Source organism: Canis lupus, chromosome 24 (genome assembly GCF_011100685.1).
Source record: "Canis lupus familiaris isolate Mischka breed German Shepherd chromosome 24, alternate assembly UU_Cfam_GSD_1.0, whole genome shotgun sequence".
Lineage (NCBI taxonomy): Eukaryota > Metazoa > Chordata > Mammalia > Carnivora > Canidae > Canis > Canis lupus.
Window position 1 is genome coordinate 33763849 of NC_049245.1, and position 136316 is coordinate 33900164.

Sequence of the window (136316 nt, forward strand, 5' to 3'; positions counted from 1 at the left end):
CCGAGGCTGTGGACAGCAGCTAAGTCAACAGAAAGAGCACTAAGGCAACTGAGCGCAGAGCCCAGGGCCAGCGAAAGGAGGCTGGATTCCAAGGAAAGGCAGATAGACAGTGGCAGCTGGGCTGCCATCTTCCTCTATTTATAGACATTCCCAAGAAAAGCTCAGTGGAGCCAAGCCGGGCTACATAAGGCCTCCCCCTGCCAGGCAGAGGGCCAAGGGGCAGCGACACTAGGGGAGTCCAATTTGGATGTGAGCCCTGGAACCACAATGATTTCTTTGAAGCAGAGAGTTTGGAACGCTCCACAACCATTTGTTCATTAATTTGTTCTTGCATTTATTCAGAGAAATAGATAAGGTCCAGATTTATCTATTCCCTTTAACCTCCCAATCTCAATCCCCTTTCCTCCCCATCTTGCATGCTGCTCTGGTCTGGTCAAGTTAAAATAGAGCTCCAAACGCCACCCTTTAGAGCCTCCAGGTCTTTGTACATGCTGTTTGTTTTCTGCCCGTAACCCCCATCTTCTCTTCACCTGCCTACATCCCTGTCATCTTTCTCAACTTGAACATCACTTCCTTGTGGTGCCTGGCTAGCTCAGTCGGTAGAGCATGCAACTCTTGATCTTATATATAAACTCTTATATATATACTTATATAAACTCTTGTCATGAGTTTATATATAGAGATAGATATAAAATATATATATTTAAAAGGGCACCTGGCTGGCTCAGTCAGTGGAGCATGGGACCCTTGATCTCCAGGTCATAAGTTCGAGCCCCACGTTGGGTGTAACTTGAAAAAGAAAAATACAAATCAAAAATAACATCACTTCTTTCAGGATCCCTCCTCCCCTACACAGGCCAAAGGAGTCCAAGGCAGTCTTCAATCATAGTCCTGAGCATGCCACATGACATGACCTGTTCTGAGTTCCATGGACCAAAGATTGTTAGTTGTTCATCACTGCATTCCCTGGTACCCAGCACCTGGCACTTAGCAAGCACTCAATAAATATCATGTTCTTTTATATGAATAACTGAACTGAGTGGCATCTGGTTATGAGGAGGAACTTCCTAACCATCATGGTTGGATAATAACAGGAATGGGAAGCACTGGGAGATAATGAGTTTCCTGTTACTGAATGTGTGCAACCAGGAACTTAATGACCATCTCTAGGGGCAGTTTTAGGGAGATATTATACAGAATCCAGGATAATGGAGAGAATATAAGACATCAGGAGAACTAGTTCTCGTCCTGTTTGTATGACCCAAGGCAGGTCCCTTCCTCTCACTGAGCTGCAAACTTCCCATCTGTAAAAAACAGAAGTACCAGACCAGATTTCTGACAACCCATGGTTTTGTCTTTTATACCCAGACTTGTGAGACATATGCCAAAAGTTAATATTCTTGTTTGCTGTTCAGTAAATGAGTGAGTGTTGAATAAATTAAGGAATGAAGTGTGTCTTTTTTGCCCCAATGTCCTACGCTAAGTGGAATGAAAATTAGCTAGAGCCTTGAAATTACATGGGACTTGGCCATAAATCCCAGCTCCCCTATTTCCTTGCTCTGGATTTTGGGAAAGTCAATTTGGCTCTTCATCCTGAAAAAGGACCATTGTTATCCAATAATAGCTCCCTCCCCAAGATGTGTGAGATGTCACCCTATGTAAAGTGCCTAGAACAGGGTGTAGGACGCAGTCAAACCTCAAAAACTGAGAGCCCTGCCTCTTCTGCACATAGTGGAGCAGGGAGTGTGTTGTGTTTTCCATTCAAAGCTACTTTCCCCCACCTGTCTCTCCTGTGCCATTCAAAAAGGGTAGTAGGAAGGATTGTCAGAGAGATTTTATTTGTTCAGTTGTATAACAAACAATATCTGCCCTGCTAGGGACTGATCACGAGGGCTTTTGACAGGAAGTGACAATTAATTCTTTCTGACCTACTCCTGCCCTCCCGATAAAAGGTAAAACACAGCCCTTCAGGGAAGTTGCTGAGATTACCAGGCCTTCTGTATCGGAAAAGAACAGAATGAGGAACTCATAGCTGCAAGTCCCCACACTCAGAAACCTCTGGCAAGCTGTGTGACTCTGGGCAAATAACTCTGCCTTTCTGGATCTCACTTCCCCGTTTATTACTTCCTATGTGTGAGGCTCAAATGAGATTTTAAGAACCTGTGAACACTGTAGAAACAATAATCGCTACGTGACTGATGGATATGTCAGCCCCAGGTCTGCGCCAGGCACTGGATCAGGGTCCTTCCAAGAACCAATTACAAAATTAGTACTAGTTTGAAATGTTCCTGTTTCACACAGGAGAAAACCTAGGTTCGAAGTCAGACTCCAACTCGGATAGCATGTCTTCCCTTGGCCTCAATTTTTTTCACCGGAGTGATGGGCCTCCCGCTGTCGCCTGACTTTGGAAAGTTGGGAGTGCTGGATGGATGGAGACTGTGGGATAGATTGGGGCCCGCCGGGGCAGGCCGGGTCTTCGGGATGGGTGGGAGGATTCACGGAGGCTGGGAGCCCCTGCGGATTGGGTACGATCCCGCAGGGGGGCTGGGGTTCGCCCAGGCCTACCCAGGATTCCCAAGTCCCTCCCGGAGCGGAGGGCCCGGGATTCCCGGGAGGCTCCGGGGAGCGGGCGGGGCCGGGGGCGGGGCGGCGGCAGGAAGCGGCCGGAGCGGCGCTGGGAGCGGCCTGGGCCCGGCGAAGCCCGGCCGGCCTCGGTAAGCTGCCGGGGCTGCAGCCCGGCCCCCGGGGTACCGTGCGCCCCTGAGCGCAGGAGGGAGAGACGCACGAGCGGGCGGGAGAGACGAGGGGAGCCTCGCGGCCTCTCCCGGCAAGAGCGCGGCCCTAAGTCTGCGCGGGGAGTGGGGGGCGGCGACGCCTGCGGCCCGCGGGACCCCCAACGGGCTGGGGCGGGGCCTCCGCGGCGCCCCTCCCCCCGCCGCCTGGGCCCCGCCCCTCCTCCCCGCGCGGGGCCCAGGGTCTTCCCTCCGGCCCCCGCCCAGGACCCAGCGTGGCGCGCTCCCCCCAGGGTGCCATGGCCTCGCGGCTCCTGCACCGGCTGCGGCACGCCCTGGCCGGCGACAACCCGGGGGAGGCGGCGGCCGGCCCGGAGGCCGAGCAGTTCCCGGAGAGCTCGGAGCTGGAGGACGACGACGCCGAGGGCCTGTCCTCCCGCCTCAGCGGCACCCTCAGCTTCACCAGCGCCGAGGACGAAGAGGACGAGGACGACGAGGACGACGGGGAGGTTGGCCCCGACCCCCTGCCCTCCGGGGACGGGGCATCGGGAGAAGATGCAGGCGAGTTCCCGAGGACAGGCGGGAACCCTGGGGCTCCATTAGGCCTCCACCCTAGCCCTGTTCCCCAGCCACCTCTTGGCTGTGTGACCTTGAGAGAGTCACAACACCTCTCTGAGCCAAGTTTTCCCTCGTGTCAAATGGGGTAAATCACTCCCACCTCGAGGCTGCTGCGGGCATTAAACGTACAGGGTCTGGGATACAAATCGTAATAATGTGCTTGCCATGTTTTGCGGGATGGAGGTATTTAGAGCCTACTATCTGCCAGGCATGGTTTTGGCACCTGGCCCCTCTCTGGCCCTCAGTTTCCATTTATGTCAAATGGAAATAAAGCCTATCTCACCTGTTGGGAGGATGAGGGTGGGCATCATACACAGTTTATGTCTAACTTAGCCCCAGGCCCACTGATGTGACTGGTCGTGTGCTCATGCAGAACGGAGCCCCCCACCTGATGGGCAGCGGGGCAGTCAGCCCCTGGCAAGGCAGTTGCAGGATTTCTGGAAGAAGTCCCGGAACACCTTGGTGCCCCAGCGGCTGCTCTTCGAGGTGACCAGCGCCAACGTGGTCAAGGACCCACCCTCCAAGTACGTGGTGAGTGAGGGCCCAGGAACTCCTGGGCTGTGAGTCTAAGTCTGGCTAAGAGAAAGGGAGGAAAGACTCCCAACTTCCTGCAGCGGTGGGGGGCTGTGGGGCGTGGCTATATAGTTATAAATGGTCATCTCATTTTAGAAATGGGGAAACTGAGGCCAGAAAGGGGATGTAACTTGATCAAGTCCTTAGGCAAATGACAGCTTTCTGAGGGATTATGGACCTGCCCCCATCCTGGTTTGGAGACTAAGAAAACTGGTGTGTGCGCCCCACCCCCACCCCAGATTTTGCAAACCCTAGCAAAATACAAGATATACAGAAAAGAATATTATGTGGGTCAGACCTGAGACCCAAGTTGCATTGGTTAGTGGCTAAAACGGGTTTTCGATCCAGACCTTGATTCAAACTCTACTTTTTCCCAGCTGTTTGACCTGGGGTGAGATGTGTAACCTTGGTGACCCTCTTTCCTCATTTCAGCGGTGAGGATAAAGCAGAGAATTGTTGCAGAAATTAAACGAGACAGAAAAAAAAATAAAATAAAATAAAAAATAAACGAGACAGAGATGCCCAGGTGGCTCAGCAGTTTAGCACTGCTTTCGGCTCAGGGCATGATCCTGAGTGCCAGGATCAAGTCCCACATCGGGCTCCCAGCATGGAGCCTGCTTCTCTCTCTACCTGTCTCTGCCTCTCTCTGTGTCTCTCATGAATGAATAAATAACATCCTTAAAAAGAAAAAAAAAATGAGATAGTGCAGAGAGAGCCCTTAGCACTGTGCCTGGCGTTATGAAGTGCTTGATAAAATGGTAGCTCCATTATCCTGACTTAACTTTGGCTTGAAAATGTCTGGCATCTAGGACCTGTTGTGGCCTCCTTACAGCCCAGGTGAATCAGTCCCCAGGCACCCACAGTGTACACAGTAATCTTGTTCTGACAGCTAGATTTAGGGGGTAGGTGGGGTTGGGATGAAGAGCAGTGTGGGGGAGGGCCTTGGAGTCTAGTTTTCCTTGCCATGGAAGGGAGAAGCTGGCATGGGAGAATGAGGTCTGCCAGTCCTGAAACCCAGCCTGACCTGGCCAGTCCTGGCAGACTCAGACTTCCTTCATCTTCACCACCCTCCTCCATTTCTGACTCAGCAGGAAAGGGGCCTGGAGCCCTGTCCCACATCTGGGCCTCTCCATTCCTTTCTGCTGCTGTTAGTCAACGAGGGCCACGCCCATGGGGTGACTGCTCCAATTTGAGCAGGGATTGACTCTGATGATCTAGTCTTAAGTGGCAAGAGTCCCAGCCAGGCGTCATGCACAGGAAAGGGACCCTGAGGAGCAGCCGAGCAGCAGGGAAGTATGGGGTGAATCTGGGAAGAGAATGACAAGATAGAGCAGGAGGGCCAGATATGCCCTGGCCCATGTCTGGGGAGACAAGTCCCCTCCTCTGTCCAATGGGACCCTAAATTCCCGATTTAACTTTTCCTGGGGGTTGAAAGCCCAGGCTGTGGAATTAAGCAGGCCTGGCTATTTCCCAGCTGTGACTTAGAGGACATCTTTGAGCCCTTTGTCCCTCGTGGAGCCCACTTCCTCTGCTGTCAAACAGAGGCAGGGACTCCTTACTTACTGTGCTTCATAGTAAAGTGCCCAGCACAGCACATCATGGCACAGGGCAGGTGCTCAGTTAATGGAGCTACTGTTATTATTTTCTATCTTGGCAGAACATTACAAAGGTCAGATGATAATGGATATAAAATGTTTCCTTTCTGCCCAAAACTTAAAAATAAAAGTAAAAGCTACATGAATATAAGGGGTCATTTTAGACAATGCTTCCTGAAGTATATTTTGCAGGAAACTGGTTTCCTGGAATGTTAATAACTGTTTCTTAAAAAAAAAAAAAAAAATGAAGCCACTATGTTTTGGGACTGCAGAATTGAATGAGAGTAAAATAAATTTCTTAAAGATTAAACTTTTTAATCCTTGATTTTTTTTAAGATTTTATTTATTTATTCATGAGACACACAGAAAGGGAGAGAAGCACAGACACAGTCAGAGGGAGTAGCAGGCTCCATGCAAGGATCCCGATGCGGGACTCGATCCCGGGACTCCAGGATCACACCCTGGGCCGAAGGCAGGCATCACTGCTGAGCCATCCAGGGATCCCCAACCCTTGATATTAATGTACTTTGAGAGAAGCAAAGAATAGACCAGAGGTGGCTAGAATATTGGTGGTTTCAAAGAACAAATTTGAGAGAGAGAAGTCGGGGTTTGATGTTAGCATGCCTTCACCATATCATGCCTCACTAACCTTTTTAAACCTGGTGGGTCAACATTATTACAGAGTAATCTATATTCCGGTGCTCAGACCTCGGGGAAGCTTCATGGTCATCTTGATCAGCGTTTCTCAAACATCAGTCATTTCAGTGCCACCTTCATGATTCCTGTCCTAGCTAAATACTACTTGTATCATCCCTTGCTTACCATTTTTCTTTAAGTCCATCTATTTTTTTTCATAAGTTTAAAAGACTTTAAAGCACTACTGTGTGTGGAAAGCCTTGCTTGCCAGAAAAAGAACCATAAAAATTAATTGATTAAATCCAATAAAAGCAGTGAAAATGAAAACTCATTAAAACCCTGCATGAATGCTGTTGCCTGAAGACCCAGACCTGAGATTTGTTTCCTAGCTCTTTTTTCTTTTTTAAGATTTTATGTATTTATTCATGAGAGGCAGAGAGAGAGAGAGAGAGAGGCAGAGACACAGGCAGAAGGAGAAGCAGGCTCCATGCAGGGAGCCCAACGTGGGACTTGATTCCGGGTCTCCAGGATCAGGCCCTGGGCTGAAGGCGGCACTAAACTGCTGAGCCACCTGGGCTGCCCCTGTTTTCTGGCTCTTTTCTGAAAGTGGAGATGAGAAGTGTTGGAGAAGTGCATTTTAAAAACTAAACTGAGAGCTTCTCAGCTTGTAGTCAGGATCCAAAGAGAATTAGGGGGGAGTCATCTCCTGTCTCTGATTCAGTATTACTCCAGCACATACCACCTAAAATCTCAGGACCAACATCTATATATTTTCTAAGTGGACGGACACTGACCTAGGCCAATGTTTCATTCACTAGAGAGGAAAGGAAACCCAAGGGGGTACTGCTTTGCAGATGACACACCGAGAGGGAATAGCTGACCAGGGGTTAGGACCTGAGCCCAGGCCCTGATGTCCTGTTCACAATGATAGCTATTGGGGCTATCTGAAGACCTCTCCTCTGGTCTGGTTTGGAATAACCTGGCTCTGGATGTGGGGGCTCTGTGTCCAGAGTGGAACAAAGTCCCAAGCTGGTCTTGAAGGCTGGTTCAGAGGCCCAGGAGATCAGCCTGGGTTCCAGCTCGCAACTGGTTTACCAGAGGGGCTGTCAGAAGAGCGAACTACCCGATCAGAAGGGAGTGCTCCCTGGAAGGGGCAAAAAGGGCTGGCAGCTCCAGGCACTGAAGCTCATCTCTGTCTTTCTCTCCCTGTGCTGCCTTGGGCGTGGGTCGTTTCAGACGAGCCTCAGGTAAGATGAAGCTGGGCTACCTGGCTGCTGCCCCTGCAGCTCCCACCCTCCCGGGCCCAGTCTCTGGAGCAAAGGGAAGAAGTGGGTGAACACAGTTTGAGGTGTGGGTGTGGGGAGGGAAGGGACGCATAGACAACTCACACCTGTCCTGACCCCACCCTCCCCACAGCTCTACACCCTCGCCGTGATGGGTCCAGGGCCACCCAGTCGCCAGCCGGCCCAGATCTCTCGCCGCTACTCGGACTTTGAGCGGTTGCACCGAAACCTGCAGCGACAGTTCCGGGGCCCCATGGCTGCCATCTCATTCCCCCGGAAGCGCCTGCGCCGGAATTTTACCGCAGAGACCATTGCCCGCCGCAGCCGGGCCTTCGAGCAGTTTCTGAGCCACCTGCAGGCAGTGCCTGAGCTGCGCCAGGCCCCAGACCTACAGGACTTCTTTGTGCTGCCTGAGCTGCGGCGGGCACAAAGCCTCACCTGCACCGGCCTCTATCACGAGGCTCTCGCACTCTGGGCCAACGCCTGGCAGCTGCAAACCCAGCTGGGCACCCCCTTGGGCCCTGACCGCCCTCTGCTGACCCTGGCTGGGCTGGCCGTGTGCCACCAGGAGCTGGAGGACCCTGGGGAGGCCCGGGCGTGCTGCGAGAGAGCCTTGCAACTGCTGGGGGACAAGAACCCCCACCCTCTGTTGGCACCCTTTCTGGAGGCCCATGTGCGGCTCTCCTGGCGGCTTGGCCTGGACAAGCGCCAATCTGAGGCCCGGCTCCAGGCCCTGCAGGAGGCGGGCCTGACCCCCACACCACCCCCCAGTCTCAAAGAATTGCTCATCAAGGAAGTACTGGACTGACCTTGCCTAGACTTCAGGCCACTGTGGGGAGAGGCACTGCCCAAGGACAGGGGGCTGGCGGGCAGTGAGTATGACAGCTGGGAAGCTGGGGGTGGGGTGCTGGGAACCCCTAGAAGTCCTATGGAGAATCTATAGTAGACCAAGGAAACCTGTTCTTTCTGTTGAGCTGGACTCAGGACAAGCTTCAGCTGGGGTTGCCCTGGGATGGTGCAGGGAGGAAGTCTGCTGCAGCTCATGAACGCCTGGGGACTAAGCCCCAGGGTAGGTCAGTGTTCCCTCTTCCTTGGCCAGAGGGCCAGGGATTCTGCCTCCAGAGTCCTGGAGTAGGGCTGCGGTCTGGCCCGGGGGAATTAAAGGCCGGCAGCTCCAGTGGTACTAGTCTCTTTATTGGGTTTGCGGACAGAAGGCCCAGCCCTCGACTGTAGGAAGTTGCGGGGAGAGGGGCAATCCTTGAAGCCCTAGGCCGAGCTGGTCCCTCTGGCTACAGCTTGCTCTTTGAGGCCCAGGGCTTCACTCGGATCACACCCTCCTGGGCACAGGACACAGCCAGGACGCCATCCCGACGCCACAGCCGCCCTTGGACCAGCCCCCGGGAGCCACCTGTGGGTGAGGAGAAGGGTGAGAAGGGCATTCTCTCTCCTTCACAGCACAGCCAACATGCTCCTTGAAAAGTGTCCAGCCCATCTGGCTGCCCCATACAAGGGCACACCAAGTGTTGTGGCTTCTCCCAACTCTAAGTGGCCCTTTATGAGCCTAGTATGGATTGTCCCTGGGGGTAACTCCTGTGGGAACCTCACTTGACAGTTTAAAAGCACTTTCACATATCCACTGGCTTCCTCAAAAAGCTCACAGGGGGAAGAATTCTGAGGGCAGTCTGGGGTCAGAAGCTTGGCTAAATAGATCCACCCCACCCTGGCCACTTGTGGTAGGAAACCTGGCAGTTCCCTAATAAATCAAACCGGGGCCTCCAGGGTGGTAATTCACCAAAAATACCCCTATCTTCACCCCTAGCAGGAAAAAGGGGGTTGGAGAGGGCCTGGGGCCATCACATCTGGCCTCCCTCCCTCCCTGCCTGGAGGCTCCCTTACTAGCCTTGGGCCTGAGTAGAAGAAGCCACTGGTCCCCCTGATGCAGAGTAGAGCTTAGTTCTCCTAGTAGCCAAGTGAAGCAGGCCTCAGCCCATTTTCCAGATGAAGACACTGAACTCCACAGAGCCTCAGGTACTCGGCGATGAGGAGCTGGCCAAACTCGACTCTATGTGTCCTAACTCCCAAGTTTGCTGATCCTGTGTGGTGACGCTATTGGTTCTGGAGAGTTCCCCTTCCCCTGAGGAGAGAATCCCTTTCGTTCTGTTCCTGTTTTACAGAGCAAGGCCTTTTTTCATTTGAAATGTACTTCCCAGGAGAGGAGCCCAGGGCTCTGAGACTAGGCGGTGATGAACTAGTCTGGGCTTCTCTGTGAACTAACAAGCAGCCAAGTGGCGGAACCCTTAGAGACTACGGAGGACCCTGAACCCCACCCAGATGGTTAATCAGCACTATTGCTCGAAGACCTGCTTAAAAATAGTTTCCTGGATTTCATCCAAGACCTGCTGAGTCAGAATCTTGGGGGTGAAATCTGAGAATCTATTTTGAAAAAGCTCCCCCAACTGGCAATCTGATGTGCCACCAGGTTCAGATACCACAGCTCTAGGGGTATCTAGAATAAATAAAAACAAATAGGGGACCCTATTTGTTTAGATGGAGAAACAGGCTAAGAGAAAAGCTGGGACTTTCCCAGGATCACACAGAGAATCTGAAGTGCTTCTGGGACCAGAACTGGGTCTCTCATCCTCCCTGCATATTAGAGAAATGAAGCTGACCCCTTTCAAGCCTCACACTGGAAGACAAGAATGCCAGAGCCTAGGGGGGCAGGATCAGAGAAAGCAGGCTTCCTGCCCTCCCCCCACCTCAATCCCTTGTCCCATGTGGCCCCGTACTCACCAGCCCAGGGGCTCTCACACTCATAGAGCATCCAGTGGTCAGCTCGGAAGGGAGTGTGGAACCACATGGAGTGGTCCAAAGAGACCATGAAGTGCACCTTGTACTGCCACTGGTGAGGCAGCAGCGCTGTGCCCAGGAAGGCGTAGTCCGAGATGTAGGCAGCCACGCAGCAGTGCATCTTCATGTCGCCCTCCCCTGCAACATGTGCCTGTCCCGTCAGCCCCGCACTCCTGGGCTTTATAGCTCAGGACCTGCAGAGAGGCGGGCCTAGAGGGGCTGCCATGCACAGATATGTAGACTGCATAAGGGCACCTGGCCCCAGGTATATGAGCCAGGTAATAAAGGAGGTAGGGAGGGGCAGAGGGCAGGGGTAGGTGAGGACTGAATTCCAGTCTTCCCTCCCTAAGTCTCCCACACTCCGCCCCCTAAGGGGTGTCTTCCAGCTTGCACAGAGCTACCATAAGGTTAGCAGGGGTCCTGGAGAATCTCGGCAAAGCACCTTGCTTCCCCAGAAAGGGCCTACATTGAGGTTAATATAGTCACCTCCCCTTTATCCTCACATAAGTGGCCAAGAGAAGCCAACTTCCCCATCACGCCAACAAGGAAACAGGCCCAGAGAGGGGAAGTAACATGCTCAATGCCACAAAGGGCATACGAGGTCCAGGCCTAGTCCCTGAAGTGTTTTCTTCTAGTCCTTGGGGTCCTCTTACCAATGTAGCCCCGGGCTCGCACCCAGAACATCTGCTTAGGCTCCATGCTCTGCAGCTGGCTCAGGGTAGGCGGGTTTACTGGCTTGATCTCAATGGGCACCTCCTTGGCAGCAATTCGGTTCAGTCCTACTCGGTACTTCTCTTGGAGGTTGGGGTCCCTGAAAGTAAAGGGGAAAGGGAGACCCTCTCTGAGCTGCTTCTGTGGCCCCTTCCTTCCTCCATGGGGGCTCCTGACTTTTCCCCACAGCTCCCCTTCCATCCAACAGGCAGAAGAGCATAGTGTCTGAATCCCTTCTTTGCCGTGTATGAGCCCTGTGAACTTAAGTTTGTAACCTCCCTGAACCTATCTTCCCATCTGCAGAATGTAGGTAATGACAGCAACCTATCTAACACTGCAGGGTGGCAAGGTGGACCCCGTAAGAGGCACTGCCCTAAGCATTTCACATGTCGTGACTACCTCGTCATAACAACCCTGTAAGACAATGCCACCATCATCATCCCCATCTGATAACTGAACTGAACTAAGCACTGGGGAGTCCAAGAAGCTTGCTCAGGAAGTGGAGAAAGCAGGATGTGGACCCAAGTGGTCTGGTTCCATGGTTCAAGCTTTTACCCACTTCGCTATTCACAACTTTCAGGAAGCAGGCTGCACAACCTGGAGCCTCGGACTGGCCTACCTAATCCTCAGCAATTGGGAAGACTGTGTTCCCGGAAGGAAAAGCCCATCTCCAGGGAAGCCCCTCCACCCAGTAGCAACCACTCCGAGTGCTCTTCACCAGGGTTTCCATTTTCACCCCCACCCTCTAGGTCTGCCTGTCCTGCAGACCTTATGTGACGATGGCATGTTCTGTATCTGCACTGTCCACTCTGCTAGCTGACCTTATGTGACGATGGCATGTTCTGTACCTGCACTGTCCACTCTGCTAGCTGCAAGCCACATGTGGCTACTGAGTGCTTGAAGTGTGGCTACTGTGACCGACAGAATTGTTGATTCTACTGAATGTTACTTTAATATAGCCACATGTGGCTAGTGGCTTCCTTGGATAGCACAGCTCTCTATTTAGGGACCTTTAAGAATGATGTCCTCCTTTCATCTCAGCAAACATTTTTAGCTCTGAGAGCAGACCAGGCTCTGTGCTTATTCCTCTCTAATGGTAGTGGTATAACTACAATTCACTGAGCTGTCACAAAGTGATTTATTGTCTTTTACCTCACTTAATCCTCATAGCAGCTTTATGAGGTAGGAATTACAATTAGCACCCTTTTATAACCGTGAACAGAGGCTCAGAGTGGGAAAGCAAGTTGCTCAACCTCACACAGCCAGCAGAAAGAGTCTAGATTTGAACCCAGGCCTTTACCAAATGATCAAACCCACATCTATCCCATCAATAATCTGCTGCCTCCCCAGCATGCAGCACAGGACAGGGGAGCTCTCCTTATGATACAGCTGTGAGGTAGCCAGGACAAACATAGCCAGTCCCAATTTTTAGACAAAGAACCAGGTCTCTGACAGGCTGGGAAGTTGGGCAAAGTCACACAGCAGCAGGTGAGTACTAACAGAGGCACAGACCTAGCCAGAACCCATGTGTCGGGATCCCTGGGTGGCGCAGCGGTTTGGCGCCTGCCTTTGGCCCAGGGCGCGATCCTGGAGACCCGGGATCAAATCCCACGTTGGGCTCCCGGTGCATGGAGCCTGCTTCTCCCTCTGCCCATGTCTCTGCCTCTCTCTCTCTCTGTGACTATCATAAATAAATAAAAAAAATTAAAAAAAAAAAAAAAAAAAGAACCCATGTGTCGTCCTGTGTCAGGACCCAGAGCTCTTTTCACTGCCCCAGCATTTTTCCAACTTTATTAGCTGTGATCCAAGAAAGGAATATGTTTCACCAGGTGATACGGAAAATATTTAACACACACTAAAGAAAAGGTAGCAGGGACTGTCACTCTCTGCCAGGTATTACCTCCTAGGCTGCTGGACCATGAGTGATTCCCAAAGGAGGAGAGGGATCACTCAAGGCCTGGAGAGGTATATACCATGTGATTAGAGAAGTATTTCAAAATTTTAACAACCAGGAAAGCTGCAATAGTACCCGAACTGGCTGAATCATACACTCTGCCTTTATAGCCTTACCTGACACACTTGCCTGTGCCCCATACTTACACCAGAGAGACACCCAACGGAAACTCAAGTTTTACAGAAGGGGTCTTACCCTTAAGGCACACAATACGCTCCAGTATCTGTGTTGTTTTGTTTTGTTTTGTTTTAAATACCAGTCAAGACCCACTAAAGGATTCTATGACCTACTCACAGATGACAACTGCAGTTGTCCCAGAGCCTCGGGGTCTCTTACCTTAAATACTGGTCGATGAGGGCCTCATGGTCAAGCAGCTGTTCAGGCGGGGGCACATTGGGCATGGAAAACTGGTGCTGCGCAGGGCTGGGCTGAGTCTGCTGGAAGGAGGCCTGGCAGATGAATATGGGCTTGCCGTGCTGCACAGCCTTCACAGAGCGTACTGAGAAGCTCGTCCCTGTTCGTGTCCGCTCCACCTGGTACAGCACCGGCACTTTTGGGTCCCCTGCGGGGAACACAAGTGACACAGTGAGTCCTAGGAAGCCACCAGAGGAGCAGTCATCGTCACCATGGCTGGACAGTCACCTCTGCTACTTGTATTCTGTTCCTTTTCGGCCCAGTAGTCCCTAACTGAGGCCTGCTAGGGCCCAGGGACTAGGGGTACAACAAGTACCAGCACCTGTCACTGGGCACTCCAGCACAAGTGGAGCTCCTCTCTCTCAACAGCACAGAACACAGGGACATTGCCATGTTCCCTGCATTTGCATACTGTCCCTGCCGCTCACTGGCTGTGTAGCCTTGGAAAAAGAAATCCCTGAGCGCTTTACCCATCTGTAAGATAGGGATCATCAGTGCTTGTACTTCTCAGTATTTTAAGGAGAATTAAATCAGTCATAGTTGCAAAGCATTTAAAATAGTGTCCAGCACACAGTAAGTGCTCTATATGTTTGTTAAAGAAAATAAGTCATCCCAGCTTTTGTCTTGCTTCCATCTGTGACTGGGGGATCTTGTCATGAGTCCAGGACTATTCTTTAGATCAGAGGTCAGCAACTCTGGCCTGCTACCTTCTTTTTTTTTTTTTTTTTTTTTTTTGAACAAGCAAAAGCTATTTCTTCAGAGTTTAGTATAGCAAGGGAGTCAGTTACCATCACTTATGTCTGGCAGAAACTCAAAGGCAGGCAAAGGAGTGGGAAAGCATTATTGTGAAAAAAAAGATTCACACTATACCACAACTGGAGGCTGTTGGCATGAGGAATCTGTAGGGAAGCTAATTAGAAGCAGGGCATCCTATATAATTGGAGAGGTATGCATATTTGGCTTTCTCTGGTTGGTTCTAAGTTGGAAGTGGGGACAAGAATTAGAGAAGCTATCAGCTTTTAATCAAGTCTTTGGTGTTTGGGGCTGATTATTACAGGGGCTATGCTCTGGCTTCCCGGACTGGTTGATAGGGATGGTGGCCTGACTTCCTACAAGTCTGACATATAGACAGTGGGTTGGCTTCCTGTGCTGCTTGCTGCCAACTACGGATGAGTTCTATCTTTTTTTAAAGATTTATTTAGGGGCACCTGGTAGCTCAGTCAGTTAAGCAATTGCTTTTGGCTCAGATCATGGTCCCAGACTCCTGGGACCCTGTTCAGTGGGGAGTCCGCTTCTCTCTCTCCCTCTGCCTGCCACTCCCCCTGCTTGTGCTCTCTTATGCTCTCTAATAAATCAAGTCTTTTTAAAAAAAGCTTTATTGGGCAGCCCAGGTGGCTCAGCAGGTTAGCGCCACCTTCAGCCCAGGGCATGATCCTGGAGACCTGGGATCGAGTCCCATGTCCGGCTCCCTGCATGGAGCCGGCTTCTCCCTCTGCCTGTGTCTCTGCCTCTCTCTCCCTCTCTGTGTCTCTCTCATGAATGAATAAATAAAATCTTTTTAAAAAATGAAAATAAATAAAAAAGATTTATTTATCTATTGGTGGAGGGAGAAAATCTTCAAGCAGACTCCACGCTGAGCACAGAGCCCAACATGGGGCTCAATATCATGATCTCACGACCCATGATATCATGACCTGAGGAGAAACAGAGTCGGCTGCTCAAACAACTGAGCCGACTGAGCCTCCCAGGCACCCCAGAGTTCTCTTTTTATATATGGCCTAGCCATCATTTGTCTCTTCATTCTCTCAGGAAAAACCATCGTCAGTCACTTTGTCCTAGATGCGAACAGCAGTCACTTGGCCCTTCTCTCTTGGGTGTCTGCAACCCCAGTGTAGTATGGAAGTCACTGGCTCTGCATTGAGGCCTATTAGTTAGTCCTCAACAAACTGGTCTGGAGGGTTTTGGGGAAGAGAGAGTCTCCTTGGTGTCCCTGAAGTCCTTCAGTGTCTCTCTGATTCGGGCCGATGTTGGAGAACTCGGACACCTTAGCAGTGAGACATCTTGGGGATGATTTTCAATATTCAGACAAAGAAGCAGATCTCCAGAGGTGTTGCTTCCTCCACCATCATCCAAATGAGAAGCCCACCAGGCACTAGAGGCTCATTCAACAGCAATATACATCACCATCTGAAGCTGGTTGGTTTGCTCAGCAGCCTGCTGGCTGGCAGTGCCAAAGGGGCATTTTTATCAGAATGGGTGTTCTTCAAGGTTGAAGGCCTTTAGGAAGGGCTTCCCAAAAGTCTAGATCCTAGAAATAGCTACATGTGCAGTCTGATTTCAGGAGCTGGAAAGGAACCCTCCTTTCCCTACCAGCAAACTTAAAAAAGGAGAAGGAAAAAAAAAAAAAAAAAAAGGCTCTAATCCAATCCTTAGGCTGTAGCTAAAACATAGTACTTCCAGTTACTAGTGATTTACTTTTCAGTGTGAATGAATTCCAGACCTGTTCTTGGCCACTGTTATTGGAACAGAGTAGATAGGCCCTGAAATATATTGAAGGAAGGGGACAAATGGTTGTGGAGTGACTGCTGGATACCAGGTGGCATTAAAAACTAGAGCAGGTTGGGGTGCCTGGGTGGCTCCGTCAGTTAAGCATCTAGCTGGATTTCAGCTCAGATCACGATCTCAAGGTTGTGATAGAGACCCCTTCTCCCACTGCACTGAGCTCCATACTCAGCAGCAAGCCTGCTTAAAAATTCCCCTCTGGGGGGCAGCCCGGGTGGCTCAGCGATTTAGGGCCACCTTCAGCCCAGGGCGTGATCCTGGAGTTCCGGGACCAAGTTCCACGTCAGGCTCCCAGCATGCAGCCTGCTTCTCCCTCTGCCTGTGTCTCTGCCTCTTTCTCTTTCTCTCTCTCTGTCTCTCATGAATAAATAAATAAAATCCTTAAAAAAAAAGAATTCCCCTCTGCATACCCCACCAACACAGTCACTCCCTAAAATAAATAAATCTTAAAAAAAAAAAAAAAAAGACACTAAGGCAAGTTTTCTCCAGTGGGTCTCACAATAGCTATGCAAAGTAAGTTTTATCTCCATTGAACAGATGAGGAAACTGATGCTATTAATAACATTTTCCTGACTACACATAAGCCCATTTACATATTGTCTGTTGTTGCCTTTGCCCTAAAAAATCTGAAATATTTTTTTTTCAAGAAGGCTCCATGCCGGTATTATGCTGAGTGAAATAAGTCAATTGGAGAAGGACAAACATTATATGGTCTCATTCATTTGGGGAATATAAAAAATAATGAAAGGGAATAAAGGGGAAAGGAGAAAAAATAAGTGGGAAATATCAGAAAGGGAGACAGAACATGAAAGACTCCTAACTCTGGGAAACGAACTAGGGGTGGTGGAAGGGGAGGTGGGCGGGAGGTGGGGGTGACTGGGTGGTGGGCACTGAGGTGGGCACCTGACGGGATGAGCACTGGGTGTTATTCTGTATGTTGACAAACTGAACACCAATAAAAATAAATTCATTAAAAAAAAAAAAAGAAGGCTCCATGCCCAACATGGGGCTTGAACTCATGACCCTGAGATCAAGTGTCACATGCTCCACGGACTGAGCCAGCTAGGTGCTCCAACACATTAAATATTTTTTTATCTGGCCCTTTACAGAATAATGTTTGATGATTCAACTCTAGATTTGCCAACCTCTAAACCTATGCCAAGTCAGATGACTCCTGTACTACATTTTTCTATGTCTTTAGAGAAATACCTTAAAAAAAATTTGAACTATCATTTTATCCAGGATTTTTTTTTTTTAAAGATTTTATTTATTTATTCATGAGAGAGACAGAGAGAGAGGGGCAGAGACACAGAAGGAGGGAGAAGTAGGCTCCATGCCGGGAGCCTGATGTGGGACTCAATCCCGGGACTCCAGGATCACGCACACCCTGGGCTGAAGGCAGGCGTTAAACCGCTGAGCCACCCAGGGATCCCCCCTTATCCAGGATTTTTAAAAAAAGAATTGATATATGATAAATAGCCAAGGATAACAACCCCTACCCCAGCATCAAGCTGTCTTGCAACCTTTCAAGAAGCAGGTAAGGACACAAATGATTGGTGATTATTTTGAAATAGTAGCGTGGGCATGTCTCATTTCATGCTGCTCCTGGATGGAGACTTTCCAAGGAAAAAGATCCTTCCCCCAGAACCTGGTAGCTCTCCCCTGGTTTGAAATTAATTATCTCCCAAGACTGAAAGAGAATAGCAAAGGGGGGAGGACAGAGTATGGAGCTTGAAGAAATACACACTCAGGGGGATCCCTGGGTGGCGCAGTGGTTTAGCGCCTGCCTTTGGCCCAGGGCGCAATCCTGGAGACCCGGGATCGAATCCCACGTCAGGCTCCCGGTGCATGGGGCCTGCTTCTCCCTCTGCCTGTGTCTCTGCCCCTCTCTCTCTCTCTCTCTCTGTGTGACTATCATAAATAAATAAAAATTAAAAAAAAAAAAAAAAAGAGATACACACTCAGGTTTAAATCCTGGCTCTGCCTCCCTGAACGCTCTGGGAGCTGGTTACATAACCTCTTCCGGTCCCTATTTCCTTAGAGGTGGAATGGTGGCAGGCAGGCATGCCCACCCCTCATGTTTACTTAGAAGGACCAAACAAGGGACACCTGGGTGGCTCAGTGGTTTAGCAGACATCTGCCTGAATGTGTTCCTGGGGTCCCAGGGTTCTGGGATTGAGTTCCACATTGGGCTCCCCGTAGGGAGCCTGCTTCTCCCTCTATGTCTCTGCCTCTCTGTGTGCCTCTCATGAATAAATAAACAAAATCTTAAAAAAAAAAAAAAAAAAAAGGAGCAAACAAGATAAGGTACATAGCTATTCTCTTTATCATGCAAATTTTACTTATTCCTATAAGCTCCTCATCAAAAAATAGTTCTCATTTATGGAAAACCAGCAATAGTCCAGGGCCTGCACTAGATACTTTACCTGAGAAGACCCAGAATTCTTTCAGAAACAAAAGAAAGAAGCCCATTCAGAGGGATCAGGTAATGCCCTCATTGCCACAAAACAAAACAAAACTATCTCATTGGGCTAAAGGATTACTGTATCAAGGCCTAGCCCTTTTGGAGCTTACAATTAAACTGAAAAAGAGTCCATCTGCTCCCAGCTAGCATAAAGGTAAGAATGGGGCTGACCCCACAGTAAGTATTCAAATACTTTACAGAAATGATTGTCAGGGGGGCACCTGGGTGGCTCAGCAGTTGAGCGTCTGCCTTTGGCTCAGAGCCTGATCCCCGATTCCCAGGATCAAGTCCCACATTGGGCTTCCTGCATGGAGCCTGCTTCTCCTCCCTCTGCCTGTGTCTCTGCCTCTCTCATGAATAAATAAATACAATCTTTAAAAATAAAAAAAAAAGAAAGAAAGAAATGATTGTCAGGGAGTTACAGGCAACACCAGGATAGTGGGTAGTAGCATGGGTATGCAGTATGAATAAAAGGGTACACTATTATAACTACACTTGTAAAATGAAGGGGAAAACCTTCCTATTGTTTTCTTAATATAAATCGCATATTGTAAAATTCCATAGATTCTTCTCAGCTCATGGGACTGTGCAGAAGAATTGGAAGCATCTGCCTTAGGAGTGAGGAGAAGGGAGGGAAAGTGAGATTTTTATATTTCTCAAAAGAAAGCATGGGTTTTAAAGGATTGCTCTCTCGTTCCTTTATTTGATTCCAGAGCTACAAGCAGCTGTATGGATCTGGGGCTAGGCTCCTCTCCTTCTCCATTCTTCAGGTGGGATGAACCAAGCCTGGAAGAGATGGGGGATGGAGGTGGGGGTGGTAACTACTCAAGATGGCTTGGTGAGTTAGTGGCAAAGCTGAAACCAGACCCAAGGTTTCTTGATTTGCACACTGGTGCTCTCTTCTCCAAGCCAAGCTGCCTACTGCTGAACTCCTAGCACAGGTGACAGCATCTCTCGGAGGATCCAGTACAGTGCTTGGCACCAAAAGGTGTGTGAAGAATGAACAAAAAACCTGCAGGGAGTAGTTAAGCAACAGAATCTTCTGTCATTCCATGCCAGATAACAAGTCATGTGGAAAACAAAAGCAAAAGAAAAAATTAATTTCCTTACTACTTAAACCCATTGACAAGTCCTTGAAACAGGTAGAGTGATCTCTAGAGACTCAGCTGCCTCCAGGTGAGTACTTTGCTAAGGGCAAGAGGCAATCTTAGTTTAACATTACCCTGACCCTGTAGGATCCTGGAAGTCTTCTTTAGACACGTAGAAATTCCTTTGGAAACTTCCTTTATCTCTACCATATTGGCATGCTGCATGTTGGCAATCACCCAAGCATATGGCCCACCAATACACATCTGAAGGGTCTCATGACTCAGGCTTTTTAAGACAGGAATAAATGACCTTTTCCTAACAATAACTAGCCCCCTCAAGGTCCTGGAAACCTGACTTCTAAAATACCTTGGAAACTTGTGCTGTCCCTAACCCCCATCCAACTTGAAAGTATATAGTCATTTGTCACAATCCCAGTACAGCCTTTTCTGCCCAGAAGTCCTGTTCTCGTGCTCTAGTAAGACCACCTTCTTAGGGAAGCCTGGGTGGCTCAGTTAGTTAAGCATCCGACTCTTGATTTTGGCTCAGATCATGATCTCAGGATGCTCAGCAGGAAGTCTGCTTGAGATTCTCCCTCTCCCTCCTGCTCTCCTCCCCCCACTCTTTCTTTCTAAAAATAAATAAATCTTTAAAAACAAACAGACAGGGACACCTGGGTGGCTCAGTGGTTGAGCATCTGCCTTTGGCTCAGGTTGTGATCCCGGGGTCCTGGGATCTAGTCCCACATCAGATTCCCCGCAAGGGGCCTGCTTCTCCCTCTGCCTATGTCTCTGCCTCTCTCTCTCTCTGTGTGTCTCATGAATGAATAAATAAAATCTTTTTTAAGAAACAATAAAAATAAAAACAAACAAAATCATCTTTTTACACCAAACACATCTCAAGAATTCTTTCTTGATCATTTGCTCTGCCGCCAACATTTCCTCAACAAGCACTCAGTGATCTCATCCGTGTGAAGTCCAACACTCCTCTGGGCCCCAGACCTTGCTCCTCTCTAGGTTCCCCTGAGGGGAATCAACTGTCTCACTCTCCCCTCCCCCACCGCCCTTCCTCCCTCTTCCAGCCCATCAGCCCCCCAAGTCCAGGAACAAGTGGCTGCTGGGCCCTCAGGGTTGGGTTTGGGTATAAAGAGGGGATAGTTTACCTGTCCGTACAAAGTAACAGTGCAGAGAGTGCACATGGACGTCTTCACTCACAGACTTGGCTGCAGCCACCAGGGCCTGGCCCACAATCTGACCCCCAAACAGCCGCTGGGTTGTGGGTACCCAGTAATGTCTTCCTCTGTGGAGAGAGGGGAAAGCAGGAAATACTTGGGCCAAATCCTGCAACCATCCTATAGGGCAAGACCTCTCAACCTTATTGACGTCTGGGATCCTTCTGAAATCTGGTGAAAGCCATGGACCCTTCTCCCAGGCAAATACCCTTACTCTGCATACAGCATACATGTAACTTTAGTGCCTTCAAGACTGCCCAACCCTTCTGTGGGCTTCAGTTAAAGATAAGGAACCAGCTCTCTTCTTTTACCCAAAGAGAACAGGGATCAGAGAGGGAAAGTGACTTGAGTGAGGTCAGTCAACTTAAACATTGCCAGTCCTGAGCAGTGTCTGCGTCTTCTGCCCCCAAGTCCAGTGTTTCTTTCACTGCCGATTCCAGGATAAAGCAGAAGCCTCTCAAGGCCATAAGGGGACCAAGATGATCCCCAAGAGCTGCGGGCAGACTGCGTTCAGGCCTGCCACTTGGGCCTCTCAACTTTAGCCCAGTTCTTCCAAGAACTACAAAGGGTCCTAGAACTCAAAGGGTCCTCAGGCTTTAAGGGTAACCCTCTCGCGCACAGATGAGGAAATGAGGCCCTGGAACTCCAGCTTCCTACCACTGAGGCCAGCTCAGCTCCAACCTAGGTTAGCATTTAAAAAAAAAATATAATGCCTTCCAAGTAGCCCCTCCTAGTCATTTGCAATTCATTAAGTAGGGGGAAGTGAAACTCTAACATTTAAGATTGCCTCTGAAAAGCCAGTAGGAACCCTGACGGCCAAAACTATTAAATCCCTAGCTGCAGAAAAGCATTTAAGTGGTATCTGGAAGGAAACTGGCTCAGATCTCAGGGCAATGAGGTACTAGATCCAAGTGGTGGAAGGTGCGAGGTACGTAAAAGGAAAGAACAGTGAATATGCAAGAAGCTGCTTCTAAATTTTCAACCGGATCAGCTGCGTGCATTTAAGTGACCACCCTTTCTGGGCTGGCCCCTAGGGACAGGACTCCTCCAGAGAGCCTGCTGTGAAGGCTAGCTCAAGCCACCACTTCGTCTGCCCGGATGGCTAGGGCCTCCTAGTGGCGGGGCTGAGCAGACCTGGCGCGCACCGGAGGAAGCTAGGGCAGCGAGACCAGCCAGGTCTGTCAGGGACCAGTTCTCTCCCAGGCGCGGCAGAGCCTGCATCCTGCACAGAGCCCATCCCCGTCCGGGGGGCTATGAGCAGGAGGCAACGCGGTGGCGGCATCGAGGTCGGAAGTCTCTGTCCCAATGTGGGGGGTGGCGGGGGGAGGGGTGCGAGCCAGATGCAGCCGGCTACCTGAACAGATCCACGTCTAGCGGCTCGAGGTTGAGCACGCTGGTAACCAGGACGCTGCGGAGGTCCCCGGAGGGATCGCCGCCGCCCTGCTCATCCTCGGGAGCCTGCCGGGACGCCATGGGGTTCACGCGCGGCCAGCCAGAACACCGCGCTGAGCGGACACGAGGACACCCGCACTGAACGCCGACCTTCTTCCGGCAGCTTGCTCCAGTAACAGGAAATCGCCTCAAGGCCCCCCCGCCCAAGAAAGAGGGGTCCAAGTTATGATTGGTCGGCCCTCCTGTCAGTCTTCGCGAGAGGCGGGCTAGCTTTCTCTAGCGATTGGAGAAAATGAGTGCCAGTCTGGGAATACCGTGTGTGATTGGATGTAACTGTGAGGGGGCGGAACCCAGGGCTGAATAATAAGAGCTGAGCGTCATTTCCCCTCTGTGAGAAAGCAAAGACGCCCCCAGACCCCTAAGCCCTCTCGGCCCTTAGGGCTCCTCCTGAGCCCCGTAACAGGCCACTCAGCTGAGGCCGACCCTTAAGGCATCCTGGACATGCGCCAGCCTGTAGGCCCTCACAGTGTGACCTCTGAACCCTAGTGTTGATCCGGGGGCCAGCCCCTGGTGTGGGCTGAGGGGGCGGCCATGGAGCTGGGCAGCTGCTTCAAGACCTACGAGGATTTCAAGGAGTGCTTCAGCGCCTACAAAAAGGAGAACAGGTGCTCCTTCATTCTCAGGGACTGCGTCTCCGTCCGCTTCCACAACCTCAACCATGGCACCTGCATCCGCGAGGACATCCTGTAAGGGCGGGGCAGGTCTGGGGCGGGGCAGGAGGGTGGGGAGGAGGCCGGACTGTCCCCTGGAGGGAGGCCTTGGAGGAGGAGGAGGAGGGAGCGCAGCTGGGCCCCGGTCTCAGGGCAATCAACAGGCACCGAGCACTTGTCCTGTGCCTGGTGGAAAGAGCAAAACATTCCCAAGGCATCGCTTTTTGACCACCCACTCCCCCTTCATTCATTCACTCCATTATAGCTTTCCTGAAATAACTGCAATTTGCCCCATTCTTTGAGCACCTGCAGTATCCCTCGTACAAAGTACCGTCTTCACAAATGGATACAAAACGCCTCTGGGATGATTTCCTCCATCAGTGTTCTCTTGACAAAGCAATGAACGCGGTCAGTTGTTGGTTAGTTTGCTCATTCATTCGTTTGTTTTCTACGTGGTTCTCGAGCTTCTGAGATTAACAACCGTTTTTTCAAACACTTCCCATGCCCCAGGCATCCTTCGCTGTTGTGTGCATGCTTTACCAGGCAGGGCTGTATTGAGAATTATAGTTAAATGCTGTTTTTCCCTTTTGGCAGCTGAGAAAACAGGCGGAGAGGGTTGACAACTCCATTGTCTTCAGGGCTTGGGTGAAACAGCCCAGCGTCAGAAAGTTTTAATTTCACCCTAAGAGAAAGAATGATGAAATAACAACGGACTCCAGGTCTTTGTAGCAGAGACCACAGAGGTGTGTGGTGACATGGAGAGCAGGCCCTATCTAATCAACTCCAGCTAATGGCCACCAGGTGGAAATGAAGATCCGGTGTTGCCAGAAATGGGAGCAGGACAAGTCAGAAATCCAAATTTGGGGCAATATCTCCACTTTTTAAAAATTGCAAATCAGTTTAGATTTGAACACACTCTGAGGAGGCCAACTCAAGGAACAGTACAAGCTCCCTGTCTAAATTATTGTTAGGCAGTTAAGGGAGAGGAGAAAAGCTCTTCTTGAGTCTGTTGGACCTTGACAGTTTTCAGCTCAGAATAATCCACATGCCAAAGTGGCAAATTCTGGGGCAGCCTGTCCTGAACCCCATCAGTGGTTAAAAGGGAGAGCTCTGGAGCCAGAAAGACAGGCTTTACACTGGAAGTTGGGGAACACTTCATTTCTGTGACCGTTTCATCCTCTGTAAAATGAGATGGATGCGGTGAAGAGTAAACAGAAATGCGTATAGGAGCAGAAACGTGGTGCTCTGTAAGTACTCCGAAACTGTAATGAGGACATGTTAGAAAATGGTACTGGGACTCAGTACTTTGAGAGGCAAATGTGCTGTGGGAATTATCACTAAATGATCAAAAGTCCCATTCCACTTGGAACTTGATTTTTTTTTAAGAGAAGTTTACCTATTTTTTTTTTTTTTTTTTAAGATTTATTTATTCATGACAGGCACAGATCGAGAGAGAGAGAGAGAGAGAGAGAGAGAGAGGCAGAGACACAGGCAGAGGGAGAAGCAGGCTCCATGCAGGGAGCCCGACATGGAACTCGATCCCAGGTCTCCAGGATTCCACCCCTGGCTGAAGGCGGCGCTAAACCGCTGGGCCACCCGGGCTGCCCAACTTCTTTGATTTTTATACCCAGTTTCCCCTCTCATATTTTTATATACAGTTGTTTCGTTTTTCTTTTGGGGGATTGATATTTTTCAAACACTCCATGAAGTATTCTGTCTCTCCCCGCTGCCATTCAGTTTAATAGCTACTGCATTCCAGACACTCTGATTTTACAGGCATTGTTTTATTTAATCCTCATCACACCCTTTGAACCTTGTTATCTGAGTTTTCATTTTCCATGTATCCATAGGCACAAGGCCCAGTAGGAAAGTAGATGTCATACAAAAATCATGCTAATAAACCAGCCACTAAAAAAATTAGTCACTATTTAATAATGTCCTGCTTATCTCTACCAGTCTCATTAGCATCTTTGGCACTCAGTTTCTGGCTAATCAATGGATGTGGTAAACATTAGGATAATACAATGGAAATAAAATGAATTGCAGGCTGAAATTACACATCTCCCAAGACCTGTAGGACTTGGGTCTCTGAAAGTAATGATGGAGAACCCCTTCCATCTCCCTCAGCCTGACCCCCATGAACAAGGGAAGAAGGGAAGTCAACAAGGCTGATTATGTGAGGAATTTGACAAAGGATTTGCATAGTGAAGAATTAAATTAGGTCCTTGGGAAGCCTGATAGAGCTTAGGAATATTTCCATAAAACCTTTCCATATTGTGAAAGAGAGACATGAATAAAGTATCGGTGTTTGGGGAAAATGCACCAGGGGGAAAAAAAAACATTTGATACTGTAAATCATGCTTTATTTTAAGAATTTGTATACAGCTGTCATTATAACCTACATTTTGTTAAATATAATATTTTTTAAACTATTTATTTAAGTGATCTCTACACCCAACATGGGGCTTGAATCACAACTCTGAAATCAAGAGTTGTTTGGTCTTCCAACTAACCCAGCCAGGTGCCCCTAAATATATTAACTTCATAATTTTAGTCTATTATAAGATTAAGTTTCACTCAAGTCTATTATAAGATTAAGTTTCACTCAAGTCTTTTTTTTCCACTATTTACTCTGATAAATAGTAATAGTAATAGTAAATAGTACTCTGTTGTTTGTGGGGAATGTTTTTTGGCTGCAATTAACTGAAAACTCTGACTCAAAATGGCTTCTTAGAAGCTCAGAGGGGGGCCTCTGAGGGTGATTGTTTCCGTGACCCAGGCTTTTTGTGTCTTTCTACTCTGCCATCCTCAGGTCTCAAGCTTTGCCTGCAGAAAGGCTCCTCACGAAGGCAGAGGTCATATCCAAAGGGAAAAGCCTTCCTTGGTTTCCTGCAGATATCCTCTCATGTTTTTTTCTTCAGAATTGGGCCAGTATCCATACCCATTCCTAATGAGATTACCTTAATTGGCTTAGACTAGCCCTGAAGTACTTAGCTATGTGGGGGAGGAATGGCAACCCAAATTAAATTGGCTTGCTGTTAGTAAGGAACAAGGGGCTAAGGGCTGTTGAGTTAGCAACCCACAGATGCAGTCACAACATTTTAAATGAATTCACTTCTAGTGGTTCTGATTGGTTTTGGATGAGATGCTGACTTCTAATTGGTTTGGGATGAGGTATTGTGATGAACTATAGACCAGTACTCTTGTTATTTCTGTGTTTACAGATAAGGATTTGGAGGCTAAGAGGAAGTGAAATGACTTGTCCAGGCTCACACAGCTAATAAGTGGTAGAGCTAGAACTTAAACTCAGATCTTCTGACTCAGAGTCTTGGTCCTAACTCAAGTTACATTGTCTAAAATGACTTTACCTATAAAAATCCTATTCATTGCTGAAGGTATGATTTACACACAAGGACACAAATCTTATGTAAAATTAATCAAAATCCGTAGTTAATCCATACAAGTTCCCATAGAGGGAATTACTCTTTTGTTCAATTGTGAGTAATATTGCTTGTACCTCTCCTTAACCATTCACTTGATTTTGACTTCACTGGCTACCTATGTGAGTCTCTCTCTGTTCACTAGACTTAGAGAGTAGAGACTAATGAGTCTATGTAGCCCTGTGAACAACTACTGTAGTATTCAGTACATAGCGGGACTTGGTAAATGTTTGAAATTAAACAAAGGACTTGTCCCATGTCGTAGTGAAAGTAACAATGCTAGGACCAGAAGCCAAGTTGTCTGACAGAATGTTCCCCGTGCTCTGCCTAGTAAACTTCTCATGTTATACGAGGAGAATCATTTAATGTTCATTTGGCACATGTGCTTCAAGCATCTAGTGGGTGCCAGCTATGGGAGCCAACACGGGAGCACACTGGTGATGCTGTCCAGTAGGGAATATAAACGCCTAGAAAGTGGATGGGAAGGAAGGCTGGCTGACTCCCTCCAGATCCCGAGTGAGCAGTCTGTGATATAAGCACTAAGGGGGATTCTTAAAGATATGAAGCCTTGGGATCCCTGGGTGGCGCAGCGGTTTGGCGCCTGCCTTTGGCCCAGGGCGCAATCCTGGAGACCTGGGATCGAATCCCATGTCAGGCTCCCGGTGCATGGAGCTTGCTTCTCCCTCTGCCTACGTCTCTGCCTCTCTCTCTCTCTCTCTCTCTCTCTCTCTCTCTCTCTGTGTGACTATCATAAATAAATAAAATTTTTTAAAATATATTAAAACAAAACAGAAAAAAAGATATGAAGCCTTGTGCCTGCCCTCAGGAGTCAATGCTTTAAGCTGGGAGGCAACTAGGTACAGACTATAATAACAGAAGTGCTCAACAAGGTTGTTTTTGTTTTTTTTAAGGATTTTATTTATTCATGAGAGAGAGGCAGAGACACAGGCGGAAGGGGAAGCAGGCTCCATGCAGGGAGCCTAATGTGGAACTCGATCCCAGGACTCCAGGATCATGCCCTGGGCCAAAGGCAGGCGCCAAACCCCTGAGCCACCCAGGGATCCCCGCTCAACAAATTCTTAACAAAAGATTTGTATACTTTATTGTAGGCAGGGTTATATCTCAATAAAAAAGCTGAAGCAAAGCAGGGAAAAAAGCAAGCTTCACTCTAGTACCTATTATGTTTGAAATGCATGATGCCAACAAGGACATTTAGTGATCTATAAGGAAGTTATTGGACCTGACTAGTGTGTTGAGGGTCAAGCTGAAGGGGTAAAAATTATTATTCTGAGAAAGGAGAGAGATTTTGACAAGACAGGCAGCATAAGGGTTAACTACACAGACACTAGCCAAGCAGGCTTAGTTCATATCCCAGATTCTTATCCTTGAGAACATTTTTAAGCCTGTGTCCCCATCTGTAAAATTAGGATAATAGAACCCCTTTCCTAGTATAAAATGGTGCACATTAGGGGCTTAATAAAGCCTGGCATATGATACCTTAATACATGTAGTACTGGCAGGAAAGACTATAAAAGCCTTGTTAACATATTGGGTATAGACGTGGAATACGAGGAATTAGAATGCCAAATTAGAATGCTGTACCCTGGGAGGTACAGTCAGTCATTAATAGGATCAGGAAAGGTTTGAAAGACCCTTATGGTTGGTGTTCACCAGTATCTTTTTTCAGAGTAGCCTAACAAACCTGCATTAAGAACACATGAAGTTGGGATGCCTGGGTGGCTCATGGGACACCTGGGTGGCTCAGCAATTGAGCATCTGCCTTGGGCTCAGGATGGGATCCGGGTCCAGGAATGAAGTCCGCATCAGGCTCCCTGCGGGGAACTTGCTTCTCCCTCTGCCTGTGTCTCTGCCTCTCTCTTTGTGTCTCTCATGAATAAATAAATAAAATCTTAAAAAAAAAAAAAAAAACAGAACACATGAAGTCAATCTCATTTGATGAGCTAGGGCTATGCTAAGATCTTAAGCCAGCAAAAGAGTAGGGCCCAGTCTGTGGGCTTGGGGAAGGCTTCCTAGAAACATTGATGGTTGCACATAGTCCTGAAGAATGAGTAAGCTTTAAGATGAAAACAGGTGGGAAGGGCATTCCAGAGAGAGATAAATACAAGCAAAGGCAGAGAACTGAGAGACAGCATAGTGAGTACAGGATGCTGGCAGTTTGTCTTTCTAGGGCACAAAATGTGAGATGGTGAGGGGGTGGGAAGAGAGGCTAGTGAGATAGGCAGAGGCAACACCTCGGTCACTATGACTGGCCTTGCCATACCAGTTGGCTGCCCCAGCCCCTCCTGGCCCTGAGCTAGGGATGGTGTTGCCATCCCAGCACTATGCACACAACAGGTACAGGCATTTCCAGCCCTGGGCCATGCCACCCTGTTATTGTAGACCTGACGTATCCTGTTTTTCTAAGCTTACCCCACAGGGTGGGTAGACAGGACCAGCAAGATTAGAGTGTTCGGAAAGGGTTAGTGAGAAGTCCAGGCTGTGTCACGTCATGCTAGAGGCTGAGATTTTTTTTCCCTTCTTGTTGCTGGGACACTCCCTGAGGAGGCAGGGGTGCAACCTGTGCCACCCATGGTCTATGAGTCATTTATCAGAACATCTTTGATAAGCATCTGCTGAAAGAATAGCATTGTGTTAGGTGCTTGGAATACACTGAGAAATAACTCAGTCCTGTCACTTGACAATAGCCCCATCCAATTATAAAGGTACTTTATAAACCTCCAAGAGAATGTCATAAGACATAAGAGCTGTAATAACAGTAGCAGACTTTGATTTAGCATAAATAAAAGGGTGAACCAGGCTCTGGGCTATTATGTCTCAGGCTTCTTTAATACATATAACAATCTTTTTTTTTTTTTTTTTTAAGATTTTATTTATCCATGAGAGACACAGAGAGAGGCAAAGAATAGGCAGAGGGAAAAGCAGGCTCCCCGCTGGGAGCCTGATGTGGGACTTGATTCCAGAATCCCGGGATCATGACCCGAGCCAAAGGCAGACACTCAACCACATTGCCACCCAGAAGCTCCTCTTTTTTTTTTTTTTTTTAAGATTTTATTTTATTTTTTTAAATTTTTATTTATTTATGATAGTCACAGAGAGAGAGAGAGGCAGAGACACAGGCAGAGGGAGAAACAGGCTCCATGCACCAGGAGCCCGACGTGAGATTCAATCCCGAGTCTCCAGAATCGTGCCCTGGGCCAAAGGCAGGTGCTAAACCGCTGCGCCACCCAGGGATCCCTAAGATTTTATTTTTATTTTTATTTTTATTTTTATTTATTTTTTTTTTTTTAAGATTTTATTTTTAAATGATCTCTACACCCAGTGTGGTGGAGCTCAAACTTACAAACCCAAGATTAAGAGTTGTACATTCTACCCATTGAGCTAGACAGAGCTAATCCTCATAACAGTCTTAATAAGACAGTCTCATTTTATGACTAGGAAACTGCACAGAGAGGTAAAGTGACTTGCATAAAGTCAAAGATCTTACGAGTGATGGAGCCCTTATTAATATCCAGGTAGTCAGCCTCCAGCATCTCCAGTTTAACCACTAGTTATGCTGCCACCCAGAGAAGTTTTAAGCCTTTTATGTTAAATAAATGCAATGAATTCCAAGAAGGGAGCAGTTACTATGGGTTGAAACATCCACAAAGGCTTACTGGAGAAGGTGAGACCTGATTTGGTCTCGAAACATGGGTTGAATGACGATAGGAAAAGAACAGATATTCAATTTAATTACCCCTCTCCTTTGTTTGTTTATTTAAGATTATTTGAGAGAGACAGCAGAGCATGTGAGAACATGAGTGAGAGGGAGGGGTAGAAGGAGAGGCTGTGGCTTGAACCCAGGACCCTGGGATCATGAGGTGAGCCAAAGGCAGATGCTTAACTGATTGAGCCACGTAGGTGCCCCATCCCTCTCCTTTGAATCATCACTTTCATCCTAGAATGGCAAAGCTGAAGGGATCCGAAGGTCATCTAGCTCCGGGATTCTTAGACTCTCTTGGGATTTGGACATTTTTGTTTAAATGAAAGATGAATAGAGATCTTTCCTCTGAGAGAAGGCCACTTGTATCTTTGCTGTCTGGAGGAGGAGGAGGCAAAAGCAGTAGTTCCCCAAAAGGCAGGAACAAAAAGGACATTTTAAACAGTGAGTAACCAGCTGGCCCTCTGCTGCCGCCTCTTGTCTGTTTTCCCTCGTGTCTTGCCTCATGCTGAATCACTGGGAGCTGCAGACAGGCCACAGAGCATGAATGAAAGGAGTGGGGGCTTCGAACTGATGATGAAAATGAACGCAGTGTCAGTTGGGCAGGGTCTTGACAAAAGAGCTAAACACTTTGGGATTGGAATGTGAATATCAGTTTTCCTTCCCTACGTCCTACACTGCCTCGTGGTCTCTGGGACACATAGCAGCCACTGTAAGTCCCTACGGGGTCTTGTCTTAGAAAGGGGTGGGCAGTACCTTTCTCACTGTCACCTCTACCTTCCTTAGATATGTGCAGGTGAAATTTGTCTGTATTCGGACTCAGTCAAACAGGAAGAGAACATCAGAGGTGGACATGTGCCCAGCATACTTGCTCCTGCGGTACAATGAGAAACTGGATAGATTGTTCATCAGTGAACTCAACACCCAGCACATCCACGTTGACTACAAAACTGCAGGTCCCAGAGGAGACACCGCTGGCAAATCTCAGAAGACCGTATGCCTACAGAAACCCCAGCCTGCGCAGCCCATGATCGAGAAGGACCTTGACCTGGCCAAGAAGTCCCTTGTTGAACCATCATTTTGCTTAGATAAGGTCCAAACACCCTCAAAGCCAGAGCAGGAGGGAATCACTCCTTCTGACCTGGCCAAGATAGCCAAAGTGATGAAAAACTTTCTTAAGGTGGATGAGGGTTCCATGGCTTCACTCAGCGTGGGCAACAGCCAAGACCTGGACCGGTTGAGCTTCCAGAGCAGCAAGATGAGTGATCTGTTTATCCGCTTCCCAGAGAATCTCTTGCTACACCGGGTGGAGAATGCCCAGGGCCACATCCTTTATGCTTTCTTGGTGGAGAACAAGGAACGAGAGGGTCGAGTGGTACACTTTGCCGTGCTTCAGGCTGAGACGGCTACCTCTGTGGCCAAGATGCTGAGTATCTTCACGGAGTTCAACTGTGACTGGCCCAAGGTCAAGGTGGTGTTTGTGGACCCCTCCTTCCCCCATCGAGCCATCCTGCAGGAGATCTTCCCCGCTGCACGCATCCTCCTCTCTATCTACCACACCACCCGGCTCCTGGAGAAGAAGTTGCATCGGAGTTCAGCAAATCCATCCTTTAAAAGGCTAATGAAGGAAGCCCTGCGGGAGGCGGTATTTGTCACTTCTGATGCCAGCCTGCAAAATCTCTGTCAGATGTCCCAAGCCCTCCTAGACGAGGAGCTCTTCAGCTTCCTCCAGGCCCACTGGTTCTCCTGTGAGCTGCTATGGTACATGCACGTGAGGAAAGGCCTACATGCGTGTAACACATACATGGACAGCCTAGATGTCGTCACCAGCAAGGTGTCCAGCCTTTTCCGGGAACAGCAGTCTTTGCTGGACTGTATCCTCCGCTTTGTAGATTATATAGACTTCTTTAATACCAAAGGCTTGAAGAATGTGCCCACAGCTCCTCCCAAGTTAAAGAGAGCCCGGCCAGCCAGCCTGCCACCAAAGCCCAAGAAGGCGTTTGGAGTCTGTGCGGGCAGTCTCAGCAGGCTCCCCATGGAAGAGACCAAGCCCGGCCCCCAGCGGGTGCAGCTGCAGCAGCAGCCACAGGTATGGCCCTCCCGGGGTGGCATGCTGGATGCCTTGCATGAGAGTGGCTCCCAGCTGGCCTATAAGCTGTGCCAGAACGAGTGGGAGGTGGTACAGAACTCCACCCACCTGGTGGACCTGGCTGGCTCCTCTGTGGACATTCAGCTACTGGAGGATTCTCACCATGTTAGCAAAGATGGCTGTAGCTGCAGCTGTTCCTTTCAACAGTCGTACCACCTGCCATGCCGGCACATTCTGGCCCTGCTGCATACCAGCCAGAAGCCCGTGGGTGAAGCCATGGTGTGCCGCCGGTGGCAGAAGAGGTACCAGCACCTCCTCGGGCCCAACGGGGAGCTCCGGGACCCTGTCATGGTCCCAAACACAGGCCAGCCAGGGAAGCAAGGACGGAGTGACATGATTCAGGACCTAAGCAGGGAGCTGGCAAACCTGCTCATGCAGAGTGAAGGGCCAGAGCTAGAGGAGCGCTATTCCACCCTGCGCAAGATTGTGGACATCTGGGCGGACCCCTGCCAGCCTCCTGAGCCCAGTCAGCAGCCAGAGGACTTCAAGGATGTAGGCCGCCTCCCTTTCCTCTGGGGAAAGCCAGAGGAAGGGGAGGGACTCCCTCTTGCTGGAGCCACAATTCATGACTGAAGCACTAGCACTGGCACGCTGGACCACAGATCCCTCTCCTTGGAAGTCGGAGAGCCCAAGGCGGGCAGGACATGCTAGGGGTCAGCATTTCAACCAGTGTCCCTACGTAGGGCTAGGAAGATAGTTACATCAGGGGGTAGAAGAACCCCACTACAGACAGTCCTTCGAGCCTACCCCTCTTCTGCCCTACCTTTGTCATTCTTTGGGACCCTCCTTCATTGTCAAGGCCAAAGTTATCTCCATGCTGAAAGGTCATCCCTCTTTCTGCCCTGTCTCCTGAGATCAGAGATCTCACTCCCATTAGAGATGAACTCCTGCCCTAGTATAGGGTGAGACAGTCTATACCTGGGAAAAGGACCTGTTTTCAGGGACAGAGGGTGATCCTTGGCTGTTGCTGCTCTTTACAAAGAATCTGTTATTTGTACTTATTTTTATTCACATTAAAGTTTTTTTTGTTTTGTTTTTTTAATAAAATCAAACAAGCTGGGGAAATGTGTGCTGTTTGGACAGGGAAGGAATCTAATGGGGGTTGTGGGGCCAAACAGAATCTGATGCCTTAAATTCAAAGACTTAGCAGTCTGCCACCAACTTCATCCTCTTCCCACCAACCAAGCCTTCGACAAGGATTTCATGCTGCTTTGAATTCTAGCAGGAACCCACCAAATAGATGTGGGGCGAGGGGAACCTGAACCCTAGAGTCTACTACCTGCACTTGCTGGGAGACTGTGGGCAGGTTTCTAATTTCTTTGACCCTAGGTTCCTCATCTGTAAAAATAAGTCTTGGCCTGTTCTAATCCCAATTTGCCATCTAGATTTATGTAAACCGAACTTTTTCCTTCCAGTTCTAAGCACCAGCCTGGACTTTTGTTGTTGCTAGTTTATAATCTTAACCACCTAAATCCTGGGAGCTACCCAGCTTTCCAGGATGTTCTGTTCAGGGGAACCGAGGTCAAGGGTGGCAGTCAGCCTTGGTTCCTGCGCTCGTCCGCCAGTCTGCCCTGACCTTAAAAAGATCACCGCGCGCTACCGGATCTCTTCTACAAAACAATGGAGGGGGCGGGGCTGGGCGGCACCAGGTTCAGCTCTCGCAAGATCTGGATTTCCTCAGCTGTAATGGAGAGGGCAGATTTCGAGGCCTGGGCCTCAGTTTCCCCATAAGGCAGGAGACACGGTACTATTACAGAGGCACCCTTTCCTCCCCTCTACCTTCCCCCAGGCTTTGGAATTTGACCAGACAAGAAAAAAAAAATTCATAAAGCACCAATGTTTATTTCCCTTTAAATTTTCGACCCCTGAGGAGTTTCCATAGCAACATGCCCTTCCCGCGTCCGGTCCCCACGCGGGGCTGCGGAGTTCCAGCCTCCCGGCTCCGGCTCTCTAGGATCCCGGTGTCCTCGGGCTCTCATTGGCCACCGCCAGCCGAGCCCCTCGTAACCCTGGGAACAGCGCCCGCCCACAGATCGCCGGGCTACGATTGGTCTAGGCCCCAAAGGCCGAACGCGAACTCTTCAGGCCATTGGCCCGAGTCTCGGCGAAGCTGGCGCCGCGGTTGGTGAGCCTAGAGGTCAGTCAGAGTCAGAGCCAGGGTCAAATAGGGAGAAATGGCGACGGAGCCAGGCCGTGGGTGAGTGATTTCTGAAGGGGTGGAGGTGTGAGGCAACTGATGACCGCGGTCAGCCATGACACAGCTCCCAAAGGGGTGGGAGGTTGACTTCTCTTCTGGCTCCGGCCGGACTCGGGACGAGAACGTCCGACCTCTACATCCTCCCACCCGGGTGAGAGGTCACAGGCTGCGCCCCCTCTCTGGTGTTTAGACCTCAGGTACTGTGCAAAGCAGCCAGGATGCCGAGCCAAAGGCTCAGCTTCCAGCTACTTGCAGAGTAATGGTGGGCAAGTCACTTAACCTCTTTGAACCTCAGTTTCTCATCTGTAAAATGGGGACAGTAACCCGGTTTGGGGCCAAATTGAGTAAACATTGGGACAGAGTACTGCATTTAGAGGGATTTCCAGGGAGGCAGGAGAAGTCAGCCATGCACATTCGATAGCCCCTGTTTGTGGTTCAAGGGCTTGAAGCTCAGAGGGAGTCACTGACTTGCCCAGCATCATAAAAGTTCTCTTATGTATACTAGGACCAAATGGAAGAATGGATGCCAAGCAGTAATCTGTAAATATAATGTGCTAAACAAATATTTTAAATGCTGTTTGAGGAGAAAAAAAACAAAAAGACCATATGCAGCTCTAGCCTTCACACCCATTTAAATCTCTTGGAACTGAATCTTTCCATGGCCAGCTTATCAATTAGGTCTCAGCTCCAATGTCATCTCCCTCCCCAGCAAGAGAGAGCTTCCCTGACCACTTTAACTGAAGTATCCCTCCCTCCCCCAACTTACCTTCTACCTGTTACCCAGTTTTGTGGTCTTGCCTGTTATATCTTTCTTTACATGTTTATTGTGTATCTCGCCCAGGACAGTGAGGATACAGAGTAAGCAATATTGTCTGGATGAATAATTGAGGAACCAAGCCCCTACTGTCTCCTTAAACTTCTGTTCCTCTCCATAGGCCCATCTTTGGAACAAGATCGGGGAACTACATTCCTGCCTCACGCTTCAGCTTAGTTGGAGCTTGAGATCCTGAAAGTCTCCTGGACAGCAGCCTTGCAGAGAAAATATTTTGACTGTGGCATCTAGACATCTCCCATCTCCCCCATGGCCCTGACAATGCTGAATGAGCTCTTGATTGAGGACCCAAACCCACCTATGCTGCTGTATCAGGTTAGCAAGACTGCTCAGTTAGATACCCTCAACTACCAGAGCTGCTTTATGCAAGGTGTCTTTGCCCATTTCCCTGAGATCTTATTTATCCACCGGACCTATAACCCAATGGGCAAGGTGCTATATACCTTCCTGGTAGATGGACCTCGGGTGCAGCTGGAGGGTCATCTCGCCCGGGCAGTCTACTTTGCCATTCCTGCCAAAGAGGATGCTGAGGGCCTGGCCCAGATGTTCCAGGTGTTCAAGAAGTTTAACCCAGCATGGGAGAGAGTCTGTACCATCCTGGTGGATCCTCACTTCCTCCCCTTGCCCACCCTTGCTATGGAGTTTCCCGCGGCCGAGGTCCTGCTCTCAGCCTTCCACATCTGTAAGTTCCTCCAGGGCAAGTTCTATCAGCTGTCACTTGGACAGCCTGTGGAAAGGGTGCTCCTTACTTCCCTGCAGAGCACGATGTGCTCAGCCACAGCTGGCAACCTAAGGAAGTTGTATACACTCCTGAGCAGCTGCATCCCTCCTACCCAGCTGCCCGAGCTCCACTCACACTGGCTGCTCAACGACCGCATCTGGCTGGCCCACCGCTGGAGAAGCCGAGCTGAGAGCAGCCGCTACTTCCAAGGCCTGGAGGTCACCACCCGCGTCCTCAGCCAGTTCTTCGGCACTACCCCATGCGTGGAACAAGGCATGGTCTCTCTGCTCCGATACATGCACCAGAACTCTGGAGACAAGGCAAGTTTTAGCCTGGGCCTGAGTCCCCAGAACAATCATGCCGCCTTAGACGTCAGCCCCGAAAGCCCCAAAGTGGAGCAGCTAGTAGAAGCCCGCATCCAGCACTCCCTCAATGCCATCTGCACGGGGCCAGCTGCCCAGCTCTGTCTGGGTGAACTCGCTGTGGTCCAAAAATCTGTGCACCTCATTGGCTCCGGTTCAGAAAAGGTGAACATCCAGATCCTGGAGGACACCCATAGGGTGCAGCCCCAGCCCCCTGCCAGCTGCAGCTGCTACTTTCACCAGGCCTTCCACCTGCCCTGCCGCCACATCCTAGCCATTCTCAGTGCCCACCACCAGGTGCTCCAGCCCGACATGCTGCCAGCTCAGTGGACAGCAGGCTGTGCTGCCAGTCTAGACAACATCCTGGGCAGCAAGTGGAGTGAGACACTGGATAAGCACTTGGCCGTGGCTCTCCTCACCGAGGAGGTGGGTCAGCTCTTGCAGCACTGCAGCCAGGAGGAGTTTGAACGGAGGTACAGCACCCTGCGGGAACTGGCGGACAGCTGGATCGGCCCTTATGAGCAGGTTCAGCTCTGATTACCCTAAATGCCCAGAGATGTTCATACACACGTACACACTCACACCCACCCACCCACACACAACACACACACACACACTATTATACTCCTGCGGGCCCTCTTCCCAGGAAAGGACAAGGGTCTTCTACTACAGCGTGCTACCTAAAATGTGTCTAGTTCCCTAAGACGGGAGTCAGCAAACCTTTTTTGTAAAGGGCCTGGCAATAAATATTTTAGACTTTGCTGACCACAGTCTCTGTTGTATATATATTCTTGGTTTGGTTTTTGTTTGTCAGCCTTTTCAAAAGATTAAAAACCACTTAGCTCAAGGGCCTTACTGAAACAGGTGGCTTCTGTTCTAGAGTAAGACACTGGGGTAGATAAGGGATCAAGGGCAGGAGTTGGTAATAGCTTCTGCAGTCATTAGATGACTCACCTGACTCACAGAGGAGAGGAGATGGATCCCAGCCTTTGTCCCCCGGTCCCCACCCAGAGGTCATTAAAGTCAAATGTTGCCTGTTCCAGCACTTGACTAGTTTTTGTTGTCTTCTAGAAGACAGCAAATATTGTGGAAAGAATAGACTTTGGAGTCTGACACTACATGCAAATCTTGGGTTTTTTCTCTGCCTGATTTTTGAGGCCTGGTTGTGCCTTTTACTAGCTCTGGGACATCAGGCAGGTCACCCCTCAAAAGGCTCAATCTGTTCATCTGTAAAAATGGAGATCCTCAGAGCATTGGTGAGATTAAAGGAGAGCCTGCATGTAATGGGCCCAATGACCAGTGGGCGCTCAAATAACTGTTCATTTTCCTTCCTTGCCTCTGGTCCGTCCCTTCACTTGCCTTCAGCTGGCTGAGAAATGTAAGGTAAGAGGAAAGTTCACATGGCCTAGGACTTTGTACATCTTGATCAAATCCCAAAACTGTACAAAAGAGGCCTCCACTCCAAGCTGGGCTCCCTCAGGTAATTTTCATTGTAACTACCCTGAGAAGACCTATCTCCTGACTTAGTGGTATCTGGAGAAACTTCTGGGGTCTGGGCCCTGATGACTCAGATGAAAGGCTTGTGTTCATCAGGGTGGCTCAAACAACCACCCTCTCCCCCCATCCTTGTCACAGGTACCCCCAATTCTGTCTGCCCAAAAACCATGCGGAGAAGCCACCCTATGTGTCTGGTGCTATTTCATCCAGCTACAAGCAGGAGCCAGGAGGCTGGCCTCTCCTGGATCTCATTAGGGGCATTTGCCCTGAGGCTGTGTGGGCATGTGTCTGCTCGCACCGCGCCCCTTCCATAACCCCTTCTGGCTCTGGATGGGCCATCATGAAAGCTTGAGCGGCCCGGATCAGGTCCTCTTCCCTCAGGCCTGGGACAGGCACGGTGGGGATGCCAGCGATCATCATGGCCAGGGTAAGGATGCAGATGTCAGGCTGGGAGCAGGCCTCCGTCCCCCCTGCCTTGGAGGGCATCGGTAGAACCCCTGGTGACAGCCCACACAGCAGCAGGGGCCCAGGCCTGCTGGGGCCACCCAGCTGGGGAGCTCTGCTTCTGGAGCAGCCATCCTCCCAGCCCAGGCTCTCTGGCTGCCTTGCATAGGGGAATTTGTGGTTGTATCGGCCATACTCAGTCCACTGTAGTATCTCCCAGCTAGCCCCCCCAGGGCAGCCCCTGGCTTCCGGCACTGCCAGGGCTGGGCCCCAGGCCTGGGCAACAGGTGCCACCTGCTCAGCTTTCTGGCTCAGTGGGCCTAGTCCACCAGAGGCCACCACCACTGGCTCTACAGGACTGTAGAGGCCAAGGGATGAGCCTGGAGAAGCAGCCCCACCTGTAGAGACAAGAATGAGATGGAATGTTATTCTTGGTCTCTTTCAGGAGGCCCTGAGGGGCAGGGCATAGGAGCAGAATATTAAACAGGAGCAATTAAGACCAGCCCAGGAGGGCTGTCTAGTGGTTGGGAACTAGGTGTTTTATTCATATCCACACCCCCAGTCCCCAGCACCAAGTAAGGAATGGAGAAGTGTTTGTTGAATGAACGAGTGAGCAAGCAGGTAGTTCCTGGCAAGGACTTTTGGAATGGCTTTCTTCACAGAATTGACTCTAGGGCCAGCCCAAAAATGTCCAGCAGAACCTCCACCTCCCCAGAGCCAGGAAACAAGTTTTCAGGGAAAGCTGTGGTACCCCTTCCAATTCCAGGAGCCCCTCTCTCACCTTGGCTGGAAGGCAGAAGACCTTGATGAGTTTGTGGAGACACGAAGTAGGACATGGCTGCCCCAAAGCCCCCGTTTGTGAGGGAACAGTCATCTGCCTCCTGTCCTACCCTTCCCACCATTCTAGAATGTCACCTCATAGTCCCTGCCCTTTACACCTGGAACCCACCTCACAGCATTGACCTGTTCATTCTAGAACCTGTATATTACAATGGGATGGGGTTAAAAGAGTGCTGGACCAGGAACTGGACATTCTAGGTTCTTACCTCTACCTTGGGCAAATCACTCAGACAGTTTTGTTCCTCGATATTCTCCTCTGTAAAGTGGAAGTAATGACTACCCACTACCTCACCAGAAGTTGTAGGGATGATATGAAGCTATTTGTATGGAAGCAAATGATCAGAGATACAAATAGAGGCAAGTGCTTTGTGCTCTGCAGCATGAGAGGAGTGCTCTGCACTCATTCATCTGCTGTGTGACTTTGGAATACATTTCCATCCTAGGCTTTGGCTTCCCATCTCCAAAATGATGTCGTTGGTCCAGGGCACTGGGTCTCACCCTGGGATGCACATTAAATTCTCCTGGGAGCATTCAGAAATCCTGATGCCCGGCCTCACCTCACACCAATTAAATCAGAATCCCAGAGTCGGATCCAGTTAGCAGTATTTTTCAAAGTCCCTCAAATGGTTATTATATATGCCAAAATCAAGATCTCTATTCTAGGGGAATCCTAAATCCTGGCTGTGTATTAGAATCTCTGAGGAGCTTTTACAAAAGAACAAGGTCTAGGCCTGATCCTCTGACAAATGGAATGAGAATCTCTGGAAATGGGGTTTGGGGCATCAGCTCTTTAGTTTATCCCAGAGAACCTGAATGAGTAGGGTCCCAGGCTAGGAACCACTGGTCTTGGTGACATCAGAAATGCTCTCTCTTGTTCAGACCTGCTGACCCACAGTGATTCTAAAAGAAGTGCCCCTCATGGGCTTCCAGGGCAAGGAGACCCTCCAGTGATTGGTGTCTGCACCAGGCTGTGTTTATTTCCAGGCCTGGCTAGGCAGCAGTATGGCCAGTTTCAGACCAGCCACAGCTCCGGGGCCAGGACAGGCTCATGTGGCCCAGTTCCAGGGTGGCTGCAGGCCTCTACTCATACTTGCAGAAATCCTTAAGTCCTTTCGGCAGGTGGAGCCCATCAATGGCCAACCGGTGCACCACGCTCCTCTGGATGACTAGGCGGCACAGAGTCTGCAGGGACGGCACTGTGGAGAGAAGGCTGTCAAAGACAAACTGAAATGGAGGGGGAGGGGTCTGAGGCTGACATCCAGAAGATCTAGGTCCTGGTTCTCCCTTTGTCATTAGCTTGGGCTAGTTACTTCTGCTCTGAAGGCCTAGGTTTCGTCATTGGGCTTGCACGTGTGGTTGAGATAAGTACCTCTTTCAAAACATCCACAATGCTGCCAATTTCTATTTTAACCCTCCCTTAGCAGTTTTGGGGGTGGAGGGCTATAGGTAGTGCCTGATTCCCCTGTGCACAGGCCCAGGCTCCAGCACAGGTCTGACACCAAAGGGGTTCTAGTTCACTGAATTCATAAATAAGGGACTTAATGGAGCTATAAAGGGCCAGACCCTATGATTAAGACGTCTCACTCTGGCACCTACAATGCCTTTAAACTGGGATGTCCAGGGCAGCCCGGGTGGCTCAGCGGTTTAGCGCTGCCTTCGGCCCAGGGCGTGATCCTGGAGACCAGGGATTGAGTCCCACATCAGGCTCCCTGCATGGAGCCTGCTTCTCCCTCTGCCTGTGTCTCTGCCTCTCTCTCTCTCTCTCTCTCTCTCGTGAATAAATAAATAAAATCTTTAAAAAAATAAACTGGGATCTCAAATCCAGGAGCATTTGTCTAATAAAAGAGCACAGGATTTAAAGAAAAAAAACAAAAAAACAAAACAAAAAAGAGCAAAGCATTTACACAGCAGCCCAAGTGTAAAATCAGTTTAGAATCCCTGCCCTAGGTTAATACAGAAAATACTAGCAAAGCAAAGATCCTAATGGATCACAGCCAAGATGGCCAAACTGAGGCCCAGAGCCAGGGAGCTACTTGTCCAAGATCGCAAACAGAGGGAGAATCTGAAGTCAGATTCCCCCAACTTCGAAACTAACGCTGGACAGACCAGGCAGGGCCTTGCCAGCTGGCTTGGGAATCCTAGCAAGTTGCGGTCCCCACGCTGGGCCAGGAGGGGTCGCTGCCCAAGGTGGGGGATACCTACAGCCATACTCGAGCTGGACCAGGCGCACGCTCTTGGTGGAGGCAAACACGTCCACCACTGCGTAGAGGGGCTGGGCGGCTGGCAGCCCCCGGGCGCTGGGGCCCATGTCCTCGCCGTTGATGACGATGTGCATGTCGGCCGTGCCGTCCGGGCGCGGACAGAAAAGAACGCCCAGGCGGCTGCGGCGCGCGGTCGGAGGCAGCACGTTCAGCTCATACAGCTGATCCAAGAGATGGCTGTAGAGCCCGGGCCGGCTGCGACCCACCAGACGGTCGCGGGGAATTCGAAACTGCTCGATGCACAGATACGGTTCCACCAGGAGGGCAGGGGGGCGGCTGGGAGCCAACGCCTCTGCCTCCGGGCGGTCCTCCCGGGGCACGCGGTTGTGATGGCGCGTGATGGCGAAGACCCAGGTGTGGCCGAGGCTGACCAGGTCGGGCAGCGAAAACTCGGGCACGGCGGCCAGGGTGGCGGGGTCCAGCGCGGTCAGGCCGAGGCGCAGGTGCCCGCACCAGCCCAGCTCTTTCTCCTCGATCTCGACCAGGAATACCTGGCCCGGGGCCAGCGGCTCGCGACTGAAGCATACGCCGTGAGCGAAGCTCTCCACGCGTGTGGCTCGCGTCCCGGAGGGGTCCACGCGGATGTTGGCACCGTGCACCTGGTGGAAGCGGGTGGGAGGGGGCTCGGGGCGCGCGGGTCTCCAGGGCGCACGCAGGTCCACGGGGTCGGAGACAGCAGCCATCTCCCGGCCACGAGACAGACCGGCGGGCGCCGGGGGCTATTTTGGGCGGCGTGCTCAGAGGGTGACCGCGGGGGCACCAAGTAAGGTATCCCGCCCACCCCCCCGACTGCCTTCCCCGAGGCTCTGCCCGGGGGTCCTAGCGCCGCTGGCTCAGCCATCCCGCCTGGACCTGGGCCCCCGGGAGGCCGGGCGATCGTGGCCGCCCGCATCTGGGTCATCTGATGGCTGGCGCGCGCGAGGCGACCTGGGAGGCCCGCGGGCTCTGACCCCGCGCGGCCGCAGCCGCCGCCAGCTGCCCCGGGTCCCCGGGGGACAGGAGAGGCGCCGGAGGGAGACCGTCACGTGACGCCGGCGCCCACGTGACCCGGCCTTCACATGACCTTCCGCGGCCGGGCCCCTCCTGGAGAGCAAGGACGCGGGGGAGCCGAGGTGAGGGCGCCCCGGGAGGCTGGAGGGGACCCGCGGTCCGGGACGGTGCGGCGGGTGGGCGCCGGGGCCGGGCAGGGGACTCCCGTCGCCGCCGCCTCCAGCTCCTCCGCGGGGCGGCCACGCGGAAGCGCGGAGGAGCGAGGGAGCGCGGAAACAGCCCGCCTCGCTTCCCGTGGCAGATGGTCCGAGCCGCGCCGTCGCCGCCGTGGCTGCTGCGGCTGCTGCTGCTGCTGCTGCTCCTGCTCTGGGCGCCGCCGGGCCAGGCAGCGCCGGACCTGGACGAGATCCAGTGCCTGCCCGGGCTGGCCAAGCAGCCGGCTTTCCGCCAGTACTCCGGCTACCTCCGCGGCTCCGGCCCCAAGCACCTCCACTACTGGTCTGCGGCCCTCCCTCCCGGGCGGGGCGGGCGCGGAGTGCGAGCTGGGGAGGGGCCGGAGACCCCGAGGGAGCCTGCGAGCTGGGAGCGCCGGCAGGGGCCCCTCCGCCTGCACCCACCGTGCTCTGCCTCCTCGCAGGTTTGTGGAGTCCCAGAAGGATCCCAAGAGCAGCCCTCTGGTGCTTTGGCTCAACGGAGGGCCGGGCTGCAGCTCCCTAGATGGCTTTCTCACGGAGCACGGCCCCTTCCTGGTGAGTGGAAAGCCACTGTCCCCCCACCCCGGACCCCAACCACGGGCCAGGGGAGAGGTAACGGAGCGTGCCTAAAGGAAAGAGCCTGGGAGGAGGGAGAACACGACTTGGAGGTGTTTCCAAGTGTGCCCTTTTGAGAGTCTGGGTTTCCTGATCGGTACTATTGGCTTGACTATCTGTACTTTTCAGGGGTTTTGCCCAAATGGGAAGTGCCCAGCACCGTGGCCCTTCCTTCTACCCAGTTGGCCCTTGGCAGTCAGCCATCTCTCTCCTCCTCAGGTGCAGCCAGATGGTGCCACTCTTGAGTACAACCCCTATTCCTGGAACCTGGTATAGCTGGAGCCTTGGGTCCTGGGGGGGGGGGGGGTGTCTGGGCAGTTGGCTGGGTTGGGGAGCCTTCTTCAGTTGGTTTCCTCCTCCTCTGTAGATTGCCAACGTGTTGTATCTTGAGTCCCCAGCTGGGGTGGGCTTCTCCTACTCTGATGATAAGACTTACGCAACCAACGACACGGAGGTGAGTCCAGTGCCTGCCCCGTGCCCCAGCCTTCCTGGTTCTCTAAGCGCGGCAAGACACAAAAGTCCGTTTTTGGTTGTGTCACATGATATGTGTGGTCTCGCCTAAGCCACTTCCTCTTGCTCACAGTGGGTGGGTGTCATCTCTGATATTTTTCCAGCTCAAATACCAGAGTCTTTTGATTCCCTCCATCTTGCTTTCCTTAGGTCGCCCAGAGTAATTATGAGGCCCTTAAGGATTTCTTCCGCCTCTTCCCGGAGTACAAGGACAATGAGCTTTTCCTGACAGGAGAGAGCTATGCTGGCATTTACATCCCCACCCTGGCAGTGCTGGTCATGCAGGATCCCAGCATGAACCTTCAGGTACAGGGCCACTGCAGGAGGGAGGTGAGGCAGCTCATGGTTGTGGCCTTAGTGAAGTCAAACAGGCCATCTTCCCTGCCCGGTCTCCTTTGCAAGATGCTTGCCACCAGCCAGCCTACCACAACAGGAAGCTCACCTGTCACCCATCCCACTCTATTTTTTACTCTGTGTGGCCTTCCCATAAACCACTTTTGGATTTCAGCTTCCAGATTGCTGAAGGTCTGGGTGTAGTCAAGGGAGGCTCCTCTCCCTCCAGATGACCTGAATGCCCTGGGTGTTTCACAGGGGCTGGCTGTGGGCAATGGACTCTCCTCCTATGAGCAGAATGACAACTCCCTGGTCTATTTCGCCTACTACCATGGCCTTCTGGGGAACAGGTATGGGAGGGGATAGTTGGGCAATCTCCAGGGTGGGGCAGGTCACAAGAGCTCATGTCTGCCCTCCAGGCACATGATACCCTAGGCCCTACCCTGGTTTATGAGCAGGAGGTGGGGGCTGGGGTTGCTGGAAGTGCTTTGGTGCTGAAAGAGACTAAGGAGCACTGGCAGTATGGCCCCAGAGCAGCTAGGTTTGGAACCTACATACCATTCCCTGTGATCCGTTTCCTCATCCCCTGGGGTCAGGTGGTGGTGGGAAGTGGGAGGAGAAGGTGGGAGCCCCGCCTTAGGCCTGAACGCTTTTATCCATCTCCTACAGGCTCTGGTCTTCCCTCCAGACCCACTGCTGTTCTCAGAACAAGTGTAATTTCTATGACAACACCGACCCAGAATGCGTGACAAATGTGAGGTTCTGCCCCCAACCTGTGTCACCCCTGACACCCCCAGCCCTGAGAATAGGACCGCATTCTCTCCTTGGGGACTCCTGACCCCATCCCCTATTGCTTTCGTATCCTGCTTGCTCCAGCAATTTTATGTTTTCTGGGACACATCTAGGGATGTGTTCCTAATACCATTTCCTGTGACTTTCTGGGCAAATCCTGTAACCCGTGGGAAAGGATCTCTCACTTATTGAACACCTACTATATGCCAGGCACCAGGCTGAAATAGGTCAATACAGATTATTTAATCTTTAGAACTCTCCTTTAAGGGAGATTATATTATCCACATTTTCCAGAAGGGGAAACTGAGGCTGAGAATGTTAAAGTCACTCGCTGGGGGATCCCTGGGTGGCGCAGCGGTTTGGCGCCTGCCTTTGGCCTAGGGCGCGATCCTGGAGACCCGGGATCGAATCCCACGTCAGGCTTCCGGTGCATGGAGCCTGCTTCTCCCTCTGCCTGTGTCTCTGCCTCTCTCTCTCTCACTGTGTGCCTATCATAAATAAAAAAATAATAATAATAAAAAATAAAAAATAAAAAAAAATAAAGTCACTCGCTGGAAGTCACAGTGCTAGGAAGTAGTGGCACCAGAGTTTGGACCCCGAGTGGAAGCAGATTCCTTCCACTGTGCCTCAGTTTCCCTACCTATAAAAAAGTGGGGGAAGGGTAATGCCCAGTGGTGAAGTAGGAAAGCAATAAATCTTGGGCCGAGTTGGTGAGATGGTGGGGAGGCCAGGGCTCAGTGAGACATGGTTGCTCGGCTTGTCATTGCAGCTGCAGGAAGTATCCCGCATCGTGGGCAACTCTGGCCTCAACATTTACAACCTCTATGCCCCATGTGCTGGGGGGGTGCCTGGCCATTTAAGGTAGGCCCTGCGGTGCACCCTGGAGGCCTGGCCCAGCACCACCTAGAGGCCGAGGTGCCCAGCCCCTACTTACCTTGCAGGTATGAGAAGGACACCGTGGTGCTCCACGATTTGGGCAACATCTTCACTCGCCTGCCGTTCAAGCGGGTGTGGCATCAGGTGTGGCATCTGGTGTGTGTGACCATGGGCTTCCTCCCAGTGGGGTTAGGGCCAGGAAACCACCTGATCTTCCTCTGTCTGTGCCCCCAGGCACTGCTGCGTTCCGATGATAGGCTGCGCATGGACCCTCCCTGCACCAACACCACGGCTGCCTCCACCTACCTCAACAACCCTTATGTGCGGAAGGCCCTTCACATCCCCGAGCAGCTGCCCCGCTGGGACATGTGCAAGTAAGGCTCTGTGGCCAGCTGGGGCCTGGGGATGGCAGGCTCTCGGGGCTCTCAGGGCTCAGAAAAGTTCCCAAGGATCCCTTGACTAAGGTTTCTCAGGAGTAGTACCCCAGGCACTCAGGGTGTGTCAGACTGAGTTGTGCAGGATATTTAACCCTTAAATTGGTTGAGATTAAAAAAAAAATTAAAAAAAAAAATTGGTTGAGATTTAGCCAGTTCATTCTTATGGGGCCACAGTGGTTGGTAAAGTGGCACTTACTGCTCTGGCATTTAGTAAACACACACTCCCCCCACCCTGACTCCCCTCCTGTTCCCAGTGGCCTGGATCTCCAATGACCCGTGTGAGTACAAGGATGCCACCTGGCACAGCAGGGGCCACTCAGATCCATTCTGATTGGGCTGTGCTCCTGCCCTACTGTTGCAAAAGACACACACACACACACACATACACACACACACGACTCGCACACCTGGGGGCCCCTGTGCACTATAGGCCGGTTGTGAATCAATCACTAGGTGTTCCTGTATACGTTTCTATACAGCGGGGGGTGGGGATGGGGGGTGGAGTTGAGGACCTCTAATTCTAGCCCCATAGCCAAGTCAGTCTTAGAGAGGGGACATGAGAGGACTGAATCCCAACTCTGCCTCCTATGCTGGAGTTCAGAGAAAGGTGGTGGCAGGAAGGGAGGGCCTCTCTGACTGTCTTCCCCGGGCCTGCCTGTGTGCTCCCACAGCTTCCTGGTGAATATACAGTACCGCCGTCTCTACCAGAGCATGCAGTCCCAGTACCTTAAGCTGCTCACCACACAGGTAAGTGAGTGGGGGCGGCATAGCTGGGACTACCAGTGGCCTCGGGACCCCCTTCAGAGTGCCAGTCCAGATGCAGGAAGCTGACACTCCAAGAAACGAAGTTCAGTGATTGGCAGGGTCACAATTTGAACATGGTTTTGTCTCCACCCTGTGCTGCTCTGTCGTAGGAGGCTGAGGGGTCTGCCTCAGCCAAGGAGATCTTGACTTGAGGAGAGCTGATGGGAATATGTCACAGACAAGCAAACGGGAGGCCCAGGGTAGAAGAGGGCCTTGAGGGCCTTGTCCCCAGATCATCTGGGAGACCCTGAGAGAGCTGGGGCAGGGCCAGGTTCTGTACAACACAGTGGTTAGAACATGAGCTCTAGGGTCAGACTGCCTGTATGCACGTTCCTTTACTAGCCTTGTGACCCTGGGCAGGTTTCTCATATCTTGACACCTGAAAGTGGGGGTAATCATAGTAAACAGTATCTACCTTCACAGCTAAAGCGTTTAGTAGAGCACTGGACAGGTAGGAAACAGAAAACATGAGTGTTCCTGCTTCGTGCTATTTGCCTGGGCTCCTTGAATTCCCTGAAGGGGTAGGGCTTGAACCAGGGAAGAACAAGGGCCTGGGCTCCCTCCAGACCCCCCATAGCTCCCCCTGCCCTGCTCCAGAAATACCGGATCTTGCTCTACAACGGAGATGTGGACATGGCCTGCAATTTCATGGGGGATGAGTGGTTTGTGGATTCCCTTAACCAGAAGGTAAGGCAAGGATCCCGGCTCTGGGGAGGGATGGGGCAGCTGTGCCTGGAGTGTGGCTCTGGGCAGACAGAGAGGGCAAACCTGGGGGAGTTCCGGGCCCCTGAGATCTTGTTGGCAGCTGTGAGCAGAGATGAGGGGGTGGCCGCAGGCTGCTGAGTCTTTCCTGGTGGGGCAGATGGAGGTCCAACGCCGGCCCTGGTTAGTGGACTACGGGGACAGTGGGGAGCAGATTGCTGGCTTCGTGAAGGAGTTCTCTCACATCGCCTTTCTCACCATCAAGGTAGGGCCTGGCTGGTGAGGGCCGGCTTGGCTGGAGGGGATGGGGCAGGAGCCACCATCCTCTGCTTTCTCTTTCTGTTTACACCGGGTTACTATCTGGGCCCCTAAAAGCAAGTTTTCTGACGAGGAGTGGGAAAAATGCAGAGCTTGGGACAGGGTTGGGAGAAGAGGAAGGCTACTGGCTGGAGGCATCCAGTAGGATGGAGGTGGCACCCAGGGGCAGGGGTCACACGGAAGGTGATCTCACAGAGCTTTGCTCCTAGGGTGCTGGACACATGGTTCCCACGGACAAACCCCAGGCGGCCCTCACCATGTTCTCCCGCTTCCTGAATAAGCAGCCATACTGATGAAGACCAGTCAGTCCCCTTCTGTCTAATCCAGCTCCTTTTTCCCACCCCTCCTGCTAGAAGGGAGGTCCTCCTTTATGCAAAATGCCCCTGTGGGGCAGGTCCCTGCCTCCAGAACTGCTCCCCACCCCACCCCCACCTCCCACGGCCCCTGCCCCTTCCACACCCCTCTGCCTCCAAGACCAGGCCCCAGTGCCTCACATAGACAGACTGGGGGGTTAGCACTTTATTCCTGACTGGGGTGGGGCCTGGCCCCCTCCCTTAACGCACTGGAACATAGCAGAGCTCAGGACAGCCCACGGGGAGGGTGGATGGACGGTAATTGATGCATTGACTGATTATGGAATTAAATTGGGTATAGCTTAAAACCCTGTCTTCTCTGTGGCACTGGGGGGTTAGACTGGACAGTATAGGCTGGGAGGGGCTGAGGGAGGGGCTGAGAGGTGTTGGAGTCCTGAATGCCCCTGCCAGGGCGGGCTTGAGGGCTCAGGCAGCTGTCGTGGAGGGTGGTGGGGCACTGGATGCCAAGGGGTCCCTGGAGGCAGGCCTGTTCTTCTCAATCACCTCTCGAAGCCCTTTGGCAAAGTGGAGGTCGGCCCCAATGGTGAGGAAGCCCTGTGCGGTGGGGCAGAGAAAGGAGTCTGTTCAGTCCATCACAGAGGCCAAAAATTTCAATGTAAAGAAACAGAGTCCTTGGTCTTGAGGGGTTCTCAATCTAGTGGGAGAGGAGGAACGGCAAAGAAGTTCTTCTAACTCCCTGTGAAGGGTATGAAAGAAAGGCTGCAGGAGCACAGTCTGGGGGGGTCAAGGAGGGCTTCCTAGAGGTGACCTCTTAGCTCAGAGATTCAAGATTAGTAGATATTGGGGATGGAATCCAGGGAGAGGGTTACAAGGTGAGGGCACAGCTGTGCAGAGGGCTGGAGAAGTCTGATAAGGGAAGATTCAAATGGGAGGGGCTGTTGATGAAGAAGATGAGTTCTGAAGCAGGGGTGGGGAGGCTCTGCCCTCCTCCATCACCCCCCTACTCACCGCATGGTTCGTCACCACCTCACGCACAAAGTTGATACCCTCAGGTAGTGGGATCTGCACTCCCCGCCACATCCTCTCTGTGGGTAGGAGCAGCTGGTTTAGCCTGGGTCCACCCAGTTCCCTCTCCTTTCCCTCTCCTGCCTCCCGTCCCCCAGCCCTACCATTGAGCATGGGCATCACTCCAATCTGCAGCATGGTCTTCAAAGGGGCCTGCAGTGGGATCAGCTGGGAGGGAGGAGGCAGGACGTCAGGGCAGCCAGCAGGAAGTGGACTTGCCTTAGCTGCTCCGCCCTGACCCAGCCTCGGCACCCCCACCGCTCCCAACTCACTGCCAGTGACTCCAATGCAGACTGGTTCGAGTAGATTCGGAACCTATGGAAGAGAAAGAACTATCCAATGGGCACCAGCCCTGGAAGCACCCCTTCCTCAGGCCACCCAGGCCTACCTACCCAAAGTCCCTGAGCCTCAGCCTCAGATGCTCCCACCTCCACACCTATTTGGGGGCCTGCCACCTGCCAGGTGTGCATCCTTGGGTGAGTCATTTCTCCCTCTTGGGGCTCCTCTTCTCCAAGTCTGCTACCTTTCATTTGTTGAGCACTTCCTGTATTCCAGACTTGTGCTGGCAGCTATTCATGTATGGTTTGTGTTTACTTAATAAACCTTAATAGAGCTTACTCCCTGACCAATACGAAGCATGTCACAGAAGTTAAATATTAAGATATTTTAAAATGCCAACCTGACTTAATCCCATAACCCTAAGAAGTAGGCACTATTAAGCAATTTGCACTTTTTTGATGAGGCAGCTCAAGCCTAGAGAGGGCAAGTAATGTGCCTGAGGTTTCACAGCTGGTAAAGGGCACAACCTCCCTCTAGAATCTAGGCTCCCAACCAGTACCCCACAGTATCTCATTTAACCCCTAGGACATTGCTGTCTGGTAGAACTTTTTGCAAACATTGTGCATTTACACTTGCCACATGGGAGCCACTAGCTACCTGTGGCTAGCACAGTAGATGCTATTTTTCCCTGTATTTAGCCCATGAAGAAAATGAAAGATAGGGGGCGCCTGAGTGGCTCAGTCAGTTAAGCTTTTGCTTTCTGCTTAGGTCATAGTCCTGGGGTCCTGGGATTGAGCCCCATGTTGGGCTCCCTGCTCAGTGGGGAGTCTGCTTCTCCCTCTCGCTCATGCTTGTGCACTCTCTTGTTCCCTCACTCTGAAATAAAATCTTTAAGGAAAAAAAATGAAGATAAAGCAACTCTTCTCAGGATCACAAAAATCATGCCGAGGTTTTTGCCTGAACCCATGCCATTAGGCTCTCTGCTGTGTGACCATGGGCATATCATTTAACCTTGCTGGGCCATTTTGGTCATCTCAAATACCTGGTCTGCCTGCCACTGGGTTATAAGACAATGCAGAGAAGTTACACTTGAATGAAATGCATTTGTTATGAATTAGCAAAGACCCCAGCCCTCCAGTGGCTAGAGATCTGAGAGAATTTTAGCTTCCCAGTAGTTGGGCAGGTGCAATTATCTGGAAGACACCAAGGCTCAGGGAGCTTCAGGGCTTGCCCGAGATCTGGGCCATCTACTCACCGGCGCAGGTCCAGCTGGGTGCGCAGTGCCTTTCCCCCGGAGTGCCATCTTGGCATTGAGACGGGCGTCCTGCAGGCAAGGGGGTTGAGGAGGTGTTACCAACCCACAGGGTCCACAGCACACTTGTCCCTGACCCTCAGTGGCCCCCACTCTGGTGCCCATACCATGGTCATGCTGGACAGCTGAACCTCGGGCTGGTCAGATGGGACCAGGGCGATGGTGACACTGGCAGTGACAGACACAGTGGTACCCGAAGGCTTGATGGTGCAGCGAGGCGGGGCCAGGACGCGCAGCTCCAGCTTCAGCGGGGAGTCGATCACCGCCGGGCTCTGGGGACAGAATAGGGAGGGGAGGTCAAGTCCCAGATCTGTTTCCTGATGAGCCCCGGGAGGGGAGATGGCGAGGCTCAGGCTCTGCCCACTAGGAGCCCAGACAGATATGAATATGAAGGCTGTGTCCAGCCTCTGTGCCTTTGCTCACACAAGGGATGGAATGTCTCCTCCTTTTCCTGCTTTCCTGAATTCTCTGTAGTGGGGATCCGTCTCCATCCAGACTCCTCGGGGACAGTGTTTGCATTGCACATCCCCACCCTCTGTCATATCACCCTTCTGGAAACCGCTGTGCTCTTTCTCCTGTAGGCGCTGACCAATGCTTCACCTGTGTTAGCTCATTTAAACTTCATTATAATCACGTGAGACGGGCATTATCATACTCATTTTTGAGAATGAATAAACACAGAGAGGTTAAGTAACTTGTCCAAGGTTCTTTGGTCATCTAGGTGTAGAACCAGGGATTCAAACCCAGTCTGGAAAGTGAGTCTGCCCTTACCAGTGCTTGGCCATCAGGCTGATGGCGTTGACAGGGATGACAGCAGGGGGGACAGCAGCCAGTGTTTCCTGAGCACTTAACCCTAATCGCTTTCCATGAATTGATTCAGTGAATAATCACTGAGATCCTTTTTAAATTTTGACCTCCCACCATCAAACAAAGGAAAATAATAAGCAAAAAGAAGAATACATCAGTGGTGCCTGGCTGGATCAGTCAGTAGAGCATGTGACCCTTAATCTTGCAGTCTTGAGTTTGAGGCCCCATGATGGATGGGCATAGAGATTATTAAATAACTAAATTAACTTTAAAAAGTATATTGGTCATTGTTACAATCCCTACACTTACAGAGCTTGGGTCTCAGCCTGTCCTCCTCCTCACTTCATGAAGAACAGGAAGTAGTGAGGGCCCTTCACAGACTTGGAAAGGAGCTTGACAAATAAAGGACTTGGGGGCAGCATGGGTGGCTCAGCAGTGTAGCGCCATCTTCAGCCCAGGGCCTGATCCTGGAGACCCGGGATCAGTCCTGCATCGGGTTCCCTGCCGGGAGCCTGCTTCTCCCCCTGCCCCCCCCCCCCATGAATAAATAAGTAAAATCTTTAAAAATAAATAAATAAGGGATCCCTGGGTGGCGCAGCGGTTTGGCGCCTGCCTTTGGCCCAGGGCACGATCCTGGAGACCCGGGATCGAGTCCCACGTCGGGCTCCCGGTGCATGGAGCCTGCTTCTCCCTCTGCCTGTGTCTCTGCCTCTCTCTCTCTCTCTCTGTGACTATCATAAATAAAAATTAAAAATAAATAAATAAGTAAGTGAGTAAGTAAAGGACTTGGCTACAGGCGAGAGGCCAGGCCAAGACAGGGGTCTACTCTATGGTGGCCATGGGAGCCTCTGCTTACACACCTCACGTGTCCCCTCATTGTATCCCAGCAATACACCCATCCACCCTGGCCACAAACCCACCGCCCATCAACACTCACCAGCAGGACGATGCTCCCGAAGTAGGTGGCCCTCAACAGCATGTCCAGATCGTGGGGCACCTGGAGAGGGGAATTAGGGATGAGGCAGGGTCATCTGGAGTTCTGTGACAGGGCTCCCCTTGCCCATCCCACAGACAGGCCTTGGTATACCTTGTCTCCCACCAGTGACAGCTGCAGGGCTCCCGCTCGGAAGTAGCTCTCCATGGCAGAGTCAAAGAAGAATTCTGAGAAGGCCACATACACCATCCGCTCCTCCTCCTGCAGCTGGGGCTCTACTGCCCGGTTGGGCAGGCTCCAGTTCCTCTCAGCCAGGGGAAAGAAGGCCCCCTGCAGTTGGGGGAGCAGGGTCAGAGCCAAGGCAGTGTGGCCCAGCACCCAGATGTTCCCATTCCCTATGCCAGGCACTCTGAGGGATGGTGGGGCTCGGACCCAGCTGCTGTCTTTAGGGGATTCATTAGCACAACTTTTTCCTCTTTTTAAGTTATAGTTATTTAAGTAATCTTTTCACCCAATGTGGGGCTTAAACTCATGACCCCAAGATCCAGAACTGCATGCTCTACTGACTGAGCCAGCCAGCTGCCTTCATTAGCACAACTCCTAAAAAGACATTCCAAGGAGGGCAGCTCAAGTTCTGCAAGGGAGCACTCCAGGAAGACCAGAGAAGGGACACCCAGGAAAGGGTTTGGGGGGGAGGTGGCATGTCAGTGGGCCTTGGAAGATGCAGGACAGTAATGACAAAAGCTGCTGTTTACATTTACATAGTACCTTTTTTTGCTTCACATTTTTGTATTGTAAATTACAGACATAACATTGCACACCTAAATATTTCAGTAAGACTCCTAAAAATACCAGCACAGTTTTCCACAGAACTGCAGTGCCATTACTGAACTAAATAAAGTCAACAATTCTCACATATCATCAGTGTTCAGTTAGGAGGGATTTCCAAAGCCAATTAACATCAGAAAGCATACCAAATACATAACCAGGAGAAATGATATCTGCAAGTCTAAGCATCTATTATAATTTTCCTAAGAAAGACAACAAAATAACTTCCCTTGTACACTGAAGAGAGAGGGAACTTTTTTCCATAAAATCATCAGGAAATGGGCAACGTAAACATAAATTTATGCATAAAGGACCTTCTGTATACCTGTGCAAAGAAATATGTAAGAATGTTCCAGTGTGACTGTGTTCGGTTGGTGGGAATGTGAATTTACTTGGTACTTCTTCCATGCCTTGACATAGGTCAACTCCTTTCATCCACATAACACTCCAAGGAGGGATGTTTTCTTACTCTATTATTTCCATTTACATATTAGTAGGAAACAGGCTCAGAAAGTAAACCACTTGCTTAAGATCACGTGGCTAGTAAGTGGCAGAGTCAGGACCTGAACTTTAGGCTCCAGTCCTTGCTCTGAAACTTACCCTCCACTACAGGGAGCAAAGGAAATGGCCACATACTAGATGTGTGGCCTTGGGCTGTGATGTCACCCCTCTGAGCAAGTCTCCACATCCCCCAAATGAATAAAACATTAGTGCCTGACTGACACAGTTGTGAGGGCGAAATGAGATTATGTGCATAGAGCTGTATGTCCTAACTGCTTCAGGGGAGATGAGAAAAGGCAGTGCTTGAGCAAAGTTCCTGAGGTAGGAAGCAGGGGCATATTTGGGAAAGAATGATTGCAGAGAAACAGGGTGAAGTTAAAAAGGTGGGCCCAGCGGCACCTGGGTGGCTCAGTTGGTTAAGCATCTGCCTTCAGCTCAGGTTGTGATCCTGGGATCGAGCCCTGCATCAGGCTCTCTGCTTAGCAAGGAGCCTGCATCTCCCTCTCCCTCTGCCTGCCATTCCTCCTGCTTGTGCTCATGCTCTCTCTCTGTCTCTCAAATGAAGAATAATAATAAAAAAAAGAAAGGGCCAGACAAGATTAACAAAGCTCAGAAGCCAAACCCAGGAGTTGAACCTAATTCTGCTCCTCCTCTGGGGAGCCACGGCATGCTCAGCAGTGGAGCGTCTCATCAGAGTAGTGCCTTAGGAGGACAAAACCAGAGAGTTGGGGACAAGGAGGAGGGGGAGGTCTGGTTAGGCCAGAGATGCCACAGCAGCCAGGCAGCTCACCCGGAAGTCCATGTCCAGATTGCTGGTGGAAGCTACAGGATCCTTCAGGAGGGAGTAGTCAATGCCAACAAGGTCATCCACAGAGCTGCGTACTGTGGAGAGGAGCTCCGTCACTCAAGCTATGTGATGCTGGGCAAGGTGTTCACCCTTCTGGGCCTGTTTCTCATCCACAAAGTGGTGATTAGGAATTTTCCCTCATAGGGTTGTTGTGGGGATCAATTATTTTTATGTGGGAACCACTTAGTGCTCAGCAATATTAATGACTATTACTACCATGAGGGTTTCATTAGATCCCCCTAAACAGGATGGCAGGGGATCCCTTTCCTCCACTGGTTTTCCCTGGCTGCTCCCTCCCTCCCTCCTCATGCCGTGTGTGGGGTGTGTGATGATCTCTACCCCATAGCAGACAGAGATCACAGCTGAGGAAAAGGGAATTCATTTTAGTTGAGCACCTATTAAGTGCAGGGGATGAAGGCAAACGGGGTCCCAATGATCAGCAGGCACATCGAGGACCCTGACAATCACTCAGCTAATCCTCACGACAACCCCAGAGGGAGGTATCGCCAGCCAAGCGAAGGTACTAAAGCCCAGAGAGAAGTGAGTGCTTACCTAGGGTCATGTGGCAAGTCAGCAGCAGAGGCCATATTTCAAGCCAGGGCATGGCAGGAGCCCACTCTGCATACCTAGCCGCCTCCTCACCCCCATTCCTGGCCCAGGCAGGGCCCGGAGTTCCCCTCCCAGCCAGCACCAACTCACCAGGCACAGTGTCCAGGAGGGAATTAAGGAGCACCATCCCTGCGTGGTAAAGCACGGGGCAGATCTGCGAGGTGGGGTCTAGAGTTAGGGCCTTCACAAGAGAGGCCCTCTCCCGCCCCACCACTGCTGTACCTGCTGGTTGAGAAGGAAGCGCATCCCCGAGGTGATGAATGTGGAGAGGAATTCATACACCTTCCTGTAAGGAGAGAGACAACGTGAGCCCAGACTCCGCCCTATCCCAATCCAGGTCCAGGAGAAATCAATAGCCAAAGAGATGGGGAGGAGGTGACTTAACTTTGACCTGTATTACCAGCTCTTCAATGGAGGTTTTCCAAATCTCTCCAGCCTGATTCTCAAGACCTCTCCTAACCCCTGCCCCCCACCAGCCTAAGGAATTTATCCCCAGTTCTTCAAACCTACTGTAAACATCCCCACTTCCAGATGCTTATCCATGCCTTTCCTTCCACTCTCAAAGTTCCTGTCCTGTATTTCCCTGTATGGCTCAGATGCTTACTCTTCTAGGCTGTCTTCCCAGATTACCCTCTTCTGAACCCCTGGAGTACTTAGTCCCTCCCCCAAAGCCCTGATGACAAATGTTTTGTCCCTTCATCTAGGCTCTGAGTTCCTTTAGGAATTCTCAGGGACTGGCATATACTTCATTTGTTGAATAAATAAAAACTTGACAGTATACCAACACCAGATAATAAATCCACTATCTTTTCTCTCCCACTCTCTTTGAGAAGTATCACGAAGTTCCTTTCTCAGCCTCAAACCTGAAACTATGCTACTGTTTTTAGTAGTAAGAGCTACCAATTATTGAGAACTTAGTTCATGCCCAACTGTGCATACACAACTACTCCTATTTAGGAAGCTAGCCACTAATATGCCAGGTACTATTCTTTTTTTTTTTAAGATTATTTATTTATTCATGAGAGACACAGAGAGAGAGAGGCAGAGACACAGGCAGAGGGAGAAGCAGGCTCCATGCAGGGAGCCCGATGTGGGACTCAATCCCGGGTCTCCAGGATCACACCCTGGGCTGCAGGAGGCGCTAAACCGCTGAGCCACCTGGGCTGCCTGCCAGGTACTATTCTAAATATATATATTTTAATTTTTATTTATTTATGATAGTCACAGAGAGAGAGAGAGAGAGGCAGAGACATAGGCAGAGGGAGAAGCAGGCTCCATGCACCAGGAGCCCGACGTGGGATTCGATCCCGGGTCTCCAGGATCGCGCCCTGGGCCAAAGGCAGGCGCTAAACCTCTGCGCCACCCAGGGATCCCGTATTCTAAATATTTTTACATATATTAACAAATAGTTTTCGCAGTGTCTTATAAAATAGTTTCTATTATCATCCCTATCTTACCAATGAGGAAATTGAGGCACAGAGCTTCAATGACTTGCCCAAGGTCACACAGGAAATGAGGGTGCTGAGAGTTGGACCCAGCTGGCCTGACTCCCAAGCCTGTGTACTTTGCATTGCACAAGGCAAATGGGCAGTAAGGCTTAAAGGGGGTGCACTGGGCTGGAAATGCACTTACTTGAAGGTTCCCCCAAAGGCTGCGTGCATTCTGGAGACGGAGGCCTGGCAAGAGACGTTGGACACTTTGATACGGCCAGTGGGATCCCCGGAGAGCTCCAGAGCAGTGCGGATGGACACACCCTCGGCAGAGGCATTAATATAGCCCCCATCATAGCTGCAAGGGGGTTGCGAGCAGTTAATGTCCATTTTGGAGCTTACCCACCCAGTACATCATGATACTTCTTAACAAGACTTCGCTTTGGCAGTTTATCAAACATTCTACCAAGCTCTACCAACCTTTATGAAGTGGGTATGCTTGTCCCTATTGTACAGATGAAGAAACTGAGGCACAGGAGGGCTAAAGTATTGCCCACAGCCCCCCAGCATCCCAGCCCTCCTGATCCACCCTCCGCTTTCCTGAAGGTGTGAGGTCCTTACAAGAACCAGTAGAGAAGCTGCCTTCGGAAGCGCAGCCCCAAGGAGGCATTGCTGATTTGTAGCACCAGCTCCTGCCCTGGCTGGAAATGGAGCTCAGAGGATGTCAGCTGCAGCTCTGTGACCTTCACCCTGCAGGAAGCCTCGGGGTCAGTTTCAGGACCAGGAAGAAGGGGTCCCACCCAAGCACAGGAAACTCATTCCCTCCTTTTCCAGTCCAGGCCTGGGAAGCTGAGGTGGGGGGGGAATGAATTATTCCATTAGCTCTCGAGGGACAGCTCAGAGAGGAGCTGCTCCTGACCCAGGTGTTAAGAGTGAGCTTCATACCCTTCTCGTAGATGCTTTATTGCGTGCATTCTCTTCCCTCCCACACCCTGTGGTTGCTTGACTTGTTCTTTTAACTGAGTCCTTTGATTTTCACTCTGTCAGCTGGGTTCCACTCCATACCCCATTTCTCCTACCCCCATCGTCCCCAGCGAGGCTCTGGGCTCCAGTTCCGAGACCTCTCCCATTAGCTCCACCTGGGGTCCTAGACCCCAATCTCATTAATTGGCAAGTTTCGTGACTCCGCCTCTCCGGTGCTCCTAGGCCACACCTCGGCCCCCAAGGCTCCCGCCTAGGTTGGCCGGCTTGGTCTTTATCTTCTCCGCCCCATCCTGTTTCTTGAGTCCCGCCTTCTCGATTTGGCCCCACCCCACCCTCTCAAGTTCCCCGGCCCTAGGCCCCGCCCCGAACCCGAGACCCCGCCCCGCGGGTCTCCTACTTACTCAGAGATGTTGTAGTAGAAGTGGCCCTCCCTGCCTCGTAGGTCCGGAATGGTGATGGTCTCTAGCTCTTGTTCCAGAAAGCGCAGGCCCTCCTGTTTCACTGAGGTAGCAGCGAGACCCTTCGGTCCTGCGCCCCTGCCGGGGCCACCCTCCCTCCTCCGCCTTCGCCCGCCCCGCGCCTTACCCAGGTCCAGCGCCTTGGAGGTGACGCGGATCTTGCAGCCGGGGAGCTCGGCGTGAGCGCCTGCCAGGAGCGCTAGGAGGAGGGCCCCGAAGAGGGCCATGGCGAGCGGGCCTGGGGTGGGGTGGGGTCGCTGGGGTCATCGGGGCTGCTAAAACCCACTCCCCGGTTGTCCAACCAGAAGAGGGGCTGGCCGGATCGTTACCCTCGAAACAGCTCTTCAGGGAATTTGGAACCGATTCGACTATATTGCCTCCATTTGGCAGATGCAGAAACTAAGGCTTAGGGAGGCGATGCGACTCGTGCTCTGGGTCCCAAGGATTTGGGACACGGGGGAAGGGGAGGGGACATCCTCGGTTCCCCGTGCGCCCGCCGCGTGACGAGTTTGGACCTCCCGGGGACCAGTGCCCCCCCGGCTCCCCCTTCTTTAGCTGAGGGCGGGCGCGGCTTGCCTGTTACCATGGGAACGGCTGCACGCGCATTCCTGGGGGGTGGCTCGCCGTCTCCCAGGCCCCTCGCCGAGGGAGTCACCGCGGCCCGCCAGCCCGACCTCGGGCTCCCGGGTCTCCCGGCTCCGCCGGGTCCTAAATCCCTGCCACCAGGGTTCGGCCTGGTACCCCCCCATCAGCGCCCTTCATGGGATCTCTTCCCCACCTCGGGTTCAGTAGACCATGCGGCCCCGCGAGGGCCTGGGGTGGATGGGGACGCGCCCCAACTCACTGCGGCGGAGCTGGGGGTCGGCGCGGTCACGCGGGGCGGCGGACTGCGCAGGGGATCCGGGCGGCGGGGTCTGGCGGGCAGTGCTGTTCCCGCCGCCTTTATAACGCCGGGCCTCTCCGACCCCCCTCCTCGCTCCCGCTCTCCCCTCCTCCCTCGGGGGGTTGGGAGGGGACGGGGCGGAACGCCGGCAGTCGGGAGGGTGGAGAGGGCTGCACGGAGCCCCGTGACAGGCCCGGCCGCTGTCAAGACAAGTGGGGGACCCACGCCGGGAAGGAGGGAGGGAAGTGCAAGAGTCGGCCCGCCCAGTCCCAACAGTCCTTGCTCCTCTGGGACCTTGGTTCAAATTCCAAATGCCCACGTCTTCCTGCAGGATCCTGAGCAAGTCACTTCACTTGGGTCATGGGCCTCAGTTTCCTCATCCAGCAAAATGTGCCGGATACTTGGAACCACCCAGGCACATTTTCTTCCCTCCTTTCCACTCATAATCATTAAGACCTCTCCTTGACAGGCTTTGCTAGGGGACATTCCTCTCGCCCTCCAAATGTCTCCATGTCACTACCTACGGACCTAACAGGCCCAGACACTTCTCCCACTGGGGTCCAAGCAAGTGCTGCCGGCCCAGGAGGATAGGGCACAGGCTGCTGGAATCACCCCAGAGGGAGGTTTGGCGTTTCCCAGAGATTGTGGATTGTGTGTGTGTGTGTGCGCGTGTGCATGCATGTGTGTGAACCTTTGCAGTTAGATTCTCTGCACAGGATCTCCATCTACCACCTGCAGTGTTCCCAGCTCCTGGGACAGGCACAGAGTAGGTGCTTGCTTCCTTTTTTTATTGTCAAATGGATGAAAGAGGAAAGGAGAAGCAATAAAGGTGAGTGTCCTTTTTTTTTTTTTTAAGATTGTATTTATTTATTCATGAGAGACACACAGAGAGAGAGAGGCAGAGACACAGGCAGAGGGAGAAGCAGGCTCCATGCAGGGAGCCTGACATGGGACTCAATCCCGGGCCTCCAGGATCAGGCCTGGGCTGAAGGCAGCGCTAAACCACTGAGTTCCCCGGGCTGTCCGGTGAGTGTCCATTGAACATGTATGTAGCATCAAACACTCATCCAGGTAGGAATACCAACATGTTCTGATTTGCCCAGGACTCTCCTGGCTTTGAAACTGAATGCCTCCCTTCCAGGGAATCCTCTCCATCCCAGGCAAACCAGGATGGTTAGTCATCCTAGATCTAGATTAAGTCATTTAATCTTCTTAACCTATGAGGTTGGCACTGCTATGAACCCGCTTTAGCAGGAAACCAGAGGTAAAGACCATCATACAGCTACTAGTGAAGAACCCATGAACTCTGAAAGGGTGGGAGGTGGTGTTTATAGTAGTGCTTAGACTCTTGCATCTGACAGACCAGGATTCAAATCCTAGGCTGTCGGGTTCTCAGGTCCAATTCCTGGACCCCTTACTGAAACAGCTCTGAGACTTAGTTTCCTTGTCCTAAAACAGAAATGATAAAGTTATTGCAAGAATAAATTCAATGGGCCTAGTGCATGTGCTGAGCACAGTATATGGCACACCGTTAGTGCCAAATAAATGCTGGCTTTTAAGATTAGGGGCACAAACCACAAGCACATGAGACAGAAAGGGTGTTGGAGGGGAAGGAAGAAAGAGCTAAGGATATCCAGAGGAGGAAGTGCCTTAATGCCTTTGAACTCTAGTAGCCCTCATTCTTCCTGGAGCCTGGCTCAAGCAGAAAACCTGGCAGACATTAGTTCTCTTTCTCACTTTCTTCACAGAAATGCAAGCTCCATCTTTGTATCACTGTGATCTCCTGTGGGAGGTTCTTGTCCGCTCTTCACTGCCCCACAGCAGCCCCAGTACCTTTCAATGTAGCTGTGTGATCTTGGGCCAGTGGTTTCACCTCTCTGGGCCTGTTTCCATATCTGGACTGATCATAAGGATTAAAAAAGTTCATGCATTTAAAGGACTTGATGAGCATCTGGCATTAGTAAGGGCTCAAAAAAAAAAAAAAAAAGTCAGCTAAATCATGACACTCAGAATGAACTCCTGCTTCCATACCCTAACTTCCAGGCACGCTACACTCATACCCTATCTCATCACCCTCCCTGTTGCCCTTCTTCATTCTGCTCTGGCCACGCTGGCTTTTACACTTGTTGTTCCCTCTGCTTGGAATGCTTTTCCACCCGGCCTTCCCACAGCTAGCTCCTTGTCATGTTGGTCTCAGCTTCAATGGTACTGCCTCAGAGAGGACCTCCTTGCCTATCTAGCAGTTACTTTCACATCAGCTTGTTTTATTTGCTTTATAGATCTTGTGACTATTTAATATTGGTTTACCAAAGCATTGGTTAATGGAGGCATGGTCTGTCTCCATGAGAACTGGCATCTGGTTCAACACTTATCCCCAGTACCTAGAACACTGCCTGCTTTGAGGATTCTTTAGCAACTCCTGCACCTCGTTTGTCTCAGCCTAACTGACTCTATAAACACAGCCCCGAGCTGGGGGACAAGATGTACTCACTGGCCTTGATTTTAGGAACTTGTCCTGTCAGCCTGACCCCCTCCATCACATGGGTTTCTCTTTCTCCCAAAGCTTGTGTCCCCAACTCTCACACTTCAGTGATATTGGCAGATATGCAGCCCAAGAGGGTCTCTGGCAAGCTCCTGGAGTCCTCAACACTTGGCTTGTGGGATGAAGAGATCAAAATGCTCGGATCCCTTTCAACTTTCACTCCTGGCTTTGAAGAGGGAAGGAGGGACTTCCTAGCACTCGAAGGGACAGGGAAGAAGTGCTCTTCTAGCCTCTACTGTGTCTCCAGCACAGGGAGATTGTAAAACACCAGGAGAGCAAAGCATTAGTTAAGTATTTTGGAATCAGACAGACCTGGTTCAAATCCCTCTTCTGTCATTTTCTAGAGCAGAGGTCAAAGACCTGTTCCTGTAAAAGATCAGATAGTACATACTTTGGGCTTTGCCGGCCTTGTGGTCTCTGTCACAGCTGTTCAGATTCTGCCATTGCAGCAATAAACAAGATTTAAATGAACAGGCTGCTCGCTGGATTCGGTCCACAGGCTGTAGTTTGCCAACCCCTATTATAAAGCAAATTAAAAAGTAACTATTGAGAGCATCAATTTCCACATCTGTAAAATGGGGATGTTCTAGTACCTGCCTACATCTCTGGGTGGTGGTGAGATTTTAATGTAATTAAGCACATGAAGTGCCGAGTCACCCGGGTGGCTCAGTCGGTTAAGTGACCGACTCTTGATTTCGGTTCAGGTCATGATCTCAGGGTCCTGGGATGGAGCCCCATGCTGAATCTGGCTCCACATTCAGTAGAGAGTCTGCTTCAAGATTCTCTCTCCCTCTGCCCCTCCCCTCACTCTCTCACTCTCTCTCTCTCAAATAAATAAATAAACTTAAAAAATATATACATATATATGTGGCTCCTGGGTGGCTCCCTCAGTTAAGCACCTTCGGCTCAGGTCATGATCTCAGGGTTCCAGGATGGCGCTCCTGCTGGGCTCCCTGCTCAGCGGGGAGTCTGCTTCTCCCTCTGTGTGTGCGCACTCTCTCTTTCTATCTCGCAAATAATAAAAAAAAAATCTGTGAGAGACTCACAGATCATAGGAAACAAACTGAGGGTTGCTGGAAGGGAGAGGGCTGGGGGACAGGGTAACTGGGTGATGGACATGAAGGAGGTCAGGTAATGGAATGAGCGCTGGGTGTTATATAAGAATGATAAATCCTCGACCTCTACCTCTGAAACCAAAACATTATATGTTAATTAATTGAATTTAAATAAAATTTTTAAAGAAAAAATCTGTTAAAAAACCCCACAAAAAAACAAAAAACAGTATGTAAAGTGCCAAGCCTAGTACTTGGCACACTGAAGTGCTCAATAAGTATCTCTGGTCGTTAGTATTAACTAGGTGTTTAACAAACAAAAAATGCTTTATAGATATTAACTCACTTAAAACTCATCGTGCCCTATAAGACAGGTATCATCAGCGCATTTTACAGATGAGGAAACAGAGACCCGGAGAGGTCAAGTCACTAGCTCAAGTCAATCTGGCTCCAGGGCGTAGGCTCTTCCCCCACTCCGCTCAATTGTCTCTTTTTAAATGACCCCGTTTCATCCTCATAGCAATTCTTTGCAATAGTTATCATCGCCCCAGTTTTGCAGACTTGCATACCGAGGTACAGCAGGAGGAAGTCACTGGTCAAAATAAGTAAACACCGGCTCCACTGACCACTGGACACCAAATTGGATTTCTGCCCAAGATCTCCACATGTGTAGCCTGGCTTCCCCCTCCTGCTCCCCATCTCCAGCTGTGTTTTCTTTGGATCCTTGCATGGCTTGGAGAAGCTGCGTCAGTCCTTCTCCCCTCCTGACCATTCTTCCACCGCCCCTACCCCCCAGGCCCATCCAAGCTACCCCTTGGGAAAAGCACCCCCCACCCTCACCATGCTGGAGCCCTTGAGCCCCGAGCACCGTGGCATATGTAATGTGTACAGGCCTGCTCTGGTGAGCGTGCGTGTGCCTGGGCACGAGTGTTAGGGGACGGATTGGAATGAGGGAAGAGGTGTGTGTGGGGGCCAGATGTCAGACCAGGAGACTCTGATGACATCTCCCCAAACAGGCGGGAGGGAGGCAGACGTTTACCAAATGGAGAGAAGAGAAACACAGGACTGGGGCTTTCTGGGTTCAGCCAGGGGCAGAGCTGCTGACTGCCATTCTGTGGCTTCTAAAACTTGGACACTTGGCATTTGGGTTTCTCCTTTTCTTTCCCATTGCTCCTTGAAGAGCAGCTCCTTTTTCTGTGGAAGGAGCCGGCCACCTAGGCCCCAAAGGGTCTTCCAGGTTTGAAACTCAAGGACTCCCACGCTGCTCACGGGGCATCGTTCCCTGGCTCCTGGGTCCTGTGTGCCCCTGTCCCTGGTACCGCTCCAGCAAACTTGGCCTCGAGCAGCTTCCTCATCCTCCAACTTCTCTCCTTTTCTTTACGCTTCACCCTCCCCGCTTCTATGCCTCTTGCAGCCTCCAGCTGACTCTGACTCATGGGGGCCTCTTTCTCGAAGGTCCTCTCAACCTCCTGTCCCTGCTGTCGTTAGCACTCAGCATGGGCTTCCCACCCACTCACTGCTTTGAGGAAGGGGTGGAAGATCTGTACAGTGCTGTCTAGACATTTGGAGTTCATAAGCCAGAACTGTAATTTCAAAGGGAGGGGGCGCCAGCGGTACTGACTTTTCTCCTTTTGATGATGAGGGTGGGGCACCTTCATTGGCCTCAGCTTGTCTCTTTGCAGACCTTTCCAAAGGTTGTGAGAAGCCCCCAACACATTGCAGCATCCTGACTTTTCCGAGATGCTCTGTTACCACAGCCTCTGAGGGCCCTCCCCTCCCGGGAGGGAGTCGTGAGGACATCACAGCCTCCCCACCTTCCTCCTGGGTGCCACCTCACTAGCGCCATATTTTAGCACTGTCCCCACAGTGGTACCAAATCCTGTCGCCCTCCCAGGATTCTCATCTCAGATCATGGCATCATGCTCACCCAGATGCTCAAGTCAGAAGCAGAGCAGTTTTCCTTGACCCTTATTTCCTGAAAGCTCATATCAGCAAATCCTGGTGTCCTGAACTCCAAAAGGTGTCCCCCCACCTCTATGCACAGTTCCCATTTGCACCAACACTAGTCTGGGCCATTTTCTGCACCAACCACAGTGGTGTTCAAAAAATAGGAATTGTAGTACCTTACTACCCTATTCAAAACCCTCATTCACTCCCCATCACACACAAAGACCTGGGTGCTGGCCATGAGCCCAGAGGACTAGGCTGCCCAGCTCCCACCTACCTTCCTCTTCAACTCTATTCCACCACTGTCTGGACACCAAGTCACTCAGCCTCGAGCTTTCCATTTACCCTTCCCTGCACCCGATGCACCTTTACAGAGAGACATTGCCTGGTTAGCTTCCTCTATTCACTGGAGTTTCTCCCCAAGTGTCACCTGCCCAGGGAGGATCCCACCCCATCAGTGTGCCTGTTGCTCTGCTTTGTTCTTTATCGGCTGTTTCTTCCAGCAGACTGTAAGCTCCATGGCGGCAGGAGCCTGATACTTACTCATGGCTGTGTCCCCAGGGCCCAGCACAGGAGCCAGTGTATAGAGAGTGGGTAGTTATTACTATCTACAGACCCTTCAAAAGGGGAGATTTTATCACGGACTGAGCAGCGCCGGCCTAATTCCCCCCTGAGCCTCTCTAAGCTCCCTATGCTTCCTGCTGGCACCATCCATCTCCTTACATCTCTCTGGGGTTATCTGGAGCTGGTCTGCAGCCAGGAATGCCATACTTTCCTAATCTCTTCAGAGGCCTGAACAATCCCTAAAGTCACCTCAGGAGGGGGTGGGGGTACTCCCTTAGGATCTCAGCTGGCTGCACAGGAATCAGGACTCCCTGACCCAAGCCACTCCCAGGCCCCTACACCTTACCTTCTAACAGGCCAGGCTGCCCTGGGACTTCATGTGCCTTCCTGGTGTGGGAGAAGCTGCTGGCCAGATTGAGATCCCTCTGAGTGCCCCATAGGCCAGAATTTCAGGCCTAAAGTTAGATCACTGGTTCTCAACCCCTTTTGCACATTAGTAGCTTTTGAAGTGGGGAGGGTTTTCCTTTGTTTTGTTATGCTTTGAATACCTATGGCTCTGCCCCAAACCCTAAGACTCTGATTTTTATTTATTCATTTTTTTTTTAGTAGGCTCCATATTGGGTTTGAACTCAATCAAGACCTGAGCTGATTAAAAAAAAAAAAAAAAAAAGACCTGAGCTGAGATCAAGAGTCAGACACTTGGAGCGCGTGGGTGCCTCAGTGGTTGAGCATCTGCCTTTGGCTCAGGTCCTGATCCTGGGGTCCTGGGATCCAGTCCCACATAGGGCTCCCCACAGTGAGCCTGCTTCTCCCTCTGCCTGTGTCTCTGCCTCTCTGTGTGTGTCTCTCATGAATAAATAAATAAATAAAGTTAAAAAAAAAAAAGAGTTGGACACTTGACCGACCGAACCACCCAGGTGCCCCTCTGATTTCTCTTTTTATTTTATTTTTTTTATTTTTTTATTTTTTTTTAAGATTTTATTTATTTTTTATTTATTCATGAAAGACTGAGAGAGAGAGAGAGAGCGCCAGAGACAAAGGCAGAGGGAGAAGCAGGCTCCATGCACCGGGAGCCCAATGTGGGATTCGATCCCAGGGTCTCCAGGATGGCGCCCTGGGCCAAGGGCAGGCGCCAAACCGCTGCGCCACCCAGGGATCCCTGATTTCTCTTTTTAAAGCAGGCTTCATGCCCAATATGGGGCCCCAGTCATGACCCCGAGATCAAGTGTCCTACACTCTGCAGGCTGAGCCGGCCAGGCACCCTGCAAAACTCTTGATTTCATTGGTTTGGGATGAAGCCCTGGCATCAGTGGGTGTTTTTTAAAAAGTTCCTCGGAAAAAAAAAATAAAAATAAAAAATAAAAAGTTCCTCGGGATCCCAAGGTGGCTCAGTGGTTGAGCTCCTGCCTTCAGCCCAGGGCTTGATTTTGGGGTTCTGGGATTGAGTCCCACATCGGGCTCCCTGCAAAGAGCCAGCTTGTCTTTCTGCCTGTGTCTCTGCCTCTTTCTCTCTGTGTCTCTCATGAATGAATAAAAAACAAAATCTTTATAAAAAAAAAAGTTCCTCAACAGGATATAATGAACAAGACTGAGAGTAACAAGCATTGGCAAGAACACGGAGAAAGGAGAACCTTTCCCCACTGCTGCTAGGATGCAGCGTAGTGCAGTGCTTTGTCAGTTTCTTATAAAGGTAAATATATGTTCACTACCCATCCAGCAATTCCACTTCCAGGTGTCCATAAATAGGAAAACCTATGTTCATGCAAACCCTTGCACACAGGTTTGTGGCAGTTCCATTCCTCATAGCCAAAAAAGTGGGAACAGCCCCAATGTCCAGCAGTCGGTAAACAGATAAACAAAATGTGGCACTTGTGTGGTGGAAGACTATTCAGCAGGAAAGAAGATTGATCTGTGCCACAGCATGGATGAATCTCAAAAACATGATTCCATGTATGTGAAAGGTCCAGAGAAGGCAACTCTATGGAGATCAAAGGCAGAGCAGTGGTCACCTGGGCCTGGGGTGTGGGAAGAGGGGGTGAATGTAAATGAACAGTCACAAGAGGTTTTTTTGGGAGATGGAAATGTTCTAAAGCTGGCTTGTGGTGGCTGCACAGCTGTGTACATTTGCTCAAAATCCTTGAATTGTACATTTGAAACAGGTGAATCTCACACCGTATAAATCATACTCCAAGGGACGCCTGGGTGGCTCAGTGGTTGAGCATCTGCTTTCGGCTCAGGGCATGATCCTGGTCGGGAGATCAAATCCCACATCGGGGTCCCTGCGAAGAGCCTGTTTCTCCCTTCTCCCTCTGTCTATCCCTCTGCCTCTCTCTGTGTGTCTGTCATGAATAAATAAATTAATTTTAAAAATCTTTTTTTTTAAAGATTTTATTTATTTATTCATGAGAGACACACACACACACAGAGGCAGGTAGAGGGAGAAGCAGGCTCCATGCAGGGAACCCAATATGGGGTTTGATCTCCGGACCAGGATCATGCCCTGAGCCGAAGGCAGGAGCTAAACCGCCGAGCCACCCAGGGATCCCAATTTTAAAAATCTTAAAAAAAAAATCATACCCCAAGTTTTTCATGCAAGGGTTGGGATCTCTGGGTCAGAAGCCAAGCATCCTAGGACCCCCTCAGCTGGGACCCAAGCTCAGTTGGTGTCCTCTCCCTTCCCCCTCTCTATGTCAAAATTTCCTCTGATCTCAGATGTTCAGGAAGCTGCCTTCTGTCATCCTGGCTTCTTTTTTTGGAGAAGTCTAGGATTTCATTCTGCAGACTCAGCTCTATTTAGTGTAAACATCCTGGTTCGTGGCCACTCTGCTCAAAGTAGTAAAAATGGGGATCAGAAGGAAGGGGTGGGGAGGGTGAAAATGCCCGCCCCCTCCCCCCGGCAAGTCCTCCTACTGAGATGACCCAGCCACCACCTGGAGATGCTGGGTGCTAAACCAGAATGGGGACCAGATTTGGGGTGCAGGAGCCTGGCTCCACCTGCACCTTCCCCATTGCCTGGCAGTGCTCAGGATGACTAGTGACCCCAATACACCATCCCTCTCCACCCTTCCAGGCCTTAGCACAGGCTGTATCCTTGCCCACCTGGAAAGTCTTATCCTTCCAGCAAGAGTAGCTCATTGCCATCTCTTCTGAAGCCTTTTGCCTCCTGGTTAGCCCAACAGAACTCTTATCTCCCTGAAGCAGAGGGTTTATTTATGTGTCTGCCTCCCTGGCTCCTCTGTGAGCTCCCTGAGGACAAAGAGTCTGTCTTATTTATCTCTGGTTCTCAAGGTTCTAGGGCAGGCCCCACCACACACTGGGCCCAGCTGAACGAAGAAAGGGAGGGGAGCGTGACACCACATCAGACACTTACAGGACCAGGAAGACCAGAGGAAATGCCCCGCTCCCCTCATCTATTCTTGGCCTAAATGCCTTCTCTCATCTGGCCCCAGGATGGCCAGAGAGCCACTCCCAGTGGAAACCACAGTTTGGAGTGGAAGACTTTCTTCCACAGCTTCCCCGGGGCCAGGCCCACTGGCCTTGGAAACTGCCTTGGTGTTATTTAAACTGCAGAACAGTCTCTGGGCAGCTCTGGCTGGACCTGGGTGGGGGCAGCCTGGATCAGGATCACACTGGAGCCTCCCTTCCCCGACAGCCAGGACCTCAGGGTTTGAGCTAGCCGTGTGGTTCCCTCTCAGCAGCTTCTGGCAATAGTGGGAAAGAACAAGGGGGTTAAGATATGTAGCAGCCTGAGCCTGCTGAGCCTGTACATTTATGTTTCTGCTTTAATATGGAGGCTGGGCTTTGTCCTGAGTTGAGGTTGAGGTCCTCAGAGGCTCTGCCAGCAGACTCCCAGCCATGATAGGCTAAAACTGGAGGAGCCCTGCTTATCTCAACCATCTCTCCCAACTCATGAGGCTTCTTACTTCAGAAAAGGTGATTAAGTGCTTGAAAGCCCCAGGATCGATCTTTGCTTGGCCTGTTCATACCTATCTCCGGAGTAGAGGACTCCAGGCTGCTGGCAGAGACTCTGTCACAGTACGCAGCTCATGCTTTTCTTGGCATCTCAAAGGCCGCTGCTTTGGTGTGCCCACCACAGAAACCAGAGCCTAGAATAGAAACAGGGATACCTGAAAAAGTCATCCAGACTTTAATCCAATGTGGTCTGTCTGTGGCCAACACATATTTACAGAGCATTAGGCATAGCACTGGGAATGGGGCTACAGATGTGAAAAAGCCCCAGCCTCACCCTTAAGCAGTCCAGCCTGTGCTTAGGCACAGGCTGCTCTAGGAATAAGAAGAGGGGGCCTGACCAAGCCTGGGTGAAGACAAGTTCAGGGAAGGCTTCCTGGTGGAGGTAATATCTAAAGTAAAACTTGAAGAGGGCACCAGGGTGGCTCCGTCGGTTAAACATCCCACTCTTGATATTGGCTCAGGTCATGATCTCAGGGTCGTGAGACCAAGCCCCATATCAGACTCCACGCTCAGCAGGAAGTCTGCTTGACATTCTCTCTCCCTCTTCTTCTGTCCCTTTCCCCTACTTCTGCCCCTCCTCTCTACTCCCCCCAATTCCCTCTAGCCCCTACTCGCCCTTCTCCCCCCTACTCCTTTCTTCTGCCCCTCCCCCCTAAAACTAAATAAAAATTTCAAGTAAGACTTGAAGGTTAAATCACTGGGGAGGAAGAGTGAGAGCGAACAGCATATGTAAATGCCCAAGGTCAAGAGAGCACTTTGGGGGAAATTACACATAGTTCAAGATGGCTGGGACCCAATGAAGGAGAGGTGGTTTGAAGCTCTGGATCATGAATAATATGAATGTATGTAAAGTGCTCAGCACAGCCCTTACTAAATGCTCTGCTGTGGTAGCTCTCATTATACTTATGATCTTGTAAACCAAGTTAAGGGTTTGTAGTCAGTGGGGAGACACTCAAGGGTTTTAAGCCTAGAGTGACTTGACCAGATTTGCCATATGATCAGATTTAAAGAGATCTCTGTGACTGCAGTATGGATTATGGACTAGGAGAGAAGCAAGGCTGGAGGACGAGAAGACCGGTTTAGAGATTGGTCTTATTCATTCATTCATTCAAATATTTACATAATTAACCAATGGATTAACTCATTATTTATGTAAGTGTAATTTTTTTTGTTTCTAATTATTATCTATAATAATTCAGAAAGAAGAAATGGGTGGGAGGCTTCAAATATCTCCCAACAGTAGAATAAACAAACTTTGGAAGACAGTACAGCAATGAAAATTAATGCTGCCACATGCAACAACATAAATGGGTTTTGCAAGTGCAATGTTGAACAACACTGCATAATTCCATTTGTATAAAATTCAAGGAACAGGCAAAATGAAAGCACAGTGTTTAGGGATACATGCTTAAGTGGTAAAACTATACAAGCAAAGAAGTGATTATCGCAAAATCAGTGATTACCCTGTGCTTTGTGATACCTTGACCTGAGTGATGGTCACCTGAGTTTTCACTCTGATAAATCATGAAGTTTCATATTTCTGTTTTGTGCACTTCTCTGTATGTGTGCTATTCTTTTTTTAAAAAACATATTTACTCACGAGAGACACAGAGGGAGAGGCAGAGACACAGGTAGAGGGAGAAGCAGGCTCCCTGCGGGGAGCGCAATGCTGGACTTGATCCCAGGACCCTAGGATCACAACCTGAGCCAAAGGCAGATACTCAACCACCGAGCCAGCCACCAGGAGCCCCTGCATGTGTGCTATTTTTTTAAAAGATTTTATTTATTTATTCATAGAGATGCAGAGAGAGAGAGAAGCAGGCTCCATGCAGAGAGCCCGACGTGGGACTCGATCCAGATCTCCAGGATCACGCCCTGGGCTGCAGGCGGCGCTAAACCGCTGCACCACCGGGGCTGCCCCATGTGTGCTATTCTTAACAATAAGGAGGTTTAAAAAATAATGGTGTTTGCTCTATGGTAATAGGAATGGGGATGGAAAGAAGAGGCTTATTTTGACTCTATGTGGAAAGTAAGGAGAAGGGGAACGTGAGGAATGCCCTGGGAGGAACCAATCTGGGGAGCGGGGCAAACAAAGGCAAGGAGCAGTGTTTAACACCCTGAGTCTGAGGTTGGAGATGTCCAGGACCACGGTGTGAGCTCAGGCAAGTCACTTCCCTAAAGTCCAGATTCCCTCTCCTCAAGAGGGAAGCAGCAGTGTGGTTTCATGGAATTGGCTTTGGGTTTTGATGCTGGAAACCCCCGTCTTATGACCCCAGTTGATACTTAGTATGACTTCATACCATTACTTGACCCCTGCCCTGTCCCTGCAGCCTGTTTGCTCATGGGTAGACTTGAGATAATCATTTCTACTCTCACGAGTTCTTGAAGAGGATTAAATGGTAAAATAGGATATAAGCACTTGGGATATTTGGTGCTTTCAATTAAGAGACTCTTAGTAACAAAGGAAAAGATACTTTGAAAGCATATCAGCAAGAACAGCTAGAAGTGACTATAAGGTTTTTACACTCCAGTGTTAATAAGAACTACCTGGGGAGCTTGCAAACCTGGGCATTTTGTAAGTCTCAAATGACCATATAATTTATTGTCCAAATTTTAAAAAAAGATTTTATTTATTTATTCATGAGAGAGAGAGAGAGAGAGAGAGAGAGAGAGAGAGAAGCAGGCTCTACGCAGGGAGCCTGATGTGGGGACTCGGTCCCAGGATCCAGGATCACAGCCCCGGGCGGGAGGCAGGTGCTAAACCGCTGAGCCACCCAGGGATCCCAAACCAGGGCACTTTTGAGAAAGGAGGCAACATTAATAATTATGCCAGGAAAATAGATATAAATCAAGACTGTCCCAGGGAAAGCAGGACATGTGGTCCCCCTAGGCAGGTCTGAGGTGGGCACCAGGCATCCGGAGTTCCTACCAAGCTTCCCGAGTGAACTGGATGCTCTGTGAGGGCAGGATCGACTGCACCTCCTGTGCCTGTCGGAGCCGGTTTATTTTTGGAGGGCTCGAATCTACTTGGGGCAATCCTCATCACTCGGTGAGGCGGTAACAGCTAACGTTGATTCACTGCCAGGTACCACACATGCTGGGTACTTTACAGGTATCACCCCAGTTTTCACCAAATCTTTATGAGGCTTGGCGGACTACCTTCAATTGGAGGAAACTAAAGCTTGAAGAGGTCGAACTCCCTCAAGGCCACACATCTAGGATGGAGGCGCAGGGCTCTGAATCTAGCCGGACAGGGGAGGACCCTAGTTCACGCCACTGCCTCCGATACGGACAATGCCCCAGCCCCACCCAGCTGCACGGGGCCAGGCACCACGGACGCAGAGGCTGCTGCGCAGCGAGGGTACCCGCCGCCTCTGGCTCCGCTAGGGACGCGCCAGGCGAACAGCAGGCGGCAACCTTGGGTTCCTCCTAAGCTACTGTTGAGGTCAGTTTAGCGAGGCGGCCGGCGGGAGGCGGAGCCAGCGAGTCGGCCCGCCCCTCGCCTAGAACCCGGCAGGGCGCCGGGCGTGGGGCACCTAGCAACTGCACCTCCCGCGGGGCTAACCTTCGAGGCCGGCCTGAGCTCTTAGCGAGGCTCTGCCCCGCAACCAGGAGCCAGATACGTGCTGGATCAGTGCTGGGAGAGCCCTTCTGATGCATTTAGCATCTTCCTAACTTTGCCGAAGCCCATTATTAGGTCTCCCGCGGCTGTTCTGAGTTTCTTCTACTCAGGAGCACTTGTAACTAGCGTAGCCTCAACAGTGGGAAAAGGTCCGATTTGCATGCAGCCGGGATATGGAAAGCAGCTGTTAGACATTCTTGACAGGCCCAGGGGGCAAGCAGCTAAACGTTTCGGTGGCAGCGCCCCGCCGGAGCTAGGACCCAGGGCCCCGCTGCACCCAGAGCCGCGTCACCAGAACCCCGCCCCCGGGTCGGCGTCTCAGCTGAGCGACCGCAGGTTCCCAGCCCGCCCCGCGCCCCCCGGTGCGCACTCTCAGTCCGGTCCTCCCGCCCGGGCCGGTGTGCTCGCGCGGGGAAACTGAGGCAGGGAGCGTGCCTGTGAGCTCGTTCCTTCCTCAGTCCGCACCCCACGGCCCGCGGGGCTGCCGTGCCCTCTTGAGACCCGCATGGGACAACAGGGAAGGACAGGAGGAAGGGGAGGGGGCCAAAACCCAGCAGGGTCTGTGGAGTCGGCCGGTCCTGCCACACTCAAGATGGCGGCGCGGCAGCGGCGAGGTCCCTCAGAGGCGGTACCAGCGCATGCGCAGCGCGGAGTCCCGGCCCGGGACACAAGATGGCGGCAGCGGCGCTGGGGAGGGCGAGGCGGAGGCGGCAAAACGGGAGGTCGAGCAGAACGTGTAGCCGCGTCCCCTCGAGTCCGCTCCGGGCAGGTAAGAGCCCCAGGAAGCCATGGTCCCGCCGCGAGCCGCTCCGGGGTCCGGGGATCCGAAGCCGAGCGGCGGTGGCCCCTCCGGCGCTTTCCGCTCGGGGCCACCGCTTGCCCTGTCTCTGCCGCCGCCGCCATCTTAGGCCCGCGGGTGGGCGGCCGGGCCGGTGGCTTGGGTGAGGGAGGTGGGCCCGGAGAGCGCGGGTGGAGCGGCCTCTAGGGCCCCTCCGCTGCTGCCGCCGCCACCGCCTTTGTGTCGGGCTCCGACTCTGAGTCGCCTCAGCCCGGGGGCGGGAGCGCGCGGTGGGGCGGGGGGCGGAGCCCGGGAGATGGGCCGGCGCGCGCGCGCCAAACAGCCCGCCCCCGCTGGTGTTGGCGGGGAGGGGAAAGGGTGCGCGCGCTGGCGCGGGTGGGGGGAACCCCTCCTCGAGCGGCCCCCGCGCCTGCGCATTTCGCAAGTCCTTTGACTCCGCCTTCCTGGTTCCGAGGGTTCTGGTTGGTGCATTGTTGCGATAGTCCCGCCCCATCTTCTTCCAATCCGGTAACCGGGTTCTTTCCTTCTGGTGGGTTCCTCCGGTTGCGCAGATACAGTTGTTTATTTAAGCCGGGTCGGCGGTGTCGAACTGCGGTATGCGCGGGGGTCGGGGAGCCTCGATGAATAAAAACGTCATCTTAATGATAGAGTCATTTCTTACGTAAAGTGTACAATACACTGGACTCTACGTATACAGACCCTAGAGGTCGAAAGATTCGTGTTTGTAAGTCGAAAGCGGCAGAAGGATCTGGACCCCGGGTCCGCCCAAACCCAGAACGGGTTCCTCGGCCGCCGACTTGTTGCTTCCAGATCACCTGGGGAATTAAGAAAAAAATTTTAATCGTAAAAAAATGGTGATTTGAAGCAGTGTTAAAAATTCGTCATCCCGATTCCCAGATCCACCTTTCGGGGTGGGTTTAGAAAGTACAGATTTCTTGTGTATCTCCCCTCCCCATTTCTGATGCCTAGGACGTGAAGTGAGGGACAGGAATCTGAATTGTTTTACGAGCCCTCGTGATGCGTAGTCGGTTGTAAAAGCACTGCAGTGTCCGTCCCCATTTGGCCTGTAATTGTGCTGCTCTCGCTGCCCTGTGTGGTTGAGCTACATAGTTGGTGCCGCCTGGATGCCACACGATATTTACTGGGGAACTGTCAGTAAAGATGAACATGCTGTGTTACGTAATGCATTTGCATGTGCTATTATTATTGTAATTTTAAAAGATTGGTTTAAGCGTGTTTTTTTCTGCTCACTGTTGGTGGCTTGGGAGCATGCCCCCGATCTGTGATATGTACAGTTGGCCCTTTAACAACACAGGGGTTTGGGGCACTGATCCTGGCAGAGTCAGAAATCCCAGTATAACTTTCCACTCCCCACTACTTAGCTACTAACAGCCTAATGTTGACTGGAAGCCTTACTGGAAACATAGGTAGAGAATGAAAACATTTTTGTGGGATCCCTGGGTGGCGCAGCGGTTTAGCGCCTGCCTTTGGCCCAGGGCTCGATCCTGGAGACCCGGGATCGAATCCCACGTCGGGCTCCCGGTGCATGGAGCCTGCTTCTCCCTCTGCCTGTTGTGTCTCTGCCTCTCTCTCTCTCTCATTGTGTGCTTATCAAAAAAAAAGAAAACATATTTTGTATGTTATGTGTATTATATAGTGTATTCTTAAAGTCAGAGGAAAGAAAATGTTAAAATCCTAAGGAAGTGTAAATACATTTATAGTAGTGCATCGTACTGAAAAAAATTGCGTGTAAGTAGACCCACACAGCTCAGACCTGTGTCATTCAAGAGCCAAACGGTATGTTCACTTTTCTCTTGTCTTCGGGATATTTTGGTTGATAGGAGCAGCTACACAATTCATGGGGTCCAGTGTGCAAAATGAAAACGTGGTCCCTCTTGTTAAAAATTCATTAAAAATTTCAAGAGAGTGACAAGAGAGCATGAAACCAGGCTTAGGGCCCTCCTCAAACCGGGCCTGTGTGACTACATGCTACGAGTCTATGAAGGTGAACCTTTTGTTTTGCAAAGCTTGAGGACCATTTTCATCCTTTCAATCTCCAGATCTCCCACAGTGTCTCCTGCCCCGTCCTAGAGGCTCCCAACTTGCTTTGTGTCGCCCCTGTTGCTGTTAGCCCTGCTCTGCGGCATTTCACTGGTCTGTGACTCTCTTTTTTTCTATTTGCTCTGCAGTTGCTGATGCAAGGAATTCCCTGGGCCCCCGTCCACTCCACTGCTGACCAGCCCACCCACCTGTGCTGAACCTCCTGCAGATCTTCCCCCTGCCTCTGTGGGACCCTGTGACGTGGGGGCCCATCCAGTCGGAGAAGAAAACCCTCTCATGCTAGCGTTGCAGACCCCAGAGGGTGAGAAAAAGAGGGACCTTGTTCAGGCTTGAGACCTATGGGCTCAGCCCCAAGGCACCGGGGATCCCTCCTCCCCAGAGAATCAAGCTTTTTCTCCCCTTGGTTAGTGGTTCCGAACCTTTTGTTACCATGGCCCCCTTTGGTTGTATGTATGTCCTCTTGCTCCGTGCATTTTTACTGCCAAACTGTACCAATGAAGTCACCATTCACTTTTCCCTTTCCAAATTAACAAAGACATCTATGACTGAGTGTACAAATAAAATTAATGTCCCAGTGATTCCTATGATGTTGTCGATAGCCAATCAGAGCTTCTGATCAGCATGAGATAATCAGTGTGACCATGATGAGTTGATAAAATTTTAGCAAGCAAAGATAACTGATGTTTCACCATGCCTTTGTGCTCTTTTTTGGGTAAATGTTTGATTTCTTTGGGTGTTGTGACATACTGAGAACAACTTTGGGATCACCAGTCCAATCTTATTTGGGCCCCTAGGAGTCCACCAGCCAGGTCAGAAATCACTGGCCATTGAGGCTCGCACTGGGTGTGCTTTGGGTGGGGGTGGTGGAGAATACAGAAGGAGCTGAAGGAGCTGCCCTGCTTCCTGATGTTTAAAGTAAATTTTCACATGAGGATGAGGAAGGACAGAATTAGACATTTCTTCTCAGTCCTACGGGTTTCTTTAGCAACAGATTGTTTTCTGCTCTGAAGCAGAGAATGAAGCAGCCACTCAGATGCCTGTCCCCTCTGAGCTGTACTCTGTTCCAGTTAGATTTTATTGGATAGGAACAGGAAAGAGGAGGATTTGCTGTTCTTTTTTGTGGGAATAGCTTCTCAGGGGCAGACCCTGTTCTGTCTTCTGTGCCACCCTGTGCTTTATAAATATTTATTTATTTTATTTATTTATTTATTTTTTTGCTTTATAAATATTTGCAGAATGAATAGAGTTCCTATTGCGTCCAGGTACCATGCTGAGCACTGGAGAGATGAACTGGGCCCAGTTCCTAGCTCTGGGAGTTCTGACCATCTGATGGGTAGACAAACCCAGCTGATAGACAGGACTGGGTGCCACAGTGGAGATGTTCATGGCCCTGCAGAGGAGCTCTGACCACCTAGCTTAGGGGAGGGAGAGTCCAGGAAGGCTTTCTGGAGTAGAGTGGATAAGTGACAAACCAGGCAGAGAACTGGGGAGAGTATGTCAGGCAGAAGGAGCAACAGAAATGCACCCATTTTACAGCCTGAGGGGACTGCGACTTAGATCCCAGGGCTCCTCTGCTACCACACTGGCCTTCTGGGACAGGACTGAATTGATTCCTAATATCTGCAAGTGGTCAATGGAGCCCTCAGTGGATTGTAATTGGTGGGTGAGGGGTGGAGCTGACCTCCATGCCCTGCTGGCCTGACACCCTTCGGTCCTCTGTGTGGCAGGTCCGGTGTGGGTGCTGAGATGGCCAATGAGAATCACGGCAGCCCCCGGGAGGAGGCGTCCCTGCTGAGTCACTCCCCGGGCACCTCCAATCAGAACCAACCCTGTTCTCCAAAGCCCATCCGCCTGGTGCAGGACCTCCCAGGTACTGGCGAGGGGCAGGGCAGGGTAGGGTGGCGGGGTAGGAAGGATGCCTCAGGAGCAGCACTGACCCTGGCTGGGTTCCATGCTTGTTTGCAGAGGAGCTGGTGCATGCGGGCTGGGAGAAGTGCTGGAGCCGGAGGGAGAACCGTCCCTACTACTTCAACAGATTCACCAACCAGTCCCTATGGGAGATGCCTGTGCTGGGCCAACATGACGTGATTGTGAGTGCCAGCCCAGGGCAGGGGTCCAGAGCAGCTTCTAGCATCTGGGCTTTCCCTAAACGTCTCTTGAGCCTAGCTCCATCTTGGAACCTGGGGATACAATGGCACACAGATACATTCCCGCCCTTGTGTAACCTACACTCAAATAGGGGAGACTGACCCCTAAAAAGATGATTGTATTAGTGTGATATTGAACCTGAACTCCATGTCAGGCACTGTGCCTGTGATGCAGTTGTGAGCAAGATGGATCTGGTCCTGCCCTTGTACTCTCAGGGGCCCCACAGTCTATTGAGTAGCTGGCAGGATGGCGCTGGCACGTGCATGAAGGATAGTGTTAGATTACACCAGGGACCCTGGTCGGCTAGAAGGGAGGGGACAGGGAAAGCTTCTCTTTGAATTAGCATTTAAGGTGACAAAGTTAGTGACGTGAAAGTTGTCAGATGGGAGAAGCGTGTTCTAGGAAAGAAGTGTCAATGTGATCAAGGAAGTACTAGCACGAGATGTCTGGCAGAAACGTGGGCTTTTGGATCCCTATCCGTTGGGGCAGACTTACTTTACTGGGCATAATTAAGCCAGTTGGCACCCCCATTTTGTAGATGAAGGCACTAAGGGTCAGAGATGGGAAATGACTGGCCCAAGACCTTGAGCCAGTACGAGGCAGAGCTGGAGTTGAACCCAATGTGATTTCAGGGCCACCCTGCCTACCATCACTAGTTCTTTGTGTCACCAAAGGAGTTCCAGTGTTCAAGGAGAAATTAACGTGTACAGAGGGTTCCTGTCATGTCAGATGTCCTGTTAGGCTGGTCATATTCATGGACTCATTGAATCATCTTCCCAAAGGGAGGTTGGGCCTGTCTTAGCATGGCCATTTTGAAGGTGAGGGAATTAGGAAAGAATGTAAGTCTCTCAAGGTCACACAGTTGCAAGTGGCAGGCAGGAATGGAACCCCGTGTTCTTTCTGCATCCCAGCCTCTTTTGCTCTTCTCTGAGCAGTCGGAGCAGGGGGGCATCAGGATTCTATGTTATTGGGGCTCCTAAGCCACTGGCCCCACTTGCAACTCTGCTGGTCTCCCTCCACCAGTCGGACCCTTTGGGACTGAATGCAACTCCACTGCCCCAAGACTCAAGCTTGGTGGACACCCCCCCAGCTGAGAACAAGCCCCGAAAGCGACAGCTCTCAGAAGAGCAGCCAAGCGGCAATGGTGTGAAGAAGCCCAAGGTGAGTGAATGCAGGCTGTCAGGATGTGGCTGGTAAGAGGCTGCTCTAGGTGGCAACCAGCAGGTTTCCTGCAAGGGCTGGGCAGTGGTAGGTTGGGAGGGGGCCTGGTGCACAGCCTGCCAGCTGCACCAGTGTAGCAGCCATAGGCCAATCCTCCTGACCCTGATACCTTTTTTTTGTTGTTATTCTAGATTGAAATTCCTGTGACACCCACAGGCCCATCGGTGCCTAGCTCTCCCAGTATCCCAGGAACCCCAACACTGAAGATGTGGGGGACATCCCCTGAAGATAAACAGCAGGCAGCTCTCCTCCGCCCCACTGAGTGAGTCCCTGCTGATGGGCTTGGGGGCATCCGTCATCAGTGCAGCCTGCATGCCTGGCATCCCTCCCTCCTTTACTTCTACTTTCGTCAGTGCTCCTTTCTGTGCCCCAAGGGTGTACTGGGACCTGGACATCCAGACCAACGCTGTCATCAAGCACCGGGGGCCATCAGAGGTGCTGCCCCCGCACCCTGAGGTGGAGCTGCTTCGCTCCCAGCTCATCCTCAAGCTTCGGCAGCACTACCGGGAGCTGTGCCAGCAGCGAGAGGGTAACTGCTCCTGGGCTCCGGGACCCTTGTTTCCACCTACCCTTAGCAAGGGCCAGGCTCGACCAGCTGGGCTTGGGGATGGTGCTGTGAAGCCTCGTGGCTGAGAGCATAGGCTGTGGAGGGGACAGGCCTGCTGGAGCCCCAGGTCCGCTGACCGCTTACAGAAAGGGTGGCTGGCACCAGTAACCACAGAACTAGTCCGTAACCTTCCAGAATGCTTACTGTCAGATACACACGAAGCCTTTTTGTGTGTCTGTAAGAGAGCATAGAAACAAAAAAGTGCCTGTACCTCACGGCATGGCTACTACTACACGGAGTAAGTGGATTGGAAAGCCCTCCGTACACTGTAGCTTTTATTAGTTGTAAAGCAGCCTGCTAACTATGCAGACATATAGTTTCTCCTTTTTCCTCTTATCTAAGTAACATTTACTCACACTCTGTATAAAACTAGCGGTTCTCAGAGGACACTTAAGGGATATTGCCTAGAGGATGTAAAACTAGCGGTTCTCAGAGGACACTTAGGGGATGTTGCCTAGAGGACGAGCTGCTGGCATAGTGGGCTGTCGCCTCGGGTGCCCCATCCCTCCCGTGTGCTGGGCCCACACGCAGGCAGCTGACTGAGCCAGACTTTCACCACCTCTGCTGTCCTGCAGGCATCGAGCCCCCTCGAGAATCTTTCAACCGTTGGATGCTGGAGCGCAAGGTCGTGGATAAAGGCTCTGATCCCCTGTTGCCGAGCAACTGTGAACCAGTCGTGTCACCTTCCATGTTTCGAGAAATCATGAATGACATTCCCATCAGGTACAGCCCACAGCTGGGGCCGACTCGGGGGGCTTTGGGTCTGCGTAGCCACTCCTGTGTAGAAGACTCTAACCTTGCCTGCTCCATATGCTAGGTTATCCCGAATCAAGTTCCGGGAGGAAGCCAAGCGCCTGCTCTTTAAGTACGCAGAGGCTGCTCGGCGGCTCATTGAATCCAGGTTTGCTCTCCTGCCCCAGGAAGCTGGGTGTGTGCTCAGAGTGGGGAAGTGCTGGGCTGTCTGGCCCATCTCATGGAGCTCAGTCACTGCTCTCCGTGGCAGGAAGGGGGCAGGCTCCCAGAGGAGGAGCAGGGGCTTTGAGGGAAGCCCTGGTGCCTCAATGTTAGTGCAGGTGGGTGGGAGGAGGAAGCGTGGAGCAGCTGCCGGACAGCTGGCTGTTATGTGCCCTCAACTGGCAGGAGTGCGTCCCCTGACAGCAGGAAGGTGGTCAAATGGAATGTGGAGGATACGTTCAGCTGGCTGCGGAAGGACCACTCGGCCTCCAAGGAGGACTATATGGTGAGTGGCCCTGGGTGAGGAGGCTGGTGGAAGGGCTCTGCGGCCACTTCCCACAGCAGCCTGCTTAGGCTGGGCTGGGCCCCACCGCAGCCTGTCTGCAGCCCAGCAGACCTTTGATGCTCATTGGTCCCAAAACTCCCGCCATATAGAGGTTTGTCCAGGCTCCTGGCTCTCTCTTAAAGACTGATCCTGTGCTCGGCCACACATGAGAAGTATCTGCCTTTTCAACTTAACATCTCCCTTGAATAGATTTTTGGACACAGATTGACAAACTGCCTTTTCTTGGGTGTGTGCGCTCACCACAGTTAAGAGCCGGCACCAGATTCAATTCCCTCCTTTACTGTGTCCACAGCAATTCTGTTTTCTGGCCCAGACCCATCACTTCTTTAACTCTCCACCAGCACTAGCAATGGGCTTTCTTTTCAGGACCATTTTTCACAAGAGACAAGGTTTCGCACTTCACGATAGTAACTGTACTTGACACGTAGAGTGACAAAGGTAGGTGTACTCACTAGCCAGTGACTCATTTTCACTCATCACTTTCACACGTGTGGTTCAGCAAAATTACAAATGCCTAGTTAAATCCTTGCAAGTTGCTAAAAGCTCAAATTTTAAATCTGCAATGACCAAGGACCCTGTTTTATAATGGTCTCTTCTCCCTGGTAGATGGCGAATGCTTTGTAAGTGGGGACTGTGCCTGGTTTGTCAGTTTCCCCAGCAATTATCATGAGATCTGGCACAGTGTAACCCCAACTATAGATGCTGGCATTTATTAGACACTTGCTGTATGCCAGGGGCTTTCTTAAGCCCTTAATGGGAATGATCACATTTAATACTCAAACTGCCTTCTCTGGTAAGTATTTTGTGTTCCCTTAACAGTTGAGAAATAAGACTCAAAAGACACCAAGGGACTTGTCCAAGTGACACAGCTAGTACGTAGCAGAGTTGGTTTCAAAATGAGGACTGCTGGAACCCACCAGCCCTCCTCCACCAGCCCCCTAGAGCTCTGATTACGAGTGTCTCCTCCAGGACCGCCTGGAGCATCTGCGGAGGCAGTGTGGCCCCCACGTCTCAGCCGCAGCTAAGGACTCTGTGGAGGGCATCTGTAGTAAGATCTATCACATCTCCCTGGAGTATGTCAAGCGGATCCGAGAGAAGCACCTTGCCATCCTCAAGGAAAACAACATCCCAGGTAGGGAGCCAATGGCAGGGAGCCAGCTGTGAGGCTGTCAGCTCTGTTTCCCGGCCCCTGACTGAAGGGGAAAGTGAGGCTTGGTTTGGGGAAACCCGTTTTCCCCAGCAGTGTCTGGGGCAGGACCTGTTGTCCTTGAGCTCAGGTATTTCAGCCCTCCTCCAGGAAGTGGACAAGGGCTGGGAAAGGGGGAGCCAGAAGGTGGTGAAGACAGGCCCAGGGTAAGCAGTTAGGGGGACTTGGGTTTACACCTGTTTCTGCAAGCCCCATCTCCCCCACACTGCAGACTAGGATCATACGAGAACTTAGTGGTAACTCAAGAGTGCTGGCCAAAAAAAGCTCCCTAAACAAGGTGTTTTTAATTCCTGTGAGAGTGATGCAGTATTCCTGCCTGGCAAACTGGGGGCCCATGTCAGTACAGAACGTGTTGACCTGGGCCACCAGCTCTCGCCCTTGCCTGGCTGTTAACGTGGTTATCAAACTATCTGAGCTCTGTCCTGCTCCTTCATGGGATGAGACTTCCCTCCCTCAGCTACTGGGGTATGCGTGTGAGGCACCCAGCATGCAGTAGGCACTGGGGCTGTCCAGGAAGCCATGGCCCCTGACTGCTCTCCCTGCCCACAGAGGAGGTGGAGGCCCCAGAAGTGGAGCCCCGCCTGGTGTACTGTTACCCAGTACGGCTGGCCGTGTCTGCACCCCCTATGCCCAGTGTGGAGATGCACATGGAGAATAACGTGGTCTGCATCCGGTACAAGGGAGAGATGGTCAAGGTCAGCCGCAACTACTTCAGCAAGCTGGTAAGAGCTGGGGTGAAGGGGAGGCAGGTCCCCCCAGGTAGGAGGTTAGAGGAGGGAGGGCCAGCTGCTTCTTGACCCAGTGTCCTCGGCAGGAGACCAGTGATTAGGGAGGGAGGGAGGGAGGGAGCATTGCTGAAGGCCATTGCCCTCTGTTCCCCAGTGGCTGCTTTACCGCTATAGCTGCATTGACGACTCTGCCTTTGAGAGGTTCCTGCCTCGAGTCTGGTGTCTTCTGCGGCGGTACCAGGTACAGGCCTGGGGCGGCAGTGGGAGGGCTCCTCTAGAGGGTGGGAGAAGGCTGAGCCTCAGAGGCTGACAGTGGCCACCGTGCAGATGATGTTTGGCGTGGGCCTCTACGAGGGGACAGGCCTGCAGGGATCGCTGCCCGTGCACGTCTTTGAGGCCCTCCACCGACTCTTCAGCGTCAGCTTTGAGTGCTTTGCCTCGCCCCTCAACTGCTACTTTCGCCAGTACTGCTCTGCCTTCCCGGACACTGATGGCTACTTCGGCTCCCGCGGGTGAGAACCAGGGGCTGCCAGGGCCCTCTGCCCAGGGAAGGGGTCCCCTAGAGCGTAGATCTCACCTGGGCAAGCTACTTCTTAATAGGGTCTTGGAATCGGGTGGTGTTGGGTGTAAGCCCTTGCTGCCTGTGGGGCCTTGGACTGCTCACTGTACTTCGGGAGCTGGTGGGTTTCTCAGTGAATTAGCGTTGGCTGGGGTGGGAGCACATGGTCCAGGCACTGAGAGGCATGGGAGGTGGGGATTCAGACCTCAGGGACCTGACAGACTCACGTGGGAGATGGGAGGGGAGGGAGCACGAATGAAAGGAGATGCAGCCTCCAGCAGAAGACAGGCTGGGCCAAAAAGGGGACAGGCTCTGCAGCTGGGGACCCCTGGCAGGGGCTTGTGCTGTGATGGCAGCAGAGTCTGAAATGGGTTTGAGTTCCAGCCCTTCCATGAAGTGCTTGGTGCTTTGGCCGCCAAACCCGAGCCTCTCCATCCTCAGCCCCCAATGAAGTCGGCCACACTTATGGCCTGACCGTGGCCCATCCCTTCAACAAGGTGGGGGTGGCACCCATTTCTGCTTGAGGGCCTGGGTCCTGGTAGGACTTTGAATGCTCACCTCCGTCCCCAGGCCCTGCCTGGATTTCTCCCCGCTGAGTGGTTCCTTTGAGGCCAACCCTCCATTCTGCGAGGAGCTCATGGATGCCATGGTCTCTCACTTCGAGGTGCGTGTGCTGCTGTGGGTGGGGGTGGCCAGCAAGATTGCCAGCCACCTGGAGGGCAGCCTTTGATGTCTGCCCGATGCCTCCTCCCTCCCACAGAAACTTCTCGAGAGCTCACCAGAGCCCCTGTCCTTCATCGTGTTCATCCCCGAGTGGCGAGAACCCCCCACACCGGCGCTCACCCGCATGGAGCAGAGCCGCTTCAAACGCCACCAGCTGGTCCTGCCTGCCTTCGAGCACGAGTACCGCAGTGGCTCCCAGCACGTCTGCAAGAAGTGGGTGCTGGGGGAGGGTGGGGCTGGGAGGACTGGGCCTTCTCGCCAGGCCGAGCCCCACCCTGAGCTGCTCCTTTGCCCACAGGGAAGAAATGCACTACAAGGCCGTCCACAACACGGCCGTGCTCTTCCTGCAGAACGACCCTGGCTTTGCCAAGTGGGGGCCGACACCAGAGCGGCTACAGGAGCTGAGTACCGCCTACCGGCAGTCAGGCCGCAGCCACAGCTCCAGCTCCTCCTCTTCCTCGGAGAACAAGGACCGGGACTCGGGCCGCGAACAGGGCCCTAGCCGCGAGCCTCACCCCACTTAACACATCCTGCAGGGAGGAGGAGCCCCAGGGTGCTGGTATGGACTGCTGGGACTCAGGCCTCTCGGGGCTGAGCAGACCCCAGGACCCTCCCCCTGAGGTGGCTGCAGGACTCAGGCTGCCAGGTCATAGGAAGATTATGGCTCTGCCAGGGCTCCCCCTCCCTGCCCGATCCCCCAACTCCTCACCTCAAACTCACTCCAACTCCTGTGTAAATAGATCCCATCCCTGCCCTTCCGGTCCCTACCATCTTATTGCCATCTTGTTTCATTTGTAAAAGGAAATACAGAACCCTGCCCTCCCCATTGAGAATGTGTGAGGGTCTTGAGGGCAGAGAAGGCGGAGAACCTGGAGCTAGTCTTGGGACCACACACTCTCCACCCAGGCCCACCTTCTTATGACACCCCCCCCCCCCCCCCCCCCGGCCTTCACACTCCAACCTAGGGTCTGGTGTCTAACTTCCCACCCTGCTGACCCCACAACTGAGTCTCTGGTGGCCTCTGCCTACGTCCAGTGAATGTGTGGAGTCCAAAGGCCCACTTCATCTATGTGCAAGCTGTTCTCACAGCCAGGCCTCCACTCATACCTCCAGGGAGCAGACGACTGGGGCTGTGCCCAGGCAGAGCGCTAGACTCCTGCTAGACCTGGAGCTGCCACAGTGAGTGGGCAGCCAGCTGATTCACAGTCTAGGATCAGTAGGAAGAGCAGCTCTGAGCCACCAGAGCTTTAGGGTATGGTCTCCGTGCAGATAGGCACCTGGCTGTGCTGCCCTCTGGAGACACAGAGGAGCAGGTGTTCTTCTGGGGCCCGGGGAGAGGGGAAGGAGGTCTGAAGGTGCTCATAGGGGTTCTTACCAGCTCAGCCATCTCTCCCAGTATCAGGCCTCTGCCCCAAGGGCCTGCTCTGCTGTTGGGCCACCACACTTACAGAGGTAGGGCAGGCCGCACTGTGGAGCTAGGCAGCTCTTGTGAGCTGTAACAGGCTCTTCTTTCCTGCCATTTCCCAAGTCCTTGCGGACAAAAGTAAGATGGTCAGGACTGGACTCTGGTCCCTTTATTGAGACTGAGGGGCCAGTGGGTCCATCCAAACAAAAATAAATTTCTCTCCCCAAAGCCTGCCTGCAGGCTAGGGCACCCAGCATGTCCTGGCTGGGGCCCATGGTTGTCCCCTAAACCCAGCAACGCAGGTCTGGCTCTCTTAGAGGGGCAGGATACTGGCTGCTCAGTGTCTGGAGACCCTAGGCGGAACAGAGAGGGGAGTCCCAGTGGGCCCCCCACCCCCAGCACGGTTGGCCCTGATATCCACGGTCTGCGTTGGGCCCTTGGGGCTCAGTCATCCGTCAGGGTGATGACATCATACTCGATGCCCTGGTGTTGCAGCTGTTGGATGTGTTCAGGCACCGCCTCTTCCGTGCCAAATAAGCCCTGGGCTTGGGCCATGGCAGCATCAGCCACCGCTGTCAGGGGAGGGGAAAGGATGGTGAGCCCAAGGCCCCAGAAGCTAGGCCTGAGTCCCCAAGGTTGTCAGGTTCTCGCCCCATACCTGTGACGGCTGAGTGTGCCGCAGCCTCCAGTTGGGCCTGTGTGACCAGCTGCTGGCCTGGGGATACAGGCACATACTGGATCTAGAGTGGAGAAGCCAATGAGATCTGGCCTTGGAGGAGCTTGGCCTGTACCCCAGCACCCCCTGACCCCCTAAAGGCCCTACCTGGGATTCCTGAAGGAAAGGGGCCCCTTGTTCATACTGGATGTGTGTGATCTGGCCTTCCTGTACCTAGAGGGAGGAAGGCCATTCGGTGATCGAGGAGGTTGTACACTCCTCCCCTCACTTCCTGCCCCTACCCAGGCCTGGCCTACCTGGATGTGATGGCCCTCTGGAACCACAACATATTCCTGGGGGAGCAGATGCTGGACCCCATCCTGGGAGATGATGTACTGTACCTGGAGAAGGGTAGACAATAGGCAGGAGCTTAGAGTGAAGAAGACAGAGCAGGGGGCCAGGGACACCCACCATTCATGATGGCAGCTGCAGGTACAGACCCGGGAAGGGGTGGTTCCTCAAAGGGGCCTGGAGGCAGGTGGAGGGTGTGTGCTGCTGGCTGAGGTGCTCACCTGGTTGTCAGAGGTCACCAGATGCTGCACTGTTTGGCCATCCGCTGTGGTGATCTCCTGGATGTAGGTGGCTTCTTCCTGCCAGGACCAGGCCGGCTCTAGCCTCGGCTCTGTGTGCATCACCCCTCTCTGCCCCATCCTGTGACCTCCCAGCCCAGGCTCTCACCTGATTGGCCACTGTCTGTTCCTGGGCCACAATGATATGCTCCTGACCCAGTGCCTGCTGTAGCCGCTCTGAGCCCAGGACCCCGTGGCTGGACTGGAGTGCAGCTAGGCAGATAAGGAAGGGTACTCATATAGGGACTTAGGTGAACCCGGAATTGCCCTGGTCCCCACCCTGGTGTCCTGGCCTCCACCCTGGTGTCCTGGGGGCAGCTCACTGTGCAGTGTGGCCAGCGTCTCATCGTCACTGTTCAGGATGATGGTCTGGGTGGGAGTCCGGGCTGGGGTCCGGGCAGTAGGTGTCCCTGGCTTTCTCCCATCAGGGCTGTGTAGCCGCTGGATGTGGAACTTGAGGTGGCCATTCCGGTTGAAACTGAGGGGCCAGGGAAAGGCTCAGGGGCAGCCCCATCATACCTGCAGCAGCCCCCACCCCACCCACCTGTCTCCAGCCTCACCGCTGTCCACAGAGGTGGCATGCAAAAGGCTTCTCGTTGGTATGGGTCAGCATGTGCCGCCGCAGGTCCTTCTTATTCTTGGAGGCAAAGCTACACTGGCTGCACTGGTGAGGCCGCAGGCTTGAGTGTTGTGCCATGTGGGCCTGGGGAAGGGGCAGAGTCAGGGGTGCTGGCTGGGTGACAACATAGCCCCTCACCCACAGTGCTGCTGGGGAGTCTGTCCTCAGGTGGGGAGGAGTTGTGTATAAAGTGAAGCAGACTGAGACCTGGTGCTTCTGTGTGCTGAGAAGGAAACGTCATAGGTCCCATCGTGAGGTCACTTACAGATCCTGCCCCTGTTCTGACTCAGTGTACCCCCACTAAGCCTAAGATACAGGCTCAGATGAGGGAACCTCTGAAGGGCTCTTCCAGCCGGGATATTCTGGGGTTCTGGGCCCTGCTCCCTCACTGAGCTGCTGTGAGGACTCAGAGCAAGGCTACATCTGGAAATGGGAATTCCTGGGGGAAGGCCCCCACCAGAACCTGCCTTTCCCACCAACTTCCTTGCTCTGTGCGTGCTCCCTATTCTAGACAACCTGCGTTTCCCTGAGCACACCTCATGCCACCATGCCTGTGCTGCAGCCCCTAGAGACCCAGGTCGGCCAGCACCCGCACCCTGAGTCCTGTTCCCTGTGCTCTGTCATCTGCATTCTGTTCATGCCGGGGACACTGCTGGGCATGAGTCATGCTGGTTTGGTTTCCTGCCAGACTGAATGCTGAACCCTCTCGGAGTCATCTCTGACCCTAGAAGGGGGCAGAGGGCTTGGCTCGGGGTGTTCAGTTAAGGTTTATGACACGAGTGGCCGAATGAGTGCCAGGAGAGGCACAGGGGCATAGCACCTACCCGGACCTCAGGCCACTGGCGGGCACTGAAGGGACAGTCAGGACACTTGAAGGCACTAGGTCCGGCGTGGGCCCGTTTATGACTCTCCATCTCTGCACGGCCAGGGAAGGCCTCAGCACAGATCTTGCAGGAAAACTTCTTTGATGATGCCGTGGCTGCAGATGGTGGCGACGGCGGAACTCCCAGACCCAGGGCTTTGTTGGCCACAGGGGGTGGGGAAGCAGAGCCCTGGGAGTCTCCCACCCGGTGGGTCCTGGCTGGAGATGGGGGTTCAGGGCCGTCTCTGGGCAGACCCCCACACTGTAGCAGAGGCCACTTGGCTCCAGAGGCCAGGGAATCCGCATTTGGGAAGGAGATAGAGCCATCTGCAGTCAGCTGTAGGGAGATGGAGAAGCATGATACACTGATGAGGATGGGGGAAAGATGAGAAATAGGGGAGGACTGGTATCCCAAGCCTCACCTCGATGTGGTGCAGCTGGGTCCCATCGGCTGCCATGATATAGTGGGTGCCAGCTTCCTTCAGGGTGTCACTCACAACCACAGCCTGGGCTGCCTCCCCTGGGGGCTCCTCACTGTGGGCACAAAAGAGGGGAGGAATGAGTGCCAGGAAGGGATAGAAGGCCACAGAAGCCCCCTACCCCAAGAAATCATCAATGGAGGGGTGACTGCCACCACGGGTGGCCTCCCTGGCATGAACTTCATTCTGCCCCTTTCCTGCTGCACCTCGACAGTCTCTTCCAGAAACGGTGACCACAGGTCCAATGTATCATCCTGCTCAACCGTAGTAATCCTGGCTCCCTTGGAGGGTAGGGTGGGCAGAGAGCCCCAGGGGTCTGGCCAGGTGCAGCAACAGGAGGGGCCAGTGGGGGAGGCAGGGCTGGCAAGTACCCGGAGACTAGAGCACATGGCAGACACTGTGACCAGGCCACCCGAGCCTGCTGCCAGCCCAGGGACCCGGATTCTCATCCCAGGCACACACAGTGACACGTCGGTGCCTGGACGGAGGGCTTTCTCCGACTGCCCAGGACTTCAGTGAGCATACACACAGCTCTGGCCCGAACCTGCTCAGTGTAGGGGAAGCAGAGTGCAGTTCCCAGGCCTCCAGTGCCAGAGAGGAGCCTCCAGTGCCAGAGAGGAGCCTGAGCTTGCCTGCTGGGGCAGAACTGGACACCACCTTGAGGATCACCCACAACAAAAAGCATGTGACTTTAGAACCAAAGGTTCAACTCTTCACTTACTCCTGGTCTGACCTCGGGCCAGTTACTCAACGTCCCTGGCCTATTTACTCACTTGTAAAATGAGAGAAACATGGATCTCGCAAGAATGGTTTAGGTGAGTTCATAAATGTCCAGTGCCTGGAAAATCTAAGTGGCCCAAAAATAGTAGCTTCCAACCTCCTGAGAAAGCTATGACTCCCATGGCTAATTATGTTACATGTATTAGGACTTTTGCTTCCCACCAACTAGGCTCCAGTGGGCACAGCTCTTATTTGAGGCTCCCGGCATGCCTATCAATGGCTGAAGGGGGCCTTGGATGCAGCAGGTCTCACCTGTAAGGCGTGCCAGGAGCTGACGTCCCCTCCTCCATAGGGGGTGCTGTGATGACGCTGTAGCCAGTCCCACCAAACGGACCCGGTGCCAGGGTGATCTGCTGCAGGTCAGGAGCGCCTAGCTGGCTCTCTGCTGCCACGCTGCTCCCTGGCTCTGCCACGTGGAGGGTTACCACTTGTGGAGTGGCACCTGCTGGGGAAGGCTGCCCACCAGGGCATGCTAACTCTGCTTCCATGTCCTCTGACTTCACCACGGCCACCTATAACAGAATCCATGGACATTATGAGCACGGTCTGTGGTGAAGAGGCTGGTGTTCAGAGACCTTCTCTATCTCAGGGCCTAAAGGTTACCCACACTCAGGCAACCAAGTGCTGCCACCAGTCATTTGTACAACCCCAACTGTGTGTTCTTTCTAAAACACAATCAGGTTCTCCAAGCCCCACCCAGCAACTGGAAATAAACTTAACAAGACCAGGGTAGAGCAATGCTGCCCTCCAGGGGTGTTGGGCAATGTCTGAAGACAGTGTTTGGTTGTCACAATTGGAAGGGAGGTGGTATTGGCATGTAGGGGTTATTTGTCAGAGATGTGGCTAACCACCCCACAATGAGTAAGATGGCTCCTGCAACAAAGAACCATGCAGCACAAAAGGCCAAGACTGAGAAATCCTAGGATAGAGAGACAAGTGGCAAACCATTAAAAAAAAAAAACAAACAAACAAACAAAAAAAAAACATGATCTCACATCTTACTCCAGGTCCGATTCAAATAGACTAAAGAAAAAAAAAAAACAAATAAATTAAAGACTCAAATGTAATAATAAAAAACTCTAAATAGGAACGCCTGGGTAGCTCAGTGGTTGAGCATATGCCTTTGGCTCAGGGCGTGACTCTGGAGTCCCAAGATCGAGTCCCGCATCGGGCTCCCTGCATGAAGCCTGCTTCTCCCTCTGCCTGTGTCTCTGGCTCTCTCTCTGTATCTCTCACGAATACATAAATCTATTTAAAAAAAAAAAAAAAGCTAAATATATGAAGAGAAAATGCAGATAAGTGTTTTTATGATCTAGGGTGGGAAGATTTTTTTCTAATCATGACAGAAAAAGATGCTAGAACCTACAGCAAAACAAACCATAAACTGAAATGAGAAAAATGTAGTAGTTAACGATTCATAGGAGAGAGAAAAGGGAAGTCTCCTTCATATACAAAGAGTTGCTGCAAAGTGATGATAACACTAATAGGGGAAGCTGGGTAGCACAGCTAGTTGAGTGTCCAACTCTTGGTTTCGGCTCGGGTCATGATCTTGGGGTAGTAGGATCGGGCCTGCATGGGGCTCCGTGCTCAGTGAGGACTCTGCCTAAGGTTTCTCTTTCTGCACCCCCCCCCTTCACGTGTGTGCTCTCTCAAATAAAATCCTTTTTTTTTTTCTTTAAGACTGACAATAGGAAAACGGATACATGACACAAAAAGGTAAGTCAGAGAAGAAGTAAGTGGTCTGTGAACATACAGAAAATAGTTCAATCTAATTTATGGTCACAAAATTATAAATTAAGACCATGAGGGGTACCGGCTACTCAGAGGAGCATGCCACTTTTGATCTCGGGGTTGAGTTTGAACCCTATATTGCTTGGGTGTAGAGATTACTTAATTAAAAACTTAAAAAAGAAAGGTCATGAAATATACTTCTAGGGCAGCCCGGGTGGCTCAGCAGTTTAGCGCCGCCTTCAGCCGAGGGTGTGATCCTGAAGACGCGGGATCGAGTCCCATGTCAGGCTCCCTGCATGGAGCCTGCTTCTCCCTCTGCCTGTGTCTCTGCCTCTGTGTGTGTGTGTGTGTGTCTCTCATGAATGAATAAATAAAATCTTAAAAAAAAATCTATACACACACACACACACACACACACACACACACACTTCTATGTGGAAGAGATTTATTAAAATTAGGGACATCCAGGGTTGGCAAAGGCATAGTAAACACGCTTCGCTCTAATGGTGGTCACAAAAAAACAACGTATCTCTGTAAGAGGCTTCATACCTTCAGACCCACCAATTCTACTTCTAGGAGGCTTTTTAACTAAAAAATGTTACGAGCACCGGAAATATATGTGTACTGAAGTACTGCCCTGATTAATGAAAAACTGGAAATAACCAACAAAGGACTGAATGAACTTACAACATCTATACGATGGAATAACATGGAGATGTAAAGTGGAAATGTCTTAGTAAGAGAGAGGAGATCTGTATGCACCTACCAGGCCATGCCTCACATACTGCGGAGTGAAGAAAAGTGGGCTGTGGATAAGCATGAATCATGTGACCCTAAATATATATATATATATATTTATTTTTATTTTTTTTCTAAATATATATTTTTAAGATTTATTTAATTTAGAGAGGGACAGAGGCAGGAGGAGACAGAATCTCAAGCAGACTCTGCATACAGCATGGAGCCCGATGTGAGGCTCGATCTCATGACCCTGAAATCATGACCTGAGCCAAAACTGAGAGTCGGATGCTTAACCGATTGCACCACCTAGGCACCTCCATGATCCTATTTTTTAAGGAGCAAAATGTCTCTGTGTTACTGCGTATGTAGAGAAAACTGGAAAAATGCCTGTTAACGGGGAGGGGACGGATGTTAAGGACTTTTACTTTCTGTACAGAACATTTCCTAATGTTCATTTTGGTGGGTTTTTGTTTTTTGTTTTTTTTTACAATGTTTTTGTAATCAGAAAAAAAATGCATGAAATACTGGCATGATGACAGAACAACAGAACAGAACTTGTCCTATATATGTGGGAATCTAGAACATGATAAAGTGGACATTTCTAACCACTGGGGAAGATTATCTGATATACTGCACTGGATAACATTTGGGGGAAAAGTAGTAAAGTTAGTCCCCTACCTTTGTGCATACATCAAAAATAAATTCCCGGTGGAGTAAAGATTTAAGTGTAAAAAATGAAACCCTAAATAGAAAATACAAATGAATGTTTATATAATCTTGGGGGGGGGGGGGGAAGGAGGCCTTTCTAGGGATGATATCAAAGGCAAAAACTATATAAAAGCCTGATTTAACGGTCTAAAAATGTACCAGTTCCACAATCCCCCAAAGGCGCTTAGGGAATCCTAGGAAGCTGTCCTGGTCCAACACCAGGCTCCCTCCTCCAGACTTTTGTCTGTCCTCCAGCCCCCAGGGGCACATTATTGCTCCAAGTTCTTGGAATTTATCATCTCAAACACAGATTCAGTATGTTTTCAAGAGGCTCAGAAACAGGAGGGGCTCCCAAAGCTCTCCCCAACTCTGAGGAGCATGGGAGGTGAGGAAGGGCAAGAGTGACCCCAGGTGGCAAGGAGGGAGAGGTCGTGATGGGGGCTGGGGGGGGGGGGGTGTTGGTGGCTAGGGATCAGCCAGGGCTCCAGGCCCGGGGATGGTGGAGCAGGAGCAAGCGCCCTGGGGGCCTCCTAGCAGTGGGAGGCATCCCAGGATGAGGGTGCTGGGCTACATGGGAAGCGGGCTCCGACCCACAGCACAGGGGGCTGCAGAGCTGGGACGCCCGAGGCGGAGCAGGGGGTGGCGCTAACCGTTTGGCCGGGCAGAGGTCGCCAGTGGCCCTCCCTGCACCGGGGATCCCCCAGGCCCACGTCTGCTCCCTCCTGGGTTTTGGTGGACTGTTTCTTGGCTCAGCGGGAGGGCCCCGAGCACGACTGGCTCCTCTCCTCCAGATGGGGTGTCAGGGCAGAGCAGATGCGGAAGGTGGCTGCGTAGGGGGGTTGGGGGGGTGGCGGCGGCTCACCTGCAGGGCTGTGCCCCCCAGCTCCCGCTGTGCACTCATGTTCAGCAGCAGATCCAAGGCCGTCTGCGTGGCCATTGCTGTCGACTCCTCAGCACCTGGGTTGAGTGAGACCTATGCCTCAGAACAGGCCACCGCCCCGCCCCCCTTCTGCCCAGCTCCCCAGGCTCCCGCCTTCCCTCAGAGCTCACCTTGCTGGTAGATGATGGTGGCCCCACCAAGGGTGTCAGGACAGAGCAGTGGGGGGGTCTCGGGTGCCTGGAAAGGTGCTGCCTCTGGGGGGATCTGCGGGGTGGGGATGTGGCCAAGCCTGAGAGGGGGCAGCTGGGATTCCAGCACGGGTGACCAAGCACCTCCTCAGGCGCTTCATATCCTCTGGCTTGTTTCATCTTCACACAACCACGTCTCAAGATATCTCTCAGCTCAGTGCTACAGATGAACTGACCGAGGCTCAGAAAAGTGGAACACTGGCTACGGTTCCACAGCTAGTAAGTAGCACAAGACTGACTCTGGAGCCTGTGTTCACCAGCACATAGAAGCGGTCCATCTTTTGGGGCACAGGAGGGGGAGACAATGTACTCGGCTATGAGACTACACTTTTCAGCCTGCCTTGCAGCTAGGAAAAGTGGGGCCTTGTGGCTAAGCAGGAGCTTCTGGTTAAGTTCGCAGGGAAGACAGATGGAGAGATGGCACGCTTCCTTTCTGCCCTTCTCCCATCCCTTCCTCCTGCTTCTTGCCTGGGATGTGGCTAGAAGGCTGGAGCTCCTGCAGCTATACTGGACCATGAGGAAACCACAAAGATGGAAGTCGTATGCCTAGGATGGCTGGGAAAAAATATTGAGAGAGCTTGGTCCCTGATGACTGACCGTGGAGCTGCCACACTAGCCCTAGGCTGCCGACCTCTGGACTCGTTTGTGAGAGAATAATAAACTATTACCACAGTTAAGCTACAGAAATCCCATTCTCTATTCCTAGCACTGGAAAGCCACTCCCACTCTGAGCTTAGGGCTGACATATCTGTGACCGCATCTGCTCTTTACTGCAGTTGGAGAGGCAAGGACCATTCTGTTGTCCCCAGTGTGCAAATGAGGATGCTGGGGATGGGAGAGGTGATAGGACACGGTCATCCCGGCACAGGGCCCCAAGCCCCTTCTGAATGCAGCCTGCGTGCTGAGCTTACCTCCGGAGGTGCTGGGGAGCTGGGGGGTGGTCCAGGGGCTGCACTATGCTGCTGCTTCAGCTCCTCAATCTGCTGCAGGGAGAAGAAGGGGCGACGGCGGGAAGGGGGCTCCTCAGGGTGGCGCCGCCCCCATTCCTCAAAGCTGCTGGCATGTCGGCATCGTACATGCAGGCGCAGATTCTTCTTGTGTCGTGTGCTGAAGTGGCAGTACTCACAGGCAAAGGGCTTGGCCCCTGCAGGCACAGGCGAAGGGATGCTTGGGCTTTCCCACTCCCCTTTACCATGAAGCCTTCCATGAGCCCAAGGACCTCTCCAACTGTTTCCCTCCCAGCACTTCGTCCCCAAGCTCAGGCAAGCACATGGTGCAGTTTGTTCTGGCGGGCCAGGCCAGGTGTGAACTAGGCCCCCCGGCTGCACTCACAGCCTTCCTAGCAGTATCTCATTTTCACGGCACATGACTACACACTCCTCTTATGAATCACCTCCCCCACGTAGACAGGAATCCAGCCCTCTAGTGTGTCCAATCTCCCCCAGTGTGCCCATCAGAAGGCTGGGCAGCAAGCAGGAGAAAGAATCAACTGTTTTGTCCACTTTCTGTGGGCCGAGCATGGGATGCTGCTTCTCCTACTTCACGCGCAAGGGCAGGGCCTCTGTAAACGTTTCCTGCCCAGCACCCAGCAGACAGGGCTCAGGGAACAGAGCTCACTTTTACAACCATCACTTGGTAGGTACTTCTGACTCCCCCTTTCACAGCCAGGGAAGACTCAGGGCAAGTTGGCCCACGATCATGCAGAGAAGAGCTGGCTGAGCTGAAGAGAGAGTGTGTCACCCTTAGAGGAGATTCCCTTACAACCAAGAAGCTCAGGCTGCTCTCCCCGGGGGCTGTGGCTGCGGAGCAGGAGGAAGAGGACAAAGCAGAGCCTGTGACTCGGGGCACAGTGAGCTGAGGGCCAGCCTGACCTGTGTGCTTGACAGCCACATGGGAGAGCAGGAAGTCCTCCCGGAAGGTGCGGTAGGGGCAGAAGCTGCATTTGAATGGCTTGTCACTGACATGAGACAGCTGGTGGTTCAGTAGTGCTTTCTTGTCCTCACACACAAACTCACAGAACTCGCACTTGAACCTTGGAGTGGTGAGAGGGAGGGAAGATCAGCAGTGGGCTGGGCTGAGCTGGGGTGCTCCAGTCCCAGGGGCCTTCTTGGGAATATACCTGCGGTTGGCAACAGCCTGGATGTGTGTGAGCAGGTGCATCTTAAAGGTGTAGCGTTTCTTAAAGGACTTTCCACACTGTGAGGAACAGAGTGAGTTAGATGGGGGATTGCCCAGGGTGACCCTCCATCCTGCCCCCAGCCCTTGGCCCCACCCACCTTGTCACACATGTGGGGCTTCTCCGTGCTGTGTGTCTTCATGTGCTGTGTGAGTCTCTTCTGCATCGGGTAGACACGGCCACACACAGGGCAAGGGAAGGAGCTCAGCTTGGGGGTCTGGGATGGGACAAGAAGGGACCAGATGAAGAAAGAAGGGGAGGAGAGAGGGTGAGACCTTACCTCCTGCCTCCACCCTGACAAGCAGCCCTCAAGCAGACTTCTTTCCCCAGGCCCAGACTCACCGGATCTGGTCTCTTCTTCCTGGGGGAGAAAGGCATAGGAGTCAGACCACTGCTTCCCCAAGCCCACCTCAGACCTTCTCACACAGACCAGACCCAGTCTCAGCCCTGAGTGTCCCTATTGTCTGACCAAGCCCTTCTCTTCACAACAGGGTTTCTCTAAGTAGAATTCACTAGGAAATGCTAGGAGGCATGCTGTAAATAAATTCTGGAATGGTGCTTTCCTCCTTCATCACAAAATAAAATGTGCACTGTAAAGGCCATAAGAAGTCCTGCATAAAAAAAAAAAAAAAAAAAAAAAAAAGAAGTCCTGCAGAAAAGAGCTGGTGAACCAGGTGTTCTATCTGGTGTCCCCAATCTTACTTCCCCCTGCCCAACTTTTTAAAAGAAAACCCATAAGCATCTTGGAGTTCAGGCTTTCCTGAAAGCACAGTTTGAAAGTCAGTGTCCTCATGGACTCCACCTCTGCTCACACAGCGCCCCAAGCGGAGTGAGCTCTTTCCTAAAGCTGAGTTGATTTACTGAGCTTTAGCTACACGATTCCCTTCCATCCTTTCAACAATGACCATACCTACCTCACAAAGCGCATAGCAGGGAAGAGACTGAACAAGAGCCCCCAGAAGCCCTGCTACTGCTCTAAGCCAAGCAAGCTGGGATGAATGGCCTATCTTTCTGATGTCTGTAATGTGCTGCCAATGGGGTGGCCCAGGGCAGGTGCTCAGCAAGGGGGAAATGCGGTTGTGCTGGGCCTCTACGTCCCACTCTGACCTGTATACACCCCTGCATGCACTGACCGGTCTCGACTGTGCACAGCTGCGTGCCGGACCACATCCTTCCGGTAGACACTGGTATAGCTGCATTCGTCACACTTGTAGGGCTTACTGCCCACGTGATTGAACATGTGCTCCTAGGACAGAGGTAAATGGGGTCGTGGGCTGGGGTTGGCTTCCCTTGCTCCCCCAACCTGCACCCAAAGTCTTAGAGCTGCTGTGGGAGCAAGTTCCAGAACAAAGGAGTACTATAGGGGCCAGAGCCTATTAGGGCTGGGCCCTCTCCCCAGCAAGGGTATCTACTCTGCACCAGGCCCTGTGCTGGCTCACCATCTGATGGAGGCAGAAACAGGTTCGGAAGGAAGTAACCTTGGCCCCAAGTGACCTTGTGAATGGCAGAGCTTGGAGTCAAATCCAAGTAGCACGGCTCCAGAGCCTTCACTCTCCTGGGGCAGGGTTCTAGAGAACAACTTCTAGGTCATGGGGCCCTGTGTGAGGGAGGATGTACCGTGTGCTGAAAGCTTAGGGGCTCTGGCCTGTGCTTCAGGTAGCCCCTATCCCATGATGGCCAACTCTCTACCTTACTTTGGCCAGGCCAAGCCAGTTTCCTGGGTCAGTAAAATGGGGCTATTGATACCTACAATCACTTTGGGTTGTGTGAGCATGAAACTCAAGCAGGCCTACAAGGCCCGGGTACTGAATAAAAAATGGCCTAGAGTGGCAGCAAGCCCACTGGCACTTTTGGGTAATTGATATAAAAAGGAATGCCTTTCTTGAGACACATTACTGCCATCTACTGGAAAACTTTCTAACATACTGAATTAGATAAAACCAGTTGTACTGCCATCTGCTGTGAAGTGCAGTGTGTCTGTGTGTGTGTGTGAAGCAAATCTATGCTGTCTGCAATGTGCAGAGCACCTCTGATGACATGGCACCACTGTGCAGTGTGCAGCCTGCACAAGTGCCCAAGGCGCTGCCTGAACTCCTTCAGCACACCAGCGGCACACCATGTAAGGTGCCTGGCAAAGGGGCAGGAAGGTGCTAGCCAATGGCCTGTGAACTCCATTCCCTTTGGCACTGCCTGCCAGCCATCATCTTTCTATCCTAGTGCTGCACCCCGCCCCCCACCCCACCCGTTGCCTACCTTGAGTGAAGACCAGCGGCGGGAGCGGTAGCTACACTGCAGACACCTGAAGAGCTGGGGGTCCCCGGCCTCGTGGGAGTTGACGTGGAAGCGCAGGTCCTCGTGGGACAGGAAGCGGGAGCCGCAGATGCGGCACAGGAAAGGTCTCAGGAGGGGTTTGGGAGACTTGTAATAATACCTGCCAGGAGGGCGTTGGGGAGAGGTCTGGCTGGGCTGCGCTGCCAACCATTTCCCCTCCCCTTATCCAGGCTCCCTGTGCCACATACTTGCGGTATTTCTTGCCCAGGAAACGCCTGGAGGGCCGGCCGCGGCGGCGGGGCAGAGCGTCAGGCTCATCTGGGCAGGAGGGTGCTGCGTTCTCCGCATCCGACTGGCTCACACCAGGGTCCACAGGGGCCCTATCAGCCTTGCCCAGGGCAGCCAGGCATCCTGGACCCGAGGAGCTGGGTGCTTCGGGGTCTGGGGGCTCTGGAGGGCTCTGTCCGCTCTGGGAACTCACCAGAGGTTCCCCTTCCACACCTGCCACGGACATGGGCACGAATTAGCCACAGACACACCAAGACAGATGTGGACAAGTGTGCCAGAGGCCAGCCAAAATATTTCCTCAAACACGGTCACAGGCTCCCGATGGGCACTTCAGGTCATGGGACAGACGCAGTGGCCTGAAGTTAGAGGGCAGTGTGGACACAAGCCCTCCTACAGTTGGCCTGTTGCTGGCACAGGACAACTTACACATGACAGTCTGCAGTAGCAGCAAGAGCTGGGGACTTCCCTGTCAAGAGACCCACATGCTAACTCAGCTCAGACACTGGGCTCCTGTGCATCCTTGGGCAAAGCCACCGCCCTGAGTCTCATTTTCTGTCAAGTGGAGATGATACCTGCTGTGCTAGTGATCTCATGGAACATTCTAGGGCCTGGGAGTAACAGCAGGGACTTTAACACTGCTTTTCCCTAGGGAGGCTGGGAGGCTGGAGAGCAGACGAGAGGAAGGGAGGAGACATCACATCACTGTACACACTCAAAACGTTTAAAAGTCTGAACAATCTGAATGTGTTACCTATTCAAAAACATCAACAGAAAAAAAAATCTACAGTATTCCAGTGTAATGTTTTAAAAATTAAAAGTGATCTACACAATGCCAATGACATCTGCTTCTTGATGGGGGAGGGGGGTACTGGCTATACAGGTGTATTGCCCTCATCAAAATTTCCTAAGGATTATGTGTATTTTCCCATAAAGATCTTAACAATAAGTTATTTTAAGACGCCTGGGTGGCTCAGTCACTTAAGTACCTGCCTTCAGCTCAGGTCATGATCTCAGGGTCCTGGGAACGAGCCTGCGTCAGGCTCTCTGCTTGGCGGGGAGTCCGCTTCTCCCTCTACCCCTTCTTCCCCCAGCTCGTGCTTTCTCCCATGCTCTCTCTCTCAAATAAAATCTTAAAATAAAAATTTATTTATTTATTTATTTTTTAATTTTTTATTTATTTATGATAGTCACAGAGAGAGAGAGAGAGAGAGAGAGAGAGAAGCAGAGACATAGGCAGAGGGAGAAGCAGGCTCCATGCACTGGGAGCCTGATGTGGGATTCGATCCCGGGTCTCCAGGATCGTGCCCTGGGCCAAAGGCAGGCACCAAACCGCTGCGCCACCCAGGGATCCCTTAAAATAAAAATTTAATAATCTCCCCCAAACTGCATATACAAAAACAGCTAATATGTGATTTTGTATGTATTTACACCTTAAAGAACTCGTGAAAGACAGGTGCAATCATCTCCATTCATAATAAAGGAAGAGGGGATTCAAGAGGCAAAGTACCATGCTCTGATTCACACAGCTAGTAGGTGGCAGAGCCTTCATGCCCACGGGGCTTTCTCCTCCCCTGCCTGTAATACTCCAAGCCAGTGCTCCCTGGACAGTTTCAGGCCTCAGACTTGATGTCATTTCGGCAGTCATACTTAAAACTTATCTTCTTAGTTCAGTTATAAAGATTCAAACTTCTGTGCTGTGACACCTTGCCATTGAGAAGTCTTGTCACAAAGCTGATGTATCACTTCTTAACTCAGGGTTTCTCGAGCTTGGTCTGAGAAGGCTGTATGAGGAGGCCTGCAGGGCCCCCTGGTTTGTTATATGCTGCCCTGTATGGCACACTCAGTCTCCAACGCTCTATAGGAAGAAGTAGGGAATGAGGCCACCATTCAGCCCCACTCACACAACCCCACCTATGACCAACTCTCACCATCTGGGAGGTCCGAGGTCTCTAGGCGAGGCAGTTTCCGAGGCCGGCCAGGTCTCCTTCTCGGTCTTGGAGTACTGGGAGTAGGGCGCTGGGGCCGTAGCTGCCGGCCCCGGGGCTCATCCTCAGCTGGATTGTAGTCACTGTCCTCTGTGGGGACCACATGAGAAGGTTGTGGGCATCAACCCTGACCCCTAACCGGGTTTCCCTGGGAAGAGGCCCTCTTCCCATCCCTGCCTACTTCCCCTCCAAGCTCACCAACCAGTAATGCCTCCTCCAGAAAGCCCTCCTGGTCTCCCCCTGGCTGACTATGAACGCCTCTCTCCAAGCCCCTGCAATCCTTTCTCTGCACCCTTCCTGACTCTGACCACTAACTCAGACAGCACCACTGTGTTAACTAGAAAAAGATGCCCCTTCCTTAAGACACTTTATAGCCACTGTTAGAAAATAGTTGGAATAAACATTCAAACCTACAACTCTGACAACCATGCTATTCAGTGCAAGAGCCACTAGCCATGTGTCACTATCAAGCACTGTGTGTGATCTACATTGAGACACTGGATTTCAAAAAACTAGTATTAAAAAAGAAAGTAAAATAACCTGCTGATAATTATGATTAAGCTTAATCTTTCAACCTTTTTACGTATAGTTACAAGAAAAAAATGCATGTGTGGCTTGTATTCTATTTCTGTCGGACAAGTGTGAATGTGGCCCTCTTAGATGTGGTGCTCTTTTTTAGTGCACAGCCTGCACAGCTGTACACAGAGGTCCTGACCTCAGAGCCCCAACTCCTGTCTTATACTGGAGGCACCCACACGCCTGAATCTGTGCCAGGTCCTCTTTCCCAGCCCTCCACATGGGCCAGAGGGAACTCAGTATTTGAAGATGGCTATGGCGGTAGTATGCCTGGGAGCCAAGGTGGCCTACCCTCTAGGTCATCAATGGCGCCGGCGTCGATGATGTCATCATCATCTTCCTCCTCTGGCCCCTCTTCCTCCTGGGTCTTGGCTGAGGTGCCCCATTTCCGCAGACGCCCCTTCTTTCCAGCCGCAGCTGCTGCTGCTGTGAAGATCAGAGAAGCTTGCCATGTCTGGCTCTCGGCACCCACCCCCACCGCGCAGCGTCAGCCAGTCAGTCAGTGCACCTGGTCGGAAGTGACGCTCCCGCATATGGCGCAACAACGTGGCTTTGGTGCTGCTCCGGTACTGGCACATCTTGCACTTGAATTGCTGTACCACCACCACCTCCATCATGGCCTCCAGGCTCTGCAGGTCTGGCTCCTCGGTGCCAGAGCCTGGGGGCGGCTGCGCCGGGGAGCTGGGCCTACCCCGTGCTTCCTCAGGGGGCTCTAGGCACGTGGATGTGGGGCCATCAGCCAGGGCCTCGATGGCTGCCAGGCTGTGAGCCAAGGTGGAACTGGACATTGGCGAAGCCATGGGGGCACCTGGTGGTGGGTGAGGGAATCAGAGAGAAGGGAAGGCAAGGGGAAGGTGGGCCATGATCAACAGCTGCCCCTCCCAGGGAGGTCCAGGGATCCAGGAACCCAAATCCCCACCAGAATGACTGGGGAAACGGGCCCAGAGCAGTGGACAACCTGCCAAGATCACACAGTGAGTTTATACAGAGCCCCCTCACCCACTGCAGGGCTCCCTGGGTCTTACCATCATCTGGGCCCTGCAGGATCAGGTACCGTGCAGTCTCGGCCCCACCATCCTCAGCACTGGTTACGGTGATACAGCCTGGGCAGAAATGTGGGGAGCTGACGATGACAACTGTTACTGTCCACATTCACAGCCAACTATGAACCAGCTGTACTACCCACCGAGCCTCACTTGCATCCTGTCCCTGCTTGTGCACCGTCACCCAGAGCAGGACTGTCGGGATGTCTGGTGGGACACGCTGGCCCAGCACCCGGCCTAGTCACGCAGGAGCCATGGCTACCCCTGCCACCCTACCTCTGACCACTAAAACCTGGAGAGTCCCCCTCCCCATCTCCAAACCTCCCCAAAGTCATAGGCCTAGCCCCTGCATCACTTTCTCAGGGTTGACTTCCCACACCACCCCAGGGCTTTTCGAAGTCTATGGCCTTTACACACACCATTGATAACCCAGGATGCAGGCGGTAATTATGAATACAGACTCTGGAGTCAGAGTATCTGAGCTCATGGCCCAACACTTGCTGGTCACAGTGGGTTCTCATCTAGACTGTGAGGATAATAGCACCTACTTTTTTGGGGTCACCAAGGAACTCGTGAAATACTATATATAAAGTGCTCAGGACAGACCCCAGTACAAAATAAGGTACTATTGTTTCTGTGTTTATTCAGCATTTATCACATGCCAGGTATTATACCGCACCATTTCATCAAATCCTCACCTCATTCTCTGCTACAAGATAGGGGCTACTATTCCCATGTTCCACATTTGGAATGCTACAGTTATTTGCCTAAGTTTGCACAGCTGGTTCTGCTGGACCTCACAGGAAAACCCACGGGCTGACTCTTGCTGCCCTCTGCCCTAACTCACTCGGGATTAGGTCTGGCCCAATGGTGGACTCGATAATCTTGTCAATGGCTGAGCCCAGGTCTGAGGAAGAAGCCGTGCAGTCGGACACCAGCATGTTGGGGTCTGGGAGTGCGCTGGAGTGCACCAGGGCTGGGGGACCACCTGTCACCCCTGCCACTGGCCCACGGGACACAGAAGATGAATCAGGCAGGTACCCGTGGGGCAGAGGGTCTGTGCTCGAGCTGCTCTCAGATACTTCTTCCTGGATGATAGGAAACAGGGAGAGAGGAATTTTAGGAGTCAGGGATGGTGCAAGGCAGGTTGTTACCCACTAGACAGAGCTCCCGGGCCCTCAGACATGGTGAATGGTGCCATCCACACGTCAGCCTCACTGATGACCAGCAGATGCCCTCTAGTCACAGAGCCACCAAAGAACAAGTTCCAGGGTCCCCAGCTCTGGTCAGGTAAGAGGCCCCGTAATCCCCATACCCACACAACAGCCTGACAGAACTATTTTCACTGGGCTTTTGTTTTTTAAAGGTTTTTATTTATTTATTCATGAAAAACCCGAAGAGAGAGGCAGAGACACAGGCAGAGGAAGAAGCTGGCTCCATACAGGGAGCCCAACATGGGACTCGATCTGGGACTCCAGGATCACGCCCTGGGCCATAGGCAGGTGCCAAACCGCTGAGCCACCCAGGGATCCCAGGTCCATCTCTGTTCAATTAACGAAACCCTTGGACCCCAAAATGGGGTCCATCTTTGGGCAGCTCTAGAACATGAGGTCTTGGAAGTCATTATCTTGCAGGTAATAACAATGGTAATGGCTAATACTTACTGAGTACGTACTATGCGTGCTAGGCACTGTTTTATTAATGCTTTGCGTGTATTAATCCTCACAAAACCCCTACTGAGGCAGATATATTTATCATTCCGTCTTTACAGATGAGAAAACTGAGAGCTAGAAATGAGGTAGCTTGTCCAAGATTACAGAGCCAGGAGATGACAGCGTTACAGAACGTGTCCAAGAGTACTCCCTCTGAGGCAAGTATTCCTGCTCCATTTTACAGAGAGAAGAATGAGGCCCAAAGAGGTCTCCCGGTGAATCGGAGGCAGAGCCAAGCCTTGAACCAGGGTACCTGCATTCTCAAAGAGTGAGGACAGTGGGTAGTGGAGTGGGGAAGACCACGGCTCAGATCTGAATCGTGGCTCTGCCGGCTCCCTGTGCCTCGGTTTCCTTCCCTATAAGATGTTCAAGAGTGATATATACGTGCCTTACTAGGTCTCAGACTTAAATGAGAAAAATCCACGCTAGGGGCTTGGCAGGGTGCCTGACGGGCCGTAAACCAAAAACAACTATCAGTTGCAAGCCAGCCTCTCCGGCTGCTTCCCTCGGCTGCCAGGCAAGCCGCCTGCGGTCCCCGCCTCCACCCACGCCGGCCAGCACGGTCCATACCAGAGAGCCGCAGCCTCGGTCAGAGCTTTGCCCCACGCCGGAGTCGTCGGCCTCCGCCGGCCCCGGAGCGGCCGCGGCGTCGCTGCTGTCTGCCGACACCGCTTCAGAGGTGCCCACGCCCAGGCCGCTCTCAGAGGGCTCCTCGGGCCGGCCAGGCCCCGGGGCCGCGTCGCTGCTGCTCTCCACCTCGTTCTCCTCCATGGGCTCGGGGGGCCGCCCGACAGGGAGGCGCAGGGGCTGGCTCCTTCACTCTGCGGGAAGAGGCGACGCGGGCTGGACCTGGAACAGGTGGGCCTCCTCCCCGGCCCACCCAGCTGCGCCCGTGTGCCCATTCCGCAGGTGCAAAGACTGAGTCTCCGCCGAGGAGGGGCTTTCCCGTGTGCGGAGACAGGAGCCTCGGGGAAAACTGGACCGAGAAGGCTGGCCTCCCGATCTAGAGCCTTCCCCATCCCCGGGAGGGCGGTCAATGGCCGGTAATCTTGACCCTCCTCGTCTCCCCTCCGTAATTCCCGCAGCGTGGTTCGCCCTAAGAGCGCGCTCGGGCCGGGCTCGGCGGCTCAGCCCTTCGGCCCCCGAGTCCCCCCGGGCGCAGGGTCGGTGGTACAGCCCGCAGGCCCCCCGGGTCAGTGGCTCGCTCCCCCCTCCCCTGGCTCCCATGCGGAGGGGGCTGACAGCGACGGTCCCGGGGCCTGGCGACTCGGGGCTGTCCCCGGCGCTGCCTGCGCTCCAGGCCCGACGCCATCTTGCGGCGGCGCCGGGTTTCCGCTCAGGCAAGTGCGAGAGCGACTAAAGGGCCTGGGACCCCGGGGCCCTGTTCGGACAGCCCCGCCGGCCCGGGAGCTCGCCGCCGGCTCTCTCCGCAGCGTGGCCCCACTTCGCGGCCGCGTGCAGTGGGGCGATCTGACTGTACCCGATGCTCACCCGACGCTTTCGTCGCCGCGCGCCTCTCCGACTCCGGCATCGACGAGGTCGCCATCCTCTTCCCCCCTCTGCGGAGGGACCCGTCGGCCCACCGTAGGCCGGGACTACTTCCTACGCCGACCCGGAGAAAGACAACTTTCCGGCGTGTCAGAAGGTCCTCCTGAGGCCTCAGAACCATGGTCCAGTCCGGAGAGAGTCTAGAATTTTATACGTCGCCAAGCACGGGCGGCAGAATCCGCTATGGGTCGGGAACTACTTTCTCTCTTGGCGGAGGGCTACACTGGAAGTGGTTTGTGACGTCAAGGCTGGGTCCCTTCCCCGGGCCGCAGGGTTGGGCGCGGCTAAGGCTGCCCCACGGCCCGGGGGCGTGGCCAGGAGGGGGCGTGGCCCTCGGGGGCGTGGCCACGCCCCCTCCCGGAACTGCTCTCGGGAGTGTACGGCGCCCGGGGCGCTCTGCCTCGGCCGGAGAGGAATAAACAGTATTAGTCATTTCACCTGTCTCAGGACTGGTGACTTAACTCTCTTATCGAGCCTGATCGAATCCTTCCCGATTAGGTCTGATGTATCCTGGGAGGAGGGGAGCATATATAATCCTTGTACCGTTGGGGAAACTGAGGCCCAGAGATGGGAAGTGGCTGGTCCAAAGTCCCCTCTGGGCACTGGGGAGGCAAGTCCGGATGGCTGGATTCGGGGCCATGGAGAGGAGTCAGTTCCCGGCCCTTAGTGAACTTTATTCATACGTCTTTGTTCCACTAGTAGAGCTGGAGATAGAGACCTCCCCCACAGCCCTCCTCTGCTCAGTGTAAACAAGTGTAGATGCATTTTGAGGTCTGCAGCCCTTCAGGTATACCCCTCCTGATGCTGCAAATGCCACCTTTGGCACTATTTTCTGTTTAAGCCTGTCTAGCATTTTGTGAGGGAGCCTGGCCCCTTGGTTTGTCCCTAAATCGGTGTTGTATGAGTTCCATTGAAAAATAGCTACCTTCAATTGAAAAATAGAAATGAGGCGAGAGGAGGAAGACTCTCAAAACACTCCTGTTAAAAAAAAAAACAACAACCCCATTTAAAAAGGCAAAGGGTGCTTGAGTATGAGAGGGTTTCCCTGGTCCTTTACTAGGAGCAGGTTTTGGTAGGGGAAATACAGCATGAGGCCTCTGGATGGGTAAGGTCCCCTCATCATCCCTTCCACCCAGCAGGCCTAGGCCCCCAGAGCAGCCTTGGTAAGCTGAGTCAACAATGGTATGATGGCAGGTTGGTTTTGCACTCCCTGGACAGGTTTCCAGTGAGGACCTGATTTCTCAGCTCTACAGAGCCAGCTCCAACCCTCACCACTTGCCAGTAGGATATATCCTGTCTCTGACCCAAGTCCATCTCTCCCAAGGATTTTGAGGTACTCAGGAGTAGACCCATAGCACCCATTCCCCTCTCCAGCCCACCTAAGGATCAACCCTAATCTTGGCATTTCCCACCCAATCATAAGATTGCAGGATGCCATGTTGTTGTTGTTGTCGTTGTTTTAAGATTTTATTTTTATTTATTCATGAGAGACACAGGGAGAGAGAGGCAGAGACTCAGGCAGAAGAAGCAGGCTCCATGCAGGGAGCCAGATGTGGGACTCCATCCTGGGTCTCCAGGATCATGCCCTGGGCCGAAGGCGGTGCTAAACCGCTGAGCCACCAGGGCTGCCCAGGATGCCATGATTTAAAATATAAGAACCCCACCATGGAACAGAAGAGGAGCCCAAGGCCCAGAGAGGGAACACTCTTGGCCCAAGGCCATGGCTCCTTGGAAACAGCGTATCAGAATCCTTCCATTAGGAAGACAAGCAAGCCAACCCTGGTTTTCTGACTGCTGATCCAGGGTTCTTCCCACCAAAATGTGCAGTGTGTCATTGCCTCACTTCTGAGGGGGAGACTTCTTAGAAGTAGCGAAGAGGCTCTGGGTGAGAAGGATGAGGTGGACCATTGAGAAGAATGATGGAGGGAGGAGCCAAGAGGAGGGGCAGAGGAGGGAAACACTTTCATTGAGCACCTGCCACATGCCAGGCAGTGTACACACGCTTTGCTGCATCATGGTGCCTTAAGGATGCAGGTTGTTATCATCTTACACTGTAGAGAAGAGGAAGCCGAGGTTCAGGAAGAGGAAGTGACGTTTCCAAGGTCAGACCACCAGGAAGGTGGGACACAGACATAGGTCTTTCTGATTCAAAAGCCCCAAGCAATTTAGGTGCTGTGCCGTTGGATGCTTAGTAATCGCAACACTTAAAATGCTCTGTGCTAGTCACTGTTCTAAGCACTTTACCTCCGTTAGTTTATATAATCCTCTTAACCACCCTATGAAGTAGTTGCTGTCATTAACTCCATTTTATGTGTGAGGAAACAGGCATACATCAGGAAAGGAATCTAAGTAGCGGGTAGAGCTGGGATTGAAAACTGGGCAATGTGGCTCCAAGCACCACACTTTTAGACTGCTCCAACATTGCTCATGTAGTAACAATAGTAACAGGTGATACTTTAACTGTTCTTTCCTTAGCTAGGGAGGGCAGTTACTAGCTTCCTGTTTTACAGATGATGAAGGTGAAGCCCAGAGAAAGAAAGTGCCTTGCTCAAAATCACATAGGATGTTTCTTGGTCTAATGGAGAGGGCTGTGATTCCTGGCCAGAGCTCCTGCAGCAGAGAAGAATCACACTAGTGAATGTTGACTGAGCACTTAGTGTGTACCATATGCTACATGAGGTGCATTACATGCATTTTTAAACTGTAATCATCACAACAACCAAAGATCTTAGATATTCCCAATATTCCCAAGTGGCTGATGAGGAAACAGGCTCAGGAGCAGTGAAGTGAATTGTCCAAGGTCATGTACTTGGTCAGCAGAGCTGGCATTCAAACCCTGGTTTCCTGACACCCAGTCCAGTGCTCCTTGCACTGTACTAGATGCCTCAGGAGGGCAGCAGAGCTAAGAGTAGGCAGTCAGCAGGTGGGTGCTCCAGGGCTCGTCTCTATCTTCTGTCTCCGTGCCCACTGCCATCTATGGGTTTAACTAAACCTGTTCTTAAAAACCTATTTATAGCTTAAAACTGCACCACCACTTGAGATAATGAATCCCTTAAGTTGACTTCCCATGGTGTAAATTAAGGCTTCCTTTCATTTGTCCTAAATTTTTCTCTTTCAGGACTTGGGGGAGGAAAGGTGGGGAAAGGCCTTAGGACCAGAACACTTAGACTCAGAAAACAGGCTTTGGTCCAAACAGTGTTTGCCTGTGATGGCAATTCCTGAAACCCAGGCAGCAGGGGCATTTATGCAAGCATCTCTTCTGATCATCACAGAGATATGAAGGATGGGCAGCATGTGGATTTTCATATCTTATAATGTATCTTGTTTCCCGTGATATTCCCAACACTTAGCACAGGTGTACAGTCATGAGGAAGCCACTAGATTCCTATTTGTTCAATGAATCAATGAGCCCTCTTTTTATAGGCCAGGAAACGGACACAGAGCATCTTCCCAGGAAAATAAGACCCATATCAGATGATTTTAAAGAGAGAATCTAATACGGAGAGTTCATTACAAAGTTGTGGGGTGACCAGAAAGAGCAACCAGGGGAGGGATCCCTGGGTGGCACAGCGGTTTAGCGCCTGCCTTTGGCCCATGGCATGATCCTGGAGATCCGGGATCGAGTCCCATGTCGGGCTCCCGGTGCATGGAGCCTGCTTCTCCGTCTGCCTGTGTCTCTGCCTCTCTCTCTCACTGTGTGCCTATCATAAATAAATAAAAATTAAAAAAAAAAAAAAAAGAGCAACCAGGGGAGGCTGAAGCAAACCAGAAGTTACCAACAACTTTGAAAGCCATGACCCGCCCCCCAAGGTAGGAGCTCTATAGGGAGGAGATGGCATCACCAAAACCGGTAATGGGCCACCCAGAGAGGACTGGGAGCCACAATGGGCCTTTCTAGAAGAAGCCACAACTATGTAGGAGAAATCATAGCTGTGTCATACCCCTGCCACTCCAGCCCCGACTCACAAGGCTGAAAGAGATGGGGAGAAATACCCTGGCTTCTCCTTTCATCTTACTCTGATCTCTCATCAGGGCTTCCCATTGGTCAAATGCAGCCAGAAGCCTGTTGGCAAAGGAGCCCAGGAAGCATAGTTTGCAGGGACCAGCCTCTACTGTAAGGAGTGTAGCAGGAGTGAGTGGATTTGAGATAAACAGAAAAATTAAGTGGCCCAAGTAGTCGCCCACCTAGGAAGGAGCTACATCATGTGTATTCTATCAGGCAGTCCACCTCCCCATACCTCCACTTGATCCTTCTAGGCTCCTTATCTTTCCATATTCGCCTTAAGCATCACCTCTTCCAGAGAGCCTTCAGGGACTCCTTCCAAACAGAGTGGTTATCTCCCTAGTGCATGTTCCCTAGCACGTTCTACATGCCTCTATCATAACATATACCACAGTACTGATGCTACCAGTTATCCCTCAGCCTCCTCCACAGATTTAGCCTCCCAAGCCAAGACCCGGCTTTGATTTTTTTTTTTTTTTTTGCTGTGAAGAAAATAGTTGTTGAATGAATCAGGGACACCCTGGGGTCTGGATTCGGGCCACACCTAGGGTTTAAATATTCCAACACCTATGTTTATATGCCCTGTGACCTCGGCCAGCCCTCATTCCCTCTGAGTCTAGTTTCCTCATCTGTAAAGTGGGAGTAACAATACAAACTCTGAAGAGTAAAAGGGAGAATGCATGGCAGCACCATTAAGCTCAGGTCCTGGAACTAGACTATCTACAGTCAGGCTCTTGCCTTCTCTTCAAGTTATTTAACTCTACATCTCCACTCCCTCACCTATAAATTGGGGCTGATATGAAGACTTCCTATGGCACCTGGGAGCATTAAATGAAACAATGCATCGAAAACAGTGCAGGCTCTCAGCAAATGGGCACAGTATCAGCATGTATGGGGCCCCACTCAGCGGCTGAACACCAAAGAGGGAAGTTCTCAGTCATACATTCATAGCAAACAGTGATGTAGACATAGCAAATCTTAATTTTCTCATTTACCACTACAGCCCCATTACTAAGAACACTTTCTGGTGCATAGTAGGTGCTCAATCAGTCTTTGTTAGGCCACTGAACAATACTGAGTTGTATGTGGTGATGTCATTCTGCCTATGGGCCAGAGCTCATGTGCCCTCCTGCATTGTCCCCAGGCCCCACAGAGGATACCTGTTCTATACCCAGGCCTGATGCAGGCCTGGAGACATACAGGGACAGAAGGTGGTGACAGCTGGGCCTATCAGGAAGAGCCACGGACAGCAGGAGAAGAGGGTCTGGAGCAAAAGATTAGCAAAAGGATCTAACATTTATTGAGCATTTGCTGTGTACAAGATGCTGTACATACCTGATTGCATTTCATCCTTCCAGGAGCCTGCAAAGTGCTGGTCCTTACCTCACTTTTACAGGGGATGAAATAGCAGTTCAGGGAGATGAGAAAACCCAGGATTGTACAGAAATGACAGACACAGCTAGATTTGAACCCTGGACTGTTTGGTTCTGAAATCCTGCTTCTTCTGTGGTACCAGCTGCCTTCCAGAGGGCAGGGCAATGGAATCGGAGCCTCAAACCATACAGAAAGCCCCAGCAACCAATGCAGAGGCCAGGCTCAGGCTGAGTGACAGCTTGAGAGCACGATTTTGACAGCTGTGCCCAAGCTGGCCCAGAAGCAAGTGGTGCTCAGCTCGAGTGCCTGGGAACTAGAGCTGTGATCATACAGGCAAGGGATGGCCAAGAGTGGCAGCAGGGCGCCGTGGAGGTGCTGGGCCCCAGATAGAATGTCCTCAGGCTGCACCCCCAAAAGAGAAAGCTCCCTACTAACTGGCTCTGTGGCCTTGAGCAAGTCCCTCAATCATCTCCATTCAGCATCCTCACTTGTCATACAGGGTCACCTTGTCTTCTGGGTTGTCATAGAGTTACTTGAGACAATGCAAAGAGACAGAACTGGGGTGAGTCCAGGCCAGGGCTCCAGCACTAATTAGTTGTGTGATCTGAGGCAAGTCACTCCACGTCTCTGAGCCGCAATGTCCCCAGCTGCATAATGGGCATAGTACATGCCTTACCAGATTGCCATGAGGATGTAGTGATTAAAAGTATGAGCTCTGGGGGGTGCCTGGGTAGCTCAGTCTATTGAGCATCTGATTCTTGTTTCTGGCTCAGGTCATGATCTCGGGATCCTGGGATCGAGTCCTGGGTTGAGGCTCTGCTTGAGGATTCTCTCTCTCCCTCTGCCCCTTATCTGGCTCTCACACCCTCTTTGTCTAAAATCAATCAATAAATCAATTTTTAAAATAACCTTTAAAAAATAAAATAAAATAAAATAACCTTTAAAAGGGGGACATCTGGGTGACTCAGTGGTTGAGCATCTGCCTTTGGCTCAGGTTGTGATCCCCGGGTCCTAGGATCGAGTCTCACATCAGGCTCCCTGAGGGGAGCCTGCTTCCCCCTCTGCCTACGTTTCTGCTTTTCTGTGTCTCTCATGAATAAATAAATAAAATCTTTAAAAGTATGGACTCTGGAGTACAATGGCCTAGGTTCAAATCATGCTTCACCCCTGACCAGCTGTGAGCTTTTGCCAAGTCACTTGATTCTCTGTCCCTCATTTTCCTCTTCTGTAAACTGGGAAAGAATAGAAGTATACTCATTTTGTGGAGTTGTGGTGATTAATGATATCATCAACAGAAAGAGCATAGAACAGCAGCTGGCACCAGTAAGCCCTCTGTCACCATGAGTAATCATAACCCTGGATCTGGCATCTAATAGTGACTGGTCCTTGCCACATGCCAGGCACCACTTTAAACTCTAATCCTCAAAGCAGTCTTGTGCGATCGGTGACATTACTGCCCCATATTTCGTTCGTGAGGAACTGCGTTATCCAGGGGTTCAATGACTTGCGGGAGGTCATGCAGTGATCAGAGGACCCACCAGGACCTGAAGCCCACAGATCCTCCCTCCACCAGGGCACTCCTTCATTCCTATATAAAGGCTCCATAAAAAGAAGCTATCAGCATATATATGTTCTATGTGAACGTCTTACGAAGGTAGGGAATAGCAATTCTTCTACTCCACTCCACGTGGGGTACCCTAAATGCACATTAAAAGATGGGGAAAGCCTGGGTGAGCGCCGCAGAGTGGAGGCGCGGAGGGACCCAACTGCTCAATCGTCTTTGTCTCCAGCAGGGGGCGCGCGCTGCCTCCGCCTGGTCGCTGAGACCAGAATCAGGCCGCGGGGTTGGTGGCTGATGCCTCCAGGGGCCCGTCCAGGTCGACCTTGGGGACCCCGTGGAGGGATAGCGAAAAACGACAGCCTGGACCAAACCAGGGACATGCCGAGAAGGGCTTATCTCCCATGGTTCCCAAAATAGGCTGCCCAACTGCATTGCACAGAGCTTCCTACAGATGCAGAAGCCTCAGCCCCATCCTCCCCGTTAGAATCCTCTAGGGGATGGGCCAGGGATCTGCAAATTTTAAGAAACTTTAAAGAAATACTGTATAGGGGTGAACATCAATCATGATCAAAAACGTTATGTTGAGTGGAAAAGCGAGTTGTCAAATGCACAGAATTTAGTGTATGGGGGGCCGGGGAGGAGAACCCAAGGCAAGAATAGAGGCCCACCCCTATATTTGCATCCCACCTCATTCCCCGCGTTTGTGTGGGCACATCCGCCTGAGTTCCATTCCATTTACTCTCCATCCGCCCCCGCCCCTGCCCCCAAACAGCCCTTGACCACCCCTCGCATCTAGGGATGCACCTTCAGGTAGATGGCCCACCTTCAGGGGGATGGACCCTGGAGAAAGTCCTGCATAGATTCTGCGTAACACTAGAGGCTATATGGACTGGGAGTCCTGGGGGCCTGAGTACCCTGAGTGTGGTCTCAGAGATGCTCGCAGGCGCCGCATGTGCACATTCCCTTGGGCTCCTTGCCCCGTAGAGGGGGGCACAGACAGAGAAGGGCCAGGGAGGCCCTCTAAAGCTCTGGATGTAAGGCCTGAGTTGCCTGTGTCTAAGAGCTATGCTGTAAAACTTAACACTAATTCTGCAAAGGATCAAACACGCAAAATAACGTTTTTTATTGATAGATATGGAAGTTTTAAAAAGCATTTTAGGGCAAAGGAATAAAAACATGCATATCTGATAACACCAAATTCAGAATGGTGTTACCTTTAGGAAGAGAGGAAGGGGTGGGGTCATAGAAAGATGCACAGGGATCTTCAAATCGTGTCTGTCATGTTAAATTACTTAATCTGGGCGGTGAGAACCTGAGTTTGTTCATTATTATCTATACTTTTCCTATGCCTAAGCTATTTCACAATTTAAAAAATAACCTTGGGGCACCCGAATGGCTTAGTTGGTCAAGCATCAGGTCATGATCCCAGGGTCCTGGGATCCAGCCCCTAGTCAGGCTCCCTGCTCAGTGGGGAGTCCACTTCTCCCTCTCCCTCTGCAGCTCCCCCTGCTTGTGCTCATGCTCTCTCTTGTCAGATAAACAAATAATTTTTTAATTAAAATTAAAATTAACCCAAAAAGTAATATATAAAAAAACGATGTATGTTTAAAAATTCAAGAAGTACCAAAAGAGGGCAGCCCAGGTGGCCCAGTGGTTTAGCGCCTGCCTTCGGCCCGGGTTGTGATCCTGGAGACCCCAGATGGAGTCCCACGTCAGGCTACCTGCATGGAGCCTGGTTCTCCCTGGGCCTGTGTCTATGCCTCTCTCTCTCTCTGTCTCTCATGAATAAATAAATAAAATCTTAAAAAAAAAAAGAAGTACAAAAAGATATAAAGTTAAGGTAAAATCTCTCTCCCTGTCCCTCAAGGTTAACGGTGACTTCCTAGAGGTAGCCACTGTTATCAAGTTTAAAACAGAAATGTTTAAAAAATCTGCACACACTGGGGGCCCCTGGATGGCTGAGTTGGTTGAGCATCTGACTCTTGATGTTGCTCAGGTCATGATCTCAGGGTCCTAGGATCCAGTCCTGCGCTGGACTCTGACCTCAGCATGGAGTCTGCTTGTCTTCCTCTCCCTCTGCTCCTCTTCTCTCTCTCTCTCTCTTTCTCTCTCTCTCTCTTAAGTGAATAAATCTTTTTGAAAAATCTGCACACACTGGATATGTAATACAAACTGCTGTAGACAATGCTCCCTCCCCACCCCAACATACACTTAATAGTTCTTGTCTTGGATAATTTTCCACAAGCACCTATATATCTTGTTCCTTTTAATGTCTGGAAAGGTTCCACTACCAAGGGGATGTATCATATTTAACCAGTTCCCTACTAATGGACACTTACATTGACTTATTTGCCTACTATAAACAGTGCAGCAAAAAACACCTTGAACCTGTATGTCTCCTTGAGTTCCAAGAGTAATACAATGACTCTTGTGTAAGTACATTTGTATGAAAATCTCAGCAGTGAAATTGCTATGTCAAAAGTTATGTCCATTTAAATCACAGTGTTTCAAAATTACATTCCCAAAAGTTCACATCAATTTATATTCTTACCAGTGATATATGAGTTTGTCTGTTATTCCATGCCCTTACCAACACTGGATTGTATATCTTTGTCTTATTGATTTGTAAGAACTCTTTGTATATTAGGGAAGTGAATATTTTTGTCTTCCCTTTGTGTTGCTGAGATTTTTTTTCCCAGTGAGGCATTTAGAGTCCCTCCCCCACCACAACCATTTAGAGTTTTTAAAGTTGACTTTAAAAATTGCATTCCTATTTATTTTTTTAAATTGAAGTGAAATTCACATAACAGAAAATTAATCATTTTAAAGTTTGCAAGTCAGTATTATTTAATACACTCATAATGTTATGCAACCACCACTTCTATCTAGTTCCAAAATATTTTTATCACCCCCAAAGGAGACCTCATACCCATTGAGCAATCTATTTTCATTCCCCTGCCCATCAGGGCAATTTGTTTTTTTGTTTTTTGGCCATTTGTTTTTTTATGTAGTAAAATTTATTAATCTTTTTTCATAATAGCTTTGTGATTTCCGTATTGTGCATAGAAATGTTTTCCTCAGTCTAAGATTATTAAAAAGCAATGAATTTAAAATAGTATTATTAATGGTTAGTGAAACCTTACAACCTGGGAACCAGTGTTTTAGATCACCCTCAGTAGTATGAGTTCCTGGAGGGCAACCATCCTTCCCATCTCTAGCACCAAGCACAAAGTTAAAGATTAAGTATTCAGTAAATGTTGGTTAAAGGCAATTCCTACCTCTAGATTATAAAAGGAAAACGTCTCACATTTTCTTGTAGTCCTTTTAGGGTTTTTTTTTTTTTCTCCTTAATTAACATTTTCATCCATCTGGAATTTATTTTGGTAAATTGGAATGAGGTAGAGATACAGCTTTATTTTTTTCCAAGTGGCTAGCCAGTTGAACCAACACCATATTGAATAATCTGTCTTCCCCCACTAATTTGAAATGCCACCTTTAGCATATACTAAATTCCCACATGTATTCAAGTCTATTTCTGGAGTCTTTATCCTTTCTCCGTGACCTCTCTGTCTGGGATTCTGGATTTTTTAAAGCTCCCCTGGTGATTCTGATGCAGTCCATCTGTACCTGGTGCTTATCTATAATGAGATGTGTTTGCGGATTCTTAGCAAAATGAAGGGAAATAGTGTCATAATGTTAAATTTAATATTAAGGGCCCATCTTTTTTTAAAGATTTATTTATTTATTCATGAGAGACACAGACTGAGAGAGAGAGGCAGAGATACAGGCAGAGAGAGAAGCAGCCTCCATGCAGGGAGCCCAATGCAGGACTCGATCCCGGATGCTGGGATCAGGACCTGAGCAGAAGGCAGGCGCCCAACCCCTGAGCCACCCAGGAGTCCCAGGGCCCATCTTTTATTTTGAGAGGATATCCTTACTAAACTTTTTCTTTTAATATTTTTTTTAAAAATGAATGCTGAAAGTAGATAGTCATTCTTGTTTATTTATTTTTAAGTACATTTTTGAAGGAGTATATAACACACATAGAGAAATGCACACAAATCTTGAGTGTACAGCTTGATGAATTTTCCTTAAGTGAACACACCCATGTTTTAATGTCCTAGGGTTGCCAAGATAGATGACCACAAACTTGGTGGCTTAAAACAACAGCAATTCATTTCTTAGTTTTGGAGGCTGGACGTCTGAAATCTAGGTGTCAGCCAGCTTCGTGCTCCCTCTGAAGGCTCTGGGGGAGACTCCTTCCTTGACTCTTCCAGCTTCTAGTGGTTCCAGGAGATCCTTGGCTTACGGCCATGTCCCTCCAGCCTCTTCACATGGCCTCTTCTCTGTGTCTCTGGGCAAATCTCCCTCTACTTTTCTCTTCTAAGGACACCAGTCACTGGACTGTGGGAGCACCCTAATCCAGAATAACCTCATCTTAAAATCCTTAACATTAGCAAAAACCCTTTTCCCACATATAGTCAACATTCACAGTTTCTTAGTCTATATTGCTTTTTTGGGATGGGGGCAGAAGTACAGTGTAACCCACATCACCATGTAACCAACATCCCACGTCAAGAGCTGGGCATCAGTGCAGCCTGCAAGATGACTTGTGCTCTACCTGGCAGCAGAGGAACCATCTTAACTTCTGATATTCCCCTCAACTTTGTATTTTGAAAAATTCTCAAACTTTCAGGAAAGTAACAGGAAGAGTACAGTGAGCCCTCCTATAATCTTCACTTAGAGTCACCAGTTCTTTGTTTTTCATTTTGTTTTATTATTTATTTTTTGTTCTTGTTAGACTCATTGTTTAATATATTGATACATTTGATTCTCTCCTTCTCTATATTTATATTTATGTTCATTTATGTTCACATTTATAGTCATAAATTTATATAACATTTTTCCTGAACCACAAGGAAGGGAGTTAGTTGCAGTATAGTCATATTTCACCCCTAAATCTTCCACCTCAATCTCCAAAGAATGTAGGCCATCGTCTACATAACCACAATACAATTCTCCAATATACAACCTTAAAAATTTTTTTTTTATTAAATTTTTATTTATTTATGATAGTCACACACACACACACACACACACACACAGAGGCAGAGACACAGGCAGAGGGAGAAGCAGGCTCCATGCACCGGGAGCCCGACGTGGGACTCGATCCCGGGTCTCCAGGATCGTGCCCTGGGCCAAAGGCAGGCGCCAAACCACTACGCCACCCAGGGATCCCTAAAAATTTTTTTTATTTAAGATTTATTTATTTTAGGGAGAGAGAGCAGAGAGAGGGGCAGAGGGAGAGGGAGAATCTCAAGCTGACTCCTGCTAAGCATGGAGTTGGACTTGGGGCTCGGTCCCAGGACCTCGAAATCACATCCTGAACTGAAATTAAGAGTCAGGCACTTGACGCACTGAGCCATCCAGGCACCCCTCCAATACGCAATCCAAATTCAAATTCCCTCAATTATTCCATGAATGTCTTTTAATGTGAACTATGTAAGCCCAGGATCCAGGGCAAGATTTCATAATACTTCTAGTGTCCATGTTCTTTTTTTTTTTAAATCATTATTACGCATTTTAATTTTTCTGGTAAAATGAAGAGTTAAAAATATTTTTTAATTATTTATTTATTCATGAGAGACACACAGAGAGAGAGAGGCAGAGACACAGGCAGAGGGAGAAGCAGGCTCCATGCAGGGAGCCCAACGATGTGGGACTTGATCCTGGGACTCCAGGATCAGGCCCTGGGCTGAAGGCTGCGCTAAACTGCTGAGCCACCCAAGGATCCCCCCTCTTTTTTTTTTTTTGTTTTTGTTTTTTTTGAAGATTTATTATTTATTTATTTATTTATTTATTTATTTATTTATTTATTTATTCATGATAGACACAGAGATTGAGAGAGAGGCAGAGACACAGGAGGAGGGAGAAGCAGGTTCCACGCCGGGAGCCCGACGTGGGACTCGATCCCGGGACTCGATCCCGGGTCTCCAGGACTGCACCCCAGGCCAAACGTAGGCGCCAAACCGCCGAGCCACCCAGGGATCCCCCCCCCCTTTTTTTTTACAGTAATCTCTACACTCAACATGGGGCTAGAACTTACAATCCTGAGATCAAGAGTTACATGTTCTACCAACTGAGCCAGCCCAGGCACCCAAAGAGTTGGCAATCTATGTCCTTTCCCAAATACTTTTGAACATATACTAGTCCCTGAAATTCAAAATCTGCAAGTTGCTGCTATAGACTAGTAGCACAGCTCAAAAGAACTTTCTGTGGTGATGCCAGTGTTCTTTAATCTGTACTGTCTGGTGAGATCACCACTGGCCATATGTGGCTTTGAAGCCCTGGAAATGTGGCTAGTGAGTCTGGGGAACTGAATTTTACATATTTAATTTTAATTAATTTAAATTGAGACAGAGGCATGGACCTGGTGGCCATTGGGTCAGAGAGTCTGGGTCTCACAAAGCTGAGAGCTCAGGCAGCGTGTGGGTCTGAGTTTTCTTGTCCTTAGCCTGTCATCATCACCATCGTTACACCATCCAAGGTGCTGAGTGGTGGTGGGTCAGAGAGGGAGGGGCTCTGAAGTCTAACTTGGCCCTCACCCCTGTCAGCTCACCATCCCTACATCACTTTTTCCTCTGTGCTCCACACATATTTATTGGGTGCCTACTTTGTACTAGGCCCTGCGAATGAGGGATGGATGATCAGATGGTCATCGCTGTGGCTTTGTCAGAGGGGATTGTCAATGTCTGTGAATGTGTTTGTCTTAACACACATCACTCTGTCACCCACTGAGGTCGGGGGCCCTTCTCAGTGCCTGACACTTAGAAGGAGCCTAATAAATGTCTGCTGACTGACTGAATGAATGAATGGTAGGAATGAAGGCAGAGGGTAGAGTCTTCCAATTGCATTCCAGAGGCCAGGACAGAAGGGACAGGGGAGATGGTGCTGCTTATCAAGAAGAGGGCTTGCCTCTTCTTGTTGGACTCAGGATGAGTAAGGAAAGGGTTAAGGTATAGGCAGGGAGAGAACAGGAGGCCCTGATTTTCCAGCCTAGGCTCTGGCAGGAGGCTACTAACCAGGTTCATGGAAATCCCAGATGTGGAGAAATGTTATAGAGGAGATATTAGCCAGAGAGAAGGGAACATAACAAATCCACCTTGTTTGTTCTAATAGATGGGATATTTTCATGATATTTACAAATTCATCTTGTTTGTGATAAATGTTATAGACAAGATATTTACCAAGGTCTCTGATCAGTTTTCTATAAAAGACCCACCATAAAAGCCCTGAGTGGCAACCCATTGGGAGCCTCTCTCACTCCAAAAGAGTTTTTTCTTTCTTTCCTTTCTGTTCTCCTCTTCACTAATAAACTTTCACTTCACCCTTTTGTGTCCCTGAGATTCATTCTTCAACTCTGTGAGACAAGAACCCTGCAACAAGTTGCCACCCAGGTGCCAGGCCTGACTCTTCCTGTGTTCTTGGCAAATTTTTTCCTTCCTCCAGCGTCTGTTTTCCTGATAGTAAAAAGAAGTAGCTGGGCTAGGTCAGGTCTCAGGGGCTCTCCCAAGGACAGGGTTGATGGCAGTGGGGAGCTGAAGAACACCTCTTAATTTGCCTTATATCCTGAGGTTTTCTTGGGATCCAATTTCCTAAAAGTATTCTGGGGCTTTAAAGGTTGAGAGAGGGATCCCTGGGTGGCGCAGCGGTTTGGCGCCTGCCTTTGGCCCAGGGCGCAATCCTGGAGACCCGGGATCGAATCCCACATCAGGCTCCCGGTGCATGGAGCCTGCTTCTCCCTCTATGTCTCTGCCTCTCTCTCTCTCTCTCTGTGTGACTATCATAAATAAATAAAAAATTAAAAACAAAAACAAAAAAAACAAAAATAAAGGTTGAGAGATACCTGAGCCAGAGGAGGCTCCCAGAGTCTGTAAAGTCAGGCTGAGGACAGTCTGAGTAGGGGTTTTGGGGAAACTCCTGGACTCTTCCCACAGGTTCCAGGGCTATCCTGGGTCTGTACCTGCCTGGAGGTGTGCCTGCTGGGCCCTTCCTTCTGAGGTGGTGAGGCAATCCCTGCAAGGAACTGGGGCATGGTTCAGGAGTAGGCCTGGAACCTTTTTTTTTTTTTTTTTTTAAGCCTTGCATCTTGAGGCAAGAGGGTAGGGGAGTGTACTTCTCACCCACGCAGAGACTGAAGGACCAGAACCCTAGGGCATGTGTAACTTGCCTCGACCCACTCATGCATGACTCAGGCTGAAACTGGACGCTAAGACAGTCACTGTCTGACCCTCCCAGGCCAGTATCTGGAGTGCTGTCAATTGCTTTCCCTTTGCCCTTTAGGAAGATGCTGTGCATTGACAAATTGGAGGTTGTCCAGTCGGCAAATGCTCCCACCCCCCACTCCTTTTCTACATGGCAAACTTCTATGCATTCTTCAAAACTGGGCTCAAGTGTTGCTCCTGAAGACTTCCCTGATTTCTGACTTCTCCTTAGAATTTATCACTCCCTCTTCCAATATGCAGACTCTGGAGTCAGACTGCCTAGGTTTGAATCCCTACTCTGCTGCTTAATAGCTGTGTTTCCTTGCGTGAGCTAGTTAACTTCTGTGTCTCTATCTCTTCATCTGTGAAATGGGAAAACCAATAGCACCCACTCACTGGGTAGTTGTGAGGATTAAATGAGTTAACACATATAAATACTTAGGACGGTTCCTGGCACATAGTATGAATTAAAAAAAACAGACTAGCATTATTATTTTTTTCTATGCTTAAATACTTGCAAATATAATGAACACAGCAGATAAGGGTCCTGTCCTCATAACTATATCTCAGCCTGTGAAGAGAGATAGAAGAATAAACAGGAAATTCACTCTGAATGATGAAAAATGCCACAGTACGGGAAGTGGTGGGTTGAGGGGAATCATGAGAGCACAGAAGAGCCCCACCTCCCAGGTTGGGGTGGTCAGCAGTATTTTCCTGGAAGAAATGACATCTCAGCTGAAATCTAAAAGATGAATAAGATTGAGCCAGACACAGGGGGAGAGCAAGGAGGGGGAGGTGTGGGAAGGATTTGGGGCGGGGGCAGGGGGAATCAGAGAGTGCACTCCAGGGTCCAGAGCGTGATGTCCTCTATGAACTGAAGTAAGGGGTGTGGAGGAGAAATGGGAGTGGGTACATGTGTTTGTGATCTCTCTCCCTTCCTGGTTTGTGAACTCCTACAGAATAAAACTCCTGTTTCCTTTCATTCCACACACCTGCCTGACACCCAACATTCAACCTGGCACTCAGCAGAGCCTCAATAAATGCTTGCTGAATGGGAAGAAGCAACAAGAATCTTGCCTTTTCCATCAGGGGACCATTCCCAGCAACCTTTTCATTTGTTCATACTTGCGAGTTAGGCATTCCTAATAGCCCTGGGAAGTCAAGTTCATTTGTTTGTTCAGAATCATCATCTGCTATACATCCCAGACTCCTGGGAATTGGATATTTCTGTTAGGACAGAAACAAGTTTCTGACCCAACAAGGTGATCAAAGGTCTCACTCCTGTGAGTCCCTCTCTGGATACCATTGCTGTTTGTAAGCTTCCCAGTTTTGCTTGGGGTCTGTGCACGTGATGCAGATTCTGATTTGGCAGGTCTGGGGCCCCAGCCTAAGATTCCGCATTTCAAACAAGCTCCCAGGTGATGCCAAAGCTGTAGGTCCACGAATTAACACTTGGTTGTTTTGCTTTGTTTTCATAAATTATGAATGACACCAGCAAGGCGCTAGACAGCGTGCCCATTTTTCCTGGCCCTGGTCACCATGATGATTCTTGAAGGAGGTTGTGCCAGGTTCTGAAGGGCCTTGGGTGCCAGGCTAAGGAGTTCAGTCTTTTTTCTGGAGATGCTAGGGGACATGGAAGATTTCTGAGGCACGGTCAGGGAGAGCTGATGGAGGAGAGGAATCTAGAGTATGTGGGTGCTGGGGGTGGGGTTGGCTAGAGGAGCTGAGCTAGTAGTGCACTAGCAGGTGAGAAACAGTAGGGCTGAAGCTCCAGCAGCAGCAGTGAGAATGCAGAGGATGGAGGAGGGTGTTCCAGGCTGAATTCTGCTCCCTTCTCCCCATTCATATGTCCAAGTCCTAACTCCTAGGACCTCAGAATGAGGCTATACTTAGAGACAGGGTCTTTATTTTTTTTAAATTTTTATTTATTTATGATAGTCTCACAGAGAGAGAGAGAGAGAGAGAGAGACAGGCAGAGGGAGAAGCAGGCTCCATGCACCGGGAGCCCGACGTGGGATTCAATCCCGGGTCTCCAGGATCGCGCCCTGGGCCAAAGGCAGGCGCCAAACCGCTGCGCCACCCAGGGATCCCGAGACAGGGTCTTTAAAGAGGTAATTAAATTGGGGTGCCTGGGTGGCTCAGTGGTTGAAGGTCTGCCTTTGGCCCAGGTCGTGATCCCGGGGTCCTGGGATTGAGTCCCACATCAGGCAGGGGAGCCTGCTCCTCCCTCTGCCTGTGTCTCTGCTTCTCTCTCTGTGTCTCTTGTGAATAAATAAATAAAATATTTTTTAAAAGAGGTAATTAATTTAAAACAAGGTCATTAGAGTGGATCCTAATCCAGTATGATTGGCGTTTTGTAAGAGGAAATGAGGATACACAGCTACAGAGAGGAGCCCATGTAGGGTCACAGGGAGAAGACAGCTGGCTACTAGCCAAGGAGAGAGGCCTTAGAAATAACCCATAAGGGATCCCTGGGTGGCTCAGTTGGTTAAGCGTCTGCCTTTGGTTCAGGTCATGATCTCAGGGTCCAGGGATTGAGTCCCAAGTCATTGAGCTCCCTGCTCAGCAGGGAGCCTGCTTCTCCCTCTCCCTCTGCTGCTCCCCACTCTGCTCCTCACCACTACTCCTGCTCTCTCAAATAAATAAATAGATAATCTTAAAAAAAAAAAGTCACCAACTCTGTTGACACCTTGATCTTGAACTTCAAGCCTCCCAGAATTGTGAGAAAATAAATGTCTGTTGTGTACGCATCCCCAGTCTATCCAACCCCCAGGGGTTGGATTTAAAAGGATTATACAGGTTGTAAACTGTTTGGATGACAGGGGAATGGGGTGCGGGCAGGCACTCTAGGAGTCTATCCAGATGGTTTGGAAACTGGGAAGAGCAGGGAGGAGAGAGTGCTATGAATAGAACAGAAGCAGGCAGGGGAGCCTGGAGGGAGGAGCAGGGCTAGAGAGGAGTGAATGACCAGGTGGCAGTGGAGTTGCCCCTGGGAACTGCAGGACGCCCTATCTGGGAGGCTTTGGCAAACCCAGATGGTGGAGCTTTCAATCAAAGCAACTCAGGGTGTTGAGAAGGAACAGAATGGCCCTTGTGTCAATTGGGGCCCCTGACAGCAAGCAGTCACAACTGGTCGGGGCTGCCTTAAGTGAAAAGAAAGGTATCCGGTAGCATTCCGGAGGCTCCCAGCAGTGATGTGAAGGCTCAAGACCAAACTAGGAAAGTGAGTGAGAAGCAAGGGAATCTGGTTAGCCTCGAGCCTGGCTGGAACCACACTGCAGGGACAGTCCGTGAGGACTGGTGGGGCTGCTGGGCTCCCCATGCTACCTTCCACCTGCACCTGTTTGCAGATTCCTTCCCAACCTCCGAAGGGGCCTGGGAAAGATATTCCATTACTGAATCATCAGATAAAGCCGTGGCTCCCAATTAGCTTATTATTCCCATTATAAAGATGAGGAAAATGTGGTTTAGGGAGGGGAAGTCATTTACCCAAAGATATAGAGTTCAAATCCAGGCCTGTGGGACCAGCTGTCGCCTGGCTGCAGCTTCACAGAGCTGGTGGTCAAAGCTGGCAGAACTTTACCAGCGGTCTCCAAGCCAGGCCCTCTCTGAAGTTGTGAAGGCAGCTCACCTGCCTCCCTGAAAGGGAAAGCCCCTCCCCAACTACTGCTGCTCTCATCTTTTCCCACTGAAGAAATTCCGCATTGCCTCTCATCAGGAGCTGGGTGGAACTGCTGGTTCTAGACCCCAGGAGGCCTCCTGGGTCTGCCTTCCTGCTGCATCCACGCTGAGCCTGTGAGCTGTCTTCCCTTCAACCTGGCAACCCGCTTCAGGTGTATCAAAGTCCCAGCGCTGCGTGAGGTTCAAACACATCTCAGCGGGCTCCGGGAATACATTCGTTTTATTGCCTCCCACCCTGCCAACCTGCCACTGGGTTGGGCGGTGGAGGAGGAGGGGGCACTGGAATTCAATATGCAAATGTATGCAGATCGCATCTAAATGAGGGTGTCCCAGGATTAATGGGAAAGAAAGGCAAATGAGAGCAGGCCTCCGGCTCTGCTGCCGCCACGCAACCAGGAAACGGCTCTCGCGGGAGGGTGTCTTAGACTGTTTCAGAGCATGTTCTTTGAAGCAATGTCTCTGCAGCACAGGGGAAGGAAGAACTGCGGAAATTGGTTCTGGATACTTACTGGCAAAATGTTCTTGGTTGCTTCAACTAGTTGGGGGTGGGCTGGGAGAGAGGGGTTAGAATCTCTGAGCCTCTCTCAGTTGCTGCGGCCTGCAGGGGCTGTCCCTGTCACTGGTTTCTATACCAGAGGGGCTTGCTAACGCCCAGGTCCAGGCCCCACTGATTACTGAATCCGAATCTCTTGAGAATCTGTATTTTTTTAAAAAGTCCTCAGCCTTGGGAAATACCAATGCAAACCAGGGATTCTTAATCTGGAAGGTCTCCCAGGCTTCAGGGAACCTGTATAGGATTGTTCTCTTAAAAAAAACAAAAAACAAAAAACAAAAAACAAAAAACGCCCGATGCCCAAGCTGCAACCCAGACCAATTAAGTCAGAGTCTCTGGGGGGATGAAACCCAGGCATCATTAGTCAAAAGAAAATCCTAGGAGACTCCCATGTGCAGCCAAATTTGAGAAGCACTGTTGAACATGTATTCTCATAAGACATTTGTTATACCTGTGATCTCTTTTGGACTGTTTAGCTCCAGGCCCTCTACCCAGTGTGCAAGCTTCAGGAACCTCCCCTGGGAAGCAGACTAAAACTCAGGGCTGGTGTTCAGTGGTAAGCACCAGTTATTAAAATGCTGAAAAATTTCCTTACCTACCCATCGATAACAGGTGGTACTTTGAACCTTCTAAATGCCCCAGAGCTCTAGTCCCTTCTCCCAGACTCCTAGAATGACAGAACAAAGAACAAAAGGGTTAATAATGATCATTCTCCCCTTCCACCTCTCCACCCAATGAGGGGCCTCCTAAAGCTCCTTGGATAGAATCAGTCTGATTGGTCAGGGTCCCGGTTGTTAAATATTTGAAGTCATCTCTCATTATAATGCTGTAGTGAGGAGCATCAGCTTTACAGTCAGAAAGACGAAGATTCCGACCTTATTTATTTATTTATTTATTTAAGATTTTAATTATTTATACAGAAAGAGACAGAGTGTGAGTAGGGGGAGGGGGGAGGGAGAGAATCCCCAAGCAGACTCCCTGCTGAGCAAGGACCTCCTCCACCTCCCACCCCAGAGCCTGAGGAGGGGCTGATCTCACAACCTGGAGATCCTGACCTGAGCCTAAATCAAGAGTTGGATGCTTGGGCACCTGGGTGGCTCAGTGGTTGAGTGTCTGCCTTCAGCTCAGGGCATGATCCAAGGGTCTTGGGATCAGTCCTGCATCACGTTCCCTGCAGGGAACCTGCTTCTCCCTCTGCCTCTGTCTCTGCCTCTCTCTCTGTGTCTCTTATGAATAAAAAAGTAAAATCTTAAAAAAAAGAAAAAGAGTTGGATGCTTAACCAACTGAGCCACCCAGCCACCCCTTTGAGCATACATTTTAAAACAAAGAGTGCCGGGTCCCACCCAGGGGTGCTGATTCAGTAATTCTGGGGTGGGAGCATTTGAGAATCTGCATTTCTAACAAATTCCTGGTGGTGCTGATGCTGCTGGTCCTGGGACTACACTTGGAGAACTGCTGAACTAGAAGATGCATGAGAAAGCATGCCTGGCCAAGAGTAGGGGCTCAACCCAGGTTTAGAAATGCAGCAAAGAAGTCACCAGTTTCCCTGTGTGCAGTGTGGACTTCTCCCTCCCCCTCTGGTCCCCAGGGCTCTCAATTCAGGCCAGCACTGCCTGAATGTTTAACCTAGGATTAATGTTTGACCACTAAATGTTTAACCTGGAATTTCCAAGGATTAGGGCTTTCCCCAACCCCCTCCCCATTGTGAACAGGACCAGATTTAGACTTTTAGGGGCTGCTATCCCTGAGAATATGATGCCCTTCCCCATATGTCAGAGTAAAACAACACTAAACCCTGAAATGACTATATAAGGAAGTTCACCAAAGATCCAATATTTCCCATGGTGGCTACTTAAAGGATTTTTTTTTTTCAAATATCGAAAACAGTCTTTGTGGAGGGGAGGAATGAATAAGCTGAGTCCAGAGGATTTTTAGGGCAGTGAAACTACCCAGTATGAGAGCATAATGATGGATGCATGTCATTATGCATTTGTCCATTATGCATTTGTCCAAACCCAATGGAATGTACAGCACCACGAATGAGCCCCTAATCGTAAACTGAGGACTCTGGGTTATAATGATGTGTCAATGCAGGTTCATGGATTGTAACGAATGTACATTGATAATGTGGGAAGCTGTGCATATGTGGAGGCAGGGGGTATATGGGAATTCTCTGTGCATTCTTCTCAGTTTTGCTGTGAACCCACTAAAGCTGCTCTAAAAAAATAGTCTAAATCTAAAAAACAACCAAAGAATCTTCTAAATGTGTATTTGGGGGGCTGCACCTGTTTTGCTGGAACCCATGCATAGCCAGTGGGAATACACTGACAGGGGCTGCCAGTCCCAGGCTCATCCTCTTTCCCCCTCAATTGGTACAACTCTCCCTCCACAGGATTATCCCCTCTTGAAGACATGAACCTCTCACCATAATGGAAACTCCCTTACACTGTTCTCTGCCCTGTCCAGCTACCTTAATCTTTCACTTTCCTTTTTATTCCCCCAATTATTTCCCCCTATAGGACCCACCCAAATACTCCACACCTGTTCTGTCTATTGGTCTCTCCAGCTTGACTTCTGGGCACTCCACCCCATGCTGGGGCTGCTTTCCCCACAGACTTCCTTCTTGTCAGATCCAGTGACCTGATCTTAGCACGGGATTTGGAGTCAGAAAGCTTGCGCAGGAGCTCTGTCACTCACCAGCTATGTGACAGTGAGCAACTTGAAGCATTTTTCTCAGCCTTGGGTCTGTCACCTTGGAAATGGGCTACAGTCTCGGCTTTCCAGGAAAGCTCAGGTTCTAATAAAATGTTAAGAAGTTCTGCCATTTGGTGCAAATCAGATGGGATAAGGTACATGACAGCACTGGATAAAGCATTAAGTGGGCTGTGCATTGACTATCAGAATTGTTGGCCACCGGGGTGGCTATCGGCCCATGCCAAATGTGATGGAAAGAACAGGGTGCCGGGGTCAGGTCTGGATGGAATCCCAGGCCTGCCCTTGGCTAGCTGCATGGACTTGGGCAACTCCCTGAGCCTCACAGATTCCTCACCGTGAATCCTAATTCATAAAGGAGAGAACATTAGAGTAACAGAATCATGACAGCTAACATGTTTTTCTGGTAGGTGTACCTATTGTGTGCAAAAACTTGCTATGTATAATAGCATTTAATCCTCACCATGACCCTTTGAGTGAGGGCTATTCTCCCCCCATTTTACAGCTGAGGCTGTGGAGACACAGAGAAGCAAAGTGACTTATCTAAGGTCACACCACCAGATGTAGTAGGAGCTGGAATTTGAACCCAGAAGGTCTGATTCCAAAGTCTCTACTATATGGTTTCCTTTTGAAGGAGCTCAGTAGAGACAAGTGGGAGGCAAGACATTATTACTAAGGCCTACAAGAGCCCGGTGATTGCCACTACCCTGGGGCTAGGGATGGTAGGTACGTTTGTGGGTGGCGGTGGGTACTTGGGTGATGCTCTTCCCTGGGGCAGTGTCTTGCAGTGTATACACCTTTCTGCTTCATCACAGACACGCACAAGTGTCTTTCCCATTTCCTGCCAGGGCACCTCAGGCCTGGCTGCCCCTCCCATCCTTGGCAGGTTCAGGAGGAACAGGCTTGGAAATTCCCCATCCTACACTGGGGGAGAGGTTCCTCACCTCGTGAGGCTGACCCGGGTCTGGGGGCCTGGTGTTACTAACAGCAGCCTGCCTGTGGGGCTGTGTCATCCAGCTGGTGACTCAGGGCTTGAGGAACAGCCCCCTCCCCATCTTATGGGACCTCCACCTGGGGGAGGGGTGTAAAGTCCATGCTATGACCTCAGGTCAGGGTCAAGGGGTAACCACCTGGAGGAATATCCTGCTCTCTGCCTCCTTTCCTGGGGCCTTGGCTAAACTTGTGGTGTTGGAAGGAGGGGCTGAGGGAAGTGGGGAAGGGGATGTGGTAACCAGAACCACTTCCTGCCATTGCTGTGTTGAAAGCCACACTCTCCTAAGTTCCTCTTGATGGGGGCTGGGTTGCCAGTGGGTAAAGGAGGAAGTTGGAAGGGGGTGAGGAAAGGAGGGTTCTTGTTTGGATTGACTCCAGGAATCAAGCCAGGGGTTCCTGGCTGGGTGCTCTCCTCCTGCCCCCGCATTTGGTAAAAACAGCCTGGAGGCCAACATAATTAAAACAGCAGCAAGCACTTACTACCATATGACAGGCACTTTATATGCGTTAATTTGACCCTTACAATGAGGTATTACCTCCTATTATTACCCCCATTTTACAGATGGGGAAACTGAGGGTAATGCTAATACCCACTTTACAGATGTAAATACCCAGATGTAATCTGGGGAAATTGACAGGTTATGCCAATTGCCCAGATCACACAGCAAATTGGTGCCAGAACTGAGATTAGAACTTCAGTCGCTTGGCTGGCTCGCAAGGCAGGCTCATTGCTACCACTCCTTATTGTGCCACTCATGCTGTCCTTGCTCTGTGACCCAAGAGAGGTAAATTCTCTACTCTGGGCTTTAGTTTCCTCATCTGCCTGATGGGGGTAATTGGAGTAGATTAGTACACCATCCCCTTGTGATGTTGGTCTCTCTGGTAATTAATTATTCAGTTTCTTCCCTACTGGGCTCAGTTCCATGACCACATTTTGGTCACTACAGTATTCCCAAATTTTTAGCACAATGTCTGGCCCATAAAAACTCAACAAATACCTGAATATTTAAGGATCATTATCAACGGTTTGGATATATGAGAAAAGCTTTGGGTCCTTTATATAAAAAATCAACATATATTAGTGGTTCTCAACTGGTGGTGATTTTGCCCCTCCCACCCATCTAGGGGACGTTTGGCAATGTTTGGCAACATTTCTGGTTGTCACAACTGGCAGGGGGAGGTGCTCCTGGCACCTAGTGGGTAGAGGCTGGGGATGCTACTAAACATCCTATGATGCACAGGACAGACCCTCAAAACAAATAATTATCCGCCCCCAAATGTCAATAGTGTTAAATTTGAGAAACACAACATATATACATAGATATGACATATTTTATTTTATTTTATTTTTTTAATTTTTATTTATTTATGATAGTCACACACAGAGAGAGAGAGAGAGAGGCAGAGACACAGGCAGAGGGAGAAGCAGGCTCCATGCACCGGGAGCCCGACGTGGGACTCGATCCTGGGTCTCCAGGATCACGCCCTGGGCCAAAGGCAGGTGCCAAACCGCTGCGCCACCCAGGGATCCCTATTTTATTTTATTTTAAAGATTTATTTATTTATTTATTTATTTATGATAGACAGAGAGAGAGAGAGAGGCAGAGACACAGGAGGAGGGAGAAGTAGGCTCCATGCACCGGGAGCCCGACGCGGGACTCGATCCTGGGACTCCAGGATCGCACCCTGGGCCAAAGGCAGGCGCTAAACTGCTGAGCCACCCAGGGATCCCTGATATAACATATTTTAAACCGTTGATGGCAAGTTGGGAGTGATTCATGGAATCTTCTAAAGCTTGAGTCTGCCACCAGATGAAGACCCCCTTGATTGAGAGTCTCTTTATTTCCATCTCTAAAATGATATATTGCTTGGAGCATCTGCATGGCTCAGTCGGTTAAATGTCTGTCTGCAGCTCAGGTCATGATCCCAGGGTCCTCAGATTGAGTCCTGCATTAGGCTCCTTGTTACTAGGGAGCCTGCTTCTCTCTCTCTCCCTCTGCCCCTCCTTGTGCTCTCTCTTTCAAATAAAAAAATGAAATCTTTCAAAAAATAAAATGATATTGCTCGATGACTACACACTTTCAATTCTGGAATAGAATATGGTCCCCCTAGGTACCTTGTCCTAACCTCTGATTCCCCAAAGGCCTGAGCCTGCTCTGTTCTTGGGTGGGTTCAGGGGATCAGGGGAGAAAGCGTTGAGTTTTTGGTCTCTCTTCCCCGAGCTCCTTCCCCTCCTCCTCTGGCCATCTCACTCCTCGGTAAATGGTGATGAAGATGAAAGACTTCAGAACTGGTTCAAATTGAACAACAATTAAAAAACAAACAAACAAAAAAAGACTTCAGAACTGTGCAGCCTTAGGCTTGAATCTTGGTTTGGTGAACTAACTTGCTGTGTGGTCATAAGCAAGTTCTTTAACTGCTCTGAACCTCAGTGTCCTCCTCTAAAAGTAGGAAGGGTGCTCATTAAATCTACCTCACAGGGGCACCTGAGTGGCTCAGTGGTTGAGCATCTGCTTTTGGCTCAGGTGGTGATCCTGGAATCCTGGGATTAAGCCCTGCATCTGGCTCCCTGCAAGGAGCCTGCTTCTCCCTCTGCCTCCCTCTCTGTGTCTCTCATGAATAAATAAATAAAATCTTTAAAAAACAATAAATAAACCTACCTACAGATGGTGGTGGGGATGAAATGAGATGCTTATAGGGAAGTTTTTGCAGTACTCCACACAGTGAATCTCGAGAAATAGATGATTAGGGCAGCCCCATGGCGGCTCGGCAGTTTAGCGCCGCCTTCAGCCCAGGGTGTGATCCTGGAGACCCCAGATTGAGTCCCAGGTCGGGCTCCCTGCATGGAGCCTGCTTCTCCCTCTGCCTGTGTCTCTGCCTCTCTCTTTCTCTGTGTGTCTCTCATGAATAAATAAATAAAATCTTTTTTAAAAAAGAAATAGATGATTAATATGGCTCTGAGGTGAAGTGACTTGCTCAAGGCGACACAGCTGGGTGACTCCAAAGCCAATGCTCATTAATTCGTGAATTCTAGAGCTTCAATTTTCCTATAAGAGAAGTATCTTCACCTCACAGATTCATTTATTAGATAAGCATAGAAAGTTCCCAGCAGGAGTGCCTGGGTGACTCGGTTAAGCATCTGACTTGGGTTCAGGTCCTGGGATGGAGTCTGCATCAGGTCCATGCTCAGTTAGGAGTCTGCTTGTCCCTCTGCCTCTCCCTCTGCCCCTCCCCCTGTTCATGCTCTCCCTCTCTCTCAGATAAATAAATATTTTTTAAAAAGATTTTATTTATTCATTCATGAAATCAGAGAGAGAGAGGGAGAGAGAGAGAGAGAGAGAGAGAGAGGCAGAGACACAGGTAGAGGGAGAAGCAGGCTCCATGCAGGGAGCCCAATGTCGGACTTGATTGGATCCGGGTCTCCGGGATCAGGCTCTGGGCTGAAGGCGGTGCTAAACTGCTGAGCCACCCAGGCTGCCCAATAAAATTTTTTAGAAAAAAGAAGAAGAAAAAGAAAGTGCCTGGCACATAGTGAGCCCTTTAAATCCATATTCTTGTTTTTTTTTTTTAAGATTTTATTTATTTATTTGAGAGAGAGAGAACACAAGCAGGGGGAGCGGCAGGCAGAGGGAGAAACAGGCTGCTCATGGAGCAGGGAGCCTGATACAGGGCTGTATCGCAGGACCCCGGGATCAAGATCTGAGCTGAAGGCAGATGCTTAACTGAGCAACCCAGGCACCCCACTTCTTGGGTTGTTATGTTGCCTTTCCCAAGTGATGCCTCCAGGAAGGCAAACACAGACCCTTCCTTAAAGGGGCTGGTGGGGAAGAGAGAAGGGAGGGACCCATACTGGGGAAACTTTGGGGCTGAAGCTCCGTGCTCAGTGCAGAAGGGGCTGGAGAACTGAAAGCCACCTACCCCTCAACGCCATCATCCGCCCTGCCCCGTTTTGCAGTTGAAGAGTCCCAAACCTAGAGAGATAAGAAGGCATTTGTTGTAAGTCACACGGGGCAGATTGGAGTCCAAGTCCCCAATCTCCTGATCCCAAGTTGGAATCCCTGTCTTGACCTGTAATTAAAAGCGACCATGGCCATTATTGGGGACTTGCGACGTGCACTGCGGTAAGCATTTTCTGTGTTTGATCTCATTTTGTCCTCACATCAATTTAGGGACAAAGGGCCCTTTTTTTACAGTTGAGGAAGCAAATTCAGAGTGAGTGGAGGACATCTGCCTGGAGCCCTGGAGAAGAGTGAAGCCTGTCTGCTGGTTTCCAGATGCCCTGCACTTCCCCCTTTACTCCCCTTGGAAGACAGGGCTTGCTGCGCTGGAATTCCCCAATCCCTGCCTGAGGGAGCACACTCCTTCCGCCTTGAGGTGGGGTAGGGGGAGGAAGCTGATGAGCAAGGCTTCCAGGGAGGGGAAAAGAGGATGGAGCCCAGCAGTGTGGGAAGGGGGATTGCTGGGCTCAGGAAGAGGCCTTGGGGAAACTTCCATCCCTTGCCCTTAGGCTGACCACTTAGGGCCTTTGGGTGGTGAGCTCAGGGAGTCCTGTAGCCTTAACTCTCTCCCTTGCTTTCATTCAGTTCCCACAAGCTCTGCAGTTTGCAAAACCCAACCCTTCCCCTATGGGCCTGTGGTTTCCTGTGGGTCGGGGGTCCTGCCTGACTCGGCAGTGGGAACTGTGGGCAGGGGGTAGAGGAGGACGTGGTGTAAGCCCTTTCTTTGCCTTCTCATGCTGGGGCCGCCCCCCTCCCCAACACACCCCATCCCCTGAGTCAGCCCCTACTTGCCAGGGAGGGGCGGGGTTACTGATTCAGTGAACAGTGCCTTCTTAAACCCCTCACAGGGTCAGCTAGTAGCTAGACACACCACTACCCTCACCATGAGCCCCAGGCAGCCCCTGGTCCTGGTGTTCCTGGTGCTGGGCTGCTGCTCTGCAGCTCCCAGACCACACAAGCCCACCGTTGTGGTCTTTCCAGGAGACCTGAGAACTAATCTCACTGACAAGCAGCTGGCAGAGGTAGGCTAATCCCCCGGTCTGGAGTTAGGGAGGGCTGGCTCCCCAGGAGTCACAGGGAGGGCATGTGGCCTGGAAGGAGACACCTTGGGGCAAGCTGGGGGTGATGGGCATGTCTGGAGAATAGAGGTGTCCAGGATCAGGCCCTGGGGGGTCCTGCAGAGGCTCTGGACAGTGATGGCCAGGAATGGCTAAAATGGGGGTAGTGGTGCATTGGAGGGTTCCAGAGTGGGCATGGGCTGGGGTTAGACAGGGCTAAATGCTAGGGACCCCCTGAGATAGGCACGGGCCAGGGGCATCCAGGCTGGGAAGGAGCTGAGGATATCTACAGGGAAGGGAGTTAATGGGTGGGTGGGCATTAGTACAGGTATCCAAGGTACAAAGTCCTGTGTAGTCTCTAGTCCCTGAGTGCCTGGACAGATGCAATCCAGCCACATAGGGCAGAGAAAGAATCAGGGCTCTGGAATATCTTTGCTCCTCCATCCACAGGAATATCTGTTTCGCTATGGCTACACTCAAGTGGCCGAGCTGAGCAACGACAAGCAGTCCCTGAGTCGCGGGCTGCGGCTTCTCCAGAGGCGCCTGGCTCTGCCTGAGACTGGAGAGCTGGACAAAACCACCCTGGAGGCCATGCGGGCCCCGCGCTGCGGCGTCCCGGACCTGGGCAAATTCCAGACCTTTGAGGGCGACCTCAAGTGGCACCACAACGACATCACTTACTGGTGCGCGGCCGGGCTCCGCGGAGGCGCGGGACCGGGGCGGGAGGGCCAGACCCCGCGCGGGCGGTGATCTCATCCTTAGACGGGTCCCTGGATTTAAATGGGCAGCCTGGGGCAAGTGGCTCCACCTCTGAGCCCCTGTTTCTCCTTCAGGGAAATGGGTCTCGCACGCACCCTTGAATCTTCCTGCTAGGGCCATTGTGAGCGTCCCAAGAGAAAAATGCGTCTGAGGGCGCTTTGTAGATGCAAGCGCGGAGCGCAGGGAGCACTGCGCTTGCTGAGGTCGCTGACACACCGGGTGTCGCTGCTACTGCCCCGGGCTCCGGCCTCACTTCTGACCTATAGCCTCCCGCCTTTCCCCCCCCGCCCAGGATACAAAACTACTCGGAAGACTTGCCCCGCGACGTGATCGACGACGCCTTTGCCCGAGCCTTCGCGGTCTGGAGCGCGGTGACGCCGCTCACCTTCACTCGCGTGTACGGCCCCGAAGCCGACATCATCATTCAGTTTGGTGTTAGGGGTGAGAGCGCGAGCAGGGGAAGGCCAGGAGGGTCTCGGACCGGGAGAGCGGAGAGAGGACCGCGGAGGGAGTGGGGCGGGCGGTGGACCGGCTCTGAGCCCGGTGCGCGCAGCCTGGCCCGGCTGGCCCCGTGCGCCCCCTCCCGCCCGGCGCCGCACAGCGCGGGGACTCGAGGCTCGGACCTCCGCTCCCGGCGGGTCTCCGCCCACACTCGAGGCAGCGCCGGTGCGCAGCGCGCAATCTGCACAGCTGCGCTCAGCTAACGCCCTTCTCCCCACCTGCTTCCCCAGAGCACGGAGATGGGTATCCCTTCGATGGGAAGAACGGGCTTCTGGCTCACGCCTTTCCTCCCGGCCCGGGCATTCAGGGAGACGCCCACTTCGACGACGAGGAGTTATGGACTCTGGGCAAGGGCGTCGGTGAGATCCTGAGCCGCCCCGGCCCCCACTCCCTTCTCTTTTCACACTCATCACCGGCCACCCTGACCCCGTCCCCCTCCTCCCGCAGTGGTTCCGACCCACTTCGGAAACGCAGATGGCGCCCCCTGCCACTTCCCCTTCACCTTCGAGGGCCGCTCCTACTCGGCCTGCACCACGGACGGCCGCTCCGATGACACGCCCTGGTGCAGCACCACGGCCGACTATGACACCGACCGTCGGTTCGGCTTCTGCCCCAGCGAGAGTGAGTGCGGGGTCGCGGCGGGGGTGAGCGGCGCCCACCCCCTCGAGGGGCCAGAACCCTAGAGTTTCATCCCGGCTCTGCCACTAGGGCTGTGCGGCCTGGCCTGCAAGTCAGCCTCTCGTCCTCTGGGGCCAGTTTCTCATCTGTGAAATGGGTACAGGAGGGATGGGGGACACAGAGTGGGGGGTCAGTATACTCATGGCATCTTCGGGTAATTGTGTGGGTCTCCCCAGAACTCTACACCCAGGACGGCAATGGGGACGGCAAGCCCTGCGTGTTTCCGTTCACCTTCGAGGGCCGCTCCTACTCCACGTGCACCACCGACGGCCGCTCGGACGGCTACCGCTGGTGCTCCACCACCGCCGACTACGACCAGGACAAACTCTACGGCTTCTGCCCAACCCGAGGTACCTCTGCTCCGCCTGCCAGACTCAGGCCCGCCCCACTTAGTTTCGCATTGGTCCCTGAAGTGGGGCTCCTCCACCCATCGGTTTGTCTCTCCACTCCACGCTGGTCCTCAGGACCGCGGTGTCTCTGTCCACGGTCACAGCCCTTCGGACTGACGTCCACGTGCCGCCCCTCCCCACCCCGCACCCCTGCGGCTTGGCCTTTTAGTCCGGCTTGCTGCCTCTCCTGCAGTCTCGGTCGGTAGGCCCCGCCCACCACCCTAGCCCGGGCTCAGCTGCATCCCCAGCGTCCCCTAGGCTTTTAAAATAGGACACCAGGATTATCTAGCTCCCAGTTTGGCCCGCGCCTGG

At 51.4% G+C, this 136316-nt stretch overlaps 11 protein-coding genes across 20 annotated transcripts in view; 6 read left to right on the forward strand and 5 right to left on the reverse strand.

Annotated features, from left to right (window-relative positions):
• Positions 1–2669: 2669 nt before the first annotated feature.
• Positions 2670–8617, forward strand: SNX21 (sorting nexin family member 21). 2 transcript variants are annotated; one of them, XM_038572488.1, is made up of 4 exons: positions 2670–2714; positions 3026–3293; positions 3724–3881; positions 7571–8617. In XM_038572488.1, the coding sequence occupies exons 2-4, from the start codon at positions 3032–3034 to the stop codon at positions 8243–8245; spliced, it is 1095 nt and encodes a 364-aa protein (XP_038428416.1). In that variant the 5' UTR covers positions 2670–2714; positions 3026–3031; the 3' UTR covers positions 8246–8617. The 2 variants fall into 2 exon arrangements, with proteins under 2 accessions (XP_038428416.1, XP_038428415.1); XM_038572487.1 differs by lacking the exon at positions 2670–2714 and having other exon boundaries at positions 2982–3293.
• Positions 8611–22286, reverse strand: ACOT8 (acyl-CoA thioesterase 8). 2 transcript variants are annotated; one of them, XM_038572489.1, is made up of 6 exons: positions 22061–22286; positions 20638–20774; positions 13286–13511; positions 10938–11095; positions 10228–10422; positions 8611–8845 (listed from the first exon to the last, which is right to left on the reverse strand). In XM_038572489.1, exons 1-6 carry the CDS (start codon positions 22177–22179, stop codon positions 8727–8729), a joined length of 954 nt encoding a protein of 317 aa, XP_038428417.1. In that variant the 5' UTR covers positions 22180–22286; the 3' UTR covers positions 8611–8726. The 2 variants fall into 2 exon arrangements, with proteins under 2 accessions (XP_038428417.1, XP_038428418.1); XM_038572490.1 differs by lacking the exon at positions 8611–8845 and adding an exon at positions 9112–9571.
• Positions 22287–22449: 163 nt separating this feature from the next.
• ZSWIM3 (zinc finger SWIM-type containing 3) lies at positions 22450–33180 on the forward strand. The gene is made up of 2 exons (XM_038572482.1): positions 22450–22844; positions 30753–33180. Exons 1-2 carry the CDS (start codon positions 22690–22692, stop codon positions 32686–32688), a joined length of 2091 nt encoding a protein of 696 aa, XP_038428410.1. The 5' UTR covers positions 22450–22689; the 3' UTR covers positions 32689–33180.
• A 988-nt stretch (positions 33181–34168) lies between these two features.
• ZSWIM1 (zinc finger SWIM-type containing 1) lies at positions 34169–36997 on the forward strand. Of its 3 annotated transcripts, none has more exons than XM_038572484.1 (2): positions 34169–34312; positions 35248–36997. In XM_038572484.1, the coding sequence occupies exon 2, from the start codon at positions 35394–35396 to the stop codon at positions 36762–36764; it is 1371 nt and encodes a 456-aa protein (XP_038428412.1). In that variant the 5' UTR covers positions 34169–34312; positions 35248–35393; the 3' UTR covers positions 36765–36997. The 3 variants fall into 3 exon arrangements, with proteins under 3 accessions (XP_038428412.1, XP_038428414.1, XP_038428413.1); XM_038572486.1 differs by lacking the exon at positions 34169–34312 and adding an exon at positions 34339–34463; XM_038572485.1 differs by lacking the exon at positions 34169–34312 and adding an exon at positions 34485–34509.
• Positions 36998–37908: 911 nt separating this feature from the next.
• Positions 37909–39093, reverse strand: SPATA25 (spermatogenesis associated 25). The gene is made up of 2 exons (XM_038572492.1): positions 38950–39093; positions 37909–38566 (listed from the first exon to the last, which is right to left on the reverse strand). The coding sequence occupies exons 1-2, from the start codon at positions 39068–39070 to the stop codon at positions 37935–37937; spliced, it is 753 nt and encodes a 250-aa protein (XP_038428420.1). The 5' UTR covers positions 39071–39093; the 3' UTR covers positions 37909–37934.
• On the reverse strand, positions 38690–42043 carry NEURL2 (neuralized E3 ubiquitin protein ligase 2). Its single transcript, XM_038572491.1, has 2 exons — positions 41211–42043; positions 38690–40204 (listed from the first exon to the last, which is right to left on the reverse strand). The coding sequence occupies exons 1-2, from the start codon at positions 41950–41952 to the stop codon at positions 40089–40091; spliced, it is 858 nt and encodes a 285-aa protein (XP_038428419.1). The 5' UTR covers positions 41953–42043; the 3' UTR covers positions 38690–40088.
• Positions 42044–42327: 284 nt separating this feature from the next.
• CTSA (cathepsin A) lies at positions 42328–48495 on the forward strand. Its single transcript, NM_001109915.1, is given in 15 exon segments — positions 42328–42381; positions 42561–42757; positions 42897–43008; positions 43288–43338; positions 43436–43522; positions 43729–43884; positions 44170–44261; positions 44581–44665; positions 45473–45564; positions 45645–45723; positions 45814–45953; positions 46688–46763; positions 47418–47507; positions 47683–47787; positions 48050–48495. Coding segments are annotated over 15 exon segments (1500 nt in total). The 3' UTR covers positions 48134–48495.
• On the reverse strand, positions 48342–59272 carry PLTP (phospholipid transfer protein). Its single transcript, XM_038572483.1, is given in 17 exon segments — positions 48342–48748; positions 49163–49239; positions 49324–49387; positions 49492–49534; positions 50754–50788; positions 50790–50822; positions 50918–51082; positions 52555–52614; positions 52705–52881; positions 54671–54762; positions 55427–55490; positions 55559–55622; positions 56969–57124; positions 57388–57516; positions 58152–58251; positions 58336–58446; positions 59053–59272. Coding segments are annotated over 16 exon segments (1488 nt in total). The 5' UTR covers positions 58436–58446; positions 59053–59272; the 3' UTR covers positions 48342–48619.
• A 13318-nt stretch (positions 59273–72590) lies between these two features.
• On the forward strand, positions 72591–84973 carry PCIF1 (phosphorylated CTD interacting factor 1). Of its 3 annotated transcripts, none has more exons than XM_038572481.1 (17): positions 72591–72613; positions 75779–75951; positions 77378–77520; positions 77616–77740; positions 78822–78959; positions 79151–79281; positions 79394–79548; positions 80202–80349; positions 80444–80527; positions 80767–80866; positions 81896–82058; positions 82683–82855; positions 83016–83102; positions 83189–83373; positions 83991–84084; positions 84181–84356; positions 84442–84667. In XM_038572481.1, exons 3-17 carry the CDS (start codon positions 77397–77399, stop codon positions 84665–84667), a joined length of 2109 nt encoding a protein of 702 aa, XP_038428409.1. In that variant the 5' UTR covers positions 72591–72613; positions 75779–75951; positions 77378–77396. The 3 variants fall into 3 exon arrangements, with proteins under 3 accessions (XP_038428409.1, XP_038428407.1, XP_038428408.1); XM_038572479.1 differs by lacking the exon at positions 72591–72613 and adding an exon at positions 73145–73559 and having other exon boundaries at positions 84442–84973; XM_038572480.1 differs by lacking the exon at positions 72591–72613 and adding an exon at positions 74073–74183.
• Positions 74240–105737, reverse strand: ZNF335 (zinc finger protein 335). 4 transcript variants are annotated; one of them, XR_005377926.1, is made up of 29 exons: positions 104502–104702; positions 103067–103307; positions 102202–102279; positions 101685–101984; positions 101468–101602; positions 100544–100690; positions 98576–98828; positions 98310–98487; positions 97190–97302; positions 96399–96417; positions 96157–96273; positions 96000–96076; positions 95752–95912; positions 94792–95024; positions 93803–93896; positions 93615–93709; positions 89825–90084; positions 88736–88847; positions 88276–88650; positions 87393–87535; positions 87156–87310; positions 86942–87045; positions 86776–86853; positions 86521–86604; positions 86372–86437; positions 86207–86288; positions 83028–86120; positions 79589–79801; positions 74240–74404 (listed from the first exon to the last, which is right to left on the reverse strand). XR_005377926.1 is itself a non-coding variant. In XM_038572478.1 (28 exons), the coding sequence occupies exons 2-28, from the start codon at positions 104700–104702 to the stop codon at positions 85993–85995; spliced, it is 4026 nt and encodes a 1341-aa protein (XP_038428406.1). In that variant the 5' UTR covers positions 104703–104752; positions 105423–105731; the 3' UTR covers positions 85703–85992. The 4 variants fall into 4 exon arrangements, 2 of the variants coding, with proteins under 2 accessions (XP_038428406.1, XP_038428405.1); XM_038572478.1 differs by lacking the exons at positions 74240–74404; positions 79589–79801 and adding an exon at positions 105423–105731 and having other exon boundaries at positions 85703–86120; positions 101468–101599; positions 104502–104752; XM_038572477.1 differs by lacking the exons at positions 74240–74404; positions 79589–79801 and adding an exon at positions 105423–105730 and having other exon boundaries at positions 85703–86120; positions 104502–104752.
• A 27745-nt stretch (positions 105738–133482) lies between these two features.
• The window catches only part of MMP9 (matrix metallopeptidase 9), a 6862-nt gene continuing 4028 nt past the window's right edge, over positions 133483–136316 (forward strand). Inside the window, 6 exon segments of the mRNA NM_001003219.2 lie at positions 133483–133641; positions 134128–134360; positions 134729–134877; positions 135168–135296; positions 135385–135558; positions 135792–135965. Coding sequence (NP_001003219.1) covers positions 133504–133641; positions 134128–134360; positions 134729–134877; positions 135168–135296; positions 135385–135558; positions 135792–135965 — 997 coding nt within the window. The 5' untranslated portion in view covers positions 133483–133503.

Coding starts and splice junctions, on each gene's coding strand:
- SNX21 (XM_038572488.1), top strand. CDS start 3,032: ATGGCCTCGCGGCTCCTGCACCGGCTGCGGCACGCCCTGGCCGGCGAC. Junction 3,294..3,723: donor GGCATCGGGAGAAGATGCAG/GCGAGTTCCCGA, acceptor GTGCTCATGCAG/AACGGAGCCCCCCACCTGAT. Junction 3,882..7,570: donor ACCCACCCTCCAAGTACGTG/GTGAGTGAGGGC, acceptor CCCTCCCCACAG/CTCTACACCCTCGCCGTGAT.
- ACOT8 (XM_038572489.1), bottom strand. CDS start 22,179: ATGGCGTCCCGGCAGGCTCCCGAGGATGAGCAGGGCGGCGGCGATCCC. Junction 11,096..13,285: donor CTCATCGACCAGTATTTAAG/GTAAGAGACCCC, acceptor CTTTACTTTCAG/GGACCCCAACCTCCAAGAGA. Junction 10,423..10,937: donor GCGAGCCCGGGGCTACATTG/GTAAGAGGACCC, acceptor CACATGTTGCAG/GGGAGGGCGACATGAAGATG.
- ZSWIM3 (XM_038572482.1), top strand. CDS start 22,690: ATGGAGCTGGGCAGCTGCTTCAAGACCTACGAGGATTTCAAGGAGTGC. Junction 22,845..30,752: donor TGCATCCGCGAGGACATCCT/GTAAGGGCGGGG, acceptor TACCTTCCTTAG/ATATGTGCAGGTGAAATTTG.
- ZSWIM1 (XM_038572484.1), top strand. CDS start 35,394: ATGGCCCTGACAATGCTGAATGAGCTCTTGATTGAGGACCCAAACCCA.
- SPATA25 (XM_038572492.1), bottom strand. CDS start 39,070: ATGGTGGGAAGGGTAGGACAGGAGGCAGATGACTGTTCCCTCACAAAC. Junction 38,567..38,949: donor TCTTCTGCCTTCCAGCCAAG/GTGAGAGAGGGG, acceptor TTGTCTCTACAG/GTGGGGCTGCTTCTCCAGGC.
- NEURL2 (XM_038572491.1), bottom strand. CDS start 41,952: ATGGCTGCTGTCTCCGACCCCGTGGACCTGCGTGCGCCCTGGAGACCC. Junction 40,205..41,210: donor GGTCCAGCTCGAGTATGGCT/GTAGGTATCCCC, acceptor TTCTCTCCACAG/TGCCGTCCCTGCAGACTCTG.
- PCIF1 (XM_038572481.1), top strand. CDS start 77,397: ATGGCCAATGAGAATCACGGCAGCCCCCGGGAGGAGGCGTCCCTGCTG. Junction 79,282..79,393: donor GCTCTCCTCCGCCCCACTGA/GTGAGTCCCTGC, acceptor CTGTGCCCCAAG/GGTGTACTGGGACCTGGACA. Junction 82,856..83,015: donor GCAACTACTTCAGCAAGCTG/GTAAGAGCTGGG, acceptor TCTGTTCCCCAG/TGGCTGCTTTACCGCTATAG.
- ZNF335 (XM_038572477.1), bottom strand. CDS start 104,702: ATGGAGGAGAACGAGGTGGAGAGCAGCAGCGACGCGGCCCCGGGGCCT. Junction 103,308..104,501: donor ACCGAGGCTGCGGCTCTCTG/GTATGGACCGTG, acceptor CCTATCATCCAG/GAAGAAGTATCTGAGAGCAG. Junction 96,077..96,156: donor AGCCCCACATGTGTGACAAG/GTGGGTGGGGCC, acceptor TGTTCCTCACAG/TGTGGAAAGTCCTTTAAGAA.